At 32.8% G+C, this 105557-nt stretch overlaps 7 protein-coding genes and 1 long non-coding RNA gene across 13 annotated transcripts in view; 3 read left to right on the top strand and 5 right to left on the bottom strand.

Moving 5' to 3' along the window:
* LOC115881588 overlaps nt 1–2715 on the bottom strand; it is a 4168-nt gene extending 1453 nt beyond the window's left edge. Inside the window, exon 1 of the mRNA XM_030899130.1 lies at nt 2567–2715. Within this exon, the coding sequence (XP_030754990.1) occupies nt 2567–2704 (138 nt within the window). The 5' untranslated portion in view covers nt 2705–2715. The remainder of the gene's footprint in view (nt 1–2566) is intronic.
* A 4217-nt stretch (nt 2716–6932) lies between these two features.
* On the bottom strand, nt 6933–16957 carry LOC115881672 (zinc finger protein 569-like). The gene is made up of 12 exons (XM_030899250.1): nt 16736–16957; nt 16561–16683; nt 16249–16502; nt 16042–16199; nt 15799–15973; nt 15524–15595; nt 15228–15374; nt 15016–15175; nt 10220–10349; nt 9994–10161; nt 9607–9761; nt 6933–7301 (listed from the first exon to the last, which is right to left on the bottom strand). Exons 1-12 carry the CDS (start codon nt 16883–16885, stop codon nt 7197–7199), a joined length of 1797 nt encoding a protein of 598 aa, XP_030755110.1. The 5' UTR covers nt 16886–16957; the 3' UTR covers nt 6933–7196.
* Nucleotides 16958–17135: 178 nt separating this feature from the next.
* Nucleotides 17136–30715, top strand: LOC115881671 (gastrula zinc finger protein XlCGF57.1-like). The gene is made up of 11 exons (XM_030899249.1): nt 17136–17342; nt 17403–17546; nt 17599–17903; nt 17964–18115; nt 18342–18477; nt 22598–22810; nt 22870–22944; nt 25954–26113; nt 26173–26302; nt 27977–28144; nt 30465–30715. The coding sequence occupies exons 1-11, from the start codon at nt 17208–17210 to the stop codon at nt 30650–30652; spliced, it is 1806 nt and encodes a 601-aa protein (XP_030755109.1). The 5' UTR covers nt 17136–17207; the 3' UTR covers nt 30653–30715.
* Nucleotides 30716–42088: 11373 nt separating this feature from the next.
* On the bottom strand, nt 42089–60222 carry LOC115881501 (phosphatidylinositol transfer protein alpha isoform). Of its 2 annotated transcripts, none has more exons than XM_030899003.1 (7): nt 60122–60222; nt 59743–59773; nt 58635–58898; nt 53915–53992; nt 48274–48501; nt 44829–44887; nt 42089–42337 (listed from the first exon to the last, which is right to left on the bottom strand). In XM_030899003.1, exons 1-7 carry the CDS (start codon nt 60136–60138, stop codon nt 42199–42201), a joined length of 816 nt encoding a protein of 271 aa, XP_030754863.1. In that variant the 5' UTR covers nt 60139–60222; the 3' UTR covers nt 42089–42198. The 2 variants fall into 2 exon arrangements, with proteins under 2 accessions (XP_030754863.1, XP_030754862.1); XM_030899002.1 differs by lacking the exon at nt 53915–53992 and adding an exon at nt 54127–54204 and having other exon boundaries at nt 60122–60214.
* Nucleotides 60223–62735: 2513 nt separating this feature from the next.
* LOC115881599 (alpha-tocopherol transfer protein-like) lies at nt 62736–96428 on the bottom strand. 5 transcript variants are annotated; one of them, XM_030899140.1, is made up of 7 exons: nt 90601–90909; nt 86613–86742; nt 84519–84675; nt 84192–84450; nt 78256–78366; nt 76447–76552; nt 62736–62952 (listed from the first exon to the last, which is right to left on the bottom strand). In XM_030899140.1, the coding sequence occupies exons 2-7, from the start codon at nt 86731–86733 to the stop codon at nt 62801–62803; spliced, it is 906 nt and encodes a 301-aa protein (XP_030755000.1). In that variant the 5' UTR covers nt 86734–86742; nt 90601–90909; the 3' UTR covers nt 62736–62800. The 5 variants fall into 5 exon arrangements, with proteins under 5 accessions (XP_030755000.1, XP_030755001.1, XP_030755002.1 ...); XM_030899141.1 differs by lacking the exon at nt 90601–90909 and adding an exon at nt 96370–96428 and having other exon boundaries at nt 62801–62952; XM_030899142.1 differs by having other exon boundaries at nt 62801–62952; nt 86613–86756.
* Nucleotides 65309–66163, top strand: LOC115881600. Its single transcript, XM_030899146.1, has one exon. The coding sequence runs from the start codon at nt 65368–65370 to the stop codon at nt 66145–66147; it is 780 nt and encodes a 259-aa protein (XP_030755006.1). The 5' UTR covers nt 65309–65367; the 3' UTR covers nt 66148–66163.
* Nucleotides 96429–97430: 1002 nt separating the features above from the next.
* LOC115881705 lies at nt 97431–101739 on the top strand. Its single transcript, XR_004050073.1, has 3 exons — nt 97431–97692; nt 97749–97866; nt 101644–101739. It is a non-coding gene; the product is annotated as an uncharacterized LOC115881705 (long non-coding RNA).
* Nucleotides 101740–102508: 769 nt separating this feature from the next.
* Nucleotides 102509–103702, bottom strand: LOC115881536 (glycine-rich cell wall structural protein-like). Its single transcript, XM_030899071.1, has 2 exons — nt 103576–103702; nt 102509–102767 (listed from the first exon to the last, which is right to left on the bottom strand). The coding sequence occupies exons 1-2, from the start codon at nt 103630–103632 to the stop codon at nt 102579–102581; spliced, it is 246 nt and encodes an 81-aa protein (XP_030754931.1). The 5' UTR covers nt 103633–103702; the 3' UTR covers nt 102509–102578.
* Nucleotides 103703–105557: the final 1855 nt, after the last annotated feature.

Raw genomic sequence — 105557 nt, 5'->3', positions numbered from 1 at the left:
TATATCCTAAACAACTTGACAATATTTTTATGAATTTGTAAATCAATCCATACTCGATACTTTGAGTAGTGAGATTTGCTGTAAGAAATTTAAATTTTTTTAATTTTCAATTTTGTTAATTTAATCCAAAGTAATGGTCCGTGGAAAAGCTACAAATCAAAAACTACGCGAAATTATCATTCGTCAATACAGTACGGGAAAAATAATTCGAAAAATTTCTGATGATTTCTGAAGTATTCCAAAAACCACGGTCTTTAATATAATAAAAAAAATACGGCGAATCTGCCAACGTAGACGTTAGAGGTCAAAATTCGGGAAGGCCAAAAGTTGTATCTCAGGGAGATTTACGAAATTTAGTAAAAATTTGCAAGTCTGCGAGAAGTACTCTTTGCGAAGTAAGAGTTAAATGGAATACTGTAACTGGTTTAAATATATCAAGAGAATGTTGCCGAAAATATATCCACAAATGCGGTCTGGGGTTTTACAAGGTAAACTTTATTTTGTGTGGATAATCAATTACATGAAGATTATTGATACAAATTCATATTTAGGCCAAAGAAAAACCGCTACTGACAGAAATTCAAAAGAAAAATAGCTACACTTGGGCAAAATTTAAATTATCGTGGACACAAAATGATTGGAATAAGGTCATATTTAGCGATGAGTCTAAATTTGATGTTTGCGTTGGAGATCATCGAAAACGAATAATACGAAATAAAGCAGAAGCCTTTCATAAAGATTGCTTAAAGGGGGTTGTTAAATTTCCTAAGGGGATTATGGTTTGGGGTTGTATGTCAGCAAGAGGTTTGGGCAAATTAAATTTTATAGATGGCACTGTTAACGCTCAAAAATATCAACATATTCTTGAGACCTCACTTTTGCCTAGTGCTCAAGAATTGTTTCCAAACGAAGACTATATTTTCATTTTCCAACAAGATGGAGCATCGTGCCGTTCAGCAAGATTAACTAAGAATTGGTTCGGTAATAATAATATAAAAGTTCTATCCCATCCTTTAAGTAGTCCGGACCTCAATGTTGTAGAAACTGTGTGGCATAAAATGAAGCAATATTTAAGAAACCACACTCAACGAACAATTTTTGATTTGCGGACAAAACTGCAGGAAATTTGGGATAATTTTTCTCCTCAATAGTGCCAATCTTTGGTAAATACAATGCCATTAAGAGTTCAGGCAGTTGTTAAGGCGAAAGGTGATGTAACTCCGTATTAAACAAATTTCTTTTTGTGCTGTCCCAATATATAGTTGTCAGCAAATTTGGCTTGATTTTGTCAAAATATGCTATTATCAAAAGTGATTTGTTTGCAAAGTTATAAAAATATGGTAAAATTGTCTAGATCATATTGTAATGTTTGAATTTAGAATAATAAACAAAATACATTGAGTCGTTTTAACAAATTTCTATTTTTATTGCAAAAAAGACCTTGTCCCAACATATAGTTGTTAGGGCTCGTATGAGAAGATAAAATATGATTTGCAATACGCAGAAAGAAAAATCGTGGGTGTTTGGGAAGGCTCAAAAGAAAACAATGTTTTTGAGAAAACATATATTAATCCATCTTATGCCTAACGTATATCATAACGTACAGGGTGACAATTTGAAAAAGAACAGTATTTAACATTACTTCTACCGATGATAGTATGAAAATTTGGGGAAATACGTCAATTTACATATCAAGAGGGACAATTTTTGAGGCATTTGTTGTCCTGTTACTTTCAACCCTTTGACCCCCAGGGCACCTACCCCTAAAATTTTAAATGGCAACCCCTATTTCTTTTACCATTTTTATGTTCCTTATAAAATTCTCAAAAAAATTATGCAGTTTATGTAGAATTCTATAAGAAACACAAAAATGGTAAAAGAAATAGGGGTTGCTATTTAAAATTTTAGGGGTGCCCTGGGGGTCAAGGGATTGGAAGTAACACGACAACAAATGCCTCAAAAATTGTCCCCCTTGATATGCAAATTGACGTGTTTCGCCAAATTTTCATACTATCATCGGTAGAGGCAATATTAAATACTGTTCGTTTTCAAATTGTGACCCTGTATATTAATCCATATTATGAAACGTCGCAAAAACATTGCTTCCCTTTCGAGCCTTCCCAAACACCCACGATTTTTTTCTTTCTGCTTACTAATTATTACTGGGAACTAACAATAATCATAATAATTTGCAATATTAATGGTATACTTTTTTTAATCAACTAGTGATTAACTGTTTTAAGAACATCTTCTAAAATTATAATCATGTACTTTTAAAAAATTTCGCTATGGCCGAAATAGCCCCAATTATGACCCCACTAGCAAAACTGGTAATTAAAACTATGCTCGCTACCGTAGTTGAACTCATCTAATTTTTTTTAGCTGGAATAATAAATTATAATACAAATAGACCTTCTGAAGATATAAAAATATTTACTTTTTTATTTTTTATTTTAAGAATTTTCACTAATTATACTTCCTAAGACGTTTAGAATAATTTTATAAATCCAGATAAAACATTTTTTACAATGTATCTATATTTTCAAACAAATTTCTTGTTACTTACGTCTTTAAGTAGTTCTCGTAATTTGTCTATTCTATCGCCATTAGATCTTGTAGGCAGATATCTGGCCTCTGTTTCATGTCTCGATAAAGCAAATATAGCCAACAAAACACAGAGTAAAAAGACTGATTTGGAAACCATTGTTTGAATAGCTACAACGACAAAGAAACAATACTTATTATAATATCACTTAGAATAAATATTTATGAATTATACTAGCGTGTACCAGCGACTTCGTTCGCGTCGAATTAATCATTTGTGATGGTGATGATAAAGCAAAGCAAGAATTTCCATTAACATACAAACTGGATAAAATTTTCTCACATTTATGTCAGCATGAGAAAAAACAATATGGCGATATTATTATATAACTTGGTAATATTTGAGGGGTAGTTTCATCTCGTTGATATTTGACTTTCGAAAAATCCGTTTGCCAAAAATAAGCTTTTTACATCAAGCAGTTTAAGCAGAATCATGGTTAAGAAATTACCCAACTTTTTGGAACACCCTGTATGATTTTTTAAAAAATTTCAAAATATGTAAAAAAACCAAATAAATTATGCTTTTCCCGAAAGACTAACCGTTTGTTAAATAACAAATATTGTAATATTTGAGGGGCGTTTTCACCCTCTTGGAATTTGAGATTCGAGAAACCCCTCCTTATCGAAGCACTACACCCCACAGTCAATCCGTTTGCCAAAAATCAGCTTTAAACGTCAAGCAGTTTAAGCAGAATCGTGATTACTCAATGGTCATTTTTATGAAACACCCTGTATAAATTTATAAAAAATCTTAAAATATGTAAAACAACAAAATAAAATATACTTGTTTAAGAGTTTTTCCGAAAAACTCACCGGTTTTTAAATAAAAAGTATTTTAATATTTGAGGGATAGTTTCACCCCCTTAGAATTCGAGTTTCGAAAAATCGAGTTTTATCTCTTTTTCGAAACACCCTGTATACAATTTTAAAAAATCTTAAAATATGTAAAAAAACAAAATAAAATATACGTGTTTAAGCGTTTTTTCGGAAACTTGACCGTTTTTTAAATAAAAAATATTGTAATATTTGAGGGGTGGTTTCACCCTCTTGGAACTGGAATTTCGAAAAATCCCTTCTTATCGAACCTCTACACCCTAGAATCAACCTGTATGCCAAAATTGAGCTTCTTACGTTGAGTGGTTTGAGCAGGATCGTGATTAATCAGTATGTCAGTCACTTAAGGATTTTATAATATATTAGCCTTTTAGTATAGTTTTGTCAATTAAATTGATTCTTAAAAGATTATTTATACAATATGTCTCCGGATTGTCTTTTACAGGAGGAAAAACTTTTTTATTACTGACGTTTGAGAAAAATGCATTCTTCATAAAAAAAATTTCTTGTTAAAAATGGTTAATCCCGTTAATACTTTTCCAAATTTCCATATCGTTTTAGAGAAAATAAAAGGAATCAAACAGAGTTTCTAATTAAAAGTATAAAAATACTTACATACTTAAAATGCACAAAAACTTTTATAAAACACTACAATACTTTTGTAAAATTTTAAAACGATTTGTTAAAAGATCTTGATACTACTGTAAAATTTTTAAGGCGGATTTTGCTTTTAAATAAGGGAGGTTTGCGTGGGTTTTACAGTGGTGGGGGTGACAAATTTTCGCTAAACAAACGGAAAGAGGATGAGCAAGAAAAGAGTGGGCTTTGATACTCTATATACAGAGTCGGTAACTATAAAAATATATTATACAAGGTCCGACAATAGAGCGTCGGGCATATGTAGCTCCTAGAATAAAAAACTTGGGAATTTTGTTTAAGTGCAAAACTAAAGTATGTTCTAGGATGTGTTTCAGGAAAATATTTTAACTTCTATAGAGTGGCTCAGAAAAGTGTGAGTGGATTGGGATGATTTGGTTTGGTGGAACACCGTATATGCAGGGCCGGCGGAAGGGCCGGGCGACCCGGGGCGCCGCTACAGCAACTAAAATATTTAAAAACAGTAATCTAAACAAATAGTAATGAAAAACCAGATCAATAATTAATCGGTAATATCAATTTCCACATTAAATTAGCAATTACCATACCACATAGGGAAGAAATATCTGACTAATGACACCCTATATTATTTCTTCAATAAATTGAGAATTAAGAAAGAAACATTTTTTGTATTTAGAGTATTTCAAAAATTTTAATGGTTTCGCAGATATTTGCGGTTATATTTCAGATGGCATTTTCCACAATCTTTCAAAAAAACTTTCAATCCAACTGGACCAGAACTGTTCTGCTGCCCAAGTGGAAACCAACTTAAAGCAGAAATCGAGAACCTGGAAGATTCCATCCGTAACCTGGAATGGAAATCTTTCAACGGTCGAAGATACTCGAAGAAATTTCTTAGGACCGAGAAAAATCAATAACTTTCCTTGATTTAAGTCAGAACAATCTTTGGTTTGTCACGGGGTTTTTAACAGGGCACTGTTTCCTCAATAAACACCTTAGTAGATTGAAGCTAAGAAACAACGGTGAACCCAGATTTAGTGGGAAAAATGGGTAAACACCAGAACACCTCGTCACTGAGTGCGCCGAGACGACAACCATTCGTGCCATGAAGTTTGATAAGACTGATATCAGATATAGAGAAATAACTTCTGTAAAACCGTCTAAGATACAGGCTTTTGTCACAGACCTGAGAACTGTATGATGATTTATAACTCAAGAAAGGGGACACAATAGATCTATAAGGTCACGGTGAAAAACGTGTGTTAATAATTTTCGCCATACCCTGTAGGTCTTACGCCGAATGTTTCCAAAAGGAACATATCGTTCGCTTCCCAAGCTGGCGTCGCGGCGTCTGGACCTGGTGGCGTCAGCACGCTCCGTCTCTTTATCTGTTTTATCTCTTTATTCCAAGGTCGATTCCAACCCTATTTATTTGTTTTCCAGGCGATTGTAATTCCATTAGTCAAGTATTAGTTTCTTCGGGTGAAATTGAATTAATGAATGTGCTTCGAATAGAAGTGGATTACATTTTACTATAATATTTCTTTGTTGAAAAATTCTAGACAGAAAATAACATTACTTAATCAGTGTCATGCTACACAGGGTGAACCGAAAAATTCTGGCCCAATTTCAGGCAGTGATACTTGATTAAAAAAATACGGAAATAATTTCCTATAAATATGGGTCCGAAAATGCGTAGTTTTAAAATATGTAAGATGTTAAATCACAGCAGATGTTTTCCTTCTACTATTGTGAGATTGTAGGGTTGGGGGAAGTTAATCTATATTTCTTTGGTGATAACTCATCATACAGTCTCAGAGCTTTACCAAAAGCCAGTATATGAGACGGTTTTACAGAGGTTAGTTCTCCATAACCAATATCGGTCGAACAAAGTTTATGGCATGAACAGTTGTCGTCTCGGCTCACTCAGTGATTAGGTATTCTGGTGTTTTCCCACAGAATTTGCATTCGCCGTTGTTTCGTAGCTTCAATCTACTTCAGAGTTGTTTATTGAGGAGACAGTGTCCTATTAACAACTCCGGGACAATTCGAGGATTGTTATTACTTAAATCAAGTAAAATCTTTGATTTTTCCCGGTAGTAAGTCCTGAGAAATGTCTTTGAGTGTCTTAGACCCTTGAAGGAATCCCCTTCCAGATTACAGATGGAGTCTTCCAGGTTCATGAGTTCTGCTCTAAGTTGGTTTCCATTTGGGAAGCAGAACAGTTCCGACCCCGTTAGTAGAGTGTTCGCTCCTTTCCTAGCCATATCGTTTGATTTTTCATTATCAAAAACCTATTATTATATATTATCACAACCTACAGTATGTGGACCTTATTCCTTCTACTATGGTTCAGCTCTAAAAATTTAGTACTTTTGTTATTATCATCTTAAATATCCTCTGGCCGAATTTCTTGAAATTTGTCCATGTTATTTTTAGTACTAATGGTATCATTTAAGCCTGAGAAAAAAATGTACGCCACTGACTTTTTGTGTAATTTTAATATTTTTTAGATAAAGCCTGTCCCACACGATCGATGTGTCAAACACTTTCCATTAACACTTGCCACATCGTGTAGGAGACACACTTGTGAATTGTAATATTGTCTAAGCCAATGCCAAATGATGCGTCCAACGATGGACGCATTCGCAAAGGCAACGGCATAAGGCAACTAAAATTACAACATTTTTTCTCTTGTATCATATATCAAAAACTATTTTCGAGGAAAAAAACCTATCCAATTCATTGCAAACCGCTCGACACCCTTTAAGAAAATTAAATTTCAATTTGTTTGACTAAAGTATTAAAATACTTGATAACAAATTACAATTTACCAATGAAAGACAATTTAATATAAAAATATTTTTATTTGCATATTAGGGTAAAAAGATATAGTAATGCTTAAATAATAATAATGACATATCTTCTGACTAGATATTACACACAACGAAATATTTTTATATACATATGTATATCTACAATTTTATGTGATAGCTTATATGTCCAGTGCTATTAGAGCTATCTACTGGCTAGAATCAGCAGTACACAATACATATAACTTATCATCTCAACACACACTATATTTCCTATAAACATACGATTTTAAAACTAAATTTCGAGCAGTAAAACCGCTGTTTAGTTTATAAATCTTCTCCTTCAATGCTCATTAAACTCCCCAAGTCTAGTTTCATCTGTTGCAGGTCATTTTGATCCATTTCTTCCGTCTCAATTATAACAGTCTGGATCTAGGAGTAGAAAACATCTGTTTATATATTATACAGGGCGAGTTAAATATTTTTAGGGGTAGTATATTTCGACCCAAGAAACACGAAGGTTTTTTTCGAGATATTTTTTTTTTGAAAATTTGGAATTTTTTGGAAATTTTTTTGATTTTTTGTTAAAAATCATAATTTCTTGATAATATGGCAACATAGAGAGTAGATCAAATTTACAAAAAAGAAAATCCAGAAAAGATCGAGTGGTTCTCAAAATTTAAGACAAAAATTTTTTTTTAAATTTTCAAATAAAATAACTAGATTATTTTGTACTTATCTGAAAAACGGTAAAGAGAAAATATATGTTTCTCTTATCGAGAAATGCAAATATTTTTAGGGTTAGTCTATTTCCAGAAATACGTTTATGAGTTTTTTTACGCAAAAAAATGTTTTGCAAAATCTGGAATTTCTTAAGAAAAAATTTGGATTTTTTTTTTAATTTTGTAAACAATACCAACTTGGCTGCCTGAAAACTAGCTCTAAGATCTTTAACCATGTATAACAAAATGTCCACTTTACTTTTTTAATTGTTACCATTTAAACATAATTTTTGACCAATTTTTTTCAATTTTGAATACACGAAGTTACATAGATAAAAAAAACAAGTTTAGATTGGAAAGTGCCCATAAGGACCATGTAAATACTATTTGGCGCTATTCTTACAAAGGTCGCTCTCCAAAGCTTTTTTTTTAATTTTTAAATTGTGTGGCAAAATATTATTTATTCAAATTTATATAAGGACCTAGTAATACCACAGATTATACAGATTATAAACTTTGTTTTTTCTTTATTGTTTTTCGTGGTTCCAATTTTCGGAATCGGGTACTAGTTAGCGCCTGACCGGCACAGTTATTAGAGAGATATCGGAAAACCGAATAGCGTCATGCAGTATTTACGCGTACCTTATTATGGTTACGATATGCGCGAGTCAATTTTTAACGCAACACCCGCTAATAACGTTACCGCCTAACGTAATTTGCGGATCAATTACACCAAGTGCTATTTCTAAATAACGTTTAAAAATTGCTTAAATGGGCATGTGCGGGTATTTGACAACCGGGACCGGCCGGCGAGATCTTTTATTTTAGGTTATGTTTGAATTGTTTTGAATTATTAATTTAGTTTTATTAGGTAATTTGATATTTAAGTAGCTGGGATTAGTTTTAATTAAATAAATATGGGCCAAAATATGGATTCCACCTCTTCCAATATTAAAGAACCTACAAAGAGGTTTAGGTTTACAGCAGATGACGACTTTCTAAGAGAATTTGTTGCCGTAAACCCACTGGCAGACGTTGAACAATAAAGCACTGGAAATAAGCACTTTAGCCCTTTAGTTTTAAAATACCTAGTAAACAAAACAATTTCAAAGTTTTAAATTCAAAGTTAGGTTAAGTTTAAATAGCGGATGCGACGCGAACAGAATTCTTTTCGATCCGATAACTATAAATGAAGAGAGTTAATACCACCTCACGTAAAGGAAATAACACCTGGCTTTATTAACGTCCATGCACGCTATTCGGTTTAGCGATATCTCTCTATTACGCTGTTTATTGTTATTTTACGCGAGTTTATTTTTGCGCACAGGAAATTTTACTCGTTTGCACATCGTCATAAAAAACAATTTTCGTACCAGGAATTAGGGACAAGATTTTTATCTGTATACTTATAGGATACCTAATCTGTGGTAATAGGTACCTAGGAAACATTGGAAACCGACGTTATGCCACGATCCACGATGGATTTTGCAGTTCACAGTTCACACAGCTTTTTAAGTTTTTAATGCCATTTTTTCACAATTATCACAGGTTTGAGTAAATAAAATTTAAATTAAACTCACAAGATAGTAATAATTACATTGAAAATGGACACTATAAACACTTTTCGGTATTTTTTCAAAGAGGGCGGTGTAAATGAAGATTTTATAATTTTTGAAGATTCTGACTTTAACAAAAGAAAATTCTTTCTGTTCTTGTTTGCGGTTGTTCTTAGCAACCTATAGCAACCGATATAGCAGCGCCAGATCCCGCACAACATATGCGACCCAAAACAATTATACATTTTAGCGGGAAACCGAGCATTGGAATGCTCGGTTTCTAACTAAATTTATTTCCTTTATGATTTAAACATAAATTTTGACAAGTTTTTTTTCAATTTTCAATAAATGAAGTGGCAATTATTTTATGGAAGTATCATTAAACGTCGTAGAGAAAAAGATATCATCGGTTGTCATTTGAATTTGACATAATTTTTGTCGATGGAATGGAATTTTTACCTTTTGTTCAACAGCTTCCACGCTACTATGGATGTCCAAATTTTCCACATAATTTTCATCATAATGAATTTCTTCAATACCATTCACAGTTATAATGTCAACAGTGCATTCCTTTTCACTTTCAGTGCACTTTTCGGTTTTTACAGGATGCTGTCCTAAATTACCACCAAAAATATATGTTTAAACAGTGTGTACCAAAAAGGTCGCAAACAAATACAAATACACAAAATATGTATTAATTTTTCGAAAAATGTTTATACGAAATCAAATCAGTATAATAAGTAACAAAAAAAACGGAGTCGGCCCCGTTTTGGTACACACTACACAGTGTAGAATCCAACAATAATAAAAGTTTCTTATTTAAAAGTATTTTTATAATTTATCTACCAGAATGTAAACGAAGATGTCCTTTAAGTGCACTGACACTCTTATATCCTTTCTCACATTTATCGCATTTATATGGCTTGTAACTACTGTGAGTGCTCTTGTGCTCGACCAAATGACTTTTTTGTTTAAACCCATAACCACATATATCACATTTATAAGGTTTCTCCCCTAAAACCATAAATTTTATCTGTATTTTTAACTCTTAGTGTCAAAAATAGTACACTACCTGTATGTTTTCTCATGTGCAACTTTAGTTGTGCAGGTCTACAAAATCTTTTCTCACAAATTTTACACTGCTCAGGCCTGCCCGTATGTAATCGTTTGTGAGTGTTTAAAATACTTGATTGACTAAAACTCTTCAAATAAAAATATATTAATTTTATTTGTTAAAATTTTAATATATATTTCATATTAATTAAACTTTTAGTTACTTAATCGAGGGCGCGATTTTTAAACTCGTTGTTGCCAACCATGGACATAGGGCTCGAACTCACTGACGACCAGGTCTGCTGGCCGGATGTATTGCGTTTTTAGCTGCGGCCAGATGAACGACCAGTTTCAACAGAGTTGTTAAATCTAACGATTTTTTACGTTTTACCAATTAGAAAATATTGTTTCAGAAATGTTAAAATATCCGAGTTAACTAAAAAGCGAAGTTGCTATTCACAACAAACAAAAAGCATTGTGTACGCGCGACCGACAAAAAAGGAGATATTCAGTTTCTTTTTTCTACTGATATGGCGCCCTTATCGACTTTAGAAGTAAACATATTAGGGCCATCGTAAAAAAAGATCGTCAGACACTGGCTCTAAATATAAGCAGGTAGAAAGTTTAGCTTCCAGTTATTTCAATGTTTACAATATAACGAAGAATCTACAACAGTAATTACTTCTATTTTTATGAATGTTTAAGTTACTTTCTTATTTTTTTTTCAAAATAATGTACCTTGTAGAAATATAGTCTAATGAACCCTGTTTGAAAAACGCTAAATTAAATATCATATTTAAAATACAGTTGTCCTCCTTGTGCATGACTACAATACAACTAAAAAAACTAATTTAATAAAAAAAACTAGTGGTTGTAGAAAAACTTTAAATATTATTTTTTTTTATTTTTTAAACATCGAAACTCAAAGGTATAATAACAGGTATCATACCAACCATAAATAGAGTAGGTATGTCATATAAAAATGTTTTGAGTTTTTACTAGAATCGACCCTTGATAAAAAAAAAGGGATTAGATTTAAGTTTACCTTTGATCCAGTCTGTATATTTTATCTTTGGATTTTCTGCACGTGTGATTTTCTACACTAAAACACTATATCTTATAGAAAATAAAATATTGTGCCTTGAATTTGAGCGATTTCATCTAAAAATTATTAATTTGGAAGAAAACCGGCAACAAGCGGCAGAAAATAATAATATTTCCGTGCAGTCTTCTGGTCGCAACGACCAACAGACGGCCAGGACGTTAGTGTGCGCTATATCATTTGATTTAATGGTTTTAGAGGTAGCTGCGGCCTGGCCGGTGCGACCTGGTCGTCAGTGTGTTCGAGCCCATATTCGGCGCGCCGTAATGACTAACTGAAATTTAAATTTCGCGCTGGAAATTCAAGTGGAAGCTCTGCTGTAAAAAATGTCAAGTTGCCGCATTTATTTATTTATTTCCTGCGCAAAACATCCCCCTTTGGAACTTTTTCTTTAATGGCCATAAGCGGGAGTAAAAGACCAACCGCCCGAACAAACACTAGAGGCGCCACCGGTCACCAAATGGTGTAAAAATTACGAAAATTTAATCATCTAATTTTGACACAAGGGGTCGCGGTTAACTTTTTTAATTTTAATTCAATATTCATTGTTTTCAAACTATATTATTAGACTTTGTTGTATTTTGTGAATGTATAAATGTTTTCTTAGTATAAAGTTGCATTATATTAATTTAAATTATATTACATACATATTTAAAATTCAAATATTATAACATATATGTCAGTTGCCGTCTAATAAATGTCATCTTGATAACAAAAAGTTAGTTATTGTCAGAAATAATTAAAATCATGTTGAAATATTAAAATTTACAAGTTATAATTAGATATTTTATATTATTTCAAAAACAAAAACATAATCGTACCGCGTAATGTTGATATGCAGGTCCAAAACAAAAAGTGCCGTTATATTTTTCAGTGTACGTTGTCAGTCGCGGAAGTTTCAGTGATTTTAGTGTTGTCGAATATTTTTATTTGTGAAATAAAAATATTGCGTTTGGATTGAAAAACTAAAAGTAGAAGTTTTATTGCAATGTAAGTAAGCGTTTTTTCATACCTACGACAAATATACATATGTATATTGAAATTTTATAATTCATTTTATTTAAAAAACGTTAGAAAACAAGCTTGTAATCCTGTAATTGACATAAATATTATGTAATGTATCCCATTTCAATGTAATATATTACTTTACAATTAAAAAAATGTAAATTTAAAAAACATATTAAAAATATATACAGGTATTAATTGAATTTTTTAGTGTGCGAACAAACACGAGAGGCGCTTTATTATTTACTTTCATTTCTTAACATGACAGACGAAGCTCTAAAGGGGGTTGTTTTGTGATTTCCTGACATTTTATTAGCAAATTACGAGTTTTTGGTTTAAATAAATCGTGTTGTGATACTTTAAGCTTGAAAATGTTTACTAGCAGATCTTGCAGTCGAACAATGTACTTTTTAAAACCTCTTTTAGTGCGAAGTGTACCGGATGTCCCACTAAGAATAGCTCTCGGCTGTATCTCGGAGAGTATTAGCCGTAGGGCTTACGGGAAAAAATATTTATAACAAAAAGGGCTGTGAGAAATTGCTGGAAATTATTTTCAAGTTTGTAAAACGGCCGCTAGGAGACGCAACTGCTCTGGAAAATAACAAAATAGATTTTTTAAGCTTACTTATACTTAAAACTTATTACTATAAATAATAGCTTCATAATCTTCAGTAAATTTTGGATTTTTTTTGTTAGAACCATTTTCCCGTATCTGCTAAAATAAAGTGGTGGGGGAAGGTTAGATCTATCTTTATTTAAATGTTAATAACTCCGGACTGGATGATCAGAATCCACCAATTACTCTATAGTATACCATAAAAATAATAATAATAGGGTTTTGAACGTAGACGCTAGGGGGCGCTTTCTTACAATTTAACAAACATAGCGCGTTTTTTCAAAAAAATTTAATACGATAGTATGTGTTATTTTAGCTGATAGTAAAGAATAGTAAAAGCTTAAAAAGTCAGCGAAAACCGCATCTTGATATCTTCTTTCAAACCGAAGATATTAGGAAAATTATAATAAATACCAAAAAATACGCCCTTAATTACCTTATTTTTACAATACAGTATCAGTAGCCCTCTTGATTAGGCTCATTCTAACAAAAAAATAAGATAGAAACAGTTTTTTCCAAAGCCTACCATGACTTCACTGAATCATCGTTTCTTGTTCACTGTTATTAATATCTTAATTATTAGATATTAATACCTCTGGTATTATGGTATTCTGGCATTTCGTCGATTTTAAAATAAACTAACTGTTTCTATCTTATTTTTTTGTTAGAATGGGCATGATTAAGAGAGCTACTGATACCGTGTTGTAAAAATAAGGTAATTAAGGGCTTATTTTTTGGTATTTATTATAATTTTGCTAATATCTTCGGTTTGAAAGAAGATATCAAGATGCGGTTTTCGCTGACTTTTTAAGCTTTTACTACTCTTTACTATCAGCTAAAATTACATATACTATTACATTTATTTTTTTTGAAAAAACGCGCAATGTTTGTTAAATTGTAAGACAACGCCCCCTAGCGTCTACGTTCAAAGGCTTATTATTATTGTTTATATGGTACAATATAGAGTAAGAAACGCTCTTTTAAACGAGCCCTCGCTTGTTGAATTCCGATCATCCAGTCTAGAGTTATTAATATTTAAATAAACACAGACCTAACCTTCCCCCACCACTTTATTTTGGTAGATAGGGGAAAATGGCTTTAACAAAAAATATTCAAAATTTATTGAAGATTATGAAACCATTACTTATAGTACACCTTATCTAAGCAAAATTGTGTAAAAACTCAATTTTCTTATTTTTTGTTGCAGTTGCGCCCCCTAGCGGTCGTTCTACAAACTTGAAAATATTTTCCAGCAATTTCCCATAGCCTCTTTAGTTATAAATATTTTTTTATTCCGCAGCCCCTTCGGCTAATACTTTCCGAGATACAGCCGAGAGCTATTCTTAGTGGAACACCCTGTACAAGATTGCTTAATAGTCGTAAAAAAACGCATCGCAACTTTATTAGAATATTTTGAAAGGGAAAGCGGTAGTAATGGTCCATTATGTCCCTTAAGTGCCCAGCCAAACCAAACCTAACCTAAAAGTTTATATATTTATAATTAACTTATTTTTGTTTGCTAAAATATTTTGATTAAAAAAATATATAAATGTGGGCAAACGCTGTGTTGGTCAAGCTTAATCAAGTGACTAAAAGTTTATTTAGTATGAACTGTATTTTAATCTAAATCTTCAGTTAAGTGATATAAATGATGACAAAATTGTTTTTGATGAAAAAAGTGGTTCAAAATTGTTGTACAGTCTGACCGACGAGTCAGGAAAGATTTCGACAGATGACATCCAAAAAATTACAGAAAGTACTATTTACTTGTGATTTAAAATGACTAAGGCACTGTCAGAGATCTTCCCATTGAACTTATGTAAAGTTAACAAAGAAAAAAAAATTGAGCTTTAAAATCTGTCCAAAGATAAGTTCAATGACAACGACAGATGTGTTTGTCGTTTTAATTCAAGGATGATTTGTATTTTCTGTCGTTCTTTGGGTGTCGTCGCTTGAAATCTTCCAGATCTTTGCGGTCAAATTTTGACATTTAAAGTGTTGCGAATACCGCAATTCCGCGCTCGTGAGGAACAACCTCTTATCGGTGGTACTGTATATAAAATTGTCATGAAAGATTATTTATTCCTTTTACCTTTCCACAAATAGTGCAGGTGTAAGGTTTTTCGCCTGTATGAGTACGCTCGTGAACAACTAAAATATTTCTAGTTTTAGCTCTTTTATCGCAGAAGCGACACTGGTATGGCTGTTCCCCTGTATGAATCCTCATATGAACCCTGAATTTAGACGGCGTTCTAAAAATATAAACTTACAAACGAATCCACTAACTCTATTCTACTGAATTACTTGAATTGTTTACCACAGTGTTGACATAAATTTTCGATATTTTTTAATTCTAGAATTTCATCACTGTTATGATATTTTTTATTATGGCTAGGTAAACTCCTGACTTTCCTCGTACATACTGAACAATAATTCTGTGGTGTTGATGAGCTATCATAAAACAAATTATTAGAATAAAATAAATACCTTATTAACAGAGAAAAAAACCGCGTCAAGTTGTCATCAATTTTCATATTATATGTATAAAGTAATTTGAGACCATTTTCTTCTTAGATCATATATTTAATATATATCCTTACTCTGGTAGGTCAAGACATTCATCATTACAATACTGGTCACTTGATTTAGTTGATTTTGTCAAAGCAGATGTTCTAAAACATTTTTTTTGTATTTTTAGTTGTTATTTTCTAAATAAACAATGATAGCTTAATAAAATAAAATAAAATTAAACTTTGTACTGCAATTTTCTGTTGAACTACACCAAGTAAACTGATATTATTTACTTCATTAGTTATCTTATTAATAATTATGACTCACTATTAAAAACATATTATTATGTTAATAATAAAATTACCTGTTCCTAATATGCTTCTGGAAATGATTTTTTAAAGATTTTACTTTGAGAAATTGCTTCCCACACACCTTACATTCCACTTCTCTATCTCGATTATGGACCTCTCTATGGTTCTTCAAATGCCTAGATGATATAAACGATTTCAAGCAACTATTACATTTATATAACCGATCAGCTACAAATTTAAATAATTTATCCAATAAAATGTTTATCCATTAAAATAGTTACATTAAATGTCTTTACCTGAATGACTGGAAAGATGTTCGATAAAATGACTTATATTTGTACTAATTTTGTTGCAAAATGGACATTTCAAATCATCCCTATGAGTGTCACTATTATGTACTTCTAAACTGTTAAATATCTTATTACAAGTTGAACACCATCCCTCCTTCAGTTCTCTAATAGAGCAAAAAGTAACATAAACAGTTTTTATTTTTTTTTACTTACTTATGCAGCCTCGTCATATGTACTGATAAACTTCTATTATTAATTGCCACAAAATTACAGAAAATGCACACCACATGCTTGAAAAACTTTTCCCTAACAGCACTTATGGCTTGCTCTACATCTTTAATAGAATACTGTTTCAGCCTCATTTGTTGTTCACTAGTTTTCACGGGCGTTTTTTGGGGTTGCAAAACTGAATAATCTTCATTTGAATTATCAATTTCATCATGTTCTATTTTAATATCATCTTTTGACTTTAAATAAAATCGAATTTAGAATTAAAAAAAAACAAAAATTGCATAACCAGCTTACCAAAAAGTATTCACCGACCAAAGAATTTGTTCTTTTACACTGCTCTTGGAATTCATAAAATTTCAAAATTTTATCTTCACATATACTGCACAAATATGAAGGATAATGAAGCTCAACAACAATCTAAGGAACAAAAAGTAAAAACATTTAAAATATATGAATAATAAACTTTTACCTCTGTATTAAGTACAGAATTAAATTTTGCCAATAATTCAACTATTTCTTCACTGTTATCCAACAAAGATTTCATACTGTCAGTTTTAATTAAACAAGCTCTACAAATAGCTGTTATTTTGTTATTAGTTGCAATCGTTTTTATGTCCATTTTAATAGAAAAACTTAGTAATAAATAAATAAACAAACCGCTTTTTAAACAGAGTTTGTATTTGTAGGTTAGAAAAATTAAATGTCATTTTTGATTAAATAAGTGCGTGTTTACATGCATCCTTCATGCATCGTTGATTTGGTGCAATTTTATTGGTGTATTTTAAAAATGACAGCTCATACTAAAATATGATTGGAGTGACGTTGGTGTGACGGCACGACGGATGTCGCATGATTGTATATAAACGCACCTTTAGAACTTTAAAGTTGTCAAAAGCTGTCAAAAGATTTGTTTTTGTTTAGGAAATTTAAATATTTAAAAAATGGATTTGGATATAAGATTGGAAGGAAACATAGAAGATTATTGTTTTGCTTGTTTAAAAATACAACAACCTGTAGAAGATATATCAAATAATGAGCTTGTTTTGGATAATTTTAAAAGAGTGTTTAATATTGAGGTTATTTTGGCCACGTCTACTCGGTTTGTTTTTTTACCTAATAAGATTCAATAATTTTAGGTAGAATTAATATCAGGATCTAAAAAGAACCTCTGTAATATCTGTTTAAATAAATTGAACGATGCTTCAGAATTCCACACTCAACTTAGTTACTCTATTCTCTATCTGGATGAATACATAAAATCACAAAAAACTTTAATTGAGGTAGTAACTAAATAATTTTATAGAATAAATGCTGTAATTTGTGTCGCTTCAGGTAAAGCATGAAGATGAAAAGAGTCAGCTTGAAGTTGATGATTATGATAATGATGAGAGATCAAATGATAATGAAGAAGTCAAAAACGAAGATTCTGATTCAGAGTCTGATAATGAACCTCTAAGTCGATTAATAGAGAAAAATGTACCATTTAATGCAAAATTGAAGAAAGTACCCACTAAAATTATTATAGAAGCTATAGAGGAATACCAAAACAAATGCAGAGAAAATTCAAATTGTATTGCATGTGATTTTAAAGGAGTTAGCATACGAAATTTGTCTTGTCACATGATACATAAACATAAGTACATTTTTATTCTGTCTATTAGTGTTTAATATAAACGTATATTTTTTCAAATTTACAGAGAAATGAAAGCAGATTGGTGTTCCAGGTGTAATAAGCTAGTTGAAGATGTTGAAACACATAGAAAAACCCACAGTAATAAAACTTACTGTAAATTCTGCAGAAAGAATGTTACTAGATGTCATTATATGGAGCATTTAAAAAACCATGCTGGTAGTTATTATTAGATTATTATAGATATAATATTGCTAGTTTTTTGATTTTATTTTTTATACTTTATGATTTTTTTTACTTTTTTTATTGTTTATTTATTTTTATTATTTTATAAGATAAAAAAAAATAGGTAAAATACCTACTATTTTTTTTTTGTTTTTAATTCTACGAATGATAGAATAAATAAACAGAAATAGTATTACACACTAATAACATATTTGTTTAGGTTTGCGTTATTCTTGCAAAAAATGCCAAAAGAAATTTATCACACAGAAAGCCCTTAATGAACACAGTGCGCAGCATATTAAAGAGAAACCATTCCAATGTCCAAATTGTCCCAAATCCTTCAAATTATTAAAAAGGTAATTATATAGAGGGTGGTCCGAACTGTATTCCAGAAACTTTGGCAGCATATTCTGCAGATAAAAATAAGTAAAAAAGTTTGTATAAATGTATGTCCTAAAATGCTTAGTTTTGGAGATACAGGGTGTAGAAGTTTTATTTTTATTTGGATTTTTTCCAAATAATTTATGAAGTAACGTCAATATTTGGATGAAAATTGGTGTCTGGGAGTTTTTTGACATGATAAATTTGATTTTGATGTCAATATGACTCCTACTTGTAGGAGGCACCACCTACATTTTTTTAACTGGTTTGAAGAGTAATAACTTTTCGTTCGTACCTGTATAAAACTACTGAGTAAAAAAAATATACATTTACGATTTTTTTTACGTAAAAAAGATCTCTTGGTAAAAATCGCTACGAGTAATGGTTCTTGAGATATTTGGAATCGAAATTATCAATCATCATTGACATAAATTAAACATGTTGACTAAATAGTTATTAGACTGAAATCATAAATTTGAAATGTTTTTGTGCCAAATGTTCAACAGAAACTGTTTTATCATCATTTTTTCGCAGAAAAAATTATGATTAATTTAAAAAAATTTTAAACATTATAAAAATTTATCAAATTTATTATTTCAGTCAAATAACTATCTAGACAACGTGTTTATTTTGTGTCAATAATGACATGTATTGGCTATTTCCGTTCTAAATATCTTGAGAACCGTTGCTCGCGGCGATTTGTCACGGAAATATATATTTTTTCACTTAGTAGTTTTATACAGGTGCGAACTAAAAGTTATTACTCTTCAACCCAGTTAAAATAAAAGTTGGTGGCGCCCCCTACAAATAGGAGTCATATTGACATCAAAATCAAATTTTTCATGTCAAAAAACTCCCAGACACTAGTAGTGTGAACTATCGAATGAATACTATCGAAACATTCGATAGTGGCAATTCATTCGAATAATTCGATAGCTAGTAACAAAACATTCGTCGAAAACTATTCGAATAAAAATTATCGAATAGATGCGTCATCAGCCTTGAAATATTATACTCTAGTAATTCGGCAGCAAAAACCATTCATTTATCAAATTCATTTATTCGTAAGGATCGATTTTAATGAAATATAAATTGGATTTTAGTTGTCGTCCGGCGACGTAGGTTTCTTTCCTAGAAACCCGACAGCGGTCGGTGGCAATGCTATGAAAGCCGGGATCTTTGATTTTTTGCGGAGTCAGATAAAGATAAGGACACATTTTTTTTTTATTGGGGTGCTAGTATTTACACAGAAACAGAAAATAATTATGAAGGGCGCTGTTGCCATATATTCGTATTAGTTGGTATTAGCAAAGAATATTATTCTTTGGCATTAGTTAGTTAGGGATAGTATGTCTATATATTTTTCATTTTTTTTATTAATATTCTGTTGTTACACTGCAATAATACTTTTTATTTTGGATGTAGGAAAATTATTTTTAATGTTTTTAAGCAAAGACTGGTTTAATAAATAATAATAACAGTAATAATTTGTTATACCCATTAACAACAAAATTTTAAATCATTTAATATAAACATTTTTTTAAGTAATAGCAAAATATAAACAACAAATAGAAGTCAAAATTATTTATATTAGATCTTATTTAAAAATAATATAGTCTCTAAATGTGTGGCAACGTTGGTTTATTAAATAATAATAATTACAGAACTAATTTGTTATATTAACAACAAATTTTAAAATCATGAAATATAAACATTTATTAATTTTCTAAGCATGCAGTGTAATGGAAGGAAAATAAAAATAAAAAATTAGAAATCAAAATTAGTTATATTACTTTATATTACTATTTAAAAATAATATTTACTTTTACTGGCATTTACTTTAAAAAATAAATGAAATATTTCTTTGCAAAAAACTACATGTAAGAGAATTCGCATAAACAAAATACAAACATCGTTAACTTTTTTTTAAATTGGCATGTGTAAAATTTTCAGTTTAATTTTCTCATCCCAAAATTTGAATTCGATAACCATTTACTTAACCACATTACTAAAATATGATTATTAAGTTCAACTAATTCATATTATTAAAACATCTAAAATACAAATATGTATTTTTAAAATTAATTGATTGTAAGTTCATCTCATCTCTCAAAATTGCTAGGTCTCAAAATTTCCCATTAAAAAAATAGACCATAATATACCATATAAAATTAAATAATTGAAAGATCGGGCTACGGAAAATCACACAAATTTTTGGAAAAATTTTGACCACTTGGTATACAATCGTCAATTAAAAAAAACTACTATTTTAGTATTTTAAATATTTTAATAAAGGCAAAAATAGCACAGTATTTACAAGGCGAAGTTATAAAAATTTGGAAGAACTAATAATCTGTGCTAATAATGCACTGACGCACACAAAAATCAAACGAATACTAAATTTCATTTATCAAAAGCATTCGATAGTCGTGGCTCAACGATAACCATTTAGTCGCACGGCGAGGTTGTCACATATACTTTAGTATACAAATGAATGAATGATTTTATTCGAATAAAACCATTCGATAGTTTAAACCATTCATTCAGTAACCATTCGATAGTCTAATTCATTCGATAGTTCCCATCGCTACCAGACACCAATTTTCATCCAAATATTGGCGTTATTACTTCAGAAATTATTTGGAAAAAATCAAAATAAAAATGAAACTTCTACACCCTGTATCTCCAAAACTAAGCATTTTAGGACATACATTTATACGAACTTTTTTACATATTTTTATTTACAGAATATGATGCCGAACTTTCCCGAATACAGTTCGGACCATCTTGTATATGTCGCAGACGCATAGAATAATCCGGCTTTTTAAATAAAAGAAGGTATTTTTACAAAAAGCCTATCTATTTTCAGTCACTTTGCAAAAAGCCTAATCAAAATTAGGCTTATTAAATAATGACGATATTTTCCGTACACGTCTGCAAAAAGACTGCCTGTTTTCAGTCGTTTTACAAAATCCCAAATTGAGGCCAGGCTGATTAAAAAATGATCAAAATTTACTCAGATATGAGCTATGATTTACCCTTTAATAAAAATACCCCGTATTTTCCTATACAAAAACAATAATTTATGTCAAAATTTGATTTTGTTTAGACGAAAACAACTTGAACCCTATTTCATAAATTATAATTATAAGTAACTTTTCAATACAAAATATATTAAAATCTTAATATTAATATCTCGTTTAATTATTACACTCTGTAATTTGATTCTGTGTACAGGGCTACCTCTTTGTGGAACTTTGCTTTCTTTTTTTGGAACTTTTATTTTTTAGAATAAAATGAATTTCGATCTTTATAATAATCGTTCTTAACCATACTCCATTTAACAGATTTATCGTGCCACTTTTTGTGCCATTATTTTCTAATTTTAAAAGAGAAGTTCAAGAAATGTCGTTGAATAAATTTAGGTTAGTTTTACTAATCCCGCGTAAAATGTTTTGTTCAATCTGACTAGTCTTCATTAGGCATTTTGCAAAGCGACTAACACCTTAACAAACAAAGGCTTTTTGCAAAATATCCTTCTATTGTTATAGTTAAAAACGCCGGCGTGTGTGTTTTGTAATATGCCTAGTCTTTTTGCAAAATTCCGAGTTATTCGATACGCCTGCGACATATACAGATTGTTAACTGGACGGTTACTTATTGTGGAACAGAATGGCAACACTGCCTACATTCCAGATGAGTACTAAGCTAAGCTCTGCTAAGCTGCCGACTCGTCCCGTCGCTTCGTCTCTCGACGAGCGGGCCGAGTTTGCCATATTTCAACCATAAAGCTCTTGCCGCGAGTAATAAACAAATTAACAACCTGTATACTTAAAAAATGTCTATACATCTGTGGCAGATTCATTTCTTCAAAAAAGTCCTATGGGTATTTTGCCACTTGCACCGAAAAAAACCTACAAAATAAAATAGTTATTTTTTGTAAACATGTTTAAAAAAAATAACTATTTTAATAAAATAGCTATATTAGAATAACTAATTATGTACATTTTCATGCAGGGCAAGTGGCTCAATAACAATAGGACTTTTTTGAATATATAAATACTTGTTAACTTTCTTTTAATATTTTTTTTATAGTCTGGAAGACCATATATCTTTACATGGCCGCTATACTTGTGATATGTGTAACAAACATTTCGAAATTTCCGAGATGTTGGCTTCACACCTGTGCAATGGAATCTCTATAAAAAAGTGTGATATAGATGCTTTAGATGATAAGACAAATAGCAATGATTTAAACAAGAATAGATGTTGTGTTGAGTTAAACGAAGATGTTCAAGAAGACATTAAGTGAGTTTCAATTTATTGAAATCTGAATTTGCCAAAATTGTTGTTATATATTTTTTTAGAAATAATATAAATATAAAAATTGAAGCCAAGAAGGTGGAGGATTTAACGTGTCATTTCTGCCAGAAAATTTACAAGTATGTATGTATTTTAAGAATATTTTTTAAGTAAGCGTTTACTTTAGTTTCGAAAAGCTTCCTTATAACTAGTGTAGCATAATGTAGTGTAGTGATTTGGTCATCGAAACTGTGCGGTCTGGATTTTAACGTGTAAGACAGTGATGTAAACAGCTTAATGGAAAATCAAGTGTATTAAAAAGAGAAAAATCGAGTCGACACATTTCTTCTATGCGATATTGCCGGATTTTGCATCAAAATTTCAAACCGCACGCATTTACGAAAAATGTTGCATCTAGGGTTGGAACTTTATTTTTCACTATTAGTCACTCATTTTACTACAACTGTAGTCGATTATATCTAGTTTAGATGAGGCGTCAGGTTGCAAAACCCGCCTTATCCATTTAAAAAAATGGTCTAATGACATATACAGGGTGGTCCGAACTGTATTCCGGAAACTTCGCCAGCATATTCTGCAGATAAAAATAAGTAAAAAAGTTCGTATAAATGAATGTCCTAAAATGCTTAGTTTCGTAGATACAGGGTGTAGAACATAGGTGTGAAGTATCATTTTTATTGCGATTTTTTTCAAATAATTTCTGAAGTAACGTCAATATTTGGATGAAAATTGGTGTCTAGGAGTTTTGTGACACGAGAAATTTGATTTTGATGTCAAAATAACCCCTATTTGTAGGGGGCGCCACCTACATGTGTTTTAACTGTTTTGAAGAGTAATAACTTTTCGTCCGTACCTGTATCAAACTAGTAAGTAAAAAAATATACATTTCCGTCATTTTTTACATAAAAAATATCTCTTGATAAAAATTGCTAAAGTAAACGCCACGAATGTTTGGGAGTGATTCATCGCTTGATGAAGTTAGAATCGACACGCGCGCTATCATTTTTACATTAAAAACGTAAATTTTTACCGCAGATGTAGATTTTTAAAGGTCTAATCATCTGCCTGCGCCCTTCCTACTTATTCTAAAATGTTAGCGCGATTGACAAAGACGATACTGTATCGCGTTTCTTTGATTGATTCGTTTTTGTGCGTCAGTCCATTGGTGTGCTTGCAGTGCGACCAATGGGGCATTCCAGTTTATATTTATAACCAAAGATATGTTTTGACAAGACTTTGACAGTTAAAACAACAAATTACAACAGACTATATATTGATCATTATATGACTTCAAACACCACACGGCACTGGAATTAAGTTTTATGTGACCTTGAACAGATTGGTTTACATGGTAGCCACCGATGAATCACTCCCAAACATTCGTGGCGTTTACTATACGAGTAATCTTTCTCAAGATATTTAGAACGGAAATAGTCAATACATGCCATTATGGACAAAAAATAAGCCCACATTGAGTATAGCTATTTGGCTGAAACAATAATTTTTTATTTTTTTAAATTAATCATAAATTTTTCTGCGAAAAAATGATGATTAAACAATTTCTGTTGAACTTTTGGCACAAAAAGATTTCAAATTTATGATTTCAGTTTAATAACTATTTAGTCAACATGTTTAATTATGTCAATGATGACAGGTATTGATAATTTCGATTCCAAATATCTCGAGAACCATTACTCGTAGTGATTTTTTCCAGGAGACATTTTTTATGTAAAAAAAGTTGTAAATGTATATTTTTTTACTCGGTAGTTTTTTACAGGTATGGACGAAAAATGATTACACTTCAAACCAGTTAAAATATATGTAGGTGGCGCCCTCTACAAGTAGAAGATAAAATATTGATATTCATAAAAAGTCACAGAGATGTATATTTTTTCACTCGGTACTTTTATATAGGTACGGACAAAAAGTTATTACGCTTCAAAACAGTTAAAACACATGTAGGTGGCGCCCTGTACTAGTATGAGTCATATTGACATCAAAATCAAATTTCTCACGTCATAAAACTCCCAGACACCAATTTTCATCCAAATATTGACGTTACTTCATAAATTATTTGGAAAAAATCGAAATATAAATAAAACTTCTACACCCTGTATCTCCGAAACTAAACATTTTAGGACATACATTTATACGAACTTTTTTACTTATTTTAATCTGCGGAATATACTGCCGAAGTTTCCGGAATACAGTTCGGACCACCCTGTGGATAGTGGATAGTGGACCCTAAAATATACATAAACATAATCCCAAACTACAGTAAAAGTCTTACGTTACTGCAGCAAAATCCGTCTTATCCACTTATATTTGCTTTTTATTGTCATTATTTTTACAAATCTCGCACTATTTCATAAGCTTTTTACACAAGTATAATATTACTACTGACGTCTTCTCAAATCCTTGCTTAATTTTAATAAAATAGTATATTTAGTAAATCAAGTTAGGCTGCGAATACCGTATGATCGAAAAAAAACGGCATCCAGTTGGTTAGGAAATGACGATTGCTGACATTTCCCATAAAAATTTACATATAAAATGACAGCGTTTTCATTTCATAGCCAATATGCATCACACTGCAACAAAACCCGCCATATCCGAATTATTTTTGTGTTTTTTTGTTTAAGAAATAAATATTAATTTTTATTTCTAGAAAATCGAGATACATAACAATGATTCTACTCAATGGACACGTTTTTTTTGTAAATTAACGCTTCAAACGTTTGCTAAAACAGTTTTTACTTCTTATCTCGAAACAACGTTTGGGGAATAAGACGGGTTTTGCAACTTAACGGCTCAGATATATTATCATAATTTCAGTAGTATACATGAAAGTTTTTAAAATAGCTTATATTTTTCTACACACATTTTCCCACAAACGTAAAAACCGGCAACACTGTATGCCGCTTTTGATTTTGTCTCTCTGTCTGTCAACCGGTTATTTATATTATTCTCTGTCACGCTCATCAAAATCCAGACCACATAAATTGGATGGCCAGCATTGTATCTCATTAAATAACAACCTGAATATTTTTATGAAACGAGATCTCTATCTTCAACAAATAAAAAACTTGCAAACATCACTTAATACAACTTACTTTGTATTTAATTTTAAGAACCGCTTACAAACTTCAAAAGCACATCGAGGGACACATGGGACTCTACACCGCCACCTGTCGGTATTGCGGTAAAGGGTTTACTTGTAATTCAGATCTGGCCAATCACGAACGGGTTCATACAAAAGAAAAGCCTTTTATCTGCAACGTTTGTGGAAAAGTAAATATTAGTTATTTATAGTTTTATAGAAATCAAATAGAGTGATGTAATTTTTTTAGGGGTTTGTTAGTGGGGCTACTTTAAGGATTCATTTGAAACAACATACGGGTAAACCTGAGGAATGCGATTTATGCCACAAAAGATTTTGTAGAAAGTCGGAATTGAGACTGCACCAACAGAAACACAGAGGTACTTAAATATCTACTACTATACAGGGTGTTTCAAAAAACATGTGCCATCTCTCGTGGGGATATACTTCACATAAAAATAAGATTTATTTTTCATATCAACATAGGTCCGATTGTGCTTTTTTTTCCTAGCTACAGGGTGTTAAAATCTTAATATAGTAACTTTTACCCTCAACATTTCATTCAAATCGCTAAAAGTACTTGGAAGAAAATTATAATAAATCGAAAAAATATTCAGACTTTAACACCCTGTAGCTAGGAAACACAGCAGAATCGGACCTATGTTGATATGAAAAATATATCTTATTTTTACGTGAGAAATCTCCCCACGAGAGATGGCACATGTTTTTGAAACACCCTGTACATAAAATGCTAATGTTTATGCTAGAAAGTTGCTTTTTTTGAAAGATAGCTAATTCGCTCTTCTAAAAACTGTCGTCGCCGGATTTGTTGTTTTTCATTTAATTAAAAAAAATAAAAAGTTTTTTTTTCCTGATGTCAGGGCGGATGCGCCAGGCTTCAATTAGTATAATTATAATCTTTTAATTGTTAGGAGTAATTAATACAAAGTATACCGTATAGGCTTGGTGCATTCATCAGAAGGTCTAACGTGTATTAAAATTTATTATTCAAGGTAACAAAACCAGAATTAAATAAACTTAAATGAGTAATATCACACAAGCTGCTTGTGTGATATTACTCAAAATGGTATGAAGTATAGTATTGCAGAGTTTTATGCACTGGTTCTGCTAGATGGAATATAACTGGGGCTATCTGGTCTGTAACGATTTTTTTAATTGTACATAACTATAATTATAGAAAACGTTCTTAAAAAAAGTGAGCACTAGTTGATTAAAAAGAAATATACCATTAATATTGATTAAATTATATTTTATCCATGTAGTATATGCCTCTTTAATTTTTTGATTATGTAATGGTCACCTTGTTTACTCACTTGTTTCGTTGAACTGCCTGAATCTATTTTCGCTTTTGATCAAATTGGTGTAATAATGTTGAGAGACTGTAAAATGTTGTTCCGTGGTGTTCCGGGTAGTTTGAGTTTTGCGTCAAAAAATTGGTCCCGGGAGGCACGTATAGCCGCCCATACTAAAATATGTTAATAAAAAGTTGGTAGGCAGTTTTTTTAGTTTCAAAGTAAAGGAATTTTTCCAATTTTGGTCCGCGGTTATTTCCCCTATCCGCCACCTGGGGTCGCGTCCTATGGGAGTTTGGAGTTCCCCACACGGATTTTCTCAAAAACGGACTACGGAAACACGGAATATCTCAAAAACTGCGACTTTTACTGATTTTGCTGTTATTACAAATTTTGTTGCAAATATTATTCCCAATCTTAAATTGAAAACCGCGTTTCGCTAGCTACTGTAATTTTGGAGTTACGATTTTTAAAAATTTTTAACCCCCTCCCATACCCCCTTTCCAACCCCCTACCCCCACCAAAAACTAATGGCCAGAATCTCGGGTACTACAGTATTTTTGTGCCAAATTTGGTTAAAATCGGTTTAGCGGTTTTTGAGTTATCGTGTTACAGACGGACATACAGACAGATACCATGAAAATATTTTGTACTTAGGTCATTTATGACCCAAATAACTCATTTTTAGTGAAATTAAAAAAACTTTTTTTTGCCGATCTAAAAATATTATTTTTCTTTAAGGGGAACGACCGTTTTTGTGTACGGAATGTGGCAAATCTTTCGCGCAAAAAAGCCACCTGACCTGCCATCTGACAATGCACAGCGACGATCGACCATATTCTTGTACGATTTGCGAGAAGAGTTTCAAAAAGAAAGAACTACTCAAGCACCACACCAAATTACATGGAGGTAAATTGAATTAATCGATAGACAGGTTTAGTACCGTGTTCGATTTTTTGGATTTTATTATAGCTGACTAAAAAAACTACCTAATAACCATTCAGCATTTTTAATATAGTCTGTCCAACAAGTAGGGGACGATTTCGACAGACTACATCCAGAAAATATAAGGTTTGTTCCAATATAACAGAGATCCCGTTCTTGGTGGTATATTATGCGCAGTAGAGAAAATGCGTCCATCAACGAGAGAATTGTTTAATAAACGATAACTTTTGCGCTCCAATCAGAATTATAATCGCTCGTGATTTGAAACGGTGATTTCCAAACCAGCCTAAAAGCAAGAATCAAAAGAACTGCCCCAAGAACGGTAAACTAAAAGGATTGCTCATCCTCATAAGACGTACGTTCGCCTCTTCCCGCGCTTCAGCTGACAGTTGTGACGTCATTGTAGTCCTTGTCATGATAGTGTGTATTATTAGTTGCCTATGGTAAACTTATAAAAATAACAGCCAAGAAATTTTGAGTTAATTATTTTGTCAATTTTAAATGTGAAAAATGTGTTTTTAAAGTTTTTAGAGCTATAGAGTGTATAAATACGTTCATTTTGTGTTGTGGATTGTGACAAAGTGCTTACTAGGTGCCTACGATATTGTTTATTAATTATTTTAAAGCAAAATATGGAAGTACTCTAAAAAGAATGCCTGCAAAAGGTAATGCTGGGAACTTCTGTTCTTAAAAATGCATTATCCGAGTATTTAATACGATGTATACAGTTAATTTTCTATACTGCATACATATAAGGTGTTTAAATAAATAAACTAAATAATGAACGTTTTGCGTCTAATATGCACTAATAACCACGACAAGGACTACAATGACGTCACCATGCGAGGAGTTTTCGCATGCACCTGGAGTACGTTCCACTAAGCACTCATAACGTTCACGCTCAAGATAGCGATTTTTCCCGTTCCACTTAAATTATTTTTTTTGTTAATCTAATAAATATTATTATTAACTATTTTTCTTTCGTTTTAGGGAAAATAAATCCGTACCAATATTAATATGCTTCCCCTAATTCGCGAATTTCAAGTTCCAGAGCTTTAAGCCCTGGGCTACTCGAGAACGGTTCTGAAAGGAGCTGTGCGCGATAGACTGGTGCCTTCGAGCACTAATTTATAGGAAGGTGCTCGAGGGGAAAGAGGATCTCGGAGCGGAATAGTTCTGAACTTTATGACTCAATTGAATGGAGGGGGAGTATCGCGTTCTTGAACAGTTCAGAGCTGCACAACTGCGTGAATGGAGGACAGTAATTACCGAACAGTACAAGCGTACATTACATAAATTTCTGTGTTGGAACAAACCTATAATTTACCTGTGAATTAAAATGACAAACACAACTGTCACTGTCAAAGATCCTTCGCTTGGACCTTTGAATAAGAAGACTAAGGAAGGAGCATATCAAAAATCTTCGATGGGACTCAAATATGGCCGACTTAAATTGCGGTTTATCAGTGCCGTTCTAATTTTATTTAAAAAATGTAAAACTATGATGTAGGGTAGACGTGGGGTAGACTCAATATTTTTTTTATTTTACGTTGTGAATAAATGTTGGCAGTTATTAATATTGTTATAAAAACATATTATTATAATACAAATAGATAAATTTTAATAATTATTTGTTAACACAAACATCTGATACGCTACTGGAGCAGGTAAGTCAAATTGACGTATCTAAATTCTTTGACATCTAATCTTTGACAAGTAGTAAATAAAAGCAAAAATGCAAGAAAAAATATATAATTAGTTAATTTAAGTGAATTTCATAAATTATCAGTTTACTACACGTATGTATATTATATAGCCACTTACTAGCGAAAAGTTGTTCCATTATTTCACTCGATTTTTGCCGAGATCTACCGCACGCTACACAACCAACTATTTTAGAGTCTTTTTCGATAAATCGCGATAGTGTCACTGTTAATTTAAGTTCTGCCACAATTTCCATCTAGATTTACTACCATTATACAACTATCAGTAGTAGAATAAATAATAAATAACATAAAATACGCTCCGTAAAGACTGACAAATCCACAAAATTTCAAATCAAATTCAAATGTCAAATGAATCGTCAAACAGAACTGTCAAGGATCCCCACCCTAGAGTCCTTTTTCCGCCCACCATGCTTGAATACATGGATAGCATTATGTTTCTTCCTTAGTCTTCTTATTTAAAGGCTTGGACAGACTATAAAGAATGTTTTAGCAAAAGTCGAACATACTTTAAATAAAGCCTAAAATTATTAATTTTACTTATTTTAATATGTTTTCAGAGAAAAAATTTAAATGCACAGTGTGCTATTACGAATGCCACAAAAGTTATAGGTTACAGCAGCACATGAAAATGCACGATGGAAAAGTTGACCTGAAAAAAAATATTTGTCAATTGTGTAGTAAAGGGTTCAGTACTGTTTCATTACTGAACAACCACATGACAAATGTACATAATGTTATTGTGTAGATATTATTTTAAATTATTTTTTATTTATACACATTTATTTTTACAAATATATTTTTACAATAATTAGTTATGTATGTTTTCTATATTGTATTCATCTCAAATTTACACAATGGGAAAAAAGTCATTGAATTATCAGAAAAAAAATGTTTACAGATAGGGGACCAAACAAAATTATTTTGACATACGTCATGTGACAAATGTCATAATCCTTTCTACATTCGTTTAGTTTAGTTTATGGAGGGTAGAGTCACCAAAATGGGAAGAATAAAGGTTCACGAAATAACCACAGTGGCGGTAACAATCAATAGGGGATCTTACTTAGTAACTGAACTTATGGTTGATATTAGTCAAAACGGTGACATTAGTCAAAAAGGGCGAGGCAACACACCTTCAGAAATCGCATATTTATCTATCTCTTTAATTTTTTACTGTTAAAAATATGGCGCTTCTTTCAAATGTAGAACTTTTACTACAGCAGCGCCATCTTAAGTGTTCCCTGTTTGATGACCACTTTTCAATACACGAAGATAATGCTCCTTACAGAGCTGCAACAAGTCAGGTTTAGAAAGATTTAAGTCAAGTACATCGTTAAGTCAAGAGTCGTTACTCAAAGTCATTTCTAAAATCAAAAAATGATTTAAGTCTTAAGTCAAATTCAACATAAAGGTCAAATTTAAAGCATTTTATTTCAAGTCAAGTCATTTTTGTAAAGACTTGAATTAATATACTGTTATTTATTAAGTCGTTTTTATGACTTAAGTCTATATTTTTTACTTAAATCATGATGATCTGCAAGTTATGGCAATGGTAAATTGACTTAAATCTTCATAATTATCTTCTCGTCAGTGGCGGCTCGTCGCAAGGTAGGCGGCGCCTACCCTAAAATTTTGGCAGAGTTTAAGCGGTTTATTACATTACATTATTTACTATTGATGTTGCCAATACATAAAAATACTGTTAATACACGGAAGTGTGTTTTAATAATCAATATTATTTTAACATTTGTGGTCTTGTATATTAAAATATTCACTGTCGCTGGCGTACGCTGACTGTGCCGCTGCGTTAGAAAACAAAATAATTTATGATATGTTCGGCGATTTCTGCATCGCCTACTATTAGAGTCGATGCGCGACGTACGGCAGTCTTCTGTCTCTGTCTAACTCATCGTGCGGTAGCGACGCGACGTAAGTCGGAGTTGTATCGTATTAAGGCGGGGCTTAGGCGAAATCTCCGGTCGCCTTCGCATGAAGTCGTGGAGGCTCGGTAGGCTTAGAAGTTAAGGGAATATATCACATTTCGTTAAGGGGATATTTCATATGATTCATTATACGTAGCATTTAAAACTTTTATATGAAAATTCAAAAAACGTTTAAACAAATTGGAAGCATTTTTCGGGCTTGTCCGAGATTGATATAACCGGTTGTATTTCAGAACACGCCACAGAAATAAAAGAATCCGAAATAAAAAAGCGCGTTATTTTATTCGGTGCAAGAAGACGATACAACAAATATTACAGAAAAGTCTCAGTGTGCTATTTCAATTCGATATGTTAATAAAAGCGGCTAAGTCAAATATCTTTGCGAATTTTATTTTATGAAATATTAGATAACATTGTTATACATTTAGAATTAAGGTTTGCAGATAGGTACTCGTATGTCTCAATTATTTTTATTTATCTCTTGCGGATCCGAAATTTAAAGAATCCTATAAAAAATTTCCAACGCATTAACATTTGATTTAACAAACTTGTTATATTGATACATTTCCAATGCATTTAATAGCGGTTTAACAAACAAAAAATGTTATTGACCAACGTAATGAATAAATTGCAAGTATTAATAATAGATACGAGAATTTAGATTATAAAATAATTGAAGGAGAATAATCCCGGAAATATATTTCCAGAGGCTTTCAAATTGTTTCTTTTGTTTGTTACTACACCATTTACAAGTACTTGGGTTGAGAGACATTTTTCATGTTTGAAATGCATTAAAATTTATAGTAGAGATTCCATGAAAAATAAACGTTTATCGTCACTTGCCTTACTTTCAATCTAAAAAGATCTTTTCACAGCTCTTCAACAATCTGATGATTTTACTGATATAATAATAAATAACTTTTCTTTGTTAAGAGACCGACTCATCAATTTAATATATAAAGCATAATTATTCTCTCTCTCAATACTACCAATTTTTAAGTTTGCGTCAATAAATAAAAATAAAATAAAATTCTATGATGTACCTACTCCATAGTAATAGTTTGGTAATAGATAAAAAACATATCTATACTCATGGTACAAAGAATACAAGGTATGATCGATAGCGGCTCCAATTTCGTTCAGTTCGCGCATACCACCTGTGACGTCACTAGGAAAATAATGAATAAATTAAAAATAAAGAAAGTTGACAGGAGATCAGCATTTTTTGGGGTTATGGTTAAGAATTGTTTATTTTTAAGACTTTTTAGTTCGTTTAATTTAATAATTACTAAAAAAATGAGCAGTTCCAAAAATATATTTAAAATAATAATTATCTATTAACATGGATTGGACGATAGGTAAGAATACTAAATTTATTTCTATATTCGGTATAAAATTGTTTATTAGGTTTTTAGTTTGCGATGTTTATGGTAAATAATTTTTTATTTTGATTGCCTCTGAATTCACATGAGGACAGAGTTGAGGATATCTATGGAAAAGTAACCACAAGAGGAATTGTTACATCATTTAAAAAATGTTGGGAAGTTTATTGTTTCCCATCGAAAAGTAGAAAATGCCAATGCAGATGAACGTATTGTAATTGTGATAGAAGTAATTCTAAGGGTGAAGTTTATTATAATTAGTGGAAGTAATACCAAGAGTGAAGTTTATTATAATTAGTGACCTGTGCTTCTTTTTATATGTAGATGTTTCTGGTTTTGAGAATAAATCGGTTGAACGACACCCAAAATTTAAAGGAAGTATTTGCATACCCAGAATATGCCCATCAAGGATTATATAGCTCAAATTTCCTTTAATGGTAGGCAATTATTCAATGCAAATTAACTTTTTAAGAGACTGAAATATTAAATAGTTTACAATATGGTATATCACTAAAAATATATTACTTTTAGGTACAATTAGGGCCCGATACATTTCAAAAAGTAGAATATTATTTTATATTAAATGAGGTATTGTACTAACAATCAATTTATATTAATAACGGAGATTAAAAAATAACAAAATAAATAGTTCTTTTTTTTATACTACAAAAATAAACTATAGAATACAACAGTATTTAAAAAAATAAAAAAAAGTTATGTCCCGGCCGAGATTCGAACTCCGGTCTCTCGTTTCCTAGCCCGACACCTTACGCACTGCTCCACAGTAACTTGCTTAGCGATAATTCAATGACGGTATATAAACAAAAAAACAGGTTTATAACAATTTCTCGACAATTTGAACTGGCGCGCGGAGCGTGCTGACCAATAGCGCCTGTTATCACCTGTGACGTAGCGACCAACCTGCGCAATATCATACCTTGTATTCTTTGTATCATGTCTATACTTGTACATTATGTCAATCATTATGTCATTACGTTGAATGCTGATATTTTTGCTTTAGTTTTGTCCTAAATATTCTTGAACTATGTTTTTAACCCAGAGATAACATATATTTACAAACTAGGTTAGGGTATTATGTAAATTAGGGGAGGGGGGGGGGGCAATAGACGCAACTAAAATTTTGTCGCCTACCCAGTCACAAGGGTCACGAGCCGTGGCGGCTTTACGTCAAGACAACCAGAATTCAATTTATGTACCTTTTTGTAAATGTTAATATTATTTTTTTTGTATTACCAATTAGGCGATTTTCTTAGTATGATAAATATTATTAATTTATTGTAGGTACAGATAAAACTAAAATGACATAAATAAAACGGTTAATTTTCAGAACAACTACAAACACAAAAATATGTTTTTTTTTTTATAAAATTTAACCGATTTTGTAGTACCTTCTTTATAAGCATCCATTACAATTTAGATGTCATCGAATACAAAACTATTAAAAAGTGGTGGTTTGTTTTGATCACTATGTAATATATCAATGGCATAAGCTAAGGGCTGGAGGCAGGGGCGGATACAGAAATTTATTTTAGGGGGGGCCCAAATATAAAATAATGCAAAATATGCCTTTTAGGGCGCCATTTTTAACCCAAAAGCCTAATATTTAACCCAAATTACATATTTCAGGGGGGCCCGGACCCCATGGGCCCCCCCTCTGTATCCGCCACTGGTTGGAGGATTTTAAGGTACTCTTCAATATACTTCGAGATAAATTTCTTTCGTTCGTCTTTCGGGCTACATAACAGAGTCGGGGATTCACTTGAAAGACAACAGATTCGCTACGCACGCGTAACACGACAAATAATTAAAACCGGTTCCGATAAACTAACATTTTATTTGCTAGTGGTATTGAGCATTGTTTTTTTATTCTGCTGCTTGGCTGTCGCCTAACAGTTTAAAAAGAAATGCTGCTGTTAAAAATTTATCTTAAAAATATATAAAAATCTGACTTAAGCCTTTTATAAAAAGACTTAAATTTTTTAATTAAGTCTTTTCTAAAAAGATTTAAATCTTTTTCTATTTAGGAATAAAGATTTAAATCACAAATCATTTTGAAAAAGACTTAAATTTTAAGTCTTAAGTCAACTTACGAAAAATGACTTAAAATCAAATGATTTAAGTCATTAAAATGATGTAAATAAAAAAAAATATTTAGGTTTTCTGTGTATATTTAAAGAAAGAAAACACGGCTTTTAACGTTTTACTATTCTATTATATTAACATTTTAGTTTACAATTTTTTTACAATAATGTTACATTACAACCTAGCTAAAACTTCCCATTCTTTACCTTAAAACGTATTCAGTTTAGCCGCACAACTCCCATGCTTTCTTAAAATTCCTATTTAACTAAGTAAAAGTATTTATATATAAAACAATTCCTATAAAACTAATTATACTTAAAAAAGACTGTTTTAATATTTTCAATTCAGTATAAAAAAATGAGCAGAAATTAAGTATACTGGGCAGGTATAGATTCTTAAATAAGTAGATTGTAACAAGTTGAAATTTCTACACATGTATATTACTCTGAAGGGTTTAGGCTAAATAATTATTAGATATAGTTTGTTGGGCGATAAAATATGTGTTTTGATAGTTGACAAGAAGAAAAAACTAACTACATTTATCCAAATAAAATATAACTGTCATTAAGTTTTATCGTCGAACAAACGGATTTCAATCTTTGGACATAATCTTGATTTTTTTTTTACTTTATTAGATGATAATAAAGTTATGATGTGTATTAATTTTGCATCATACACGGTACAATGAAATCAAAATAGGCTTCAGTATAGCCTATTCAGAAATATACAATTTTGACAGACGACAACCAAAAAATTAGGGAAATTAAAATCTGATGTCACTGTCATATATCTTGTTACTAGACAGACTATACAGAACTTGAGGATCAGTGTCAAAGAGAGTGAAATCCTATTTCTTACTTACTCTTTAATGGAGTTATTTGTATAAACTGAATGAATACTGCCTGTATTTTGCGCTATTTAACTATTTATCAGAGAAATAAATACAAATATATATTTTTTCTTGAAAAATAACTTATTTTTCGGTACTAAAATGCGATCGTAGTCATAAAAATCACATACAATATGATCAAGAGTGTTTTTGGTCAAGCGTGCCTTGTATAATGACAGATAATACAATTCCTATGGAAAAATACATTATAAATTTTTAAATGTCAAAATGTCAAAGCCTGCTTGATCATAAACCTTTTTGATCAGAAGGTATTTTTTGTTGGTGGTTGGTGCTATGCGTTTTATATGATTTAATTTTTGCTCTAAATTTTTAAAACTTAAGAGCAATTTCAGTTTAATGGTCCATAGACGAAACATCAAGTTGTACCTATACCATATGGTTTGAATCTTTTGTAATATTTGCAACGTAAGCGATGTTGGTTATGTAAATATAGTTTGTCCGACAAGAGATTATATTATTTCTACATAAGACATCCGAGAATTAAATTAACACTGTCATATCTTAACACATTAACTGTCACTGTCAAATACTTCCTGAAATGAAGTCATCTGTGAACAGGAATATATTTTGACAGTCTTATCCATGTACAACTTGTTGCAACATCTGTGATATATGAGTTCTTAAAAAAGAGAGGGGTTTAAAAACTGTTTCGAGGTTTTATAAATTCTATCTTAAATTGACAGTTTTTCTCCTATGACTAGGTATTTAGAAATAATACACATTTAGCTGGAATACCTACACCTACGTATGACATTTTTAAGGTAAGTGTCGACGAATTATTTGAATGTGCTTATTTATCGTTAATGAAAAATTGTTGTAATAGATGACTTTGGCTTATATTATATTAATATATTTTTCAGAGACTTTTTCATACATGAAAGGGAATATTATTCATCCACGAAATTTAACCAGGAGTTGTATTTTATTATCATACCTAATTAAAATACTGCATAATAAAAAAAACGGCGTCAAGAGTTGGCTTGGAAAAGACGTTCCAGTGTAACGAACCGTCATTCCCGAACCAATATGAGCCTTTTTATCGATCACACTGTATACATTCTGAAGAAAATTGTTACAAATATCAAACGTTATAGAGCAAGATTCACCGGTTAATTATATATTTGGTTAATAAGTAATTTGGAGTACTTTCAGTCTCAAAAGAAGAAAAACCTCAGAAATTAGTTAAGATGGTACTCACTATCACGACACACATACAATAGATATGCTCTAACGCAAAATATGGCGCCAATTCTATTACCTGACGTCACATTTTGCGCTAGAGCATACAGATACAATTCAGTTCCGTCTATATAGCCTGTATACCGATCGGTTAACGTTACGTCATTATCATTTATCTAATACCTGATATAGGGTGTGTGTCAGATCAGTTCACGTTGTTTAGAAAATGTAAAGTATCTTCCGAAGTTAGTTATTGAGGGTGTTCCGATTTTTTAACGGTGTCTCACTTGGGTAAAAGATGTACATGTACTGCCAAAATATCATGTCATTGCCATGTGACTGCTAATGACTACGGAGAAGACTGCCTATGACTGCCATGTAATTATTCTAAGCGACTGCCGTAAGACTGCCAGCATCTGCCAAGAAAATGTACATGTAATTCCAATAGTGAGACACCCCTCTGATTTTACTGATTTTGAGTATGTATTTTTAGCATTTATTCATTTTGTTTTTTCAACTCAATTTTTCAATTTTAAACGCACATACCAATTTTAGTAACAAACGGATTTGAATTTTGTCTGAGAGCACAGTAGACAGCAGAAAACTGATCTTATGTTGCCAAATACCATAATAATAAAGATACAAAAAAATATTACTGTATGCGTTATTATTTGGACATCGTTTGTTATATTCAATATTTTCCCCCTTACCCTTCATATGACGTATCGTTAAACAATGATGGAATCTGGTCATTGAAACTGCGTAGTCGAGATTTTAACGTGTAAGACAGTAACGTCGACAACTTAATGGAAAATCGAATGTATTAAAGAGATAAAACTTGGGTTGATACGTTTCTTCTATGCAGTCAGAGCTGCTACCAGTCAGTTTTAAAAAGACTTAAGTCTTAACTCAATTCTAAAATCAAAATGATGTAAGTCTTAAATCAATTTCAATATAAAGTTCAAATGACTTAAGTTTTAAGTCTTTGACTTAAGTCATTTTCTTTCAAGTCAAGTCATTTTTGTAAAGACTTAAATCTCATAAAAGACTTAAATATTTTAAAAGATTTAAGATTTTTGTAAAATGACTTAAGTCATTAAAAAAAGATTTAAATCTTGTTTACTGACTTAATTTTTTTCTAAAAAGACTTAAATCTCATAAAAGATTTAAATATAAAAGATTTAAGTCTTTTGTAAAAGACTTAAGTCATTAAAAAAAGATTTAAATCTTTTTTACTGACTTAACTTTTCTAAAGACTTAAATCTCATAAAAACCTAAAATCTTCTAAAAGATTTAAGTCTTTTGTAAAAGACTTAAGTCATTAAAAAAAGATTTAAATCTTTATTACTGCCTTAAATATTTTCTAAAAAGACTTAAACCTCTTAAAAAACTTAAATCTTCTAAAAGATTTAAGTCTTTTGTAAAAGACTCAAGTCATTAAAAAAATTAAATCTTTTTAAAATACTTAAATCTTTTCCAAAAAGACTTAAATCTTTTCCAAAAAGACTTAAATCTTTTTCTAATGACTTAAATCTTTTTTTATTTCGGAATAAAGACTTAAGTCACAAGTCATTTTGAAAATGACGTCTTAAGTCAGCTTTCGAAAAATCGAATTAAAATCAAATGATTTAAGTCATTAAAATGATTTAAGTCAAAAGACTTAAACATTTTCTGTGAGCTTGTAGCTCTGTATGCAGTATTGCCGGATTTTGCATCAAAATTTCAAACCGCACATGTAGGCGTTAATGAAATGTCTGGGTTGAAACTTTATTTTTCACAATTAGTTACTCATTTTACTACAGCTGTAATAGATTATATTTAGCTTAATTTAAAATATTTAAAATAAAAAAATAGTTTGTTTTTTTCTACATGCAATTTCCTACATACGGAAAAAACCGGCAGCACTGATATTGCTAAATAAGCGATGCCGCTTATGCCGCTTTTTATTTTCTCTGTCTGTCAACCAGTCATTTATATTTATCTCTGCCGCATGCATTAAAATACAGACCACGCAGATGAACATTGACAAGGGCTAGTATGTGTATTGTGCTCGCCACCAGACATTCTTCTGTTTAAAAAATACTTTGTATCGAATCTGCGGTACTACTAAGAAAAATAATGAAAAGTTTTCGTAAAAACATTCCCACCAACCTAAATAAAACAGCCCGCTAAAAAATCAAACAGTTTATTTAGTAAAATATAAAAAAGTATACTCTTTACATAATAAAATAAAAAAAACATCCAAACGGCAACAAATAGACGGTTTTCATTATTTTTCTTTGTCAGCGAGAAGGCTACACAATTTGAAGGTCAAGCTCGTATCCTACAAAACCACATTTTTCATTGGTAACTCAATTCAAATATGCTAAAATTCACGACACTGTACGAACGTAGATATTAAAAGTCATAGAATACCCTAACCCTTTGGATAAATCTATCGATCTTTGTATTAAATTTCTGTCAATGTAGTACGCAATCTTTAATTATGCGAGATGTTTTAGTCATTAAAATACAGTCCACCGATTTAAAATGACCAGGCCTATACATATATGCCAGCTCACATATTTTTTAACTAGAGACTATTAAACCTTGGTGTTGCTATACATGCTGCCAACTGTCAAAACAACGAAAAATATCGTGATTTCTATCATTACTAAGGGATTAGGTTATCTATATTTCTTTAATACCTACTATTTCGTTTCAATTGGATAACCTACAAAATAAATGCACTTAACTGTTTCGTAACTATTACTTTACTGCCGAAACCTGCCCGAATTTATTTTCTAACCCTAATAATGTGCAAGGACACGATTGAGATTACTCTACTAATAAGGTTTTATTTTACGACGTGATCATAAAAAATAATAAGTCAGTTTAATAATATTTATTTGCGATCACATCATTTAAATCACAATCAAAAATACCTATAACCAAAAATGTTATATAATACAAGTTATTTTTTCCATATACCAACAATGCAAAATCCACATTTAATTAACAGCAATAGATTATTTTTTGTATTTCTCACATAGAATTCAATATTATTGTTTGTACTTTTTGATCTTAATAGAGATTTTTTTATATATTTATGTATATTTATGTTAACAGTACCATACTTACAATCTGCTATGAAAATATCTTAATACAACTTTATGTTCGCAGTAAGAATTGTAAAATAATTTACTATATTATACTGTAGGTTAATATACAGGGTGGTTCATTTTTAATGCCAAAATTTAATTGGTATACAAATTTTATAAGTGAAACATAAGGATAATGCTAATATTCATCTTCAGAAGGGTGTAAAGAATATCACACCTTTGAACAAAAAGATTTGCCTTGAAATGATCGCATCGTCATTTTATATGTAAAATTACATGGTCAACATCATCGATCGCTATTTTCATCCCAACTTGACACCCTCCTTTCGATCATAAGGTATATATATATAAAATGTTTCAGAATTACTAAACTTTCTAAACATCCTGTGATTAAATAAAAATGACGTTACAGAGTAGGCATGGGGATGTTATTCCATTCTCGTATGTTTATTTATGGGATTTCTCGTTTATGAGTAGAGATACAAAAATGTAGTTTTCACGTCAGTAGTGTCACACAAAAAATGGCGTCCAGTTGGCTTGGAAATGACGGTCGGTGACATTTCCCATATAATTTTACATATAAAATGACAGCGATCTTCATTTCATAGCCATCGCTGACGCCGTTTTTAATAGGTCACACGGTAGTAGTGAAAACCAACCCAACCGCATCTTTGTATCGCTACTTATAAAGAAGACACCCCATAAAACACTTAAAAAAAGAACACCCTGTACTATGCTCACCTCTGAAAGTCCTGACAGTGAATTAATTGTATTAAAACTGACTCACCCCGTATACAGGGTGGTCCGAACTGTATTCCGGAAACTTCGGCAGCATCTTCTGCAGATAAAAATAAGTAAAAAGTTTGAATAAATGTATGTCCTAAAATGCTATGTTAAAATTGTATGTAAAATGCAGAAAATTTTATGATTAATTTAAAAAAATAAAAATTTCCCAAATTTATTATTTCTAGTTTTCTTTTTTAGTATTGACTATTCCCATTCTAAATATTTTGAGAACGGCTGCCCGTCGCGATTTTTTTTTGTAAAACGTCACAAATGCATATTTTTCACTCAGTAGTTTTATATAGGTACGGACGAAAAGTTATTACTCTTCTAAACAGTTAAAACACACGTAGGTGGCGCATTCTACAAATAGGAGTCATATTGATATCAAAATCAAATTTCTCATGTCAAAAAACTCCCAGACACCAATTTTCATCCCAATATTGATGTTACTTCAGAAATTATTTGGAAAAAATCGAAATAAAAATGAAACTTCTACACCCTGAATCTCCGAAACTAAGCATTTTAGGACATACATTTATACAAACTTTTTTACTTATTTTTATCTGCAGAATATGCTGCCGAAGTTTCCGGAATACAGTTCGGACCACCCTGTATAATTATTTCTAACGAAATCTCGAGCAGGTTCCGTCAGCCGTCCGTACTCAATTAATTACACACATAGAATACTTTCACGGGGACCCGGTTTCAAAATAGAGGGCGCCCCAAACGCTAGCGAAAATGTACGAGAGATATAAGTATATAAATTTTCATAATTTGTTTTTTGTTTCATTTCCGATATAGTAGAGAATTAACCGTGTTTCCGTTAGATTAACGAATTAGCTATGTATGCCGGTAGGTAGTTTTCGGATTTGGCTAAAGATTAAAAATTAATCTGACTCTGCCTTCATTCCTCGCGCCTCGCCCGTCTTTCGCAGCGCCTCCAGCTCCTCCTTGGTCTTCTCCTCTATGCGCCGGATGTCGTCCATCGTCAGGCCGTGCCAGCGGTCCATCCAACAGAACACTTGTCTAGTTGGAAACAGAGAACAAAAATTAATTTTAAGAGTCTATTTCACTAGTCCGAAAAAGTAGCCAAATAAGCGGCATCTAACGTTTTACGTAAAACTGGCTAGGTATTTTTATACAAATGATGAAGGAAATTAAAGATAAAGGATTATACTATATCCGTATTGTAGCACATTTTCAGACAACTTCTTTATTTTTAAGATTTTGATGGTCAAACATCAACAAAATATTCCTTATGTTTGGATTAAATTTACTGGAAAATAAAGACATAATTTAAAATTCCGTTATAATACGGAAATAGATTGAATTTTTGTTATTACAGTGATATATAATTTATATAGTTTTGTAACAAATGGCTCGCTATTTTATGGCAAATGCTGAAGCTCAGCAAACCTTAATCAAAGCACGTGTATTTGGAATTTTGGGTGTGGCTTAACACGACAGGATCGGGCTAAGCCTTAGGCAGATTTTTGACAGAACGAACCGACCCGAGCAGTACGAACGAAGCGACCCGAACAGTACAACGTAATATACTCTTAAATGTCATGCATAATCTCCAAGTATGAGCTCTTAATTTTAATAGGAAGGTCATCCGCCTTTCAGTTTTCTATTTTTCCGTATTATTAGAAAGATTATATTAGAATTCATATCTCGGGTATCTACCATTTGGAAAAATATACCGTCTCGTATGTTTGTAGGAAATTGAATTCTCTACAAAAAAGTTTTCTTACATTTTTTTGTGTGCAAGTGCGAAACTAATGCAAATATTGTATTGTTGAGGTACATAGGGTGTCCCAGGCTGAGCGTGCATTAGAAGTTTCTAGAGAACCATAATATCTAGATCGGAGATTTTTTGCACATTACTGTTTCATAACAAGATCTATCGATTAAAACTATTTTCAATATGGCGGCACTTCCGGAAATACCGGAAGTTGACAGCAATTTTCTTATTTTAAATGGGTACCCCCATTTTTTATTACATGTTTAAATTTTCTATAAAATTTTGTGAGAATTTTGATCTCAAACACTCTATACCTAACATTAACCGTTTTTGAGAAAAAACATTTTTAATATTTTTGGAGGAAAAAAACTGCCTGTCAAAAAAATTTGTATAGCCTAAACATCAAATTTAGCGATTACCACAGCCACTGGGACATAAATACGTTTTTACATGTGGCTATCTATTTCAAAAATTAAAATGTTCGAATGTCATATAGTATTGGCCGTAGCTGTCATAGAATTGAACGATTAAAAAATTATCATAAATCGTTTTTTTTTAATGGAAACCCCCTTTTTTATTTAACTAGTGAAAAGGTTTTTTAATTCGTTACTTTTTGATTATACATGTTCCTATACCTAAAACAAATGGTTTTTAAGTTATTTAAGATTTAGTTTTAAAGCGTAATTTTTTCTTAATTTTAGCTAGCTTCCTTTGACCTTAAGTGTCAAACCATCAGACAATTTATTTCCTTCTGTCAAAAAACTAATTATTTGAATTTCGCATAGTATTATAAATACTGCTGGTAAAACTTTATGAAGTGTATTTATAAAAATATATCTCGTATTTTAGTGATAGCTAGTGGCAATATGACATGGCCAGATATAGTTTTACATCGCGTGACGTTTAAAGGCTTAGGCTACTGGTTAAAAAAACAAAAAAATATACCCTTTAAAACTAAATCTTAAATAACTTAAAAACCATTTATTTTAGGTATAAGAACATGTATAATCAAAATCACTAGTGAAATAAAAAAGTGGGTTTCCATTTAAAAAAAAAATGATTTATGATAATTTTTTAATTGTTCAATCCTATGACAGCTGTGGCCATGATTATATGACATTCGAACAATTTAATTTTTGAAATAGATAGCCACATGTTTTCTCTTTATGGCACAGTGGCTGTGGTAATCACTAAATTTAACGTTTAGGCTAAACCCATATTTTTGAGAGGCAGTTTTTTTTCGTTCAAAGATTTTAAATATTTTTTTCTCTCAAAAATGGTCAATGTTAGATATAGAGTGTTTAATATCAAAATTCATAAAATTTTACAGAGAATTTAAGTATGTAATAAAAAATGGGGGCACCCATTTAAAATAAGAAAGTTGTTGTCAACTTCCGGTATTTCCGGAAGTACCGCCGTATTGAAAATATTTTTGATCGATAGATGTCGTTGTAAAACTATGATGTTAAAGAAATCTCCGAGCTAGATGTTGTAGTTCTCTAGAAACTTCTAATGCACGCTCAGCCTGGGACACCCTGTATGTAAGATCCTGTTCTTTCCTTTTTGTATTTCTTTTTCTTTTTTTTTGCAATTCTATAGCAAACTTTTTTTTATGTTTTCATGCAACGAAATGAAAGTTCAAGAGGATTTTCATACATCTCAAAAACAGAACAAACAGTAAAGCAACCCTAAGAATTAAACTTTTTTAACTCAAACAAAAACTGTCAAAAATATAACATATAATTAGCTGTTTGGGTGGTATTTGTTACTTACCTATGGAAATTAGTAAACAGCCGCCTTTCACATTTCTGGATAAAGCTTTCCACTCGTGACTAGAAAATAAAACAAATGATATGTATAGATCACATTTATGATGATGTAAGTGTAGAGGTATAGTCCTAAACTAATAGCGGAACTTACTTAACTCGAATCTCCAAAGAACCGAAAATAGAATTTAAGTTAAAAAAAATCGAATTACAGAAAAATACGCCAAATCAAAGGGTTATTAGAAAAAACTCTAATAAAAAATACAGTATTGTATACCTTTTAAATTGCGCTAAGAAACGCTCTTTTAGAGCCCTAGCTCGATAGATTCCAATTACTCAGACCGGAGTTATTACCATAAATAAAAACAGATCTAACCTCCCCCCACTACTTCATTTTAGCTGATAGGACAAATGGGTCAAACAAACAAAAATCCGAAATTTGCTGAATTTTGTCCATTTTCTTATTTGCCATAACAGTTGCGCACTCTAGCGGTCATTCTACAAATTTTAAAGTAATTTCCAGCAATTTCACATGGCCTCTTTAGTTGTAATTTCTTTTTATCAACAAGCTTTACAGCTAATACTTTCCGAGACCTACTTTAGTGGAACACCCTGTACACGAACAGAATATGTATATTGTATCTATATTCGATACCAATTAAACTTTTAGTTATGTAATCGAGGGCGCGATTTTTAATTTCACTGTTGTCAACCACTAACATTTTCGGCGCCGCGCCGGGCTGACTAACTGGAATTTAAATTTCCCGCTAAGGATTCAGGTGATAGCTCTGCTATAAAAAATGTCAATTTGCCACATTTATTTATTTCCTGACATTTTGGTTCATTTTGACACTTTAGTTTTGTACATAGACAAACAAATAAAAAGAGACTGGCAAATTAAATGGCAAAGAGAGGGACAACGTTCCCGTAGCGCAACTCAGAACGCAAAATTTCGTTCTATTTATGTTGATCTGCGCATTGCATCTATTGGGCCCACTATCTCATTCTAATATAACAAGAGAGAAAGAAGCAACCATATAAAACGTAATTTCTAAATAGAAATTAGAACAATCGCCTTCCGTTTTCGTCATCAATCACAACCAAGATGACAACATCATGACAATTCGTCATGTTTGTTAATTTTTCTTTTGGTGATTTACCTTTTTTTCTAAACTCTCCGTTTTATTGACTTATGAATATGGATAAGGAACAAATTCCTTTGTTCCATATAGGTATTTATATTTTGTTACTTATAATTTTCGGTTATACTATTTGTTATTTTATTTGCTGCAGGAGCCAGTATCATCTATTTTTTATATGTATTGGTGCCCCCTTCCTCTGATAGATATGTTAAAGACACCCGGTAAAATAAAAGTAAGTAGTTTATCATCTTATTAAGGAAAAAGTAGAAGTAGTAGTGTCAAAAATATTTCGAACCTCTCTTAACATAACAAATTAATACAATTAATTTGATTCATTTTTTGGGTAGGTAGTTTAGGTAGTTTGGGTAGTAGTAGCTGGTTTATAGTAACCAGAAACTTTATTAATATACCTATTTTACTTTTGTTTTAGGATTAAAACTGGACTTGAAAATGGTTCAGGATCATGATTCTCGTAAAGTCTTCTTTGCTTGGATATTCACTTTGTTATTGCAATTAGGCAGTTTTTTCGAAAATGAGATTTTTAATGCCCTTTAAAAAAATTGGCCGATCGTTTCCTGCAACAGTCAGTTCTTCTGCATTTAAAATTGGTAGGTGGGTGGAATAAACACTGTTATTTTTTGTTATTATATTATAAAAAGTTTATTTTTTTTATGTATAAATAAATATGTTTATAAAACAGTACAATTTTTGCTTTTTTTATAATTTTCCTTATAATAGTAGTATTCTTTCGTTCTGAAAGAAACTGCAAATTTTCACTTAAACTGATTTATTCCCTACACCACGTTCCCTTTACGTGGTATAGGGAATATAAATCAGTTTAAGTGAAAATTTTCAGTTTCAGAATGAAAGAATACTACTAATAAAGGCTAATTTAAATTTTCCGCTAGCCAGAATGTGCGATAATGTCTTACGATACGTTTTATACCTATCTCTTTCTTTTTCATATAAAGCACACACAATAAAGAAAGATAGCAATAAAGACATACGTCCTGCCATGGTCCTGCTAATTGGTTTCAAAATTGTTATTCTGAGTTGCGCTACGGGAACGCGGTCCCACTATTTACCATGAGATTTGTCAGTCTCTTTTTATTTGTTTGTCTATGGTTTTGTATTACTAGTTTTTGTTTAAGTGAATTGTGTGTTGTAATACTTTAATTTTAAACATTTTTACTAGCAGACCTTGCAGTCGAATATTTTTCTTTTTAGAACCTCTTTTAGTGTGAAGTGAATAAGATAGCTTAATAACCGTAAGAAACTCATCGCAATTTTATTAGAATATTTTGAGCGGGAAAGCCATATTAATGGCCCTTTATTTCCCTTAAGTGCTGGAGTGTTAGGACGTGAGTTTTGTTGATGTAAATAATAACTGTTTATATATTTATAATTAATTTATTATTGTTTCCTAAAATATTTAAAATTATAAAAGAAAATATGTAAAAGTGGGTAACGCTGTGCCGGTCAAGCTTAATCACGTGACTAAAAGTTTATTAAATATGAACTGTACTAAGGGCTGGCAAAGTTTAGTCTTGGGTCGAGATTTCCGTATGAAAGAAGAGTACAATGCGTTTATTCGTTTATAATGTACTGAACAAAGAGAGGACAGTAAAAACGTAGCCAAACGAATGAAATAAACCGAGAAACTGTGCACATTGCTAAGAGACGTAGAAGGGCATATAGCAGATCTGTCGCGGTAGACCGGTCGACCCAATCAGTACCATAGTGTACCATATCAGTACTTATATAAAATTCTAGGGAAGAGTGTACATCATGCGTTCAGCTTCACGATTTAATTATGTCTCGTGATACTTTATTTTCTTATTTATTAACTAGTCATTGTAATTTTCCCTATAGCTAAATTTTGAATGAAAAAAAAAACAAACCTATCGAATTTTTCTTATTTAAACAACTTGTAAAAGATCCGAACTTCAGAATAAAAAAAAGTTTCAATATCTAAAGCAGTAATTGAGTTATCGCGATTACTGACGATTACTGAGCTATAAAAAAATGGACACCCTAACCCCATTTCAGATGCTCAGAAACATATCTAATAATTTTCTCTAGTTATCTTTTCGAAAATAAAAGTCTTTTAAAAATAAGCGGTTTGCGAACGTGATTTTACTTTACTTGATATAGAAAGGCGTACCGGAGAAATGTGGCAACGCCGCAACAGCACACTCGCATTTCTCTCACTCCGACTTAATAAGATCCCTACGCGATTTACTTCCACACATATAAATGCCGACCCAAAAGTAAGAGTTGTCAGCACGGTAGAATATATCTAGCCTTTACCTGCAATCCAAACCATCTGAACTCGACCGTCACCAGCTTGTAGCAGGTCATAACTGGCTTGACTGAATCCTTCCAGTCGCCCACCAAAGGTCCACGTCCCGTCTTTTCCGATTTGAACTTGCGCGGATCCTCGTCGGGCTTGTAGTCAGCCGAGCTGACAGGGTCATTGGCAATGTCGATGTAGACAACATCACGAATCTTTAGCTTGTCGGCGGGCAATTCGTGAACCTGTGGAAGGTGAAAGTCTCGAAATCATTAACCCATCACGTATACCGTGGTAAAGCAATTATATTAAAATGTGAAATTGTTAATGACATTTCGTGACAGAAATGTAAAAACATATAAAAAATCCATAACCACTAAACTTTACAATGTGTTAAACACTAGAATGCCAAATAAGAAATAGTTATATGTAATATAACAAATATAATGTAATGTCAACATAAAACCGGTGATTGAAGAAATAAGATGCGCAAGCTTATGGGCGATTTCGTGGCCCAAAACCTATCCGAGATGTAGCTGGCGTTACCGTCAGCCTGTTCGAGAATTCAGAGATTTAGCTCTGCGCCGCTGCGCGCTGATAGTCGTTTACAGCCCTGCGGATAAAGAATACTGTACCGTAGTTCTGCTTTTAGTCGACAGAGTGAGTGGTTGCCGGAGAGTGTTGCCAGAACTACTGATTAATCCGTAGATTTACGGATTTTGGGTACAGTACGTTAATAATACAGATTTTCTATCACTAAATAATTTAATATAATATTATATGATTAAACAAAGAACGGCGTCAGAGTTGACTTGGAAATGAAGATTGCTGTTATTTCATATGTAAAATATTATGGTAAATGTCAATAATCGTCATTTCCAAGACAACTAAACGACTTATTTCGATCATACGACATATTCAGTACCTATAAAAGAATATTTATTTTTGTTGTTTATTCTATGTTTAACACGAATACATTTTCAATACATAAACGTTGATTTTTCATCCCAAGATATTTTCGTCAAACGTATTACAGATATTACGTATTTTAATATGGCAACACTGTCTCGTTCAGATCCACATCGTCTTCCATATGTCTTCGCTGGCCGAATTAGAGAAAAGAAGTGTTTTTAGTACGGAAGCATTGTGTGTCCCGTGGGAAAGTTAATGAAGGGAAGGTACTAGTAGTACTAATCGATAGATAAAAACATGTAGTCCGATAATGTCGATGGTGACCAAATACGTTTAAATAAAATATACGACGGCCTCCCCATAAGAGCAATGAGAGGATTTACGTCCCAGTATTGAAGGAGGACAGAAAATCGAGTCGAATGGTTCATCCTTGTTTAGTCAAACCTCCTACAACACAAGGATAGACTTATGCAGGAAATGCATTGAAATTCTATAGCCATCCTTCAATATCGGGACAGGAATTTAAGCGGTACCCTCCGTATACTGTATTTTAAACGTACTTGATGGTGACACTTTCACAGATGTTGCGTGTGGCTATGATGACGTCATCCAAGATGGCCGTCGCTTCATTATGAACCAAGCGGCATATCTCGGTCCCTGCTGAACCGATTCCAATTATATATATCCAAATATCAGTTAAAAACATATATATTTCACTCGGACCACTAAAATCTTCAGCACTGCCCGGGTTCCATGCAATATCTGGTTGTGACACCACCGGAAGTTTGTTTGGAAAAGGAAAGTTGTCATACTGGAAGGCATTTGTTTCAGCGAGTGAAGAAGAACTTACTGCCTTGCAGAAACTTGGTACCAGTGGTTTAGTACCTGATGATGTTTTGCATCAGCTAGAAATATTTATTTGTCGAGTTTATAAAGCAGGCACTCTAACAAAATCACTTGCAGAATTACGATGGCCAATGTTTACTGCCAAACAAGCCCTTGGAGATAAGTTACCCCCCACTAGAGGTTCCCTTGTACCCGCAATTAAGAGAGCTAACCTTTAAGCCTTTGTGTGGTCAAAAGATGATGAACACCAAATGCAGTCATCCCTAATCCAGTTGGACACGGCTGGTATTTGGAAGAGGGGTGCTTACCCCTGTTATGAGTGAAGAACCATGTGCTGCAGAGTCTCTTCTTCAACTGATTAGATGTTCGTGTTATAAAAATCGATGTTCACCACCATGTAAATGTTTAGCAAACAAAATGCCTTGCACAGAAATGTGTAGTTGTAATGCGGACCAATCAACTTGTGATAATTTGCATCCGCCTGATTTTGCAGTGTAGTAATGAAGTTGATGATGCCGATTTGTAATTTTATTAATATATATGTGCAAATGTATCACTTAATTTTTTTTAAATATATGAACTCATATAACGTAGATCATATTTTATTTTGGTAAAAATAATATAACACAATATTTTTCAATTTTTTTCACTTTAAATCCAATCAGCAACTAAAATATTTTTTCGCAATACTTTCAAGAATTAATTGTTTTCCTCTTTACATTACCTTTCTAACAAGCTAAATAAAATTGAAATCGGTTAAATAGCGGCGTCGATACCGCACATTGTCTATATTGCTATGGCGGCCATTTTGTTTAATGCACTCCAAACAAACGCAACATCTGTGACGGTGTCACCATAAAAATTAATGGAATACATAATTTTTCTGATAAAACAACTCCAGTGACACCTTCCGTTCATAAAGCTTCCCACGGGAAGCTATTTTTATACGTTGTGCCCAACTATTTATGCGTTTACCGCAAAACGATTGGTATCTCCACCGTACAGCACTTGAAACGTAAGGAGAAATCAAATCAGCCTTTTCACGAATTCGTCCATTAGGTTGCGTATCTTGCCAATTTTTTCAATCAACGATAAAACATAGATTTTTGAGACTTAATGTATATGATATTATCGTTTTAACAGTTAATGTTAGTAAAACACAAAAACAATAACGAAGAAAAATATAAAACAAATGTTAGTAAAACCCACATTCAGCTAAAATTTACAGCTATGAATTATTGATATAATAAGACGATGAATTTTAGGTAGATGCCAAAAGTTAATTTGCCTAACAATCTACTTGTAGATAATGTGTAATGTGTAGTTTAAAATATAAAAAATAATCATTGCTACGACTAGTTAAGAGAGTGAATCAAATAAAAATCGGGATTTTTGAAAAAACCTGTTTTATTTTCGCAAACAGCTATGCGTAAGCTAGCTTTGTAATAGACAGTTAAAGCATGGCACAATATGTGTATGTATCTCAGGGTACGTAACGGTAGAAACTTACGCTACGGATGCGGATGCGTTGTCAAGCAAACGAGAGTTAAAGCAAGTATTTTAACGTTATGTAACGTAACCGGTACTTTTTAATATTTTAATCCATTGATTCCACATCAAATTTATAAAAATATTTATTGAAGAATAAAAAAACATTAATGGGAATAATATTATTGGAAGTACCCACTCTTAAAAACTTTAAAATGTGTACAAATGATTAATTTATTATATTAAAATAGGCCCCTTTCCTGTTCCACAAGGTCAAACATTTCCAAAATATCTCAAATAACTACCAAAAACTAGCGAAGGTCAGAGAGCCAGGTATTAAGACAGATGTTTGACGATTTGAATTTGTACGTTCGGCATTAATCGGGTGAAATCGAAACCGTTTCGGCTCGATACGTTTGCGTTTTGTACGTACGTAAAGGCACGTAAAGATACGTATCATGTATCCGTAAACGCAAGTGAATTTCTCACTGCGCAAGCGTACATGTCAAACGATATGTTTACGTCTACGTCTTTGGCCGTGCTTTAACTGTCTAATTAAACTTTTAGTTACGTAATCGGGGGAGCGATTTTTAAATTGATTGTTGGCCAACCATGGACATATTCGCGCCGGGCCGACTAACTGGAATTTAAATTTCCCGCTGAGGATTCCAAACCTGAGGTGGTAGCCCTGCTCTAAAAAATGTCAAGTTATCACATTTATTTATTTATTTCCTGACATTGTTATTCGTTTTGACATTTTGGTTTTATATTACAAGTTTTTGGTTTAAATGAATTATGTTGTGATACTTAAGCTTAATTTTAATGTAAGCATTCAGAACGTCATAATTAGTGGTAGTAATTTTCAATTAGTGGAAAAAGTTAACAAACTTTCAACTTTTCCACTAATTATACTTCAAAATTTACGAGGAATGTAATTTTGGCCTTTGATTATCATGTCAAGAGAAAAATGTGGTTAGGAATCAAAAGTTTATTTTTTTATAAGCTAAATATTAGGCTTCCTCTATGGATACAACTGATTACCGCAAGCTGTTGCTAGGATATTCTATTAATTTTAATTGTGTTTTTTAGACATTGTCATAGATAAAGGAATAAAAACTAGATTGGAATGCCCGTCAAAATATACAATTGTTTTAGGTCGCGACCGTTGTACGCGATCTGGCGCTACTACAGGATTTTGGCGGTTGCTAAGGGCAACGGCAAACAAGAACAGAAATAATTTTTTCTTGTCAAAGTCAGAATCTTCAAAAATTATAAAATCTTTCAAAATTTAAACCGCCCTCATTGAAAAAATACCGAAAAGTGTTAAAGCGTCCATTATCAAAGTAATTATTGCTATCTTGTGAGTTTAATTTAAATTTTATTTACTCAAACCCGTGATAATTGTGAAAAAGTGACATTAAAACTTAAAAAGTTGTGTTGTGAACTGAGAACTGCAAAAACCATCGTGGATCGTGGCATAACGTTGGTTTCCAATGTTTCATAGGTATTTCATACATGTTCTTATATAAAATAAAGTGTCTTGTATGCAACACACTGTGTTTTATTTATAAAATTAAAAGAAAAGAATAATAAATTTGAATAAATTATGTCTGGCGGCATAATTCCGGAAAAAGCCGAACCGCTCCGAAATTATCAAAAGCTTTGGGTCGCGACCGTTGCAAGAATAGCGTCAAATAATACGCTCCATTAGTGGTGACGTCGTGTTGCGGAAGGTCAGTGTCGCAAAATCTAAACAAAGCGTGAATTAACCCACTATTAATCCGTTTTTTTCTCGTTATTACTGCTTTCTTAAGGATAATTGTATTTCCCCAAGTAAGTACATTTAATTTTGAACCGTACCAGTGCACTCTATAGTTAATAAATTCTATAATACTATGGAAATTCGTGTTCTTTATTGTTTTAACATAATTTATATTTTATTGTTTTAACCTATGGTAAACGCTTATATACTCACTCAGAAAGACACAAATATCCTTTGAACAGAGTAATATAATAAAAAATTAAGAAAAATTAGATTATCCCATTATATTCTTGCTTTGTTTGGATTTTGCGACACTTGACCTTCGGCTACATGACGTCACACTAATGGAGCGTATATTTACGTTGTCCTTATGGCCAGGGGCGGATACAGGAATTTATTTTAGGGGAGGCCCAAAATAAAACGTAATGTAGAATAAGGTTTTTAGTGCGCCATAATATATGAAGTGTAAATGAAACCGCTAATTTATTTCACTAATTGCGAGGTTCTGAATAAAGCTTTACACAAAATTCTTCCCTAAAAAATAAAAACCATGTTTATCAACGCATTATGCGACTAAATAAAAATTCCAAATTATATTTGATCCACCCTGTTAGTAAGCATAAAATGGGATGAGCAAGCAACCCACTTACATTCTCCTGTCTCCCTGTGTCTGCTATGTGCATGCTCTCGATGCAGATAACAAAGTTGTCCTTCATGTAACCGGGATTCTGCGGTAGCCGCAACGCACACCCAAAGCCCAGTAGATTATTTACAACAAGCCCATGATCACCACCGTCACCGCGCAAGGAAACACATAAAAAAATAAAAAACGGAAATTAGCGTTAGGCCCCAATCTACTTACGTTCTGTTGGCTGCCTCGGTCGGGGGCATGTACAGTTTCTATAACTAGTCTAAATTTGTCTTTCATATAACCTGGATTCTGAAAATAACAATCTAATTTAACAAAAAATAAGTTAAATGTGCATGAACGGTTGTAAAATAAAGCCTGTCTGTATTGTGACTTAAAATTTTTATGTATTTTAAAGTTTTATATTGTAATCGCAAAACATTTTCCGATGCACGTCATCAATTATATCGACATTGACATTAAAGTCTAAACCTGACTAAATGAAATTTTGGAAAAAATGTTTAAATTTGTTGTATAATTTAAGATACCGAGCAGCTCTTCATTTTACTTTATAGAGCAAATGATCGTAACAGATATTTTATTTAGATTAAAGCTGCAAAAATTAGTTTCAACCGAATTTTATTATCGCTATGTTGGTCACATTGCACAGGGAAAATCATGGTGAACACGAGTCCACATCTGCTAGACCAGAAAATGGACTATATGCTCACCAAACATGATTTTGGAGAAAAGATAAGGATTCGAATCCCGACAAAAGAAGAATGGGAAAGCAACCGAGTAATGAACACTCAAGAGATAGCAGTCTACACAGATGCTTCCGCAAATTCAGGGAGCACAGGTATAGGCATCTTCTCAGAGAAACTAGACATCCGACGATCCTTGAGGCTATTGGATGGCTGTAATGTTCTACAAGCAGAGGTTTACGCCATAAAGTAAGCGGCTAGTTGCATACCAGAGAAAATTGCTGATAGACCAATAGGGGATATAGTGATATACTCTGACAGCTTAGCCGCTTTAAGAAGCATCACCATGCAATCAGTGAAATCGAAAACTGTGATGGAATGCCGAGAAGCACTGTCCTGGCTGCGTCGGGGCGGGGCTACTATGTGCTGGGTGCCAGGCCACAGCAATGTGGTGGGCAATCAGAAAGCAGACAGACCCGCCAAAGACGGGACCAGGGGAGAGGCCGTGGCAGATGACCCACCACTTGTAACGATCAACACACTGAAGGAGGCTATAGGAACTGCCATCAAAGCCAAGCAGTAAGAGACGTGGCAACACCGTGAGGACTGCGCTACAGCTCGAAGACTATGGCCAGTGGTAGATAGCAAAAAGACAAAACAACTACTAGAGCACAAAAAGGACCTAGTACGCATAATTGTAGGTGTCGTCACTGGAAACTGTCCCACGGGGGTAAACCTCGTAAGATGGAAAGTTTCCGACGACGACTACTGCAGAGAATGCGGAGAGGAAGAAGAAACCATAGAGCACCTGCTGTGCCACTGTCCGGCACTGGAATATCGACGCTTTAAAACTTTAGGGCAAGGTTTTTTGGAGGAACTAGACGAAGCAGCAGAAGCCAACATCAGCGACATCGGGAACTTTGCAAAGAGCTGGAAGTGCTTTAACGCAAAGAAAGAATGAGAGGAAAGTTTGGTAAAACAATACAGGGGTATCGCAATGGGCCCAAGGCCTCCGAGTGAGGGATCAAATATGACCCCAAACCCCAGCAACCTAACCTAACCTGGTCACATTGCGCCGTGTTCAGCAATGTTGACCTTTATTATTTGACAATTATCCTAATGTCAGTGATTATTTTGTATAATATCGTGTTGTTGTTGAATCTTTGTGAGCAATTCTCGTTTTTTTTGCCTATTTTCGTTTTTTTTTAATTGCACTTTTAAGCACAAACAGTTCTTTTAAGAACTAATTTTTCGAGTTTTTGTATTGCATTTCTTAAAATTGTGTGTTGGTTTGGTTTGATTTGGTTCTTGAAATTGTGTGTCGAAAATATGCCGAAGCATTTAAACAGTCGAAGTAAAGAGCTTGTAGCTTCCCTGATAAACAATTTAAACGAGAACGTGACAATAAAGGTCCTTTATTACTCTTGACTGTAGTCAGAGTAAGTGGATTGAAGTAAGTGATTGATAAGCACATTATACCACTTTCAAAGTCAGTTTTTATGAAATTCTGTGATTATTAGTTTGTGCATTAACAGCACCCTCTTACTTGTTATTACCATTTATGGCGTTGTAAGATCTACATCAATAAATAAATAAATAAATAACCCATAATAATGCTTAGAATAATCTTCATAATGGACTAGTTTTTGCCAATATGTAATAAGTGAAATAAGCTATAAAACAAATAAATCAATTAATTACTAAACTATTAGTTATTAAATTAAAAATAAAACGTAAACCTCTTTAAAAAATGATATTATAAATATATTGTTTGTCAATTTTAAATTAAGATTCATCTCATAAATCCATCACAATCTGGCAGCGCTGTCGCCATCGCTTGTCACTCAATGTTGATCACGTGCTTCGGAAATTGTTTTGCGATTATATTACATTGTGTTCTAGTGAACCGATTTTGATGATCTTTTAAGCAATTTGTAGCATAATTAGTTGACTTTTTAGCATCTTTTTCTGAATTAAAAATGAAAGTTTCCATCTGCCAATTATACGAGGGAACAAAAAAAAAATTGTTATTTTGGTGAAAGTTTGGAACACCCTGTGGAATATATTCAAAATGAAAGTAGTTTGGAAATAATTTTATCATCTAAATAGCATCTTTTCTTGATAGTTTATTTTTTTGTTCATCTCTTAGTTATTTTTCATGAGATATTCGTTTTCGAAAAAGACACTATCATTTCTTCGTAAATTTTAACAATTAAAATTAATATTTTATATTAAATAATCTGAAATAAATGCATCTTTATTTTTACCTATATATACCAACTTAATTAAAAAAAATTATCGCTTGGCTTCTAACGCTACATTGGATAAAATTATGTGGTAAGACCTGGAATAAATATCCATCAATATTAAGCATTTTTACAGAATCTCTTTAAACATTTTATTTTTGAATGATTGGAATACAATTTTTCTAGTTTTAATAAAATTATTATAAAAACAAAAGATTTTTTCTAGAAAAACTAATATTGGCTTTTTAGAAAAGTAAATATTATATCCAGATAAATACAAGTAGGTTTGTATTATTCGTAACATTATGTGCAATATTTATAATCTAATCGATTAAAGTAGTGTGCAGTTAATATTTAAAAAGTTCCAAATATATTTAATTTTATTCAAATAAAACAATGCATATACGAATTTTGTATTATATAGAAATAAAAATCAAACGATAAAAGTCAAAAAGACGTAAAAAAGTATTAAAATCAAGATCGTATAAAATAAAATTTTATTAATACATATGTTAAAATATATATAACTGTGCGATAAAAAAAAACGATGACATTTTATATGTAAAAATATATGGTGAATGTCAATGTCAATATCTAAACCAACATTGGTCTTTATTTTTATGGTGTGACTAACATTGCAATATTTAAAATACTCTCTCTCATTTTTAAATGCAACACCTTGTATATTATTTTTCTTTTAGATGCAGAATTAATATACAAACATATTTTATGTTGCATTTTAAATGTTGCAATGTTAGTCATGCCATAAAAAATGCTCTGTATAAGATAATGTGAGTTTACCTTCATGGATTTTTTTTTGTTAGGTATGGTATTTAAGTAAAGAGAGATAAGTATTAAATAAAGTTAAATTAACTCCAGGTTTTAACAACTTTTGAAATATACTGTTTTTAACTAAAACTTTAGTAACAAATAGCATGGCAACACCGCTTTGGGTTTCAAATAAAAATTGTGTACTATGCCAGAATTTTATGCTGCAACCAGTTTTGTACAGAAAAATAGGGATTGCAATTTAAAATAAAATACAACTTTATCATTACTTTTGTTGGGGACACCTTGTAGACAATAAAATATTTTTAGGATATGCATCTTATGCCATGGAACATTTATTTATACCAATCTGGTCATCGTAAACGCGTGGTCTGGATTTTACCGTGTAAAACAGTGATGTAGACAGCTTAATGAAATATCAAATGTTGAGAGAAAAAAGGTGGGTTGATGCATTTCTTCTATGCAGTATAGCCAGATTTTGCATCAAAATTTCAAACCACAATCAGTTACTCATTTAACTACAGCTGTAGTAGATTATATTTAGCTTGGATATAATATTATCTTCATTTCAGTAATATACATAAAAGTTTTTAAAATAGTTCATTTTTTATACACACATTTTCCTACACGCGTAAAAACCGGCAACACTGTATGCCGCTTTTCTATTTTGTCTCCCTGTCTGTCAACCGGTCACTTATATTTATCTCTGTCGCATGCATTAAAATACATACCACGCAGATGAAATGCCCAGGATGGTATAAAAAACTTTTTTTATATCTTTGTTAACAATAGCCATACTGGACTTCCACAAACTGTTGAGCCACCCTGTATATGCAACTAATAAAACATGTGTGTGTGTGTACTGTTTACTTTCCTAATATTATACTCCCCAAATGTGTTTGGTTTAGCTTTTATAGCCGTGGTCAAACATTAATGAGGTCAAAGAAATTTGTTTTTTTTTTACTATAATATTGACAAAATGATCTTAAAATAACACACTAACCGTAATGACTGTTTTACAATAGGGGTAGGCATTCCACGCTTCCTCATGTATCTCCAGACTGCCTTTGGGCGCCAAGAGCCTAATAAATGCTGGCACTTTGCTCGCTAAGTGATAAATCTTGTAAGTATACTGGCCTGAATTATATTTCCCACCCAGCAGTGGGTAATTGGTAAATGGTTCATTTTTTAACACTTCTATTCCTTCACCACCACCTGTGTTATCTTTGGAGGCTTCGGCTACACTAAATAGCTGAGCAACTTGATACTGAAATTATTAAGTAAAAAATCATATACATTATGACATAACCTAAGAAAAAATATTATATAACATACTTTATTTATTCGAAAGCATAACAAGACTATAAAAAGCCCAATAGAAGGCTAACACATAAAAATTTATTAGGCAAACCCATAGATTTATGAAGTTAAAAGATGTAGCAAAGACCACTGCGCATCCTACCAGTTTCCCACTCCAGGATTCCAAGCGCTCGGACCAATGAATAACATTTATTTGAATAACGCGCCGACTGGGGCCGATGAGCTGTCAACCGACTCTATTTTCTGCCATTTTCGTTGTGTCAGCTGTGTGTTTACAGTCGTTCTAGTGGCTTTGTTTGTGTTTAATTTGGACTTACTATTATGTGCCTTAAAGTTCAGAAAGAATATTATGACTCATAAAGGTAAATTCATTTTTCAAATTGATAAGATGATTTTTTTTTCTTGTTAATGATATTGCTTTCCAAGAAATTTGGTTTTCACAAATATTTTTGTTATTAAAAAACACAAATTACATGCTATATACTAAATACTACTGTACTTTGTAGAATAATTATAAATAATTAGATTTAAAATACACTGAATTTTGGATCCTTGATACGTAAAGAATAATTACCATATTTAACTATTATCAAAGGTATCTGTTGTTATAATTAAAGGGTCTATCGCCTAGTTTTTTGCGTGTGATAGTTTGGTATAATAGCTTACGACATGTTCTAGTTTAGGCAACAATTAGTGAAACTCACAAACATGCATGTTTATGACTTTCAGCCACTATTTTAATTAGGAAGGGCTCAACGAATACGTCTAAGCAAATTAAAGAAAATACATACCTCTTCAACAGTAAGGGGCAAGGTAACACGGCTGGAAAAAAAACAAATATCATTAACAAAAACGTCAAGTGACAAAATAAGCGAAAATAAAATTGCCCAATGCCAAAATCCAAAGTCCCAAGCAAAAAAACATAAAACATCTATTATTTTATTTAGGAAAAACACACACATTAGACGATATCAATTAATGGGCCAAAAATTGATCCTGCAATTATCAAAATCTGTTCCAGAGGATTTTATCAGTTAAATTCGGCCACTTTTTGACACTTCAACCCCCTTCAAATTTTTACGCACCCTTTAAACATCGAATTATCACTTAAATTAAACCGCTCTGAACCGAAATATGCACTACAAAGAAGGAAATTTGCTTCGTACTTACTATTCTTTAATTAACATCTTGTTTCTTATTAATTTTTAACTAGTTAACATGTGAAATTTAATACAGGACTAACTTGACACTGACAGTGAATCACTTACATTGAGAGATGGCAACGGCGCACGCTCCGTGACGCAACGATCTGACGTAAGACAGCGCCATTTTTCATACTGTTCAATTTTTATGATGACAAATATCCATAAAAAATCAATAACTAATAATAAACTTATTTAAACTAAATTACTTATCAGATGGCTTTTATTATAATGATTTAAAGTACCCAGTTTATTGTCTATTATCAGCTATTATTTTTCTTCTAAGTTTATTCTATAGGTTTTACTGAAAACTAAAATAGTAGGTAATTTTAGGTTTGACTCATTGTTTAATTTATTTTATATTATTTATTAATTGTAAGTGTTCGAAGTGTTCGAACTTGAATAAGGTTTAATCTTTAAATATATAAAATAAGCAAAAACGTTTTTTTAAAGCTTATTTACAAATTCTAATTTTTATAACGTTGGTAATATGTTAATTCGATTTATATCGGGATGTCATTTCGGGATGTATGTACTGTACAGACAGGTACACAGTACAGGGTGAGTCAACGATAGAGTCAGGTCCATTATCTCATTTGTTTCGAGGTTTACAAAAAAATATTAAATATTAAAGTGATAGGGACGGTTAAGATACACATTTTAAAATTATACAGGGTGCTTCAAAAAAGTGTGGCGAATATAACATATGTTTTTTTTAAATGGAACACCCTATTTTTTATTTTATTTTTAGATCATACGTAAAATTCCATAACTTTTTTATATATAATTTTATATACCTAAAATTAATAGTTAATGTCCCCTTTAAAATATTTGATTTTTTTTTAATTTTAAGTACCGAAATTTAAGTACCGTAGTTGAAATTCTTAAATATATTTTGAACACCCTGTATCATTTAACTAAAATATCTTTATATACAGGTTGTCCCACCTAAGATGGATACAAAAGCCAATATCTTGGTTGCTTGTTGAGCGATCTTTTTCATTTTTGGCCGAAGGCTGTATGGCTATAAGACGAACATTTTGCCCAGGGTAAGAAATGCGATAGGTACCTCATAGACGTACGTTTTAATGGGGTTTGATATTTTTCGAGTCAAGAGTAAACTACCCTTAGGACAGTATTTATTTCAAATCTGATAAATTATAGTGAATCCTCCTTACCTAAGATACTTAAGTTCTAATTTTTATAAATATTGATACTGGGTGTGTCATTAAAATAAGACATTTTTATTTTTATTATTATTTTTTTAAGTATTTACGACGCCACTGGATAAACAACTGGTTTATTATCAATAACCAATTATCAAGTAATAATCGATTTAAGTTTTCAGATAGCTTCCATAATAACTAAATAACTTTATTTTGTTTACTTTAAAAAATTGTTTTTTAAATTTGCTAATACAAATGAATAAAATGAGTTAAAAAATAATTTAAAAACCCAGTTTTCAATGGAATCTGAAATATGATTTTTATTCGTTTTATTGAGGAATATTTTAAGAAATCCAAATAGTTAGATATTTTTAAAACAATTACTATATTAACTTTGAAAAATATATGCCCTAAACAAAGTTTTTTTGTAACGTATCTTAATTATTATGGAAGCTATCTGAAAATTTAAATCGATTATTAATTGATAATTGGTTATTGATAATAAACCAGTTGTTTATCCAGTGGCGTCGTAAGTACTTAAAAAATAATATTAAAAATAAAAATGTCTTATTTTAATGACACACCCTGTATCAATATTTATAAAAATTGGTAAGTATCTTAGGTAAGGAGGATTCACTATAATTTATCAGATTTGAAATAAATACTGTCCTAAGGATAGTTTACTCTTGACTCGAAAAATACCAAACCCCATTAAAACGTACGTCTATGAGGTATCGCATTTCTTACCCTGGACAAAATGTACGTCTTATAGGCATACAGCCTCCTGCCAAAAATGAAAAATATCGGTCAATAAACAATCAAGATATTGGCTTGTATCCATCTTAAGTGGGACACCCTGTATATCTTTTTTTCATCTCTATAAAACTCTCCAATTTTGGTACTCCAAGCCAGAAACAATGGCACAGCTGACAATTTTTTACCACACTGCAATTTAACATCTGTTTAAACAAACTGAAATATTACAAAAACTATTAATTTGAGGTATATAATATTGCATGTTTCCAAAAAAGTTATGGAATTTTATGTAGAATCTAAAAATAAAATAAGAGTGTTGCATTTAAAAAGAATAATATATTATATCCGCCATACTTTTTTGAAGCACCTTGTATACTTTATAATAATTTTAAAATGTGTATCTTAACCTTCCCTACAACTTTTATATTTAATTTTTTTTTGTAAACCGCGAAACAAATGAGATAATGGACTTTACTCTATCGTTGACTCACCCTGTAGAGAGTGGTGTGCTTACAAAAAGGATATAAAAATAATTTAAATATTATTAACTGTACTTATCTCGAAACATAAAAGGCAGTTATTTTATTAAAAATGTATATTTTATTAAAAAAAAATATCTTTGTTGCTTTTATGGTGATTTTTTTGAAGAAAACTTCAATAATTAAGTACTTGTATTTATTCGATCTCTTTTAAATACGATGCATAATATTTTTATCGGATATAAATTAATCTACTTCTAGCTTTTTAAATGTTCCTTCTACGCCAAAAAAGTCTCCAGAATTTTTTGGCTTTCCCGGGCGTTTTTGTTCATTCACAATTTGAGTTTCTTCATATTCAAAAAATTCACCATTATCGTTGATACACTGCTTTTCCTTTTCTAAAATAATTAAAAATAACTTTATAATAAAAAAATATTTCCAATGATACGAGGGAAGTCTTAAAAGTATTGGAAGGCTGGTTAATAAAAATCAGAATACCGGGTGCGTCTCGAAAGTGGCTCACCCTTATAACTTTTTTATTTTTTCAGATAAAAAATCGAGACTTGGTATGTTAGTATATGACATAAATTAGAATTGATTGACTTATTCAATTGTTTTTGGTCATTTCCTGTTTCATCGGAAATGACTACAATTTTTGATTTTTAAATGGCACCATTGGTATATTTCTAGTTTATTTGATAGAAAATGAGACCACAGAACAGATACAAAATGAGACTTTGAGTAGAATGACATATCATATAGGTTAAGTTTTGACATTTTTGCTTTAATCAAATCGTATGTTAAATTTGAATCTGGAGTGCCATGGCTGTGTTAAAAACACTAATTTTTAATCAAGGGGCCTTGGAAAAATAGATTTGATCGTCTAATATTTTTCTTGTTTTCTCCTGGCCTGTTAAAAGATGGACAAATCGTATTTTTAATCGTACCTCAATTTTATCAATTGAGACGACAAGGGTGGTTGGTTAGCATATTTGGAAAAAAATATTTGAATAATTTGTTACCACACACTTGATATTTCAAGTCAAATCGTCGTTACGAACTGCATGTTACAATTTCAAATAAACCATATGCGAAACTGTCAAAAGTTTGACATATGATATAAATTCTATCCAGAGTGTCATTTTCTATCCAAAAAAGTAGAAATATACCGAGGGTGCCATTTAAAAATCAAAAATTGGTGTCATTTCCGATGAAACAAGAAGTGATCAAAAACAATTGATTACCTACGTCAATTAATTCTAATTTATGTCATATACTAACATACCAAATCTCGTTTTTTTATCTCAAAAAAAAGTTATAGTAGTGAGCCACTTTCGAGACGTACCCGGTATAGTCTGTCCAACGGAAGGAGCTACGATAGTGACAGTTGTGTCTGTCATGTTATTTCACACACAAATTGTATTTTCTGTCATTTTTGGAATGTCGTATCTGTGGAAATATTCAATAGGTCGTTGGACAGAGTATATTAGGCTATCTAATTATAGTATTCAGACAAAATGACAGTTGTCTGTCATATTAATTCAGAGGTAATGTGAGCCCTGTTTTTTTTGTAAAGACCGCTGCGTTACCATTGATCCAACATAAACCAATCTGTCAGCGGTATTTTACTATTAAAACAAAAGAGCTGATAATAATTACTTAATGGGGTAAAACCAAAAAGGTCTCAATCTTTCTGTGTATCATTTTTTGTTTGTTTTTAATTTTTACTTATTTTTACTTTTCCTTTTTTGAAGAAATGAATCCGCCATACAAAGGTATTGTATAAAGATTATTGAGTACAAAATAAAATTCCAACACTGTTTATGTATGAATAAAAAGCTTACATTGGTTACGATAAAAACATAAATGAAAAATGATACCCTTGTGAACCTCCATAATATTTTCATTGATGTTTTGTCTACAAAAATTGCAGATTATTCTACAATAAACTTATTGGATTGTCGTTAAAAATTTCCACTTCAAACGAGAAGAAAAAATCAGTCAGATATATTGCATTAGTGTTGTCTCTCTGCCCATTATTGTTAGTTACACTTTGTTCTTATTCTATTTTTAGCTGGCAAATTAAAGCAATTAAATGAATTGTCTTGCAGTCGGCATAGAGACATATACATTATTAATTCAACTTGAATATGTTATCTGCTATCGAAATCTGTCCATATAAATAAGATATTTTTGATTTTGTACATATTGGTTAGATACTGCAGACTACACTGTGTGATATCGTTGATTGAAAGAATTGGGAAGATACGCTACCTAATGCGCAAATTTGTGACAAGGCTAATTTGATTGGATTAATCCGTAGTTCTGGCAACACTGTCTCCGGCAACAACCCACTCTGTCGACTGAAAGCAGAACTACGGTACAGTATTCTTTATCCGCTGCGCTGTAAACGACGCAGAGCCGTATAAAGCGCGCAGAGCCGCAGAGCTAAACTAAATCTCGGACAGGTTGACTAGCGGCGATGGTATCGTCAACTCCATCTCGGACAGGTGCCATAAAATCGCCCATAAGGTTGCGCATTTTCTTATTTCTTCAATCGACGGTGATATTTCGACAAAAAAACTTGCACTATTATGCCTTGTTTCCAAAATATGACACCCCCCATAATGAATGCTTATTTAGTTAATAGTTATTACACATTCCCAATGCATATAACATATAATAAATTTGTCTTGATACGAAACACAGATAAGATAAGTATGCTTTAAGATAAAACTTTATTTTGTAGTATAAAAATAATTTTCAGTTTCAAGTACGATTAGTTCTTATTGTTAATCTGCTTCTTCAATAAAATGGAACAGTTACTACCGAAAAACAAAGTCTACTTAGACGAAGAAGTCAAAGAAGAATACCCCACAGCTTGTATATCAGCCAAAGACAGTTCCTGCATTGATTTCAGAAAACATCAAAATCTTTTACTCGTTTGTTATCACTGTGGAGATCACAACCTGAGCTATGGCAACAAGTACTTTTGGCACCGTTGTGCGTACTTTCAACATTTCTACTGCTACTACTGTTTCGATCACAGTTTGAAGAGATACAATCACACTTGCGTGGATGGATCACCTATTCACGACGAAACCAGAACCATAGAGCATTTGTTATGTGGCAAGATCAAGTTTGAATGTCGCTGGGAAAAATGCAAGAAGATTTTTGGCGGTTCAACTCTAAAACACCACGAACTATCCTGCGAGTTACAGCCAGAGAGAGAATGCCCTGTAGAATCCTGTAATTGGAGTGGTAGACTTGACATCATGCAACGCGATCATTTTAAAGAACACGAAAACTTCAAGTTAATATTTCGAAATGTTATTCTGAAGTTAGAGTCAGGAATAACTTATTTTCTGATGATTCTGGATAAGTTTGTGCGAGTGAGTTACAGTTCTGAGCAGCTGGGAGAAGTGTATGAGCATAATTTTGATTTGGAAGTGGCTAAAGAGAAGTTGGAGTATGCTAGAGCAGTGGGACTGGTTTCTACAAATCATTTGTTGCTCAAGAAAGTGGAAGGTAAAGATTCGGTGAAAAGTTTGAGAAAAACAGTGGTTATATTTGTGTATTTTGAAGGAAAATAAATAATTATGTTATTAATTATATCTATTATTTTGATTTTCGAACCTTCGGTTTTATGTTTTTTAAAGTGTATTAATTAGAAGAAGATTTCAAGAGAAAGTAGCCAAATTTTTGGTGAGACATCAACTATTTCAATAAAGAAAACACTAAATGAAGCATTCTTATTGTTTCCTATAAGAGATACCAATTATTAAACTTTTAGTTACGTAATCGAGGGCGCGATTTTTAAACCCATTGTTGCCAACCACAGACATATTCGGAGCCGGGCTTACTAACTAGAATTTAAATTTTCCGTTGGGTTTTCAGGTGGTAGCTTTGCTGTAAAAAATGTCAATATCTAACCCAACGCCGATTTTTTCTGGTCTTTATTTTTGTGGTGTGACTAACATTGCAATATTTAAAATACTCTGTCTCATTTTTTTTTAATGCAACACCTTATATATTACTTTTCTTTTATATGCATAATTAATATACAAACATTTTTTATGTTGCATTTTAAATGTTGCAATGTTAGTCATGCCATAAAAAATACTCAGTATAAGATAATGTGAGTTTACCATCACGGATTTATTTTGTTACCCAGGTATTTAGGAAAAGAGAGATAAGTATTAAATAAAGTTAAATTCACTCCAGGTTTTAACAACTTTTCAAATATACTGTTTTTAACTAAAATTTTAGTAAATAACAAATAGCGTGGCAACACCGCTTTGTGCTTCAAATAAAAATTTTGTACTATGTGCAGAATTTTATGCTGCAACCCAGGTCTATGCTGCAACCAGTGCAACCAGTTCTGCACAGAAAAATAGGGATTGCAATTTAAAAAAAAATACAACTTTATCATTACTTTTGTTGGGGACACCTTGTATGCAACAAAATATTTTTAGGATATGTATTCCTAGTATTGTTCCCAGTGCATAAAATAAATTTGTCTTGATACGAAAAACAGATAAGATAAGTATGCTTTAAGTTAAAACTTTATTTTGTAATATAAAAATAATTTTCAGTTTCAAGTACGATTAGTTCTTATTGTTAATCTGCTTTTTCTAAAAAATGGAACAGTTACTACCGAAAAACAAAGTCTACTTAGACGAAGAAGTCAAAAAAAAGTACCGCACAGCTTGTATATCAGCCAAAGACAATTCCTGCATTGATTATTTATGAAAAACAAAATCTTTTATTCGTTTGCAGTGTTGTTACAATAGGTACAATTGTACTATTTTGGGTACATTTGATAGTCAATGAGTACATAGGTACAATTGCAAGAAAAAATGTACAATTCTTACTTCTCAAACCCAAACTAACCCAAACTTAAACCCACGTACATATTTTTAGACGAACGGTGATACGCGATGCGTGGATTTGAAATGCAGGTTGCTAGGAGCAGAGGCCCAGAATTATACATCACTTGAAATGCTGTTCAAGCCGCATGGATGTCAAACGTAAGTTTGATATCCATGCGGTGAGTAGGAGGGGGGCTAATCACTGCGACCTTAGAGATCTATTGTGTCCCGATGTCAAACGTGACGTCACGCAATTAGTTCCCATTTAACCAATGCTATTCAAAGCTCTTTGTAGCTTCTGTATTGCTGTCCTCTATTTGCGAATTTCAAGTTCCAGAGCTTTACGCCCTGGGTTGCTCAGAACGGTTCTGAAAGGAGCTGTGCGAGATAGCCTTGTGCTTCCATATGGCGCGGAACCAGTTCTGAACTTTATGACTCAATTGAATGGAGGGAGAGTATCGCGTTCTTGAACAGTTCAGAGCTGCTCAACTGCGTGAAAGGAGGACAGCATATGGTGTATAATTCTGTGAGGGTGCATCCACATTATCCTAAAAAAGCGGATCGGCGGCGGTGTATCGGCGTAACGACCTAGAATCGATTTCCAGCAATTCTATTGGCTGAAAAATTCATCTGTCAGAAATTTTATCTGTCAAATTCACCTGGCAAAAATTTCAGCCAATAGAATTGCAGGAAATCGATTCAAGGTCGTTAAGCCAATACGCCGTTCCGCTGTTTTAAGGATAGTGTGGATGCACCCTACGTACCAAAACTTGGTAAAAAGGTAAATAGAGAGATCACATGACCCCACATTTTTGCACCAAAAATGTACAATCCCACTTAAAAAAATACAATTTCGACACTATTTATAGTACAAAAATTTTTGCCCTTGTAACAACGCTGTTCGTTTGTTACCATTGTGGCGATCACAACCTGATTTATAGCGGTTATTGTAAAAACTATTATTGGAATCGTTGTGAGCACTTTCAACATTTCTACTGCTATTACTGTTTCGAACACAGTTTGAAGAAGTACAATAATATTTGCGTGGATGGATCACGTATTCACGACGAAACCGGAACCGCGGTGCAATCGTTATTTGGCAACATCAAGTTCGAATGTCGCTGGTCAAACTGCAAGAAAATTTTTGGCGGTTCAACTCTAAAAAAACACGAACTATCCTGCGAGTTAGAGCGAGAGAGAGAATGTCCTGTAGAATCCTGTAATTGGAGTGGTAGACTTGACATCATGAAACGCGATCATTTTAAAGAGCACGAAAACTTCAAGTTAATATTTCGAAATGTTATTCTGAAGTTAGAGTCAGGAATAACTTATTTTCTGATGATTCTGGATAAGTTTGTGCGAGTGAGTTACAGTTCTGAGCAGCTGGGTGAAGTGTATGAGCATAATTTTGATTTGGAAGAGGTTAAAGAGAAGTTGGAGTCTGCTAGGGCAGTAGGGCTGGTTTCTACAAATAATGTGTTGCTCAAGAAAGTGGAAGGTAAAGATGCGGTGAAAAGTTTGAGAAAAACAGTGGTTATATTTGGGTATTTTGAAGGAAAATAAATAACTGTATTATTAATTGTATTTATTTTTTGATTTTCGAGAAGATTTTAAAGAGAAAATAGCCAAATTTTTGGTGAGACATCAACTATTTCCAAAGACATTTAAATTCGAGTTTAAATATTTTTGACTATTTCAATACAGAAAACACTAAATGAAGCATTCTAATTGTTTCCTATCAGCGATACCAAAGAATATCTTAATACCTTAATAATAAAATTATAATATTCTTTGGCGATACGAATTACCAATTAAACTTTTAGTTGCGTAATCGAGGGCGCGATTTTTAAATTTATTGTTGCCACCCATGGACATATTCGGGACCGGGCTTACTAGGTGCTATTTATAATTAATTTATTTTTATTATATATAAACCAAACCTAAAAGATTTTGATTAAATGAAAATATTGTTACGGATTCCGTGGGTCCACTATTTAAACTCACGATAAAATACTTAACGAATTTATTTGTCTCACTCTGTACACACAACTTATACTATTTACAATACAATTCTGTGAATTCTGTAATTTTCTTTTACTTTCGCCAAGTTCCTCAATGCACGTTGCAGTTATGTAGCAGTAATGCAGTTATGCAACCAGTAATACACCTTGATCTTGACAATATGTATAAGTGGGTAACGCTGTCCCGGTCAAGCTTAACACGTGATAAAAGTTTAATTTGTATGAACTATATCATGTGGTGTTAATAACCTCGGCAAAGCTTCTGTCCCGAGTGCCTATTGCCCGAGGGACAATAATTTCCCCAGGTTATTAACATTTTATAATTCCCGTGATACATAGGTAGATAATTTTATTTTTTATTGAATGTACTTACTTAGTATATTTTATCCCGTTTTAAAACGACAAAAATATTACGTTTATTTAGGGTTGCCACCTTTTTGAAAAGTAAAAAAAGGACATTGGACTATAAAAAAGGCTCCGGGGGGGGGGATAACCTGTTGATTGTGAACTGATTATAAACCTCTACTTTAAAGTTACTCTGAGAATTAAATAATAAAGTACCTATTAGTATATTAAGTATAAGTACACTATTGTGTGCTATCGTTTTATTTACGTCTATACCTCCGAAAATATTTTATTGCTTGGTTATCTCTAAGATATTCTCATTAGATTCTTAGATAAATGTATATAGTTTCAAGTTTTACGTCATTAATCATTAACCGAAATGCGTCAATTGAAATCTGGAAAAAATGGTCCAATTCAAAATATTTAAGATGATATTTTATTATTCTCATCTTTTAACACACAACTTAATATTATATATTATATACATACATACATTATAAAACAAATTGCGCAACAAAGCGATGCGCAACGTTGCGTTGCACAACTGTTTCAGCGAAACAATCATGTCTTCAATTTCCATTGCGTCAATTGTTATCGTATATACCCTAGATGATGTCGATGATACCAAAAAACGAAAAAGAAAACAAAGAATTTGGATGAAAGAACTAAAATATTGCACAACGAAACGCAACATACACATATACTACACAACGCGTTGCGCAAACAGTCCTGTTGCATAAAAGAATTCAAACATTCTTGAAACTCACAATTGCGCAACGCATCAAACACTACCATACATTGGCAACTCGTTGCGCAACAGCCTGTGTTGCGCAATTTGTTTGATAATGTATGGGCCGCTTAATAGTATATGCGGTCCATAAAAAAACGTAGCAAATTGGGTTAAAAGCATAAAACTTGGCACAGTTGTTTAATAGGTCATTTTAAGCTATTTTACCCGCAGCACCTAAAATTTCACCCGTTGGGGTAGGGTTGCAACCCTTATTTAATTTTTAAGGGGTTAAAATTTTTCACAAATTTATTTCAATATATTTTTGTTTAATTTTAGTGTCTTTTTTGACTAATTCGAACATGAAGATTTCAAAAAAAAATACGCCAAATTTGTATAACTTAGCGTTTGGACTCTACGGCTGTAATATTTGATTTAAGTGTCAAAATTTCATTCTTTAATATATATTTACCGTATCCTGACCAAAATGCTGGATATTTTTGTAAGTTTTGGTACGAAAAATGTAATTAAATTTGTTACAAGACCATGGGCGCACCCATGGGGGGAGAAGGAACGTTATCCCCCCCTTGGATGCGCCGTCAAGGATTCTTTGTACCAATTTGGGCAATACTACACAAACTGGGACTAACGTTTTGTGTAATAAAAAAAATAAGTTTATATTTAATCTTAATTAGTGTGTTTATAGTTACGTAATAACAATAAAAAACAAGTATAAGCTGGTTTCTTAGGTATTTAAAATTCATTGAAATCTCGAGCTGCACCAAAAAATAATTTTATTATGACTTTTACTTTCTTCAGAATCGTTTACCTCCTATTACTGCATTCTCCTTTGCAGTTCTTGCAGGCGATTGTACAAGGTAAGTCATGTTTTTTGCAGGAACACCGCATTGTTTCATATTGCGTGTTACACCCAGACGTATCGAGTGACCCGTATGACTCCCAAACTTGGGCTTTTGGGCTTTAACCTAACCACAGTGGTAGCCATTTTCCCTCAACATCCATCCATCCCCAGCTAATTAGAGCAGGTAGATCATCTTGATATATTTGGTCAGCTCTACTTCAAATATGACCCGTCTGGTATGCTGCCCTTAATGTGTGTTCATGTAGAGCAGTTCGAGTTGGTGGTATAGCCGTAAGTGGCCTATTTTCAGTTGCAAACAAGTGTTTCCTGGCCATAGTTATGTTATTAGTAGACTGTATAGGCGTACCACATATTTTTCAAGTTCTTGAAGCACATTATGTTCTAACTTCTCGCGGGGGAAATATATTGCATGGAATGCAGTTGTTGTATCTTCTGTCCAAGTTTTCCAAGTCGACCGTTTGCCCTTTGATGACAGAAAAGACACAGTGTCACGTCCAGAGAAACGCGGCATGAAAGCCGCGTAGAGCTTCTGATTTTCTGTCACCAAGAACTTCCACAATACAGTGAACAGGAATGCATCGCAAATTTTTTGAAGAGCTATAGAGCAGCCAGAGGTTTTCTAGGCCTAGGCGTTTAAATTGAGGAAAAAAAGATATAGCTAAAACCAAAATGTCAGTGTCAGCACAACAAATTAACACCGATTTGGCTCCGTTAATAATCATGTCTTTAACGTGTATGATTATTCGTCCATCTGCTTCCTCCATCTGAGCACAGGATACACCTTCTAAGTTAGTAAAACGGCCAGTTGATGACCTGCAGCTATCGCCCACATTAGTTACTACATTATAGGAGTTACAATTCTCAATAATACTTTCCAGATTACTTACATACTTTCCAGACTTTTACACATAACCGTATCTTCTTGCTCATCTTTAACATTACGACTACTTCTGTTGTATAGATGTGCCAAACACTTTAGATGGTATTTGGCTTCTTGGGTTACCAAATCGCCTTCTACCAGTACGGCTAGAAGGCGCGTATCACCAAGAATTTTAGCAGAGTGTTCCACTTTTTTATAAATTGTCTCAGTAGCACACAAATGTAAAACATTTTTTTTATTACCTGTTTCAGTGCATATGAAACAAACATCTTTTTTACATTTACCAATGGTGCAGTTGATCTTGTTGCTCGAGCAGAATTATTTCCCCCCCTTTGTTGCGAAATAGATACCTGAGATTGTTCTTGAGACTCACAGCAACATGCTGCCTCATTAGATTTAGATAATGAAGAGAGGAGTATGCCAAATTTTGGTGAAACGTATTTTAAGTTGCATGCTTTGTGCCACAGTGCTTTTTTTTCGATTAATGTTTGCTCAGTTTCTCCTTCCCCTTTAAGACAATAATTAATTTGCATTCCAGATGGAAGTACGTGATTGTAATTAGTTAAAAGTAGTAAATTAGAAGCTGAAGTACCATATTCTTTATTTCGATGCTAAACAACTGGATTATGTGCAGGACAAACAGTTTTTCCACCACCAATCTGGCAGATACAACATTTTTTCCAATCTATTAAGCTATCTAGGGGATGCGGTACTGCCACCGTTATTTTATTTTTATATTTTTTAATTTTTTTTATGCTACAAAGAAGCAAATATTACATTAAAAAACAAAAAAATAAAACCGAAGCCATACAATAATTAGTGTAGGTACCTATTGTAATGAAAAATCTACTCACCGGCAAACGGTTTAATGATTAATATTTTGTTCCTTGCTCAACATAAATTATTATATTATCTAATTATATATTAACCGTTTGATGAAAAAAGTATTTTTCGAGGTAATGTGTAAAATTGAAAGAAGCGTTAGTAGTGTTTTAAATTTACATTGTTTGGTTACAAGGTTTGTCTTCGATTTATCTGTTAAGAAGAATAAATGACACTAGTCGAGATATTCAAACGCTGACTGAATCTATGAGTATTACTTGTCGTTCCGAAAAATTTGTAAAAAGATCGGAAACTATGAACGTAGTAGAAAGCAAGCTGATTTTGTAAAAAAAAAGATTAATTAAATTATTAGTATTTGTAATTATCTCTGCGGATATAGCCATTAGGAAAATTTAAAACGTAAATTTGAATTTTCTTGAGGTTGTAGAATTTATTGCAAAAAAATTGATGATGATCCAGAGAAATTTGATGATGATCAAGCAGTGTTTCTCCGTAAAGTAACGCTTTGCAACTTGTGAAGTCGTTAAAGTCAGTTTCTTCGTAAAGTAACGTTTTGCAACCTGTGGAGTTATTGAAAGCAATTTTCTCTGTAAAGTAACGCTTTACAACCTGTAGAGTTGTTGGAAGTCAGTTTTTCTGTAAAATAACGCTTGTCACCGCCAAGATTTTCAAAGAAATTGTTTAGCAATATGGCATAGTTGAGACATCCAGGCACTCACCGCTTCAATGGCCAAGCGAACCATTTATGCGAACTATTAGTAATTTATTACGCGTTGAATCTAAATCAGCTGCAGATTGGCCGAACAAAATTTGGAAAATTGAACTTGTATTTAACATCACCAAGCATAAGACGACCGGCTGTTCTCCGTTTAGGTTGGTCTTGACCAAGACGGCTAAATTTTTAACCTCAAACGCAGAAGTAATGAAACGTTCAAAGTTAGTTGTAAAGTGATGTACTGTTGAGTAGGGGACTACGAGCCCAAAAATTCAGTTGCGAGTTTGTTGAGCTATATCTCATTAAATCTTTGATAACTAATAACCTCCTTCAAAAGATTGGGACACAAAAAAAAGTCTTAAGTGTTCCGGTAGTTATGCCGGTGGCCCATAGCATGGGCTCCAGATGACTTTCAACAATTGTTGGAATTAGACGATAGTGAGTCTGTTTTTTTTGCCGTGTTAGATTTAATTTAGAAGTGACACGCAACACCGTCCCTGAACTTGCAGTTATACGGTGCTCAAGTATTTAGTTTGTGTTTGGAGACCGTCCCTGAACTTGCAGTTATACGGTGCCCAAATTTGTGTTTCGAGACCGTCCCTGAACTCCCAGAGTTATACGGTGCTCATAATTAAGTTTGTGTTTAGAGGCCGTCACTGAACTCCCAGAGTTATACGGTGCTCATAATTAAGTTTGTGTTCCCAGGCCGTCACTGAACTCCCAGAGTTATACGGTGCTCATAATTAAGTTTGTGTGTCGAGGCCGTCACTGAACTCCCAGAGTTATACGGTGCTCATAATTAAGTTTGTGTTTCGAGGCCGTCACTGAACTCCCAGAGTTATACGGTGCTCATAATTAAGTTTGTGTTTAGAGGCCGTCACTGAACTCCCAGAGTTATACGGTGCTCATAATTAAGTTTATGTTTAGAGGCCGTCACTGAACTCCCAGAGTTATACGGTGCTCATAATTAAGTTTGTGTTTAGAGGCCGTCACTGAACTACCGGAGTTATACGGTGCTCATAATTTAATTTGTGCTTCGAGGCCGTCCCTGAACTGACGTAGTTACACGGTGCTCATAATTTAGTTTTTGCTTCGAGGCCGTCCCTGAAGTGATGAAGTTACACGGTGCTCATAATTTAGTTTTTGCTTCGAGGCCGTCCCTCAACTGACGTAGTTACACGGTGCTCATAATTTAGTTTTTGCTTCGAGGCCGTCCCTGAACTGATGAAGTTACACGGTGCTCATAATTTAGTTTTTGCTTCGAGGCCGTCCCTGAACTGACGAAGACATACGGTGCTTATATGTTTTGTTTGGTATCTAATAAAATACGAGATGTCTCTCTTCTGAAAAGCATGATTTTATTGATTTATCAATACTTTACGTATCTGTTGAAAAATGCATTTCGAGAGCGGAATGTTGTCAGTTTGGCCGTGTTAGATTTATTTATCACGAGACCATTTTTAAGTAGGTAAATGCGGCATGGTTTGAAATTGATACGATGTGTTATTGTTTAATAAAAAGTGATTAGGTCCGTCTGGCGACGTTCACGAGTATTGATGAGGAAGGCATATTTTTGGTGGGAAAAGGAGTCTGGGTCAGTCAGGTTACAGACCTGAAACTGGAGCCTCCTTATTTTGGTACCTCCACGCGAAAAATCTAACAATATGGCATTTTTCACAGTAAATTTTTATCAAAGCCACCCAATGATTTTTCTCTCGTATTTTACCATTGAAAGCGCCGCCGCCGTATGAAATAATACTGCGCGTATCTGCGAAACCGTCAAAAATTTTGAAATATGTATTTAGAGACAAAAAATGTTAATTTTTTAACTCTCCATCTAATAAAAAAATAATATACAAGGTGTTCCGTTAAAAAAAACAAAGAAAAGATATTTTATATTATAGAATGTTTGGCGTAGAATATTGAAGATCCTGTACGATTTACGATTACCATATTTATAGCAAAGTAAGAACAGACCATCTAAAATACCAACCTAATATAGTTTTGATTTCAGAACAGTTCTTTTATTTTTAATAATGTTTTTAAGAAGAGCTGAAGAATATATATTTTTGATTTATTTTTTAATATCTCTGAAACTATAGAAATATATTTATTCATATCTTAGGGTTATGTAAAGTGGTCTGAAAGGAAGCCAAAAATGCAATAATATATAGGGTGTTCCATTTAAAAAAATCATCCAGGTCCACTCACACTTTTTTGAGCCACCCTATAGAAGTTAAAACCCTATAGAAGTTAAAAAGTTTCCTGGAATACATCCTGGTACATACTTTAGATTTGCACTTAAACAAAATTCTCAAGTTTTTTATTCTAGGAGCTACAGATGCCCGACGCACTATTGCCGGACCCTGTATATTTTTACTAGTCATTTACCATAAGATTTAACAACTTATTGCCCTGCAGAGTTTACACATTTTGACCAGTTAGATTTACTATAATATTGTAAAATCCTAAAATTAAGGAATTGGCGCTTATCAAGTTTTTCCCCTGGGTTCTTCATTTTTGATTTACAATACCTTTGTTTTATATAAAATAAAAACTAAATGGTATTCCCTGTTTAGTTACTTTTCTCTAAATATTGATACCTACCATGTAGGACATCAACCGAGTCACATTCACCACCATATTCTGCTGGTAGACAGTTTTTCGGTACAAATTTGTATAAAGACTCCATTGAATGGGCATGCACGTATAGCTAAAATACAATGCCATCAAAATTTTTATGATCAAGTAAGAATCAACAATTAAACAAATTATAATATAATTTTGTTAACACACACAAGCTTGCATGGTCATAAGCACTGTGCATAAACGTACCTACTGTATATATGTTTATGTACAAAGGTAAAAAAAATATTTTTAACTCTTAAGGATAACGCGTGTATCTTAGTTCAGAGCCAGTAAAACTCCAGATCAGGAAAAAGCAGAATGTCCACTAGAGAAACCGACACAGGCCTTTACCAAGGGGATTATAACAGGTCTCTTGACCGGACATATTTTTATCAAGTGCCACCTTAAGGTGGGTATACACATGCGAGCCGAGCGGTTCGCAAACCGCTCGTGAACTGCTCGTTAGCAAATTGTTTTAGTACGAACCTTCAACGATCTAAGGGAAAAGCGCGAACGCTGCAAACCAACCGAAAACATGCAGTCATTTTTGCGATGCGACGCGACGGTGCGAGTACGCGTTTAATTATGTCTTCGCGAGAAAAGAATTATGCTCTGTTGGCGATGAGTGGTGCATTTTTAATGATGGCTAGTTTAGACAAGAAAAGGAAGCACCGACGTTGGTGGTAGGATGCTAATAAAGAAATCATTTTCTTCTTATATTGGTCTGCACATTTTTTCAGTTCGACACCTGTTTCCCTCCAACGTCCTCCTTTAATTTTTTTTTATAATGTTCTTTTTATGTTTTGGATCTGATAATAAAGCTTTTTTTCTATAGAGATCAATTAAATCTAACATGATTTCCTCGGACCACTCCATATGTAAATAAACCGCTATACCTCTTCCAACCGGTAAACAAAAACTAAAAATTGAAAACAGTGCGTCTGGATTGTCTGGAGGTTCGATACAAACAACGAACAACATACGAGCCCGTCCACCGAGAGCCACAAATCCCACTTGTGTCTAGCCCTAGCAGGCAACTGTTAAGCCCGACCAATCACATTAGAGTTTTTGACAAACACGAATGAATTAACACACTCCAAATAACAACGCTAACCAACCTGATTGGTCAAGCTTAATAGTTGACTGCTAGAACTAGACACTTCTACGAATCCCTTTGTGTTCGTCAAAAAAACCGACAGGAGGCGGATCGCCGCGAACGGTTTGCGAGCCGTTCGTTCGTTGCTCAAAACAACGTACACATTTGCGAATTATAGGTTTACAAGCGGTTCGTTTAAGCTCGACCTGTATCAAGAAAGTACTTGCTGCAGACTCTGTCATAAAGATCGTGAAACAACGGAACATATAATATGTCGCTGTGAAGCTCTGGATCCAAACGACAATTTCTATTTGGGAATGCAAGGCTAGAACCGGAGCAACTATGTTCCCATTCTATGAAAGATCTGCACAAGTTGGTGCAGGGTACAGGGTGGTACAGGAATAGGAGAGTGGGTGCAGACCTGTGGTGCAGACATCGAAAGAAAGTCGAAAGGGGACAAATACATTAGGCCTTACAGTTCGTATTATTTCAGGCACAGGACGGTTTCTTATTATTGATAAAGAGATAAGAGATTGATAAAGAAAAAAGAGATAACACGTTCGTTCATCATCACAATGAGGAACGAATAATAAAAAAGAAAACTATCAAGAAATATTAAAATAAGAGCAAAAAAATGTTTCATATCTTTTTTGGACCTAAATTTAGATAAGTAGTACTTAAAAACATCTTACAACATCTATTAGCTCCTTTTTCATGAACGGTTTCATCATAGCTAACAACTTATCCATAAAAGGTACGACGTTAATATAATGTATTCCTTTTAGCCTTATTGGCATGGCTTCCTAAAAAATAGATTTCTGTAACTTCATTCTAAAAAGACTCTTGTTATTATATATTCATTATTGTGAAAAAAATCTCTTACTGCCATTTTTAGAAAGTTTTTAAGAAAAAAACTATTTAAAGAAGAGGTTTGTTTATAATTTCATTTCATTTAATGTCAGTATACAGATCATTTAAATTTTAAATCTTAAGGAATGTTTTGTATGAGGCTTGCATTATGTGATGCTTGCCAACGTCTAAGAGACGTTGCTCTAAGAGACGGCGCTCTTCTCTCTCTAAGAGCTCCTAGAGATGCTCGGTTCTTCAGCACAGGCTGACTATGCAGGCCTATTTGCGCAATTTTAGTTTTATAGCACAGTTTTTTTTACAGTAAACTGAGTGACACATCCACTATTAGTTATAGGTTTGGTGCATTTCAGTATACGGCAGATATCAGAAGTTTTCACTATGTATTTGACGCCATCCCGGTTACAGTTCATGTTGATCGCATTAAAATAATATTGAAATCGTGGTTATATCATAATATTTAAGTATTTTAATATTTTGCTGGTGCAGTTATTGAAACTATAAAATACTCAGCTACGAGGTTTGTGTGATGTAACGCGGTTTCAGGTAGTAAAAGTTAAGTGAAAAAGATCTCGAACTGGGCGTCGCGTTGTGTTCTGACAATTTCAAAATTTAATAAAATTGCCAAAAAAATATTAATGCTTAAAGGACGGCGTAATTACGTGGTTGTTGGGTGCAATAACACTCAATAACTCAACTCTCCCGAATCAGCATTTTATAGCTTCACGCAGCTTCTCACACCGATTTAATCAAAAGCAAAAGTTGATTGAAGCAGTTCGACGAAAGAAGTGACTAAACAAAGTGCCCATTACAAATGCACCAAGCCATATAGAACATTTTTTCTATATTTTTTCTATAGTGAAAATAATTTCCTGAGATCCTGAGATACAGTTCTGTTTTGCTTCTGCTCGCTTGTTCAATCAAGACCGTACCAACAGGTATGGTAAGCTATTAAGATCGGCAAAAAAAGTTTTTTTAATTTCACTCAAAATGAGTTATTAAATCCAAAAAATTTTCTATAAATATAAAAAATTTAAATTCAAAATATTTTCATGGTGTTTGTCTGTCTGTCCATCTGTCCGTCTGCCCGTCTGTAATACGATAACTCAAAAACCACTAAACCGATTTTAACCAAATTTGGCACAAAAATACTGTGGCACCCGAGAATCTGGCCATTAATTCTTAGGGGGGTGGGGGTTTGGAAAGGGATTATGGGAGGGTGTTAAAAATTTTAAAAAATCGTAACTCCAAAATTACAGTAGCTAGCGAAACGCGGTTTTCAATTTAAGATTAGGAATAATATTTGCAACAAAATTTGTAATAACATCAAAATCAGTCAAAGTCGCAGTTTTTGAGATATTCCGTGTTTGCGTAGTCGTGAGAAAATCCGTATGGAGAACTCCAAACTCCCATCGGACGCGACCCTAGGTGGCGGATAGGGGAAATAACCGCTGACCAAAATTGGAAAAATTCCTTTACTTTGAAACTAAAAGAACTGCCTACCAACTTTTTATTAACATATTTTAGTATGGGCCAGGGCTTATTTTACCACAAGGCCCATAAGGCCCGGGCTTTGGGCCCGATGGTCTGGGGGGCCCGTTAAAGGTTGCAAAATATTCATTGTTACATTGTGGCCTGTTAAAGGTTGTCAAAATATTCACCCAAACTAACAAGAGAAATTTTGAATTTTATTGGAAAAGAGGACCCGAATTTTTGCTTGGGCCTTAGGGCCCGACCAGATGAAAAATAGGCCATGGTATGGGCGGCCATACGTGCCTCCCCGCACCAATTTTTTTTGTTATTCCTGCACTGCACTGCACTATTTATTTTACATGAACATAGCAAACTTTTATACAATTCGATAAATGAGCATAAAAACTGTTTATTTAAGTTCGACATTTTGTTTGTTAATAATAGACTGAACTTTGTCTATGAACTGAACACGCACGTTCAGGCTGCGCAGGTCAAATTCAAGCAGTCTGGTTTCGCACAGGCCAAGCCAATAGCTTGTACAGTTGACTAGAAATTCCCACACATATGCCAATATGCTTATACAAATCAGGTTCGCACAGGTAATCTGTGCGAAAAAACTGAGCGTCTGTGGAGGACTTTAGTCTATCGAAGAAATAGTAAGGTCTATACCGGGTGCGTCCAAAAGTGGCTCACCCCTATAACTTTTTTTAGGTAAAAAACGAGATTAGGTATGTTAGTAAACGACATAAATTAGGATTGATTGACGTATTCAATTGTTTTCTATCACTTCCTGTTTCACCGGAAATGACTACAGCCTTTGATTTTTAAATGGCACTCTCGGTATTTTTTTACTTTATTTGATAGAAAATAACACTCTGAATAAAATGACATATCATATGTCAACTCTTGATATTTTCGCATATGGTTTATTTGAAAATATAACTTGCGGTTCGTAACGAAAATTTGACTCGAAATACCCAATGTGTGGTGTCAAATTATTCATAAAAAAATGCTTTTTCCAAATATGCTAACGAGCCACTATCGTTCGATTTGAAAAAATTGAGTTATGATTAAAAATAGAGGAAAGGGTGGTAATATGGAACCCTGCTGGTAATACGGGACCCCCCCCATAAATAAGGATTTAGAAACGCCATCTATGATTTGTTCACCAAAACTTGATCATTACGTTCCGAAAAGCCCACAGGAAGGTTTCCATCGCCTAGTATTTTACTGTGGTCTATTAATTCGAGGTTATGCAAAAGTCAAAATCAAATGTTATTTGTCTCTGCTTTTCAGAATGTCATTTTCTATCGAATAAAGTAAAAAATACCTGAGGTGCAATTGGAAGTGGCCACAAACAATTGAAAGTGTTGCCTAATATCGAGTTTTGAAAGGTAAGCTTTTGTTTATTTAGATGTCCAAGAAAAAAAATAAATTGATTATTAGCATGTGCTTTTTGGAATATGGAACCCCTTGCTTGGTGTTAATATGGAACCTGGGTCCATATTGCCTATACAAGGGTTCCATATTATATGCAGATTTATAATTGACCTGAGTGTATAAATTGGAATGGATTGTTGCAGATTGCACTATGCCCCGAAGTTCATTATCCCCGGAAAGCAAAGGGCAAAAGGAAAACATGGGACAAACAAGCAATGGCCGAAGCTGTGGAAATGGTGCGTTCCAAGAAAATGGGCCTGAAAAAGGCTGTAAAATTGTATAAGGTGCCAAAAGCACTTTAAAGACTAGTTCACGACACCGAATATTCACCCGAACAAGTTGTCGAAAAAAAGTTAGGTAGAAAACCCGTTTTTTCTACTGAAATTGAACAACAACTAGTCGAATACCTGCTGCTGATGGAAAGCAAATATTTTGGGCTTACCCGCAGAGACGTTAAAGTAATGGCCTATCAATTGGCTGTACGAAACGGAATAAAGCATCCGTTTGGGAATAAAGAAGAAGCAGGTCGTGCTTGGCTGGATCATTTTTTAAATCGTCATAAACAAAGATTGTCTATCCGAACACCAACTGGAACATCGTATGCTCGGGCGAACAGTTTCAATAGAGAATCTGTAGCTAAATTCTTTGATATCCTCGAGATGGAATACGAAAAGAAAAAATATACGGCTGACCGCGTTTTTAACGTTGACGAAACGGGATTGTCTATAGTTCAGACAAAAATACCTAAGGTAGTTGGGTCAAAAGGGAAACGGCAGATCGGTGCGCTGACGGCTGCTGAGAGGGGATCACTAGTGACCACCATTTGTGCTATGAGTGCTTCCGGCATATTTGTTCCCCCTATGCTGATTTTCCCAAGGAAAAATATGACTGAAATCTGATGAGAGGCGCACCTCTCGGAAGTATTGGAAAATGTCATCCATCTGGTTGGGTGCAAAGCAATTTATTCACTGATTGGTTTAGGCATTTCATAAAATACACGAAACCAACAATAGATGACCCTCTTCTACTTATCTTGGACGGACATTATAGTCATACAAGAAACATGGAAATAATAGAACTAGCTAGAGCAAACTACATAACCATAGTATCCCTTCCTCCGCACTCCACCCACAAGCTGCAACCCTTAGATAAGACTTTCATGGGAGCTCTAAAAACCCACTATAGTGAAGAGATTCGTATATGGTTGCGTCAAAATGAACGTCCTTTGGGTCCTTATGATATTGCCGAACTTTTTGGGAAGGCATATTTAAAGTGTCAACTGCAAGTATTGCTATTAATGTTTTTTTAAAAACTGAGTTATTTCCTTGCAATAGAGGAATTTTTACGGATAATGATTTTTTAGCAGCTGAGCATGAAGCCGTGATGGCTGAAAGTACTACAGCTCAATCCTATCATATTAGAGCAAGTCCACCAACAACTACACATCTATGCTCTTTCAATATCAGTGAAACTGATCTGGCAGAAGCAGGTTGCAGCTCAGCGCAACCCTCGACAACCTCGAGTAACTCCTTTGTTTCCCCTGTGGTTATTGGGCCGGTACCAAAGCCAAAGAGAAAAATGTCGAATAAAGGACGAAAGGCCACTTCAGCTGCAGTAATTACAAGCTCTCCATATAAAACAGATTTGGAGAATTCGCTCTCGTCGAAACCAGGTAGCACAAAAAACATTTCGAGTCTTCAGTCTCGTGGGTTCAGCACGGATATTGTAAAGACTAGCGGTAAGCGATCAACTTTAAAACAATCTGAGAAAACGGCGCTTAGCCTCAAAATTAGTTCAAAGAGAATTCAAAGAAAAAGAAAGATTTCGGAATCCTCTGATTCAGATGAATCGGTTCACGATGGCACAGTTACTTCAAGTGATATGGAAAGCTCAGTTGATAACATATCTTCCAGGACAGATGATGATGCTGAGTGCATATTCTGCTCACAACGATTTTTGGAAGACAGGAAAGGAGAAAAATGGATCCAGTGCCTTATGTGTCAATTATGGGCACTTGTTCTGTGTTCTGGTTGTGAAAAAGCCGACTGGGTCTGTGATTTTTGTCAATAAGTTTCGTTGATTTGAATTATTTTTTGTTAATTTTGCATTTTTTGAATATAGTGAATAAATATCGCTACAATTTTAAATATATCTGGTTTATTATAGGGGGTTCCATATTATCAGCTACTTTTTACAGTTAGATAATTTTACTATATTTTATATTATTAGTTAATTATGAAAAAACTTTAAGCATTATTTAAATTCCAAAAACAAATAATAATTCTAAATATATTAGGCATACATGAGCGATATATTTGAAAAATAATTGATGATAAATTTTTGAGTTATCGAATATAAACAAACAAGGGTTCCATATTACCACCCTTTCCTCTACGATTTGAGAATTTTCTAACTGGCCAGGACAAGCCACTAAAAACATTAGACGATCAAATCTATTTTTCCATGGCTCCTTGATTAAGAATTAATATTTTTAACATAGCCATGGTACTCTAGAAAATACGGTTTTTTATTAAGCGAGAATGTCAAAAGTTGACATATGATATGTCATTCTATTCAGAATGTCATTTTCTATCGAATAAAGTAAAAAAATACCGAGGGTGCAATTGGAAGTGGCCACAAACAATTGAATAGGCCAATCAATCCTAATTTATGTCATATATTAACATACCAAATCTCGTTTTTTTATCTGAAAAAATAAAAAAAAGTTATAGGGGTGAACCACTTTTGAGACGCATCCGGTATAGTTAAGTAGTGATCGGTCTTCTTGATATATCTATGCAACTATTAAAAACAGGTATAATTAAAACTAAATAGAATACCCTGTAACCTGTAAGTAGAAGAATAACTTTTTCATCACGACAATACTGAGTCTGGTTAAATGACCGAAAACCATTCCTTTCATGTCGAACACCAGCATTAGACCATTTTGTGGACCGTTCTGGTGCAAATGCAACATTTCTATCATGTCAAAATGACGAATTTGGTTGGGAAAGTTGAACTTGTCAGGATTGCAGTCCAATAATTTTGCCAAAATGATGGTATAGTTTTCTGGAGGTGGGGTAAGCTTGGGTAGTACCTGAATTAAACTGAAACAAAGATTAAAAACTAAAATACAGTTAATTTCGCTAAAAAATGATGTTCTTTTTTCTCTTACCAACATTGAAGAGAAGCCTGTACGGTTGGATCTGAAGGGTTCCTTTTGAAAAAAATGTCCTGGCAGATGGTTCTTACAGTGAAGAAATTGTCGATGGTAATTTTTGCCAGTTCGTTGCTATAATAACAACTTTGTAAAAATAATATTGTTTGCAGTTCTGGAAAAATCAAAGAATATAAGTTTAATACAAGTAGATTTCGCTGTATAAAATACATAATAAAATATATTATTATTAACTATTTATATTTTCCATAGTTGTCATCACAGCTTATTCGCTACCAGCTGGTCATCTTTGCGTGTATATTTTCGTATACATCCCAGCAATCACTATCATTTTTTAAATGAAGCTTCAACAGAGCTTAGAACACCACTTGTTACATAACATAAAAAAATAGGCGAACATCTAGGTAGGTCCGCAGATTTACATGCAAATGATCGAAACTGGCAAACTGGTTATAAATAGGCTATGGTTGTAGTCATAAATAGTTTTCAGCAAGTATCAAAACCAAACCAGTACCAGTACCAAATAAATCAGATAAAGGTACTTAACCCTTATACTGAAACTTCCAGAGAGATGGCTTTCTCAAAGTAACTGCCGCCAGTTCTCTAAAAGGTCTTTACGGGCCGTTTTTTGTGTCATGCAAAACGTAAAGTTAAACGTTATTTGTAGATGGACCTTTAGATGTAATAATGTCTATACCGGGCGCCAGTGGCGGATACAGAAGGGGGCCTATGGAGCCGGCCCCTCCCTAAAATCTGTAAATTGTGTTAAATACTAGACTATTGGGTTAAAAATGGCGCCCTAAAAAGCATATTCTACATTACTTTTTATTTTGGCCCCCCCCCTAAAATAAATTCCTTTATCCGCCCCTGCCGGGTGCATTTCAAAAGTGGCTCATCCCTATACCTTTTTTATTTTTTTTAGATAAAAAATCGACATAAAGACATAAATTAGGATTGAATGAGGTATTCAATTGTTTTCGGTCACTTCGTGTTTCACCGGAAATGACTACAATTTTTGTTTTTTAAATGGCACCATCGATATTTTGTTACTTTATTCGATAGAACATGACACTCTGAATAGAATAACATATCATATGTCAACTTTTGACATTTTCGAATATGGTTTATTTGAATACCAAATGTATGGTATCAAATTATTCGTAAAAAAATGCTTTTTCCAAATATTCAAAGGAGCCACACTCGTTCCATTTGAAAAAATTGAGATATGATTAAAAATACGATTTGGGCATCTTTTAACCGGCCAGGACAAGACACTAAAAACATTAGACGATTAAATCTATTTTTCCAAGGCTCCTTAATTAAAAATTAGTGTTTTTAACACAACCATGGCAGTCTAGATTGAAATTTAAAATACAATTTTGTTTTAAGCGAAAATGTCAAAAGGTGACATATGATACGTCATTATATTTAGAGTGTCATTTTCTATCGAATAAAGTAAAAAATACCGAAGGTGCCATTTAAAAATCAAAAGTTGTAGTCATTTCCGGTGAAACAGGAAGTGGCCGAAAAGAATTGAATACGCCAATTTATCCTAATTAATGTCATATACTAACATACCAAATATCTGGTTTTTTTATTTGAAAAAATAAAAAAGTTGTAGGGGTGAGCCACTTCTGGAACATTCCCGGTATACCTTTATTGTGGATTCATTTCTTGTAAAATCCTGGGTATACCGCCACTAAAAAATAAGAAATCTACAAAATAAAAATGTTATTTTCTGTAAAATATATTTTAATTTTTAGATTTCTAGCGACTTCGTAGAATCTAAAATGGAAAAGGAAACCAGCTTTTTTAAGCAGTAAACCTGCTACAAAGGTATACCTAGACATTTATGTACTTTTATGTCGTAATGAGAGTTATGAAAGATAACAATTGGCACTGTGATGTATTCTTTTACTGGATAGATTGTATATTTATTTATTTTTTTAATTAAAAAAAAAATAACATTGACATATACTTAAACTATTACTACAGAACATATACGTTTTGAAAATGAAAGGGAACATTACGAATAACCCTCGTAAAGTACATTGAATATATTTTAATACGAAATAATATAAATTCCATTACCAGAAATCTCTGGCAAATGTGGCTGTTTATTTGCCCAATCCTTCAGAGCGCCTACATCTGATTTTTTCAGTTTACTGTCTTTACTGTAGATAGCTGTTACATCGGCTGTCGGTATCCCCATAGTATTAATCTAAAACAAAAAACCTAAAAATCATATTTAAAACCGGAAGAAATATAAAAACATACATTAATATTAATAAATAAGTTGACTTATAGTCCATAATAAAATGATTGAAATATATGCTTTGCGCTGTCAAATATTTCTTTGCGAACTATACAGGGTGGCTCACCTCATTTGCCTCGGTTGATTATACGAAAACGGAAAGATGTAGAAACAAAATATTTTATGGGTATATGTGGGGAGGCAATGTGGGGCACAATTTAAAATTATTCTGAAATATACAGGGTGTCTCAGAACTAAGATTCATACCAAAGTTATATTTCTTCTTATGGAACACCCGGTATTTTATTTCATTTTTGGGCCCAAAAAATGGCATTTATTATAAGGGCTAAATATGTTTAAAATCATTGGTTTTTGACCTGTTTGGCCACCCTGTACATTACTTTTCAGAATTAATGTTGCGCTGAGTTTAAAGGTAAAGAAATAAACTTTACTGAAGAATGTTATTGTTTTCTTAAATTTATACAGGGGTACCAAAAAGTAGTGATATATTTTACGGATTTATTTTACATCAAAACTTTGTTATTTCAAAGCAACACCCTGTATTTTTTTAAATAAGTCAAAGCAGATTCAAATGATCTTTCAAACTATATTAGGGTTTCCTATACCTATCTATCTCAGATTTAGAATAAAAAGCGATTTTTAAATAAAATGACAATCAAGATGGCATCGCCATGGCAATTTTCTAGTGACAGTAACTATTTTCAAAATCGACATTAGTGTATGGACATTATTATTTAAACAGTTAACTAAAATTTACCCACAATAGTTTAATAAGTATTAAGCCATATCTGCTGGTGGAACGAATTGATAGGTTACTAGTGATTTTGTTTTGTAAGGAAAATTATTTCTTAGCCTCAAGAGCTTATGCTCAAAAATATCCAAATAGGAATCTTCCTGATAGGCGTTCCTTTGAAAAACACACCCTGTATCAATATTTATCAAAATTAGAATTTAAGTATATTGGGTAAGGAGGATTCAATATAATTTATCAGACTTGAAATAAATACTGTCCTCAGGGTAGTTTACTCTTGACCCGAAAAATATCAAACCCCATTAAAACGTACGTCTATGAGGTATCGCATTTCTTACCCTGGGCAAAATATACGTCTTATAGCCATACCGCCTCCTGCCAAAAATGAAAAAGATCGCTCAACAAACAACCAAGATATTGGCTCGTGTCCATCTTAAGTGGGACACCCTGTATAAAATACATATTTTTTGATAACATGGCAACATAGGTAGTAGATTAAATTTACAAGAAAGAAAACCCAGAAAAGATCCTGTGGTTCTCAAAATTTAACCAAAAAACATTTTTTTTTTAAATTTTAGTCAAAAAAATAAATCCTCATAATATGGCAACATAGGATATAGGTAGTAGATTAAATTTACAAGAAAGAAAACCTAGAAAAATCTAGTGGTTTTCAAAATACAGTGCAATCGCGATAGTATGAACTCGCAGTCATATGAACCACTCCGTAATATGAACACAATAATTTTTTCATTGTCTACTCTATAGTATGAACAGCCTGAAATCTCGGTAATATTAACAACTTGTTAGATCTTGTTTTTTTCCTATTTTGTGTCTGTTAGAGAGGTTCAAATTCATTGTTTTTTATGTAACAGAGGTGAACGCAGCTAGTTTCCTAAACAGAGTCTATAAAGTGTTTAATAACTCTTTAACTGTAATAATTTAAAATGGTTAAAGTGAAAGGCAAATCAAAATGTCTCTCTTCATGAGAAAGCGAAACTTTTAGAAGATGTTGATAAAGGGTTAGGCGTGACGCTTTTGGCAAAAAAGTACGGTATTGCCAAATCAACAGTGTGTTTAATTAAACAAAAAAAGAAGAATTGTCGAAAGAGTTGCAAGTAGTGCGTCTAAATTAACAAAAAAATGCACATTAAAAAAAGGAGAACTTCCGGAAATGGAAAAACTGCTTTATAAATGGTTCCTTGCACAACGCGAGAGAAATATGCCAGTTTCTGGAGAGATGATGAGGCAAAAAGCTTTGAGTCCAGTTTAAAAGTTAGAAGCTTTAAAGGAAATGATGGTTGGTTGCAACGGTTTAAAGAAAGGTATGGGGTAAGATTTTTAAAATAACAGGAGAAAAACTGTCAAGTCAGCCAGAACTTATTAATCCATTTAAAGAAAAACTAAATATGGTGATTGAAAAATATGAATTAAATGAGCACCAGCTGTACAATGCTGATGAAACTGGGTTGTATTGGCAATTGTACCTGATAAAACATATGTATCACTAACCGAAAAAACTGCACCTGGACTCAAAATGGCCAAACGAAGAGTTACATTTTTGGGATGCGCCAATGCCTCAGGGTCGCATAAAATAAAACCATTACTTATCGGAACTGCAAAAAATCCGAGATGTTTCAAAAACTTTCATAGTCCCTTGGTGTACCGACACATTAAAAACGCCTGGATGACTGGTGAACTTTTTAAAAACTGTTTTTTCTCAGCAATTTGTTTCAGAGGTAAGAATAAAAATTATTCTCCTCTAATTTCTAACTTTATTGTACTAACGGTTTTTTCGGTTAAAAGTTTTCTGAGATCTCAAAATCTACCAGAAAAGGCGGTACTTCTTTTGGATAACGCTCCGTCTCATCCACCTGCAGCAGATTTAAAATCTAGTGATGGTATGATCTTTGTAATGTTCATGCCTCTGAACGTTACACCACTTATTCAGCCAATGAATCAGAATGTGCTTAGGCTTACCAAGCTTTTCTATAGGAACAGTCTTCTTAGTTCCATTATTACTGGAAGTGACACTGTAGGTGAAGCCCTTAAGAAAACTACGTTAAGGGATGCAGTGATCCATTTAATGGCCGCATGAGAAAAACTAAACCCAGACATGATCTCAAAATGTTGGCGAAACATTCTTGACTTTACGGATGCATTAGATGAGGACGACTTACCTCTATCACGCATAAGACAACAGCTAATTGAAGAACGAGCTGCCGACCCAATAAGAGACACAATAGCACTTTTAGGCGCTATAGGGCCTGTAAGTTTTGCATTTGTACATTTTTGTTTAAAAACCGGTTTTATCTAAAGTAAGCGCTAGGTCATTAACTATAGTATAAATTAATACATATTATGTAGTAATTTTTAAACGTTTTAACAGGCGGAATACACGGGCTGTAGACATTGAAGAATGGAACAAGGATTCAGTGATAGAAGAAGCGAGCCTGGAAGAAGCTGAAAATATGGATTCAAATGAGAGTGACATTGAAATCGAGGAACAGCCAATAATTACAATTAAACATAGCGAAGCAGTCCAGGCCCTTACAGTATCATTAGAATGGGCTAAACAAAACGCAATAAATTTATCGGATATTACAACTCTAAAAAACATTCTTGAAAAAGCAGTTTTAGCTAACGTTTCGGCCAAACAAACTCAGTCAAAAATAACTTCATATTTTAGAACTAATAATTAGTTTCATGTAATGTACATAGATATTAAGCACTTGATTTTGATGTACGATTAAACGATTTTTAAAATATTAATCCGTATTTTACTATGTATTTTTACTACCTTCAATAATATGAACATACCTTTAGTATGAACAACCTAAAATTGTTTGTGTTCATATTATCGCGATATTATCGCGATTGTGACTTTGTAAATTGACTTTAAATTTGAAAAACGGCAAAGAGAAAATAATATCTACGTTTGTTTTATCGAGATCTAACAGTCCTGAAAATATTTGCACTTATTGAAGACTCGCCCTGTATAATATCTTTACATAATTTATTTATAAAATTTTGTAAATATTAATGAAAACACTTACTTTACTCGTCAAAACTAATGTAATAAATCACTATACACAACAATCGGCAACACAAAATTATTAAAAAATGTTTCCGATACGTTTTTCGCTAGACAAATTTCCTCTGTTCAAATTTGTTTCTTAAAAATGTCTGTTATTACCGCTAATCACTCAGTAATTTTCATATTGATTGCATATTTATCCGATTTAAATACACTCTAAATATGCTATTTTTTCTGTATAGGCATATATCATTGAGAAAATTAGATATAATGAAACGAAAATTAGTATTGCACATTGCACTATGCCATTAGAATGAGCATAAATGCATTCGTGTCGATCGAATTGTAACAAAATTCGTCCATTTAAAAAAAAACCTGTTATTTTGGACTTTAAATTAGCATATAGTTAAATTTTAAGCGCATTAAAATTTTGAGATTTAATTGTAAACTTATATTTTAGTTATAGATTTTTATTTCTATATTAAAATGTATTTTTAGTTATAAACTCAACATCAACCATTTAAACATTTTTTGCACATAACGAACTTATTTTTCCTATTCAAATTTAATTGTAGCATGTTATAATAGGCTTATTATTGTTTGATAGTGTTATGTAATTATATCCTATTATCTAAAATATATATCAATTCAAAATTATAGAGTAAAATATCTAAAAGTTATATTTACAACCGGATATCAACGTTTTTGAAAATTTGTTATAAATAAGAAAATAATAACTTTGTTATGTATCTCATCTATAATTTTATTATTTATTCGGCACATAAATACATCTTAATAAATGTTTTTTTTTCAATACAACTAAAAATGTCCAATAAGCTATATTCTGCTACACTTGTGTCTTACATTTTTCTTCTGTCATTTTTAGTAAGTATATATTTTTATACTTTTAAAATGTTTTTTGTATTCTTATAAAATTTATATATCTATTTTCTACCACTTTTTGTACTAGTATCTTCTTGAAATGATGCTCCAATCTATTTAAATAGTCCGGTCAATTTAGACATTCGAAAGTACATAAATTTACAACAAATTTACAACAAAATAATATTTTGAAATTCCGAATCATTCCAGTGCCTGGAAAACAATTTATGCAAGGGCAAAGGTCAAAAATCTCGAAAAAAAAATGTTTTTTCGCGACTTTCAGCAAAACGGTAAGTTTTATCATAAAATTACTTCAGCCAAAAATTATCGATCATAAAATTCTCTATAAAAAATGTATCAGTACTTTTCTTTTCATAGAGCCACTGTTTCTGAGATATAACGAGTTAAAGAGTTGTAATCGTCGTAATATGCACACGTTTCCACGCCACCTATGAGGTAGTGTACTTTACTTACAATACTCGTAGTACCACAGATCATACAGATTATAAACTTTGTTTTTTCTTTATTGTTTTTCGTGGTTCCAATTTTCGGAATCGGGCACTAGTTAGGTTACTAGTTTGCGCACATAGCACGCCCACTTATGGCCTTTAAAATTGTGCACAGCGCCTGACCGGCACAGTTATTAGAGAGATATCGGAAAACCGAATAGCGTCATGCAGTATTTACACGTACCTTATCATGGTTACGATCAAGTTACGATATGCGCGAGTCAATTTTTAACGCAACACCCGCTAATAACGTTACCGCCTGACGTAATTTGCGGATCAATAACACCAAGCGCTATTTCTAAATAATGTTTAGAAATTGCTTAAATGGACATGTGCGGGTATTTGACAACCGGGGCCGGCCGGCGATATCTTTTATTTTAGGTTATGTTTGAATTGTTTTGAATTATTACATTAGTTTTATTAGGTAATTTGATATTTAAGTAGCTGGGATTAGTTTTAATTAAATAAATATGCTTGTTGCCCTAAACCCACTGGCAGACGCTGAACAGTAAAGCATTGGAAATAAGCACTTTAGCCCTTTAGTTTTAAAATACCTAGAAAAACAAAACAATTTCAAAGGTTTAAATTCAAAGTTAGGCTAAGTTTCAATAGCGGACGCGCCGCGAGCAGAATTCTTTCCGATCCGATAACTATAAATGAAGAGAGTTAATACCACCTGACGTAAAGGAAATAACACCTGGCCCAAACTAACCTAACCTAACGTCCATGCACGCTATTCGGTTTAGCGATATCTCTCTATTATGCTGTTTATTGTTATTTTACGCGAGTTTATTTTTGCGCACAGGAAATTTTACTCGTTTGCACATCGTCATAAAAAACAATTTTCGTACCACGAATTAGGGATAAGATTTTTATCTGTATACATATAGTATACCTAATCTGTTGTAGTACTTAGCACGTTTTTTTAACGTGGTTTCTCCAGTAGGCCTATTCCACATGTCTATTGCGATTCTGTTTAATTGAAAACTATTGCAGAATAAAAGATATTAGTAAGGATTGGAAATTATAAAAGCGATGGAAATAAAAAATAGAAATTTACTAGTCTGATTCATAACTTTCAAATACATCTTCTTGTTGTTCTTCTTGATCTTCGTCTTGTTCGTTTTCTTCATTCTGGATGTAAGTAAATTGCGTCGATAGTGATGTATCGCATGTTCTTCATTGGTATCAAACGAATTCTCTACAGTACGTCTGTCCGTTCTGTAACTACGAGGTATCCGTGAGAGGGGAAACGATATTCTCTCGATGTTTTTCATAAAAAATTAGACGACGCGTCCCATCAATAAAAATTCGACAAATTTGCAAGTAGCCAATAAAATGAGTGGGCGGTGCGATTTGAAGTGACGTACTCGTCAAGTCGACGTATAAAATATATTGCTGTTTATTTAAATGTTTTTTATCCGCATTCCACAGATCCAGCAGACGTACAGTACATCTGCTGGATCTGTGTCTATGAAAGGAATGCGGACAAAAAACATTTAAATAAACAGCAATATATTTTATACGTCGATTTGACGAGTGCGTCACCGCAAATCGCTCCTCCCTCTCATTTTATTGGCTACTTGCAAATTTGTTGAATTTTTATTGATGGGACGCGTCGTCTATTTTTTTACGAAACACATCGAGAGAATATCGTTTCCCCTCTCACGGATACCCCGTAGCTACAGAACGGACAGACGTACTGTACTGTACTGTTGGTGATTCAACATTAGAACATGACCGGCATTGACAATACTTGTACATGCCAGAGAATATTTTATGATCTGAATGATTTATGATATGAATTTTATGATCTATAATTTTTGTCTGAGGTATGATAAAACTTACCGTAAAACAATTTTTTTAGAGATTTTTGACCTTTGACCTCGCATAATTTTTTTCCAGGCAGCGGAATGAATTTTAAAATGTTATTTCTAATTATGTTTTAAACAATTACACGTATTTTCAGCTTGTTGTAAATTTATTTTTAATTTTACGTTGTAAATTTTTTGTTGTTCCATAAATTTGATTAAAAATAAATATAAATTTGATTAATAAGGCCATAAATTTGATTAATAATTTAAATTCTTTAAACCTTTGAAGTTCCCTGTCTTTGTGCCCCGCACCAGTTTGTGCAAGTGATTTTTTTTATTTTAATTGTATTATCCACAACAGCAATTGCAAAACGAAATTTTGAGACTAGTTTAGAGTCTATTATTTAAACTGTATTCTTAGATGGCAGCAGAAGCTCATCCAGTCGCACAGTTGGGGATACTAAATCCTGAATTCGGTATTGGTGAATCCGAGTTCGCCCAAATGTCTGTTCGAAGACAAGAACATATGCAAGAAGGTGGTAAATAAGAAAATAAACCACTAATATGACACACTACTGTGTTACAGTTATTTATATATCTATTTTTTAGGAATGCCAATGCAAATGCCTCCTTTTGGTCGATACATGGAAACAATGTGAAACATCATATATGGTGATCTTTTGGTAGAAATGTAGATTTTTTTGTAGAATTTATTGAAAAAATAAATTTGTTTACAAAATTTTGCAGAATTTATTTTAAAATGCTGTATTCGAGAATTTTTTTTTGCAAATAGATTTTTGTCTAAAAAAAAGTTCTTTTCTTTTTTAATCTTTCTATAATCAATGTTTAATTTTTCACAATTTTTCGTAAATGACGTTAACCTTTGTTATTTTAGACCTCGCCAAAATTATTATCGACTGTCATTCCCCAGCCGTCTTTGACGCCGTTTTTTTTTCGATCATACAATACTTTTTTTTGCATTCTTCATATTTCTAACTAGCGTGTACCAGCGACTTCGTTCGCGTCGAATTAATTATTTGTAATGGTGATGATAAAGCAAAGCAAAAATTTCCATTAACATACAAACTGGATAAAATTTTCTCATATTTATGTCAGCATGAGAAAAAACAATATGGCGATAATATTATATAACTTGGTAATATTGGAGGGGTAGTTTCATCTCGTTGGAATTTGACTTTCGAAAAATCCGTTTGCTAAAAATAAACTTTTTACGTCAAGCAGTTTAAGCAGAATCGTGGTTAAGAAATTACCCAACTTTTTGGAACACCCTGTATGATTTTTTAAAAAATTTCAAAATATGTAAAAAAAAAAATAAATTATGCTTGTCCAAGCGTTTTCCCGAAAGACTAACCGTTTTTTAAATAACAAATATTGTAATATTTCAAATTCAAATTCAAATTTCTTTATTAGACCCCATTAAGTTTTACAGAATAATATTAATATTAATAAATGTGTGTCTGAAGGGATCGCACCGCGATTAAAAAACCGATACAATGGCACAAAGTGCCAGAGTGGTGCGACCCCAAAACCTCAATATTTGAGGGGCGTTTCCACCCTCTTGGAATTTGAGATTCAGGAAACCCTTTCTTATCGAACCTCTACACCCCACAGTCAATCCGTTTGCCAAAAATCAGCTTTAAACGTGAAGCAATTTAAGCAGAATCTTGATGCTCAATGGTCATATTTTATGAAACACCCTGTATAAATTTATTAAAAATCTTAAAATATGTAAAACAACAAAATAAAATATACGTGTTTAAGAGTTTTTCCGAAAAACTCACCGGTTTTTAAATAAAAAATATTTTAATATTAGAGGGATAGTTTTACCCCTTAGAATTCGAGTTTCGAAAAATCCCTTCTTATCGAATCTCTACACCCTAAAATCAATCTGTTTTCCAAAAATCAGCGTTTTACGTCAAGCGCTTTAAGCAGGATCGTGATTAATCAATGACCAGATTTTTCGAAACACCCTGTACACATTTTTAAAAAATCTTAAAATATGTAAAAAAACAAAATAAAATATACGTGTTTAAGCGTTTTTTCGGAAACTTGACCGTTTTTTAAATAAAACATATTGTAATATTTGAGGGGTGGTTTCACCCTCTTGGAGCTGGAATTTCGAAAAATCAGAACCTCTACACCCTAGAATCAACCTTCATGCCAAAATTGAGCTTCTTACGTTGAGTGGTTTGAGCAGGATCGTGATTAATCAGTATGTCAGTCACTTAAGGATTTTATATATTATTATAGTTATATTAGTATAGATAATAAATATTGAAAATATGAAATTTTTTGAAAAAAAAAATTCGAATGTTTTTAAATTTTCAGTTAAAAACCATAATATCTTGATGTAGCAACACAAGTAGTAGATCAAATTTACAAGAAAGAAAACCAAGAAAATGTACAGTGGTTTTCAAAATTTAAGCAAAAAATATGTTTTAAATTTTCAAAGTAAAATAACTCGGTTATTTTGGACTTATTTGAAAAACTGTAAAGAGAAAATATATTTATTTTATCGACATCTACCAGCCCTAAAAATATTTGCACTTAATTAAGACTCACCCTGTATATAGGGAATATTACTGATCGTCATTTCCAACTCAATTAGACGCCGTTTTTTTTTTTCGATTATAAGACATTTTTTGTGCAATAGGAGAATAATATATGATTTCATGAGACGACATCCCAGAAATGACAGCAAAAACAAAAGATATAACTACTTGCCTTTGAATAAGAAGACTAAGGAAGGAGCATAATGCTATCCATGTATTCATGCATGATGGGCGGAAAAGCCACCATAAAAGCTCTCTAGGGTAGGGATCCTTGACAGTTCTGTTTGACGATTCATTTGACACATTTGAATTTGATTTGAAATTTTGTGGATTTGTCAGTCTTTACGGAGCTTATTTTATGTTATTTATTATTTATTCTACTACTGATAGTTGTATAAAGGTAGTATTGTGGCAGAACTTAAATTAACAGTGACACTATCGCGATTTATCGAAAAAGACTCTAAAATAGTTGGTTGTGTAGCGTGCGGTAGATCTCGGCAAAAATTGAGTGAAATCATGGAACAACTTTTCGCTAGTAAGTGACTATATAATATACATACGTGTAGTAAACCGATCATTTATGAAATTCACTTAAATTAACTAAATTATATATTTTTCTTGCATTTTAGCTTTTATTTATTTCTTGTCAAAGATTAGATGTCAAAGAATTTAGATACGTTGATTTAACTTACCTGCTTCAGTAGCGTATCGGATGTTTGTGTTAATAAATACTTATTATAACTTATCTATTTTTATTAGAATTATATATTTTTATAACAATTTTAATAACTACCAACATTTATTCACAACATAAAATAAAACCACAAATTATTGAGTCTACCCCACGTCTACATCCTAGTTACACCTACATCATAGTTTTACATTTTTTAAATAAAATTAGAACGACACTGATAAACCGGAATTTAAGTCGGCCATATTTGAAGCCCATCGCGGTGTACCTAAGATTTTTGATATGCTCCTTCCTATTTGCGAACGAATTAAATTAATAGACAACTGTCATTGTAATAGTTTTTTTTTCTATGGGCAAATTATATGTAGGAACCTAAATCAGTATGTCTGTTCCTAAATAATATTTTTTACATAATTATATGACATTTTTGATAAAGATCTTAATAATTTTTAAAGCTACATCCGAATGCGAGCGTAATATAAATCACTATGATTTAAATAATTATTCTAGCACTGTCAAATATATTATAAAAGATATTTTTTTTATAAAACAATGCGTTCTGTTCGCATTTAGGCATTGTGTTAATATAGCATTATGAAGTTCTACATATTTACTATTTTTGCTGCATGTGTGTTCATTCTGGTAAGAAAAAAATATATAAATTTCAGAATTTTTTAATTAATTTAAATATTTTTTAGGTGTCGAATATCGAGAGTTTAAGATCATTCAAGTTCGTTAAATCGAAGAATTTAATGGGAAATCACTTTGGAAAAATAGACACTGAAGCGAATTGTTTTGGAAGACGTCTACCACCAAGTAATTAAAAAATTATTAACGATTTATAATAATATTTTATTTAAATAGCTCTCTCTTTAAAATATCCCTCTACGAGGCTACGAATATTGTTATTTGTATAATATTGTCGTACAGTTAGGGTTTCCAATTTTCGGGATCGGAATCCCGATTTCTGGTAGAAGAGATCCCGATTTGTGTATTAGTTGTCCCAAATATACAGGGTGGTGACAATTTCGATGCTTAACATTGGCATCTCAGAAACTACGAGAGATACGAATTCGGTTAAACGGGACAAAAGTTGCATAATTAGAAGTTTGACAGTAAGTTATTTTTTATTTATTCTATTAAGTGTCAAATATGGATGCACAAAAATGGTATAGTAGAGTTCAATACAGAACCTAAAATTTTAAGGATGCTTCACGCTATACCGTAACGGGTCTGAGCCGTGCGTCGGTGAAGACACGGCCAAACATTGTCAAGTGTTCTTTACACATATACATTCATGCCAGGCCGAGCACGATCCGAGCTTCGCCGGAACTCGTCCGTGCCCCGTCCCAGAAATGTCGGCGTACATTTTTTTCTCGGATCCGCTCCGTTCCCGCCACGTTGCGGAAAGCATGAATATACTTTTCCTGGTGCCCCGACTGCAATCTGCAGTTATGGTATAAACAAAGTATACTTTTTATCATGTCTGTAGTAGGTAGTGAATCTTACAGCAGTATTTAATGACAGGGAATGCATAAAACTGGACAATGAAAGGATGTAATGAAAAAGATAGGTCCTTCATCTTGCCCTTTGAGCAGGTGTTGTTCTTTCTTCATCAACTGTAATTGGTACCTTTGGCATTGTTCGTATTAAATCTTCGTGTGTCTATGGGGCTGTGTTTTATAATATACTCAGAATTAATACGAGCCCCGTTATCAACTCAGTCTAGCATAAACAGAAGGCCCGGACGTGGCTCGGTGTCTACTTCACGGAACGTGCCCGGCTCGGGCGCGGTCCGTTGTACTGTGAATCATCATTTATTGTCAAGAATGCCAGCCCAGACGTTCAAAGAATATATTACTGTGGTCTGGTTTCTCTAATTAAATGAGGATTTTCTTTTGCATAATAATGTGAATTTTTTCTGTTAAATGTACCAGAATTTGTAAATAAAGATTCATCCCCTATAATATTTTTCCAGAAAAAGGGGACTCTTGAACACTTTCCCGGAACCATTTGCAAAATTATTGTAATCTTCTGTAATCACCAGCATGTAAAAAAATGTAAATTTGGTATACATTTAAATTTAAAGTTGTGGTATTTATGTTACTTGATAATTTCCCTACATAAGAATCACTTATACAACACTCGCGAGTTATTTTACTTTACTGCTAGAAGTTTCCCGATTTATTTCAATCTGAATGGCACATTAAAATCATTAAGCCTTTTAAAATATTGCCCTCTTGTTTCTTAAAGCTACCACCAACTGCTAAATTTCTTGAAATCCTTGTGAAAATAGTACGATGAGGCTGCGTCCTTTCAGGATACAATATTCTATAACTTGCGCATGCCATATCGGAATTTCTATAATTTTTAAAGAAACATCATACATATCTCGTGTTTCCTCACTTGTGAACATATTGTTGACTGTTAATACATTTTACACTATTTACTATACATTTTTGTGTCCAGATTTGACACTTAATAGAGTTAACAAAAATTAACTTGCTGTCATATAAAAAGTCAATTGGATTTCCAAGGCAGACTTGATCTTTTGAGCGAATTTTAAAACTATCTAATAGTATAAAAATTCATGATGAGGTCATAAGAAAACAAAAACTTGACTGCTGTTGTGCGAAATCTAAAAGGCTTAGAAATTTTCTGAAAACGGCATTTAATTGGCCGATGTCAAAAATATAAAACTACCAACTTACGTTCCAATAGATATAATAATTCTGAAGATATTGTCATTTAATATAAACGTATTATTTTCATTTTTTTGACATAAATCCTAAACTAATCAAGATACCGGGGTTTTCTTCATAGGTGTTTGTCAAACATCTAATTACGCAACTTTTATCCCATTTAACCGAATTCGTATTTTTTGTAGTTTCTGAGATGCAAATGTTGAGCATCGCGAAATTGTCACCACCCTATATATATTCTTCTACTATTTCCAGTGTTGTGATATTTATTAGAATGTCTTTTCTTTCCGCTAGTTCGTTGTACATTACTTCAGTTTTTGCTACATTCATTTTGAGACCCACTTTATTGCTGGCTGGATTTAGTTCATTAATTTGTGCTTGTAGTCCTTTAGGACTATAGACATTTAGGAATATGTCATCAGCGAATCTTAGATGGTTAAGATATTCTCCATCTATTTTTAATCCTTTGTTGGTCCAGTCCAGTTGACGGAAGATTTCTTCTAACGTTGCTGTAAACAGCTTTGGGAATATCGCGTCTCCCTGTCGTTCTCCTTTGACAGTTGGGAACTCTAGTGCTTTATATATCACTAGCGTGTACCCGCGACTTCGTTCGCGTCGAATTAATCATTTGTAATGGTGATGATAAAGCAAAGCAAGAATTTCCATTAACATACAAAGTGGATAAAATTTTATCACACTTATGTCAGCATGAGAAAAAACAACCGAGAAACCTCTCCTTATCGAACCTCTACACTCCACAGTCAATCCGTTTGCCAAAAATCAGCTTTAAACGTCAAGCAGTTTAAGCAGAATCGTGATTACTCAATGGTCATATTTTATTAAAAACCATGTATAAATTATTAAAAAATCTTAAAATATGTAAAACAACAAAATAAAATATACGTGTTTAAGAGTTTTTCCGAAAAACTCACCGGTTTTTAAATAAAAAATATTCTAATATTTGATTTGGTGAAACGAAAATTTGGAGAGGGTGAAACCACCCCTCTTAAAATTCGAATTTCAAAAAATTCCTTCTTATCGAACCTCTACACCCTAAAGTCAATCCGTTTTCCAAAAATCAGCTTTTTACGTCAAGCGCTTTAAGCAGAATCGTGATTATTCAATGGTCATATTTTATGAAACACTGTGTATAAATTTTTAAAAAATCTTAAAATATGTAAAAAAACAAAATAAAATACACGTGTTTAAGCGTTTTTTCGGAAACTTGACCGTTTTTTAAATAAAAAATTTGAGGGGTGGTTTCACCCCCTTGGAACTGGAATTTCGAAAAATCCCTTCTTATCGAACCTCTACACCCTAGAATCAACCTGTATGCCAAAATTGAGCTTCTTATGTTGAGTGGTTTGAGCAGAATCGTGATTAATCAGTATGTCAGTCACTTAAGGATTTTATAGATTGGTAGATTAGTCTTACTTTGGCTTCTTTGTATATATTGGCGAGAATTTCTATATAAGGCCTGTCAATGCCTTGTTTCTCTAGGGCTTCTGTTATTGCCTTATAGATCGAGTCGAAAGTCTTCTCGAAGTCTATAAAGGCTATGGCTAGTGAAAGTTCGTATTCTTTTGTTCGGCTGATAGATTCTTTTACTGTATGTATGTGATCAATTGTGTTGAAGCCGCTTCTAAAGACTGCTTGTTCTCGTTATTGTGCAGAGTCTAACGTGTTTTGTATTCAGTTGTTTATTATATAGCAGCTACATATATCAAAAATAAAATAGAAAAGAACTTTATCAACGCATACAAAACAAAATAACATTCACATTTAATAAGTAAAGCAAACATAGTTCTTATTGCAAAAAAATATAAGAAACACGAAAATATAACTTACTAAACAGTAATTGTGAATACTGATACAAACCAATATTTTTTAGGACCACCACCACAACCTACTTCAACAACTACTGAAGCAGCAGATGAATAAGATATAATGCTGTAATGTAATGTTAGAAATAAAGCTATAATAGTACTACTAGTCTAATTTATATAGGAACATGTATAGTCAAAAAGTAACGAATTGGAAAACCTTTTCACTAGTGAAATAAAACAAAGTGTCACAATATGACATGACCAGATCTATTGTTTTACATCACTTGACGTTTAAAGTAATCGGCTGCTAACAATTTATTCTAGGTATAGGAACATGTATAGTCAAAAAGTAACGAATTGGGAAACTTTTTACTAGTGAAATAAAAAAGTGTGTTTCCATTTGAAAAAAATGATTTATGATAATTTTTCGTTAATCGCTCAATTCCATGACAGCTACCGCCATTATTATATGACATTCAAACAATTTAATTCTTGAAATAGATAGACGCATGTCTTCTTTTTATGGCACAGTGGCTGTGGTAATCACTAAATTTGACGTTTAGGCTATACACATATTTTTGACAGGCGGTTTTTTTCCTCCAAAAATTTTAAATATTTTTTTTTCTCAAAAATTGTTACTATTAGGTATAGAGTGTTTAATATCAAGATTCATAAAATTTTACAGAAAATTTAAGTATGTAATAAAAAATAGGGGCACCCATTTAAAATAAGAAAGTTGCTGTCAACTTCCGGTATTTCCGGAAGTGCCGCAATATTGAAAATATTTTAACCGATAGATCTCGTTGTGAAACAATGATGGGCAAAAAATTTCCGATCTAGATATTGCAGTTCTTTAGAAACTTCTAATGCACGCTCACCCTGGGACACCCTGTATATCACATGCTGAAGTTTTTTTTTAAAAATACAAGATTTAATAAACAAACACTTTTAATGACTTTAATATTGATGGATACACAAACATGGGTATCGTCGTACAAGGTTATTTGGTACCACTGCTGGCCCCAGAACCTGCTCCAGCCCCACCACCAGCTCCGGCACCGGCTTTTGCACCAGCATTAAACCCAAATCCAAATCCTGCATCTCCACCTATTCCTCCAAAACCTCCAGGCATGTTCGGCATCGATGGCATATTGGGTGCTTGAGGTGCAGTTTCAGTACCGTTGATTACCTGAAAATGAAAGAAAAGTATTTCATTCAAATTTTTGAGAGTTATACAGGGTGTTTCAAAAAGCATGTGCCATCTCTTGTAGGGAGACTCCTCACGTATAAATAAGATTATTTTTTTATGTCAGCAAGTTCGATTCTTCTTTTTTGTTTTGTAGCTATAAGGGGCTATTACCTTCATTTTATTTCGATTCATTGTAATTTTCTTTTAAGTACTTTTAGCTATTACAATGAAATTTTAATAATAATTAAAAAGTGTTAACAAGAGAAAAAAAAGTCAGGAACGCACATTTTTTTTAGAAAAAATATTCCAGTGATAACCAATATGCACGTCCCTGGTGAATATGACGACACTTTTTTAGCTTTAAAATATGTCGCATTTATAGTAACTTACCCTCAAAATGTCATTCAAATCGCTAAAGGCACATGGAAGAAAATTTTAATAAATCGAAAAAAAATGAAGAATTTGACCCCCTGTATCTATAAATCAAAGTATAACTGGACGATGTTGATATAAAAAATAAATCCTATTTTTACGTCAAGAATCTCCCCACGAGAGATGCACATGTTTTTTTAAACACCCTGTATAAAGTGCTAAAAAAATTTAAAAGTATTAATAAGTTTTAAATATTTGCAGGTCGTTTAAGGTATATGCAGGTCGTTTAAAGTATTTTAAAAGACAAAGTGTATGTAAAGAAAAATTCTAATACGCTGCCAAACCATGAAACATAATATGAAGTACCTAATTTATTTAGTATTTTAGTAGTATATTATTGCAAAATTATCTGAACAAAAATATAGCAAATATTTACCAATAACAAAGCCGCCAAAGCTAAATACGAGTATATTACAGTACTTTTTTGAGCCATATTTACTGATTTATTTTTCGTATGGGTTATATTTTTCAGACTCTTTATTTATAGGATACCCAATAACAATGAAGTACTATATTTTCTTGTTTAAAATCAAGTACATGAAGATTATTACAATAATTTACAGGCTACGTGCTTCTATAAACAATTCGTGCTGTCATAAATAAATTATATTGTTTGTGTTTATAATTACCCCTCTAATTTATGTCTAATTGTGTATAATAATATATATTTTTAAGTAACTAAATAAATTGAAATTATTATTGTTTAATTAGCAATTTTTTGGCTTATTAAAACAGCGTATCAGTGTGAACGAATACTCATATATTATACCATATGATCGAAAAAAAACGGCGTCCAGTTGGATTGGAAATGACAATCGATGACATTTCCCATATAAATTTACATATAAAATGACAGCGATCTTCATTTCATAGCCATCGCTGACGCCGTTTTTTCTCGATCATACGGTATATTTTTATCATTATAATATCGTTGATTGAAGAAATAAGAAGATGCGCAACTTTATGGGCGATTTCCTGGCACAAAACCTGTCCGAGATGTAATTGGCGATACTGTCGCCGCTATATAGTCAACCTGTCCGAGATTTAGTTTAGCTCTGCGCTGCTGCGCGCTGGTAGTCGTTTATAGCGCAGCGGATAAAGAATATTGTACCGTAGTTCTGCTTTCAGTCTTTGGATCTGGCCGCTAAGAGTGCCCTAAGATTAAGGGAATCCAATCTGTGGAACCAGACGAAACTACGGTCACTCGATATTGCCAGTGATAGGGAAAATCATGGTGAACACGAGTCCACATCTGCTACACCAGAAAACGGACTATATGCTCAACAAACATGATTTTGGAGAAAAGATATCCCGACAAGAGAAGAATGGGAAAGCAACCGAGTAATGAACACTCAAGAGATAGCAGTCTACACAGATGCTTTCGCAACTTCAGGAGGCACAGGTATAGGCATCTTCTCAGAGAAACTAGACATCCGACGATCTTTCAAGCTATTGGATGGCTGTTCTACAAGCATGGATGGCTGTTCTACAAGCAGAGGTTTACGCCATAAAGGATGCGGCTAGTTGTATACGAGAGGAAATTGCTGATAGACCAATAGGGGATATAGTGATATACTCTGACAGCTTGGCCGCTTTAAGAAGCATCACCATGCAATCAGTGAGATCGAAAACGGAATGTCGAGAAGACGTGACGGGATGCCGAGAAGCACTGTCCTGGCTGCGTCGCGGTCGAGGCGGGGCTACACTGGGCTGGGTGCCAGGCCACAGCAATGTGGTGGGCAATCAGGAAGCAGACAGGCTCGCCAAAGACGGGGCCAGGGGAGAGGCCATGGCAGATGACCCACCACTTGTAACGGTCAACATGCGATCAACACACTGAAGGAGGCTATAGGAAGTGCCATCAAAGCCGAGCAGCAAGAGACGTGGCAACACCGTGAGAACTGCGCTACAGCTCTAAGACTATGGCCAGTGGCCAGTGGTAGATAGCAAAAAGACAAAACAACTACTAGAGCACAAAAAGGACCTAGTACGCATAATTGTAGGTGTCGTCACTGGAAACTGTCCCACGGTGGTAAACCTCGTGAGATGGAAAGTTTCCGACGACGACTACTGCAGAGAATGCGGAGAGGAAGAAGAAACCATAGAGCACCTGCTGTGCCACTGTCCGGCACTGGAATACCGACGCTTTAAAACTTTAGGGCAAGGTTTTTTGGAGGGACTAGAGGAAACAGCAGAAGCCAACATAAGCGACATCGGGAACTTTGCAAAGAGCTGGAAGTGCTTTAACGCAAAGAAAGAATGAGAGGAAGGTTTGGTACAACAATAACAGGGGTATCGCAATGGGCCCAAGGCCTCCGAGTGAGGGATCAAAATATGATCCCAGACCCCAGCAACCTA

Source organism: Sitophilus oryzae, unplaced genomic scaffold (genome assembly GCF_002938485.1).
Source record: "Sitophilus oryzae breed Bouriz unplaced genomic scaffold, Soryzae_2.0 scaffold_172_pilon_pilon, whole genome shotgun sequence".
Taxonomy (NCBI): domain Eukaryota; kingdom Metazoa; phylum Arthropoda; class Insecta; order Coleoptera; family Curculionidae; genus Sitophilus; species Sitophilus oryzae.
Note: the sequence above shows the minus strand (reverse complement) of the source record. Positions and strands in the feature narration are given on the sequence as shown.

Excerpts from the sequence above, each read along its gene's own strand:
- LOC115881672 (XM_030899250.1), bottom strand. The coding sequence starts at position 16,885 with ATGGACATAAAAACGATTGCAACTAATAACAAAATAACAGCTATTTGT. Across the intron at positions 16,200-16,248 it reads CATATGACGAGGCTGCATAA|AGAACTGAAGGAGGGATGGT; the intron begins GTAAGTAAAAAA and ends TTGCTCTATTAG. Across the intron at positions 10,162-10,219 it reads GCACATGAGAAAACATACAG|GGGAGAAACCTTATAAATGT; the intron begins GTAGTGTACTAT and ends TTATGGTTTTAG.
- LOC115881671 (XM_030899249.1), top strand. The coding sequence starts at position 17,208 with ATGGATTTGGATATAAGATTGGAAGGAAACATAGAAGATTATTGTTTT. Across the intron at positions 17,343-17,402 it reads AAAGAGTGTTTAATATTGAG|GTAGAATTAATATCAGGATC; the intron begins GTTATTTTGGCC and ends CAATAATTTTAG. Across the intron at positions 26,303-27,976 it reads GCACCAACAGAAACACAGAG|GGGAACGACCGTTTTTGTGT; the intron begins GTACTTAAATAT and ends TTTTTCTTTAAG.
- LOC115881501 (XM_030899003.1), bottom strand. Across the intron at positions 58,899-59,742 it reads TGCCCCTTACTGTTGAAGAG|TATCAAGTTGCTCAGCTATT; the intron begins GTATGTATTTTC and ends TAATAATTTCAG. Across the intron at positions 44,888-48,273 it reads TCAGATGGTTTGGATTGCAG|TCACGAGTGGAAAGCTTTAT; the intron begins GTAAAGGCTAGA and ends TTTATTTTCTAG.
- LOC115881600 (XM_030899146.1), top strand. The coding sequence starts at position 65,368 with ATGGAACAGTTACTACCGAAAAACAAAGTCTACTTAGACGAAGAAGTC.
- LOC115881599 (XM_030899141.1), bottom strand. The coding sequence starts at position 86,733 with ATGGGGATACCGACAGCCGATGTAACAGCTATCTACAGTAAAGACAGT. Across the intron at positions 84,676-86,612 it reads ACATTTGCCAGAGATTTCTG|AACTGCAAACAATATTATTT; the intron begins GTAATGGAATTT and ends TGATTTTTCCAG. Across the intron at positions 84,451-84,518 it reads CAGGCTTCTCTTCAATGTTG|TTTAATTCAGGTACTACCCA; the intron begins GTAAGAGAAAAA and ends TCTTTGTTTCAG.
- LOC115881536 (XM_030899071.1), bottom strand. The coding sequence starts at position 103,632 with ATGGCTCAAAAAAGTACTGTAATATACTCGTATTTAGCTTTGGCGGCT. Across the intron at positions 102,768-103,575 it reads CTTTGGCGGCTTTGTTATTG|GTAATCAACGGTACTGAAAC; the intron begins GTAAATATTTGC and ends TTTCATTTTCAG.